At 40.5% G+C, this 121,896-nt stretch overlaps 2 protein-coding genes across 3 annotated transcripts; both read right to left on the reverse strand.

Annotated features, from left to right (window-relative positions):
- Positions 1-58,228: 58,228 nt before the first annotated feature.
- LOC111223426 (syndecan-2-B-like) lies at positions 58,229-101,084 on the reverse strand. Its single transcript, XM_022747571.1, has 5 exons — positions 100,641-101,084; positions 66,135-66,249; positions 65,144-65,313; positions 63,377-63,506; positions 58,229-60,803 (listed from the first exon to the last, which is right to left on the reverse strand). Exons 1-5 carry the CDS (start codon positions 100,698-100,700, stop codon positions 60,640-60,642), a joined length of 639 nt encoding a protein of 212 aa, XP_022603292.1. The 5' UTR covers positions 100,701-101,084; the 3' UTR covers positions 58,229-60,639.
- Positions 101,085-113,130: 12,046 nt separating this feature from the next.
- tpmt (thiopurine S-methyltransferase) lies at positions 113,131-117,216 on the reverse strand. Of its 2 annotated transcripts, none has more exons than XM_022747483.1 (9): positions 117,070-117,216; positions 116,126-116,251; positions 115,155-115,247; positions 114,862-114,994; positions 114,237-114,289; positions 114,077-114,151; positions 113,819-113,904; positions 113,594-113,638; positions 113,131-113,421 (listed from the first exon to the last, which is right to left on the reverse strand). In XM_022747483.1, exons 2-9 carry the CDS (start codon positions 116,221-116,223, stop codon positions 113,303-113,305), a joined length of 702 nt encoding a protein of 233 aa, XP_022603204.1. In that variant the 5' UTR covers positions 116,224-116,251; positions 117,070-117,216; the 3' UTR covers positions 113,131-113,302. The 2 variants fall into 2 exon arrangements, with proteins under 2 accessions (XP_022603204.1, XP_022603203.1); XM_022747482.1 differs by lacking the exon at positions 117,070-117,216 and adding an exon at positions 116,981-117,069.
- Between the last annotated feature and the right edge of the window lie 4,680 nt (positions 117,217-121,896).

The following is a 121,896-nucleotide window of genomic DNA, read 5'->3' on the forward strand; positions in this document are numbered from 1 at the left end:
ATCAGTTCATGTTTATAAGCAATTCTCATAAATTCAGGAAAAAGTTGTGAAGTATCATGGTTATTAAACAAGGTATGGTTTTTAATTTAATTTTCCCACCTTGAGGATTCCAGAAAGTTGTTTCAAGTGAAAAGGAGACAGGCATCTTTTCATCTTCAGCAGCCGTCTGATTTTGGCTCTGCACTGATCAACACATATATGTGACAACCTACAGGTTCATAAAACACAAGTTCTCATTTTAGAAACTCTTGGCCACAACCCACACCTCTGTTTTTCTGTCTCACACTCTTTCTGTCTGTTAGCGCTCTCCCTCAAGCCTCTCTCTCTCTCACCCTCTCTCGAACACATATATGCACAGGCCTTTTCCTGTACTCAACTCCCCTTCCCAGCAGAGTGATGCAGCTTTGCTTTTATGAGATACCAGAGTTGGGCTTGCGGCAGGATGACTGACCGACTTGTAGAGAGGACAGAGGAACCATTTTGTGCCCTGCCGCCTCACTGAATCCCTTTAAAATATTCATTCATAAACTCCTGGAGCCTTTTACTCCACATCAAACACTAGACCCATAGGAAAAGCACTGAGCTGATGCATCCAGAGAGGAAAACAAAAATACAGGGTAAACAGGACCACGGGTGAAGACCAAAATTAATCTAAATATTTATGCGCTAAATATACTCGGATATATTCATTGTGTTTTTAGGGAAATGATTTGGACCCAAAGTGAATCAACAGGATTAGAATTTGGGAAAATATGCAAAAGCTGGTAAAACTGCTTATTCATTTTGCAGAGCAGCTGTGTTTATCTCTGTGAAATAGTCCAAAACAATGAGGTATTTGCTTTGCTTGCTTTTCACATTTTCAGATGAAGATAAAGATGAGATAAATTTTGTAACTGCATATTAAGAAATGAGGCGTCAAAAACTGATGTGGAAAAGTTAAGCAGTGGAGACATTTTCTTCATTACATTGCACAAGCTGTTCGTAAATCCCTTATTAGGTTGTGGGAGAAGTCTTTCCTTTTAAGTTTTAAGAAACTACTAGCGAGTTTAAAACAGATGCTTTAAATCCAAACTTAAATGTCTTAGCTGGAAAAGACTTCAGTAAAGTGTAAAATGTAGCAGTGTCTAATGAAAAGCAGTCAACCAAGTAAATGTAAGTTTTGCTATTGCTAAATAGCCAACAATAGCATTGACAGCTGTTTACTTACCATGCAGAAAAGAGTTCAACATCAAATTTCATTCCTTTACTCACCATCTGCTGTCTCCAGAGGTGGAAAGCATTACCAATGCTTACTTCTGTTTTGCTTCTATTTCTATCACTTCTTTTCCTCTACTTTGGTTAGAATGCTAACCAGCTAGCCTTAGTTCAGCCAGACCGTCTCTTCACTTTCCCATAGCGAGTCATTGTAGCATCCAGTCGACCCTGAAGAAGTAGCGCTGCTCAGACGGTGTATTATAACCTCTTGTTGTATTGTAAACTCAGCTTACAAATTGCACCTTTTTAAAATCACAAGCTGCAACATGAGATATTAATGTTTACTAATTCTTTGTAAATGGACAATTTGTTTCATTAATTAATTGATATGTTAATTAATCAAAGAGAACATGCAATTTGTGCAGTTAAGAACAACTGGGATATATCAGCTATATGCTAACCTAGCTTTCAGTATTTTTGTAAGTTTAGATACAATATGTAGTGCTATTTTTGTGAAATGTAATTTAAATTCTTCCCAGTTTACGTTATTATTTAACAGCATATCATCAGTGTCAGATCAGATATGTCAACCGTATTCCATATTACCTCTTGCTCTTGATTTATGGGTCATACATCAGCAAGCTAACAAAGATTTTGTCATTAGTTCAGTTAGCTATGCAGCAGTTTTCCCTGGCAGGTATTGGCTATAAATGTATAGTACCAACTAATCGCTACATCAGAAACACTTGTGAAACGAATTGTGAGCTTTACAAGTGCTGGTAGAGATTTTGTTACCTACACTAATTTATTCACTTTTTTTCAATGGCGAGCACTTCAATATGCTCAAGGGTAGTGGATATCTCCCAAAATGTGTAGCTTAGTTTTATACACATTTTAATGCAAACAATTATTTCATCACTGTAACATGTTAACAGTTTTTCACATGGAAACGCACAGTTCAACAGTTCAAAGTTCTGACACATTTTATTAAGAGATTAAACATTAAGGGTAATTAATCCATGTAATGTCAATAAATCAAATACTATACAGTAATGAAAAAGGATATTGGTAATGAATAACAATGTTTTGGTTGTGACCTCTTCAATAAGAACAAAATAATGAAGAATGCAATTTGTGAACAATGTAGTGCATTCAAGACAACCTAAGAGTTTTCCTTACAATAAGTCTGCAAGGTAGAGTGGGAAAAAATTCCTAATGCAAGAACAGAAAGACTCTTAGCTGATGACAGGGCATGTTTGTCTGATTGCTGGAGATGTTACCACGTATGGATAGGATGTTGTCACCAGCACAGGTCATGGTGTCAACTTCATACTGACCTCTGACAATGTGGATTAATGAATAAAAAACAATAATCAATACAAAATAGCAAAATGATCCAGCATGCTTTGCTTTAAGTATTATGAGGTGATTATGACCCTCACCCTTGTCATCACGTCCCTATATGGTCCTACGTCTGAACTCACAAAAGAATATTTCCACACTCGAACTCCCTACTGTTTTTAGCTCTATGAGCTGTCTTAAACCTACCTGTGTTATAGTGCCAGGATAGTTTACAAGGACCCGTGTTCTGACCTTGATTAGCTCTTCAGACTCCCCTGCATCTCATTGGGTGAAGACAAACTCCCTTTGGGAGCAGCAGTCACAAGAGCGGCTACAGAAACAAGTGACTGCTCTAAATTTGATCGTCCCTGGCTCTTCTGCAACAAGCTGTGGAGAAATCACTTTAGTTTAGTTTGATTTACAAAAACATGAAATGGATGGCCTTATCTTAAATTATAATTTGCACTCAAGTAAATAATGCAAATGGAAAAATGCAAAAAAAAGAAAAGAAAAACACAACAGTGAAAAACGGCAGAGAGGAAAGGAGATAAGTGAGCGTGAATTTGTTTGTGTGCACATGAGTGGGGTGCTTACATGATGTACTTTCATAGTCCCTGGGACTGATTTAATGGATGGAGCAGCCAATTCCCCACATTTTGCAATGCTCCCCTCTGTCACCCCAAAAAGCTTTACAGATAACTGCTTTGACAGATTTTCCAGCAAAGCACCAGCATTTGGAAAGTCTGTGCCACAGGCCACCAAATGATCCGGCAGGTTTTTAAGCTTACCTCCTACTCCAGGAGGGGCTCCTTTCCCATGGGGGGGCCAGGAAAGTTCCATATCACTGTCTTAAAGGCTTTCATAAAAGGCATTGTGGAAGCTAGGCAGAATGCTACCTTATTCCTGTACAGTGAGGTCAGCCCATCTAGGAGGCAGTGGATGTTTTTTGCCAGGCGGCCCCTGGCTCTAATGTGATCCAGGAGTGAATTTAAATGTGCCCATGTGACAACAGCATCATGTTGAAGGCTACTAGATACAGTTGATAGATACAGATACAGCAAATGATTCAGCTGGTCCATCACTGGAGTACATCACTTGGAGTGAGACTTGGTTTGCAGTGTCCGTGATTTCTTTATTTCATTTGCAAGTGTGGTTTTTGCTGTAGTCGACCTAGACAACAACTTCATTTACATTGTAATAGCATCGCCAATGGTGAAATACTGCCAAAATTTAGCATTGTTCCCCAAAGTTGCCCACTGTTCGTGTATGCTAAGTTTGGTTATGATCACTTCATACATGTGTCCACACATTTTTTTATCAAATAGTACCCCGCAACTCCCTCCAGGTATTTAACATGAGTGGCCACATGACATGACTTTTAAGTTCTCTTTCATGATTGCATTGAGCTGGTGTGTTGTGTGTTCAGCCGTTTTAGCTTAACGGTAGCAGGCAAAAGAAATCTGCAATCAAAGATAGACTTCCAACACAAACACCCTGCTGTCTTTTAAACACATTTACCTAATATTTTTTCCTTTCTTTTCCATCCCACGTCTCGTCACAAATGACTCCCCTTTGCAGAAAGAAGCCTGTGACCCGAACTTACTCTGAGCTCACACACCGCTCAGCTGTGCGAGTACAGAGTGCATGGGCGGCAGTAGGACCTCTTCACAGATGATATTACGATTTCTGTGGTGAAAGTCACAACTAATATAGACCAGTTTGACAGATACATGCTTTTAATCAGAGGAACACTAGAGTATGACAGCAGGGTTGACACTGAGTAAGAAAGGAGGAAATGGAGAGGAAATCAGGAATGAGTGTGATTAAAGCGAGGCCTAAGATGAAAGGAGGAAATGCATGAGTGTAGGAGGGAAGCACAGTAAGGGGGCAGTGAACTTGACTGGCCAGTCATGGCTGTCATTTTAATGTCATCCAATAAAACAATCATCTCAAGTCGTTTTGCTCTGTGTTATGCAATTAAATGCAAGCGTGCAATGGCATGCATATGTCAATAACTTTTAAATTAGTTGCTTAGAAATAAATGTCACACTTTGTCGTCGTATAGGAGAAGAGAGAGAGGTGGAGTTAGTAAAAAAAAAGTGGGATGCAGCCTCTGTAAAATCTTGGTTTCCATGTTTTTTCACAGTTCCGTGTTCCTGAAAGCACCTTGGCCTATTTTCTTTATCCACCGTGTCAACACAGTTTGTCACGGCAGGGGCACCAAACATGCAGGCTGCCAAAACATCCCATTCTGGATGGGGTGTTAGATGCCCACCCCCCGCCCCCCCCTTTCCACTCCTCCACCCCTTCCTCCTTCGTCCTCCTCCCTCCTGCAGACACCATAAATCACCCTATGTCTCTTCGAGGTTGACCTGCTGATGAACCCCTCGCTTTTAAAAAAGTCATTTAAATGGCTAAAGAAGGGGCCACACAACACGTGCAATGCACTTCTGTGAGGTCAGAAGTTTAATATTTAATACCTGTACCTTTGCAGCTACTTACAGAGCAGCTTCCCTTAGTTGAAGCAAATAAAAGTTGAAATCGGGTAAAATAAAATAGTTTCATTCATACTTGGAAAGACTCGTCTGTTATGGCGGCTGACTCATGTTTAGTCAAAGACATGTGGTTCATATTTCAGTCGAGAAGTCATCTTCACACTTGGTTAAGCAGATAGTATCTCATCTCAACAGTACTTTATATAAAGTTTTTATAATTTTTATAAATTTGGCAGACATGATCAAGAAAGTTCAGGTGGGTCACAATCAGGTCATGGCAGGGAGAAGAAGTTGAGAAAGAAAGGAAGAAGTAACAGTGAGTAAAAGTCAGAAAAACAGACACAACCAGAGACACGTACAGAGAAACAAACACCAGAGAGAGCATGAGGAGCACAACAGAAAGAATAGAAAACTGGAGGAGTAAAAAAACACACAAAAGTGTCCTGGGGCGAGGTCTGCAGGAAATGAAGTCAACAAGAGATGGGAATGGGAAAAGCAGCTGTGGGGCCGCAGTCCCCTGCTCCCACAATCTGCAACTCTAACACCACATGGTTAATGAGCGAAACCAGAAAATGACACTGTAGCTGATGACAGACTGTAATTAAGCGCTGATTAGACTGCGGCTCTGTTTGTCCATGTGCCACAAGTGCTATATCTGTTGATGTAATATACCAGTGTCGAGAACTGCAATGTGCTCATTGTGCTTTGAATTTATTTAATGCAAACTTAACATAGAACAGATTTTAAAATAAAGGCTTACAAGAGTTGAAATATAATATAAGTGTGAAAAAAATAGATATGCACGCATTGCTGGCTGGGATAATTGGATTATTAGACTTTGTAGCAGTAAATCCAGGCTTAAGAGTTTTTATTAATCACATTCTGAGGTAAACACTTATGCAAACGCCAAATGTTTTCAAATTAGATTACAGTAAAATAGGTTTACATCCTGAATCTAGTCTCTAGTGTAAAGGAAATTGATTTTTTATTTTTTTTGCAACATTTTGCCCTTGATTCAGAAATGTCTACAATCTAAAGAGGATTAAAACATTGTTTGTAGCATGAAACAAAAAAAAACTGCAGCACAAGTTCCCACAAAGAGTGGAAGAATGGAGGGATGGTTAGGGTCTTTTCAGTTGAGGATGAGCCCACACAGATGGGCTGGGACAGAGGGAGGACTGATTAATGATTAATCTACCTTGGCCACAACAGAGAAGATGCAAACATGGCCCAGGAGGAGAGTCACTTCAAACTCTGGCAGAGAAAGGAGAAACACAGGCAAATATGCCATCATTCAGTGTGCTCACTGGACCTCGTGCACATTGTATCCTTAAGTGATGGACCAGTGAAAGAGAGGGCTATTTAAAGCTTTACACAGGCCTTGCTTTAAATTAGAGAGTGGGTGGTGTGGTGTATGTGCGTGTGTGTTTGTCTGATAGAGAATGAGGCTTATTGAAGCAAACACAAAAAAGGAAGAAGTATCCTTTTTTATTTACTTTTAATGGGTTTTGTAATCCCACTGCACTGCGCTGTTAATTATCAAAGACCCCTATTGACTGAGAGGCTGAATTAAATGAGACAGTTTCAATTAGCTTCAAAGATATTGATATGAGAAAATGATGTAACCTTATTTATTGTACTTATTACATCTCGTTACCTGAGTTGCGTGCATGTATTTATGTGGCATAATTAATCTTTTATGATACACTAAAGTACATAATGTATTCTTTTAGCTGTTATTATTGTTATTTTCATCATTGTCATTATGTCATTCTCATATCACTTAAAATTGTATCAAACCTACAGTAGATGTGTATCATTTAAGTTGCTCATTCACACCCTCTCACCTCTGGGAAATGCATTTCCTTAATGCAGTTGTTGCGTGGAGGGCACTTGTGAGTGTAACAGGAGGAGTTGGTCTTGAACCCCAAGAGAGTAGGGACGTACCGATCTGAGTCATTAGATCTTTTAGTAAAGTTTGAATTAAAGGAAACAACTACCTGAAACTTACTCCAAGTGCCGCACCAATTTGCCTCCAGGGCTACTGTTTTCTGTTCAAACTATGGTAATCATGGTTGGTGAAGTCGTATAGCTCCAGGTATCCAGCAGCAACCACCTAGTGGCTAATTTCTCCTCACAAAATGATGATGGTGTATGAACCAGTTAGAGAATCATGTTAACATCTGAGAGAGTATAATGTCTATGAGTTCTATGTAGCAAGGAAGTGTGAAGGGATTTTACATTTGGAAAAAGAAAGTGTGCACGTCTGACCATTGCTTGGTATTCTTAGACACTCTGAGTTTTGGTATCATAATCTGTTTGGGATTGGTGAATCCCTACAGGTGAGAAGTGTGGGTGATTTATAGATTTTTTTTTTTTTTCAAGAGAAAGAAGCCAGGGTTGTTTTACATTATAAAATAATCAAAGACATCTTTGGCCATTTCCACACAAATATACAATCTCCAAAAAGCCTGAAGCAGTGAAATGAAGCCACTGTTGAGTTTTCTTGTTATGGCTTCTGTATCGTTCATCTGACAGCAGAGTTTGCTACAGCAGAGCTGAGATGATTATTTCTCTAGGAGATGGACAAATACTGAGGAGAGCCCATGATGCCCTGCCAGGTGAGAATAGAACCAAAAACAAACAAAAAAAAAAATCTACAGGAAGAAGATGCCTGGTGGGAATGAGAGGAAGACAGAGGCCGAGTGCAGAGGATATGAGTGTTTTGTGTGTGTTTGAATGAGAGGTGCTTGTACATTCGTGTGTGCGTGTGATGGCGGTGGTGGGGGCTTTCATATAACAGATTAAAATCAAAACAGAATGACATTCAAAATGAAGCCGAAAGGATTAGACTCCAGCCGGCGTTTGTGGTTTGATGGACTGTCAAAACACTTTTCATGAGATTACACACCTGTCACAGGAATGCTGTCGTGTAGGTTATACAACACTGATAACATAATTGGACTCCTGTTATGAATTTTAGCTATGTTCTAAAAAAAAAAAAAAGAAAAACACTTTTCGCTATTATTTAGCCCTCCGTGTCTTCGGTACACCTGCCAAACCCAGCTCAGTCCTCAGTGTGCAGCCTTGTCAGGACAGGCAGCAGCTGAGCCACTCACTGCTTACCTGCATGAATCCCATCAAACTGCTGTCTATTTATGCTGATTTATTGCACCTTTTCACCACTTATTAGATCACCACAGCTCTCAAAATATTACTGCAGTCTTGTCTTTTTTTTGCCTCTCTCTGTCTCCTTCCCTCTCCCTTTCCATCTGTTCTCACCAGTGGCTTTTGATCAAACAGAAGGAAAAGCTGCTAAAACCAAAATACCAGCTCAGTCAGACCCGTGCGGAAAATACCAGACGCCAGCATCTCAATTCTCTATCATGTGAGCGCTGCAAGCAGCTGTCAGTCATAATAATTTTACCCCCTAACGTTTAAAGAGACAAATATAAAACCAACTCTTCATTGTCGCTCATGTCAAATGTGTACAATTTTATGGTCCCTAAAAAAGAATAGAATTTACAAAAGGACAACATGCAGTGCAGTATAACAAAAAACAGATCGGGCAGACTGTATACTTCCCATGATTGAGGTGACCTACATCGTTGAGCTCCTTTATACTTACTGACAAAAAGCATCCAGTGAAGAGCAGAGAAAAGTCGCTCTCTCTGTGGCGGTCGGCCTCATCATCCTGACCCTCAAGTTATTAAGATGCTCCGTGGGCTGACTAAGATTTTAGCTGATTACCTGTTGAAACCTGTTGCCATATCAGTCCTGCTCCGAAGGTTTAGTTTACCAGTGCCTCTGAGGTGTCTTCCATTGTCAATATCAGTCTACCAGAATATTCCGATGAGTATACTAATGCCCAGTCTTCAGTGTGTACTTGAAAGCCTAAAGACTAATTTGAACTACAGGGATTTTGAGGATATGTGGAGCCCACTTAGGCAACCATTAGCGGCCATTGGTTGAGCCAATCTGAAGAGTAAGTCAGTTATGGGTTGAGCAATGTGACGCATAGATTTGAGAATGCATCAAAACAGCTACTTTAGTTCTGGCCAGTGGATACATAGTGGTTGATTGATCAGTGAGTTGCTTTGCTGCGATGTCCTCTTTGCGGGTGGGCACAAATCATGATTTCAGTGTCTGTGTTTTTTTAAAAATAAGATCTGGGTTTAAGTCCTGCATCCCTCTGCACCCATTGTGGTTGCATTGTGGGCAGAAAATTTGACCTCCTTATGAACATGGCCATAGCTATGGACACTGTTGTTGTGATGTAGATATTGCTGTCACTGTTTTATATCGCTGCCTCCGTAGTCCTCTTCCTTGGTGCTTGAAACCCTAACATTTCACTTTCCTGAGCCCAGCCTTTCCCCAGCCCTACTGCTTTAGTCTTCCATACCTTCTGCCTTCAGTCAGTTTCTGAGGTCTTGGCTTGTCATCTTTCAGGATCAACTCAGGATCCTTGGTGCCTCATCAACACTTCAGACACCTCTGTACCCTACACCCTGTACCCATTGGTTTGTACTGATGTCCTTCCCACCTGATAATTTGCATTTGCTAATTTGCATTTGTGTCCTCACTCTTGGTGCCAGCAAGCATAACTTGCCAGTATTCATGAGTTTTATATATAAAGTCATTTTCAGATGAAAAATGATATTCTTGTTGTTTGTACTGACTGTGTAATGACCAGTTGGAGACCCAGTTCTTTATGTACCATTAATCCCCAAGTTTTAAAGTCTCACATTCATACTAACTACCTGCTGTCATAATATCAAAATGCTTATACAGGCACTGTTTTGAATGATAAAATTCCAGCTGAAGTGGAAAAAGAAATAACTTCACTTGGACATCAAATGAACTATAAACACATGATGTAATCTTGAACCAATTGCTCTCACTCCCAGTATTTTGTCAGCCATAGAACGCATGACGTTTTTATACTGTACTCCTTCATGTCTGTATTGTATCTGTAAGCAAGCAGGAAATTGGATGTGACAGAAAGGTGCGTTTGAGTGGTTGAAGGTCATTTTATCAATAGAGTGAATGAATAGGGAGGCGGATTCAGACCTCTTGGGAACCCTTTTTTTGTGGTCTCGATTGGAGGAAGAGCTAGATGGCAGATCTATACAGCAATACCAGACAAGTGTGTGTGTGTGTGTTTGTGAATGTAGGAAACGGAGTTAAGTTAAACTCTGAAGCCTCTGAGCTCCCATGGGGTCTGAGGAATCAGACAAAGGAAGCCAATGGGTACCCAGGGGACTGTAATAAAGTATTACTATTTCAAGCACATACACATGCATTAAGTGATAGTACAGACTCAGACAAGTTGACACCCATACAGACACACACACCTGTGCCTCTGTGTGCACTGGGCCATTTAAGGGTGCTGAGAGCAGACATGTTGTGTCTGGTGTTGTGCTTTTTTATGACGGGTCCACTGTAGCAGAAATCTTCCTTTTCAGGGCCACTGTGCTGTGACAGCACTCACACATGCACACACAGAAAATTCTAACCTGAGCAATATCTTATTTCTCTATCTGCACACTACAAAATCCCCCTAATCATAGCAGGCCAGGTTGGCAGCCTATGTAAAATGTTTGTGACAATCATTCACCTTACATTGCAAGATCCTGCTTACAAAGCCTGGTACCAACTGGACTAGAATTTCTGAAAAACTGCACAGGCAAAACAGGCTTCACAGCTATCAGTGAAGATGTGATGTATCTCAAACAAAGAAGCACTTGACCACTAATCTATGATTTTGGTATCATGTATTCAACAACTGTAGGCTTGGGATATGGCTCTAAAAAGCACTGGTGATGGATCCACATCTGTGGTACATTTGGAGTTACTCATAGTCTCTCTACAACAGAGCTGAATACATGACTTTCATGTTGCACTATTGTCTCTTCAAAGCAATAAAATACTGAATTTGTTCATTAAGCAACAATTGCATGGAACATACAGAGAATATGGATTCCCAAATACCTGGAATGTGTTATAGGAGTGGTTGAAGAAGTTTCTATGGAGGTTTCGGATGTGTTTTGACAAATGACAAAGCAGCTGTAGCAGTCCATTAGGTGCAAAGTAAGAGCTATTGTTACAGAGCCACAGAGTCTGCAGATGTTGGAGATCGGGGTGGGTGTATATGTATACAAAACATATGACTTTGACAAGGGACATCACTGTTTGTTTCCTGTTTCCTACCAACCCTCAGCATTGATTTCTTTTACCCATGACCACATTCGTTCCCTAATCTTAGGTCATAGTCATGACGATGCCCTAACCATAACAAAGTACTGTACTTATTTTAACCCAATCATGACCTTTGTCTAACCTAGCTGTTTTTGTGTCTAAACCTGAAGAAACCTTACTGGTTACAGATGAAAAACGCTTATTTGTTGTTCCATACTCATTTTTCCCATCAACTTGACGTGTTGGCTCAAACCTACAGGTGGGTAGTATCCGATGTGCAAAAGAATAATTTTTGGTGGAGTATTCCTTTAAGAAAATCAGCATTATACAATGGTTGATTAGAAATCCATCTTAAATGAGGAATGCTCTATTTTTACAATACACCTAAAATGGGATGAATGATAACATGCTCAGCATTTTAAAGCCTGTGTTACTTTTCATGTCTTAAATTGTTGCCATCTCACCCCCTTTGAAGACCACCTCATGTCATTTTAATGAAAACACAAAAAGCCAGTTGTGTGACTTGACGACCATACCTCTATGTGGTGAACTCATAAGCCAATACCCTCCATTGCAATAAGCTGACATCCTGCCACAGCATGCAGCTGCAGCACACAGATCAGATGGGGGGGCTCTCCGTATTGAAATTCATAGATTCAGTATCTCCTTTCCGTCAGTGCTGCACTAATATAAATACACTTTAATCAAAATAAGACACATTAATCTTCCCATTGCGACACACAGAGAAGAAAAAAAAACAATCTGATAACAAAAAGCTGCCTTGTAGCGAGGCAGTAAGTCAATGAGTCATGGGTCTGGGAGATTAGACAGAAGGGATTACAGAGCATACATCAGAGGGCAAAGATTTTTGAGTTTACAATAAAGAAGCAAAGGATCATGGAGGAAACAACTGATAATAATACAGTGTTCAGACCTCTTAACTCTCCTTCAGGACCCATGGTGCTGTTTGAAGTGTCACCTCCCTGATAGCAGTCACCCCTCTATGTGATTTACCTAACTCACCGAAACGTATCAGACAGCAAAGTTCAACTGCTGAAATTCCATCCTGCAAATGTCCCCTTCTCTCAGCTGTGCAGGGACACCGGTATGCATGTTAGACATGTATCCAAACACACACACACGTATGCACGCACGTATGTACACGACACTGTGTACAAACACACCGTTTCCATTTCAATCCCACTCTCCCATTCTCTTTCAAAAATATAAGCTGCTTTCATGCCGCTACTTATGCAAGCTGAATGTTAGTGTCTGATATTCAGATTAGCAGCGCTACGAAATGTGCCACCAACGGCCTGTGAAGGCCTATTCTGGGTGGATGCACTACTCTGTTGTCAGCAACCGGCAGCCAACCAACGGCAGGCAGACAGCTCAGAGACAAAACAATCCACTGTTATTAATGAGGACGTTTTTCACCTCACTTAGGAAGGTAAATATACCCTCTGAATGTTAAGCCATATGGGCTGCTTCAGAGAAGCCAGATCAAAGAGGATGCAGTGATTCAGTTTGACATCAGGACAGCCCTGAAATAACAATGATCAGACTGAGTATCACCACCCACAAATTGTACTTGACTCTGCCTGGTTAACAAACCTCACACTTAATATCATTATACCAGCTACTAGAATAGGTACCATATGATAACCAAATCAAACAAGCTAGTCCTTAATAGCATAGCTTTGTGACTTTGCATTCTGTGCATGGAGTAATTCATTCCAGTCCCTCAAGTAATTTGGTGGGTTGATGTTAATACTTTAACATCATGAACCACTGAGGATGATGGGTTTATATTATTTTTATGAGAAACTCTGTTAACCCATTAATGACTAACAGCTATATTTAGTATGTTAAGAAAAAGCCTCACAGAATTTTTTTCTCTGTTAGAGGTGGAAACATAGGATGTGCTGTGGCCAAGACATGTGGCTACACATAACTATATCAAAATGTTTGATTTCACATATTTTTCATGCCTTAATTGAGACGAGTTAGATTTTCTTTTAAAACACAAAGCATATATTATTGAAGTTGTTTTAAATCCAATGGTACCAAGCATTTAATATACTGTAGCTCCTTGTAGTTTCTGAGACTCAGCCATTTCTGTGTCATACTATATGTAGTCATTATTCAGAAGGGATTACTCATGTTATCATGTTTCACAAAAACACTGGAAATACAGGCCTCTGTGACCACAAATTTATTTATATAGACTCAAGGAAGAATGAATTAAAACCGTTTTTTTTAGTTTCCTCAGACAGGAACAATCAGAATACTGCCATACCCATAAACCCCATGCAAATGCTTGGAGTTATGGAGCTACATTTCTCATTTCACCTTTAAAAGTGCTTTGGAAAATGTTTTGAGTGAAGATGAGGAACCTGTAGACTTTGTGTGAAAAATGATAACATGAGTCTCTTGTGACTGTCTCTTCTGCCATAGCCTCGTACTTTGACTTATTTGAAAATGTTCAATGGATTTGTTTTTGGCTCAGCTGGTACTGTTAATACTGGAATTATAAAATCTCACTGTTGACATCAATGAGATACTTGTCTTACTCCAGTATTAAAGCAGTATTGGCAAGTGAATATTGACAATGTGAGAAACATGCTGTCTTGCTAAGAGTTGAGGCACGGCTACGCTCGAAACTAAGTAGTTCAAACAAATTATTAGCTAGCACGAGCAAAAGCCAAAGTATTTATTTCTCAAAGGAAAGAGCATAGAGACATACGGTCTAATCAATTGTGCAAATTCTCCTTTGAGGCATTCATGGTGTTGTACCTGTACAAACACCCTGGGGCAAAATCTTATCAAGTGTAGGTCCGTGGTTTAATTTGTGTCAGTTTAGGGGTTCTTGATGTAAAAAAGTTTGAGAATGAAAAAATATAAGAATGAAAAAAATAGTGTTTGGGAGAGAAGCTCATACCTCTCTAATTTTTTTTGTGGTAAGTATGGTAGGGAGTCACTGGCAACCTCATGTGACAACATTGTTACCTGTAAAACCAAGAAGTGTTGTTTTTATATTTCTGTTTGTGTACAGAAGTACAGAAGTTCTGAAGGGGATGGTAGGTAGTAGGTGCATTTTTAAGCTTTTGGATAGATTAACTATGTCCTGATTCCAGATCAGTACTTAACCCACAGGCCTGAGAATGGTACTGATCTTTTAATCTCACTCTTGGCAAGAAAGCAAATCGTACTTTCCAAAATGTCAAACTGTTCCTGTAGGGGTTGTATTGTAGCACACCTAACATCTTATGGCATGTTTACACAGAAACCTTTTCGGCCACATTTCAGCCAAGTTTTTCAATTGTCCATCTCACATCAAACTAAACGTTTAATCAATCCAGCTGTTTACACAGGCCGCAGAACAGCTTATGTTTTACTCATGATATATGCCTGTAAACACAACCAATATTTTTACGTTTCAAGTCAGCTCTTTTACAAATATAAGCAGGTACTGTGTATTGGGCTCTGAACACTTCCAAAATGTAGGTGACTTGCAACTAAATACTGTCCCCGAATGCACCGGAGATGCTGCTGCTGCTCTGCTAATGTGCGGCTCACACTACACCCTTTGATTAGCCTTTTATGTTCATATTCTGAGGTCAAATGTGTGTATACACAGTTATGTAATGCACACCTGTAAAACGATTGAGTAGAATGGAATTCATGGGTGAAGTAGTAGCACAAAATTTATAAAAGAACATTTCAAAATGTCAGCAGTGAAACAATCACCCTAATTTGTTTCCCATGTGCACAGCATAAATTATTAAACACTTTAATTTGCTGTTGAAATACTCATTTGATACATGTTTTTTACTTTTACTGCAAGCTATACGCACACCTAAACTCGTGACCGCTCACACAAACCATCTACACATTCAGCCACCCCTACACACGCACACACACACATACAAAATATACTCTGACTTGTGCACTGAGCTGACTGTCCATTGTCTCCTGGGACATCAGCAGCATGCCCAAACATTTGACATTGCGTGAGGCACTGACTGCACACTTGGCTGCATCTGGTATTTCTGTTATACCTCGAGACCCCAGTGCCGGGACTATTCAGTTTCAGCACTCTTTATTGTCTACTGGGTTTCCATGAAACACATATTCATTGTAGAAATACGACTCTCAGTAAAATAGAAAATACAGACGCCATTGAACTGAGGCACAATAAAAGGGAAAAAGATATTTTACACATAACTGTCTGTTGACAGTGGACCCAACATTCCCCAACTCTGACAAAACTCCACAAAGAATGGTGAAAGTTTCAGCAGAGACAAGGTGGTAAATGTATTTCATTCAGGGCAAGTCACCTGATCTATTCTGAGCATTTGCTTTACTGCACAAGTTGGCAGAAGAAAAAAAAACACAGATCGATGAGGAGTTCACATACTTTTATTCTCTAAGGCTCAACCTCAAATGTCTCGCTATTTGTCAAGGGCAACAACACCTTTAGCTAGCATGTACCCTAGTTTTCCTCTGCAGAGTGCTTTGAAGGATTGCAATCTGCTCAAAGCACAATACTCGCTGAGAATGTGACTTATGGAGAAAAACATTATATTATGAGAGTGAACAGAAAGATGAATGGAAGTCTTTGATTCATCTGCCAATACATTACATTGCAGTTATTTCTTTGATGATGCTATTAAATTTTACATCAAGTCTGCAACCCTTGGGTAGTAAAATGCCAAAATATAGTTTTTAATTACTCCTAGTGATGTCAGTTCCTACCTGTAGGTGCAAACTGAGGCTGAGAACACGCAGTACAGCTCCAGGCCATGGTGACATTTTCACAGTTGCACGTTAGAAGATTGTATTAACAGTGCACGTTGTCCAGATCCATCTTTAAACCAGCCCAACATCCCAACTTGCCCAAGGCCACATGGCGTCTCAACAATGAGAAGCCTATTACAGTAGAGGGATGGTAATAAAACCGTCAGGGTTATTAAATAGCCAGGGTAAGGAAGAATAAATGTTGAGTAAAAACTGGTAATGATGATGGTTTTCATCATTTTTATTATGTGCTCCAATAAGTCCTTGTAAATTGAATCAATTGAATTTGACAGTTGTGGACAATTACTTCAATGAGTATTCCAGTAAAAATGCTGATGCAAAGATACAGAGTAAAGCGCTACAAAGGGAGCTGGAGTCACATCTGCGTGGTTCTAGGGATTAAGGGATGATGGCAGGCTTGTGTTTCACTGTGAACTTTAAATTGGAAAATGTAGATGGTGTATAACGGCACATTTTTACTGCAACGTGTTGTAAAGAAGATGATCATAGGCAGTCCACCAAAGTTGAAGAAGACTTTCTCCTCTAGTTAAGGTATTTGTTCTACTTGTGACACTGCCATGCCCTGAAACCCGTCTGTTTGATGTGCATTTATAGCAAGTTCTCATATCTAAAACAACAACATGGATAATTTGTCAGTGCTTTTCAAAATAACCCACAAACTGTTCCAAAAATGACTCTTATGAGTGTTTTCCTACCTGCTGCACATCTATGGTTAAGGCTGCACTAATTAACATTTTATGTTAATAATGGTCAGTAATTGGCTTGTGATGAACCAAGAGAGAATTATCTCTTCTCAGCTTTAAGGAGTGCTTTAGCATCCTCCAGCTCATTGTTTTGTTTTTTACGACCCACAGTGGTACTGTTTTGCTTTACTCTTGCAGCATAATTTTCAGCCTCAGCAGGCAGCTGTTTTCAAGGAAGGAGCTATAAACCCACGGTACACTACCTGTTCAACACCAAATGGCACTTAGACAAAGTCAGCAACTAGCTGGTGAACATAGTGAAGCAGCTTAAGACCTGGATATTTCCCTGAGGAGTCAGTGGAGGCAAGAGTGAATACTGGACTTATATTCAACAGTTGGCCAGAAAGATGTAGTTTACGTTTAGGCACCTAAGGCCACTTGGTTAAGTGTTAGGGTCTTCACGTTTTCATGGTTAAAAACAATATTGACTGATAGTATGCAAGTCACATGTCACATGTTTCTATGTCATTCTATGTCTTGCTAGCTCCACCTTTGTGCCTGAGAGAGGACAGTCATTATTTGGATAACCACAAGAATTTGTTAGGAAAAACTATGAATACAGCAGGATGTTTTTAGATATTTCAACAAACCACCAACTCTGTTTGCTTTCTTGTGGGAGAAGTCTCGGCTGTTTTCAGACATGAAATCCAAGAAGTCCAGTTTAAGGTATTGATCTGTGTATCTAAAGGCTTCTGAGATGGCTAAAACACTGCACAACAGTATGTAATACACACAGGCAGGATTTAACGATTCTACAATTCTTTCATCACAATCATGAGATTAATAGTAGATATACTCCATTCATGTTACAAAGTAACATACCAGGAATATGATCTGGCACTTATTTGATTGGTCGTTGCAACACCTTGCCTGATGATGTCTGATTGTAGTCCGGAAAAGTTGAGGCAGGATCTACTTTTTCTACCTTGGCCCACCTTCTGGGTCAATGAATTGGCATCCCTTGAAATGAATTTCATGGAAGTGCAAAGTCAGTCTGAATAAAGCCTTACTGTACGCTGATATTACAGCAGAGTTTATCACAATACATAAATAAAGCTAAGCCTTTCATACACTGTTTAAAATGATATGACAGAGGCTGGATAATATATCACAAGGACAGACACAGTCCAGCCATAAGCCTATTGCAGGTGAATAGTAATAAATATCGATACGAGCAGCTGGTACTGACACACTGTCAACCATGATGTCACAGAGGTCAGAGTTCAACTCGGCTGGAGCCAAGGAGACACTGGGAGCCTGGGTCATCATTAGTCACAGCACAGGAAGAACTAATAGGCACTAGTGAGTCATTAGTCAGTCTTTAAAGAAGGGGTAGTTTGAGGGTAAATGGCATCATTGTCAACACTATGATATAATATGATGAAAGATCAGTCAGCCTCGCAGTGATATCATCCGTCTCTTAGCTGAGAAAAAAATGATAAATAGCTTTATTAAGGCTATTTTCTTCAAAGTGAGAAACATTTTTTTGCCTCATGAAAGTTTCAGGATGTTGCCACAAACAGCTTTTGTAGTGAGGCCCAACTTCCATGTTGCAATGATTTGTAAGTTATTTTGAGGCGTTATGGCTAAAAATACCACATACTACAGACACTCTTCTTCACTGTCTGAAAATGAGTCACAGCAAATCCAGTGTCCTCTTTTTTTTTTTTTTGCCCAAGGCGCCACCACGAGTTATGTTTAGATCTTAAGTTGAAGTCACACAGAGGTCATGACCCTGGACAGACAGCAGGTCACAGCCCTAGTGACCTGTCTACATTTCATCCACATGCATGTTATTATTCAGGTATGTAGGGAGGAGACGGGGATCGGGTTACAGTGGACTGCCCGTTTATCAAGGCAACGAAGAGAGAGAGTGAGAGAGACGGCAATGGAGACGGAGAGACCACAGCATGATAAATATCAGCAGGAGCCATCTATTGTATGAACCACAATAGCAGCAGACATCCAAAAGCCACAATATTAAACACACAGGGAGGAAAAAAAAAATATGACAAAAAGTATGAGGAAATGAGAGAGCGATGTGGTGAAAAAACTACACGGATACCCAGCAGAGAGCCTGTCAGACCTGAGACTTATTGGCACAAATCAGTGCCGTCAGCCCCCTGGCTTAGCTGACCACAAGACCTGCAAGCTAATTTATAGATCGGTTTAGGTTTTCCGTGGCTGCCTGGAACCTCTCGCTCTGTTATAAAACCCTTTGGGGAAGGAGCAGTTGTGAATGGAAAGTTATTAGCCCATTCTTTTTTGCCATTATGGGCTGTAACCCTACTCTTTTTCAGTATTCATACCAAAAAGGTTTTATTTTCTTTAGTTCCAGCCACTATATATGTATGAGTGTGAATACTATGAGTATATAACAAAGTGGCGGTTTATCTATAATGATCTCATGAAAATGCATAGACTTGAAGCAGTTTTGCAGTAATGCTTTGTTTATTCCAGAGCATCTCTAATGCTTCCTCTCCTGCATACATCCACAGCCTCCTAAAAGCTCCCAAGCTGCAGATTTAGTCCCAGGTATATGAATATTCAAGATCCAAGCAATTTAAGTACTTTATGAATAATGCTGGCTGTATACAAAGCCATTTCCTGACTCAGTGTCATTTGTCATAACCCCCACCACCACCACCACCCCAAAAACCCTCTGCACTGTTTATTGCTCTCTCTCTCTCACTGTCTCTCTCCATCTGCCTACAGGGCAGATCCAGAAGAATACAGCTTCTTCAGGAAGAGAATAGACAGATTTAAACACTGCTCACTGTCCTGGCTGACTGCCCACACCCGGAATGACTTCAGGGGCTGGAATTTAAAATACCAAGATAAAGACAGAGAGAGGGAAAGAGAGGGGAGGAGGAATTAGTGTCAGGTGAGTAACAGGGGAGCAAGAAGGTTAAGATGTAGAGAGACGGAGTAGGAAAGGGCTGAAATGAGAGATGGGAGTGTGAAACGGTAACAACAACTGTGCTTGTAAAGAAACAGTTGTTTTAGAGCAGACACTGGTGCTGGACTTCTTGCTGAGAATATTTTTGTTTTTTGACTTCGATTGACTTGATGGTCAGCGTGAAATGCTGCTGACTGCTGGGGCGGAGTATATAAAGACAGCAGTCAAGTCGGACACATTGCACTTCCTGTAACATTGGTGAACTCATAACAGTGGCTGATCTCACGAGCGTTACCCTCAATATCAGGTTGTTTCACATCATGCCGTTAACGCATCCAAACATATGTTGTTCCAAAACATTTTCAGGCCAGACACACTTCAGTGTTTTACTACATCTAAGTGATGTTTAATGAAAACATGGAGGGCAATGGGTTAAGGTGAATGTGGAAAAAGTCACACCTGCTGGAGCAACACTTGTAGAGAGATCACATTTTTCATTTATTTCTGTTCTATTGAGAATCAAAAATAAGGACTATCATATTGTCAGGAGGATGAAAAGAAAAGAAATCTAAAAGGCAAAATGACAAATATGACCTACAAGGACATTACTTCTTTAAATTAACAAACTCTTGAACTAAACTGTTTGTACAGCTTTCTTGCTGGAGATGAAAACTATAGTGCTTGTGCTCATAAGCAAAAAAAAAAAAAAAACGCTGCCAGAAGAAGCAGAATACATTTTCAATTCAATTTTATTTACACAGAGCTGAATCATAACAGAAGTTATCTCAGGGTGCTTTTCATATAGAGCAGGTCCAGACAGCACTCTTTATAATATTATCTACAAAAACCCAACAATTCCCACCATGAGTAAGCACTTGGCCAGAGAGGCAAGCAAAAACTTCCATTTAACATGGAACCTTGAACAGAACCGGGCTCATAGTGGGCAGCCATCTGCCTCGACAGGTTAGGTCGAGGGAGAGAATGAGAGATAGAGAGATAGAGAGATAGATATCCCCTTTTGTGTAAATAAGTGTAGGAGATAAAGGATCTGAAAGTCTGAGAATATGAAACAGAATATGCCATGTGCATAAGTGAAGCCTTCAGCCAATCAGGGCAAAGCGCTGTCGTCACAGAGGTGGTTCCCAGGTGGTTCGCCTGTAGGAAAGCAACTGCAGCGCCTCATTCACAAAACTGCAGCTGCTTTGATACCACAAGGTTTTAATGTCATGTGACATGGTGAGGCTCTGCAGCACTGGCAAAAGTCAGAGAGAATTTCTAAGTCCAGCATGCATCACGTTAAGTCAGCTGCGCAACACCGCATTAAGTCAAACACACCTAATGACTCTAACAGCTAAAATTAAAAGCTTAGTGAGAGAGAGCTTGAAACCCAAACTCAGTTTTTCCTCTTCTCCTTCTTCTCTACTCCATTTGCTTCTTCTTTCTCCTGCTTCTCTTACCAGCCCTGAAAGTTACACCCATCTCTCTAAGTGAAGGTAGTCTCTCATTCCAATTAAACCGATGTGATTTAAGAGTATTTGTGACGTTGGGTGTGTGGTGTGTAATGGACCGTTTTGTGTTGTTTGTTTCACCCTTTTCATAGGGACTATTTCTTCAGAAGAAAGTAGTTCCAAGTAGTTTGAGTGAACCAGCCCTTTAAATTGACCCCAGATGGAGACCCTCTTCTTTACAGCTGGGTGGACATCTCCACTTTCACCTAGTGTACTAGCAAACCCACAGACATAAACAGAACATGTCCAATACATGTACATTTGCTGTATTGTACTACAAAGATATAAACACAGACCTACAAACAGAGATGCGAGTGGAACCTGAGTCTCTCAGTTAACAGAGTTATATTTATGTAGACCACAATATAGTTTCCTTCAGAATAAAAAGCATATGTGTGAGTGCTGGTGCAGCCTCATGCTCTTATTTAGATGATTTAGTTCTGTGTACTCACCTGCATTATGAATTCTACGGCAGAATACTTTGCAGTACCTCTGTGCACAAGCGTTTCTATAGCGATATGCATGCAGGCACAAGTAATTATCCATTGGAGGAAACATGTATAGCCTTAATGTGTGTGTGTGTGCGTGTGTGTGTGTGTGTGCGCCCTGTCCCTGGGTAGACTCTCTTCAGCTAGCGGTCCCTCGCAGTCTCATTAAATGTGGTCTCTGGCAGCGAGTGTAGTGCTGCACATTCTCAGGGTGTGGTGGTGAGAGCTGGCTTAAGTTTCACATTTTTGTGAGTGGGTGTGCATGCAGACATGTATGTATGTGTTTGTGTGAGTACGTGTGTGTGTGCGCGTGTGCATATGTTTGACTGCTTATTAGCTGTAGATGCCATTCTGTGCTCTGATTGATCCCATAACCGTCCACTCGTGGGCCTTCCACCAAACACATACTCTGGTTTTTATAACATACACTACACGACCCAGTTTTTTTAAAACTGCCTGCATATGTCTACATGAGTGTGTGTGGGTGTGTTTATATGTGTAAATGACACAGGTCTTTAAATAAAAATGTACTGCAAACTCAGAAGGGACAATAATATAAGTGAATGATGCCAGAAAGGAATTGAAAAAGCAGCCAGGGCAGTCAGAGTCAGAGAGAGAGTCAGAAAACCTTGTGAAATGTTGGCAAGGAGGAAATTATTTCATACACTTCTCTTCCTGCTTGTGAGCCTGCATCCCAGCCCTTTCTTCATCTGTTATTTCCCTGCTCACATCTGTTGAAAACCCTCGTCTCTATCCCTTCGCCACCTATTTTTCTTTTGCTGCTCCCCTCTTCTTCTCTCCTTCTCCAGATGGTTCACCTTAGCAGAAGTTTGTGTGTTTTTTCGAGTGTCGATGCGGAGACTGCCACTCTGGCGCTACTTGTTGGGAGCATCTGACAAAACAGAGCCGCAGCCGTGGGTGTCAGAGGCCTGTGATGTCTGAAGTAGCAAAGAGTATAAAGCTCTCAGAGAGCAAGAAATAGTTTGGCCTATGACAGTGACACAAACACACGCACACACACTTTAGATAGGACAACGTGACAATGTTCCTCTTGGTATAGCTGAAATTCTCTGACATTGCTGGGTTGTGTGAAAGTCAAAAACTCACTTCCGTCACCTAGAAGCATCTCTCAGTGTTTGTTGCCAGGGTCACTCACATCAGTCTGCAGCAGCGGAGCAAGAGGAAGCTCCGTGACTGTTTACAATAAGTGATATTACAGGGCGTTGTGATTCAGAAGCTCTGAGCCTCCCTCTTTAAGTATCATTGAGTGCCTGCCAGTGCACTGTGCTGTAACTTCAAGCAAGTAAATGAATGTTCTTTTTTTTCTGCCCTACAAAGTATCACATATTAGCAGCATTATTATATTATTTTTTGCAAGAGAATATGTTTTACAACAACAAATTAAAATCAGTGTTCCGTAGCACAAGTCAGAACATATCACCAGTTGCACAACCCTTTTAAAAAGGATTTCTTTTAATAAAATACCCTTTTCATTAAATCCAAACAGATTCCATACTCACTGTAACCAGCACATGCATAACAGAGGTGATCATAAGTAATAGAAGACTGCATTGGATAGTGCTCTTCCGCTTGTGAACCCATAAAATGAAGCAATGTCACGTATTTGTTCCATAGGTCTGTGTGCTGTGAACAGGACGACCAAAGACTGATTTTTCTTCCTTTTGAAAAGGTAGAATTATCTAGTAATTCACAAGAGGGGCAGAGTGTCTGAAACTTTCATCGAGTCATGACCCCTGATATTTATCTTGTGCCCCTTTCTATACTGGATAAATTCCCTCACAGTTTACAGTGCATTCAGAAAGTATTCACTGTTTTTCACATTTTATATTGCAGCCTTATGCTGACATTGTTTAAATTAACATTTTCCCCTCATCAAGAAGTATTCAGACCCTTTGCTATAGCACTTTACATTTAGCTCAGCTGGTCCAATTTCTCTTGATCATCTTTGAGATGTTTCTGCACATTGATTTGAGTGCACCTGTGGTAAATTCATCTGATTTGACATGAGTTGGAAACATACACACCTGTGTATGTAAGGTCTCACAGCTGACGATGCATATCAGAGCAAAAGCCAAGCCATGAGACGGAAGGCTGCAGAGCTCAGAGACAGGTACACATCTGGGGAATACAAAAGAATTTGGCTGCCTTGAAGGTTCCCAAGAGCGCAGTGGCCTCCATAATTCTTCAGTGTAAGAAGTTTGAAACAACCAGGACTCTTCTTAGAGCTGGGCGCCCGGCCAAACTGCTCGGTTTGGCTTTGTTTGTTTGTTTTTTTGTTTGTTTGTTAGCAGGATTATGTACTGAACCGATTTGCACCAAACTCAGTGGAGGGATGGGACATGGGCCAGGGAATAATTCATTATCACTTTCTTCAACATTGTGAGATATTTTATGACATTTTCTTCAATTTCTCAAGAAATAATGTAGGAAAATGTTAATCTAAATGATGCATCTTGTTGTAAAGAATCGGACACTGATGGTGCTGAGATCTCTGAGTTTGTGCAGCTCCAGATGATAATCCAGATCAGGTGGAAGAAAGTGCTGAATCTGCATTACACACAGAGTTGTACTTGTTGTTAATTGTAGGTAACAGTGCATATGGCACCAGCAGCATTTAAGGAATGTTTACATGAGTATTTCATTTAACACGCAACAAATAAAATTATACAATAACAATAGCGTTTGCGACATAACAATGACACAATTCATACGGCTGTAAAGCTGAATGGATTGTACAATGCTGACATCTCAGACTACATCCTCTTTCCCTTTTGTTTTCTATTATTGTAGGATTGTTTGGCCTTGGCGGAGGTGTGCACTCTACTGAGTGCTATTCCAGTTTGTTTTATATTCTTGACAAAGCACTGGCATATATGTCACTATATTGTCACAATATGTTAGTTGAGTGTGGATGTTTCCTCAGGTGAAGCTACATGTGTCTGCAGATGTACATAAACTAATATACACACACCTCATATGTACATATATGCTGTCCTCTCATACTTGGGTTGAGCAGAGATCTGTCTGCACTCAGTCTCTTTTTATTTATTTAGTAAGTAGCTGTGTGAGTGGCTTAGCAGTAAATTAATGATAGAAATTAGGACAAACAAATGAGCTGGATTTGGTTGGAACAAGGCAGTTTTGACCAGTGGCAGAGCAGGAGACACACACTCTGAAGTGCAAACTTGTGCTCAGTAATTCGGCAAGGTCAAGCATGAGGACTTAGATGGAATATGCATATTTAGTCACTCTTTGTGACAAATGACTGTTTGGACCATCCAAATAGAGAGTGGAGTGGATCACAGGAGTGGTTTAAGTATTTTTACGGACATGAATCTAGGCTGATGACTGCCACCATTCTCTTTGAAGAGGCAAAACACAAACTTTTTACAGCCAACTCTCAAGCCTACAGGGGCTTTATATTCATAAGTCAGATTTTGGCAGAGTATCACAGAGAAAGGATTCAAAGTTATCTATCTTCTATCTAAAAATACACTCATTTGCTAACTTATTAGGTACACCTAACTAAAACTAATGCAGTAATATAGCGGCTCTGCAGTAACTCCTACATTCATAAAATGTACCTTTATTTGGACAAATATGTTAGCACCATGAACTACAGCCTCCAGAAAGACCATAACGTTGGATCGACAACAAAAATAGTTCAACATTATAACCTTCATGAAGGTATTGCAGGGCGCTTGTCTTACTTTTAACCAGGTGTACCTAATAATAAACTGGCAGCAGGGTCTAAGTGTGTGTGTGTAGCACATGTATAGTGACCTCTGTGTTTTCTTCTCCCTCTCAGCCACCACTATCTGTGTGTGTATATGCGGCATTATGACATATAGACAGATAGAGTCTCTGTATGTGGCAGGAAATACAGCCCAGGCGAGTTGAGAGGTGCAGACAAGGTCAATGTAAGCAACCTGTGAGCAGCTGTGGCGAAAAGCTAACATGGCTAAGAAGGTGAGGCAGTGATGTGGTGAGGCGCCAGCTTGAGGAGCATCACACCAACAGTGCGCATACACACACACACATGGTGAAGTGAACACTCTAACCCTCACAACCGCGCATGCGTGTATTCACACACACACACACACACACACACATCCATACACATACCAGGTGTGCACTTGACACATGGTGATAATGGCATGCAGGCATGACTAATACAGTGAGCCTTACTGGTGAGAATAGGGGTTTGCCTGGGCATATGGAGATCATCACTCACACCTAGAGAGCTAGCGATAGCGGTAGGAGAAGATCTATGGTTTTCAATGAGCCCGGGCTCTGGCCTCTCACATTACAGGCAATCACTTACTCTAAATAAGCACACCAAGAGATGATTAAAGGAGAGAGGTTGAGAGAAGAAACACAGATGGATGACTGAGAGCGCGGGAGAGAGTAAAACTACATGAATCATTGTGAGGACTGCGGGAGAAAGAAACATCACACCCTCGCTAGTGCTTGCTCACCCATCTGATCCGCGAATCGAAGTGAAGCAGGTAGCGTCTGATGGGAGCAGAGGGGTGTCGTCCCAATTTATTTGACAGCGTCTCGGCTGAGTCACCGGCATTTTAAACTCGCCTTTTATCTTCAGATCCGTCCTTTCCACAAAAGGGCCCCATCGCTCAGCGACCCCCCTGAATAAGATAAGCAAGGCAGATCAGAGTCAGATGAGCAGAGGAGAGGAGAGGATGAAAGGATTAAAGGGAGGAAGAGGAGGGGAAGTGTTAGATCTATGAGTTGGTTAAGAAAGGTGCTGTCATTACACGACGACCCCTGCAAGGAATATTCAGGGTGAAGCAGCTCTGACACAGCAGGGCCGAACAAGTCTGGCTTTGATTTGAAGCTATGAGGTATAACACACTTTAACAAGCACTCAGTATGTGAGACTACTTCTTCTTTTTTTTTCATCTCATACTCAACATTATTTCCCTTGTATTATACTAATATGTAAATATTTAGCTTCAGAAAAATGTGCTTATGGCATGCACGGATTCCTGAAGTGCCCTGCCCTAATGCCTATAGAGTCATAGTGTTTGAAGCATTTGTTTTGAGAATTTCACAACACTCAGGAAAAAGTTTTGATCCTTGTTATTATTCAGTATCTGCTGATACTGAGACTGATCTGATATTGATTAAAGTGGTCTGTCAAGACCAGTGGTTCCCAGCCTTTTCCAACTCATGGCCCACTTGAAAATCTCGAAAATGTTGGCAGGCCCACATCCAACGCCATAACAATACAGAGGCCAAATAATGTGTTCGCACAGCACTTTTTATTTTAATGATAAGGAGTGGACATTCAGGACTGAACTGAGAGCAGGAGAAACATGTAGGAAGCCTCATTTTTCTTTATTGTTTGACAGGGAAGAGATCACTTTCACCATCTGTCTCTTGACTCTCTTTCCTTTTAATTCATCCTGTTATTACCCAGCTATCCAGTTTCATTTTCCAGTTTTTGGATGTAATCTCTTAGTGCGCAATCAGACTGAGATAGCAAATTAAGTATATGATGTGGTGCTGTCTGTGTTGTCTGTGACAACATAAAAGTTTTATCACAGTGACAGGCCTTAATTAAAGGAAAAAAACTGAGTTTTTAAACATGTTGAATGTTTCTAAAGATCATTTTATTTTAAAACATTTAAAAACATTATATATTTACAATTACATGTTTTCACCATTTGGTTGCTGTTTGTAGTATTTAGTGAAATATCTTTACAAGCATTAGATTGATTACCATGAAATTCAATACAGATATATGGACTAAGAGTATCGATCTCATGTCTGTGGGGATCCCATTATTTTCCTATAGTCCCTCCAGCAGGTCAAAGTTTTCACTTATCCTTATGGCACAGTATTTTTACGGACGTTTGTGGTTCCCAGAGGATGATCCTAATAACTCTGATGATCCATTGACATTCCATCTAGTTGAATAGCCCTGCTTCTACAAAAATAACCTGCAGCAGAGGTTCCCTTTGTTGATTTTGTATGAGAATATCTGCGGATAAGAATGTCATTGTGGATCTGTTGTGGCAGGAGGGTTTAGAGAGGATTTAGACAGCCTCTCCTCATCTCCAGCGTAAACAAAATACTTTCAACCAACATCAGACCAACTTTTGAGTTAAAGTAAACCACAGTAAAACATGCAAAGCCACCGCAAACAACGCGTGAGGGAATGGGGGCACGTGTTTGTGCCCACTGTTTATAATCCGTCCATGGGTTCAGCGTGGATTAGGTTTTTCTGCACAAAAGAACACTGATATTTAACGTCTCTGGAAAAACCTCCCAGCCGATGTGACAAAAACACCAGTTTGTTCATCCTCATCATCATCCTCATCCTCATCCAATCAACTTCAACCGCCTCCCCCTAAAAGTACTGTCAGTTGTTGGATCATTAGTGGTCATGCCACTGAAGGTCATTCACTGTTTTCTCATTATCCAGTTAGCATTCTACTACTTCTAATCTAATAGTACTGGCTCGTTAGTTTGTTCCGAACTAAGTGTAAACAACATGTATCATTATTCCTTGTGCTTGACACTGAATGATATGTATTGCTGTCTAAAAAGACGACAGAATCACAAAGTCCTCCTGATTGGTGCCGCAATATGCAGTGTAAATCTGAGGTTGTCATGGGAGCGGCATAATAGACCCTGAGATGACAGCACCACTAATAGGAAGCAGCATTCTCCATCCCCATGTTCAAGGGTATATGGCCTTTTATAAACCGGTCAGGCCTAGTGGAGTAATTGCATTGCTCCTATTCTCGCTACAGTCAAACAATTGGCTCAGAAAGCGGTTCTGTTCACCTGCACAAAACAAATGTGTTGCTAAGAGTTATGATTAAATACCTCCTCCCTCTGAGAGTGAAGAGTTTGAAGAAAAGGTTTGCTCACTAATGGCTGCCGATTCCATCGTTTATTGTGACACCTCATTCAGACGTCGATTGAACTTATCACACACTTATCACGTTTATGTGTTTCCCTCAGCCTTGCACTTAATAATGGATGTGAATGTGTTCCATTGTTCTGCTGCTGTGTGTCTATATCGGCCTAATTTCTGCATTTGTGTGTGAGGATAGTGGAGATGGCATACTTCTGTTAATGACGTGCCTGGTGACTAGAGGGTAAACAACATGTTTCGTTTGTCACAGTACACCCACCTCCATGCAGCACAGATACACAAAGGCAGGCAGGATAAGAGAGGGAAAGGAAGGAAAAATACACTAGCTGATACCAGTTTTGTCCTTGTTCTCTGCACCCAAATCATTTGTTTTCGATTTTCTCACCGTGCCATGTTAGTGAAAATGTTGTTTAAATGTCTATTCCTACAGTCACGATCTGTCGTACAATAATGAATTAAAATAAGCTTTAAAGTAAGCCACGCTAAACTAAACAAACTAAATAAAAGATAATTACACTTAATAGTTCTTTGTCTCTTTTTTTAGCTTTGTTATGTCATCTAGTAATCTGTCAGCTTGTCAGTCTCCATCTCAAAAATAATTTTTCTTATTTAATATTTAGAGTTTTGATGTACTGATTCATTTAAATTAAAAATATGTGTATGTTTAAATTCAATTATAGGAACAGGAGTTTGATTGGCCAGCTACTGATCTGTATAGATGGATAGGTGGATAGATGGATGGCTAGGTCTTCAGTCAGAGATCAGTAGCTGGCCAGTCAAAGCTTCTGTTGCTATAATTTAATTCAATTATAAATCTTTTCATTTAATTAAATCAGTACATGGAAACTGTAAATGTCACTCTTCAGAAGTTGTAGACAGTCGCGTCTTGTGGCCTGAATCAACAGATTGAGTTTGCTCAATTGTCATGCAGATGGTTCATTTGTTATTGTGGCCCATGTAATTTTAATCATATAATAGTTGTGTATAGAAAATGTAGTAAACATAAAATTGCTTTTAAAAATAACACACTCTGGACTCTCTACCTGCTTCCTACCAAGTGTGTGAACTTCCACAACCTGGAGCTACAACACTGAGTCACCCTTTAAGATTAAGTGGATGTTAACCTATAGGCAGGATTAAGGGTGGGATTAAGTCTGTTCCCCTGCTGCACTAATTCAGATGTTAAATAAAGTCAAACCCCCTGGAAAAATGTTTCAAGCGAGGTTTGTGATCTATATGAAACATCTAATTCCAGTAGTTGGAGGGAAGGGAGGGTCTGATAGTTATATCTGTTTCTACAGGTTTATCACTGCAAACAGAGAGAGGAGAGATGAGGTGAGGGTGTGGGGGGTGGGGTGGGGGTGAATTAATGTGCTCATTATAGGGAGGATTCGGCTCATTACAGTTTTGACGCTGATACATGTAATCCAGCATTCCAGTAATGAAGCTGCAGCCGTCCTGATTGGCTGCTTTTAATTGCTCTGACAGAACAGAGCAAACACAGTGGTCATGTCCTAAAGCTTGGTGCTACGAGACTGTCCCTATCCAGCATCTATAAACATTTAGCTATGGAATCAGTGTGTGTACAGCTGACAAAAAGACAGCAATTTATGGGATTAGTTGCCAGAAATGTTGACCAGTATACCATATTACCAGGTCAATTTATGGGCAGAGTTTATTATAAAGGACAGATGAAGTAGATTATTAGTTCATTGTTGCTGACCAAGTCTGTCAATCTAGATCGGATGATCATTGTGTCTCATTTAATTTAACTGTTGAAGTTACAGAATACTGTTAATTGATTATTTATCTATTTATAAATTTGAGACTCCAACTCGCCTGTATGTGAGTGTAAATGGTTGTTCTTCTGTATTTGTGGTAGCCCTGTGATAAACGGGCAACATGTCCAAGGTAAACCCAGCTCTTGTCCAGTGTGAGCTGGAATAGGCTCATGTCCGCCCTGACCTTAAGAAATGAAATAGTTATAGATTTGTTTTTCAGTCATCATCATTCTTAATTGGCCATTGTGGTTTTGTAGGCCTATTTTTGTGTTAGGCAAGTTGCCCGTGATGATGTACAAAACAAACGCTTTGACTAGAAAAGGGTTATATGTATTTACCAGCATTTACCATTTACTTTAAATATCAAATGTGACTGTCAATATTAAAAAATATTGTTACCCTTTTACAAAACAATAAACTGTCAACACAACACAACTTTGACATATAATCACCTTTAAAATTGAGTGATATTGATATAGCATCCAACATCCATTTGGAGACCTGTCTCTAGTCACATGATGAATGCAACCTGGTTTGGCCCTATTTTTTGTCTCCAATGACTCTTGAGGGAAATATCTTCCTCATTACCTCTGAAATGCCTGACTGTTTCTAACTGTCATTTGGTGCAAAGTATGTATAGAACTTATCACTGAACACAGCTGCATGTTGACGCCAAAACAGTGAAGTTACAGGCCATAAAACCGAGGCTGTGTATTGATGATCCTCTTTTAAGTAATGAAGGTGAAGGTGAAAAGGTCACCTAACAAATATAACCTTTTTTGCAAACTCTGTCTGCTAAAATACAGCTAAAATACAAGCGATAATTAAAGATTTCAACTTTTCTGTTCAAACAGCAGAGAACCTGCAAAGCAAATCAGATTCCGTATGTTCCTGTGGAAATGCTTAACAGTCCAACTTTTAGGCCTTTAGAAGACTGACGACAGAAGATGCGCAGCTGAATTTGTCTTTCAATGGATCTGTTGCACATTTGAAGGAACATTGTACCTTGTTTTTATTCATTTTTTATTAGTTTTATTGAACAGAAAGAAAGAATTTAACACAACAAACAGGGAGTCTGTAAGGGCCTGTTGGAACTTTGCCAATTTCAGAAAATACTCCAAAATGTGAACATTTAATGCAAAATATCACCCTTGTTATGTGTGATAAATATTGTGATGCTATTATATTATTATACGCATACATATCTAAGAAGGAGAGAAAGAAAGAACGTTTCTCTCTTTGCACAGGGGAAAAATGCTGAGGGGAAAAAAAATGAATGCAATATGTCACATCTGGTAATGCCCTCATGGTGCAGGTTAACAGCAGGGTGATAACAGGGGTGAGTGTGGTGAAGGGGAGAGCAGGCAGTAGTTTATCAACATTGGAGGGTGGGACAGAGGCGGCGATACAGAGGTGGTGGTGAGATTTGGAGCACAGAGGAAAAATGCAGTATGGAAGCATGAAGGAGAAGGAGGAGGTGAGGGAGCATGTTGAGATAACAGCGGTGATGGTGGTACGGTGGGAGCAGGAGCAGAGCTTATCTGAGCCACTGAATGTCCTCCATTGTTGGCCTCCACGCAGATGTGCTTCAGAGGACAGAGGGGGTTGAGGGGAGGAATTTGACTATCTGCAATGCTATCTCTCAATCTTCACCCGCAGCTGCCGTCAGCCGACATCCCCCTCCTCCCTTCACCGCTCTCCCTCACTCTCTCGGAGTCTGTGAAGCCATTGAAGTGTCACTCAGTGGATGTGGTTAGAACAAAGCACACACGAACATCCAAAGTAAGCAGTAAGGGTGCTCACAGAGGTCAACATCTGTATTTTTGAAACATGAAAATTATATAAAGGGTTCACAATTGTTGTAAATAATGGCCTCATACATGAATGTAATCCATATTAAAAGACATGGGTTTCTCACTTTGTAACAGCCATCATGTCTGTAGTTATAAATACTGATAAGTCATTAATAAAGGATTTTTAATCCATCAAGTATGTAGTTGTTAATGTTGATAAGTTGTTAATGAATGGATCAATGAATCGGTCCAGTTAAGTGGTCAAGCAGTAAAAGGGATTTTAATAACCTGCTAACCTCAAAGTAGATTACAACTAAACTTTACAGCAATAGTAAGCCATTAGTTACAACATATAAACTCTGTATAAAGTGTGCCTTATATAAGACATTAAAATGATATGTTAAAGCCATCAATCCTAAGTCACTTTTTACTGTAACAACAATATTACAATCATCAGTAATTAGCTTAGCATTAGGAAGCAGAGAAAAACAACTAGCACAGCTCAGTCCAACATTCAGAAATTACAGTTACAGCACAAAACCACAACCTGTCGACAACCAAGATGCCAAGGGTTAATAAGTGAACTTTGGAGGTGTTGTTAGCTAGACTTCATGCTAAATTTAGCTAATCGCTTCCGGACAGCGATAACTGTGCAGTTTAGCTTCTTGTCTGACTCTTACCACAAAACCAAATAAACAATTCAATCAAACAGTTTCCGCAAAAAAAAAAAAAGAATCTACAGCTATAGCATAATGTTCAATAAGATGATGAAACAATCTACAACTCAGTAGAATAACTTTTTACTGCTGCATCATTTGCCTTCCAGACCTCTCAATATAAAGGAATTATTTTAGGGAAGTGATCTACTGTACAACGCGCTAGGGCCCGAGCACGTCACGCTGCTTGTTCAGAGGAAAACGCATGGCCTCCTGTTGGATTTGCATTAATAATGTGCATGTTTGCTTATAGTGTGTCTGCTGGATTTGGTTTTCTTACACAATAGCTTGTGGAAAACAGGACTGTTTGTCAGCCATGTGTCAGCACATGAACACCATGAGCCACCAGTAGACTCTTCGAGAACTGCATTTGAGTTGAATTACATTACCACACAACAGCACTGATGCAAGGATACTCACTAGTTAAAACTGAAACACGCTGGTTCGGTCACTATGATTTTTGACTTTTAGAAATAGCTCATCAGCTGGGAAGGAGGGTTTTGAGGCTTCATCTCACCATCAAGCATCAGGAAGCAAAACAATTCTGAAACAGAACAAAAAACATCCTCTCCCTAAAAACTGACAGGTTTCAACCCCCTGACTTCCTTCATGTGCCTGTTTGGAAGAGAATATGACAAACCTCATTGTAAACTACCTGCCAGCTGAGCCCATGTCCTATAATAAGTAACTTATTTTGTCCAGTTGCTATGGACACAGATGGCACCGAACTAGGCTGGGGCAATGATAATAGACAGAGGAGGCTGGGGTGAATGTGAATCTGTATGTGTGGATAAAGGGCAGCTACTGGGACACTGCGGTCACTGCTCTGATAATAGGCTGACTGGCTGACTGGCTGGCTGGCAGGTAACAAACAGCAAGCACACACAGTGTCAGTTGTATGTATGTTTCCGTTTAAAAATTTAATATGTAAAGTAACTAGTAATTACAGCTGTCAGGTAAAGTATTTTTCTCTGAAATAGTAGTATAAATTAGCATAAATGGATAACGTATATCAAAATTTTTTGCTTAAGTAAAAGTATTTAGTTATTTTCCAGCACTGAAAACGTTCAAAAGATCCCACAGCAGCTGCACTGTGCACTGTCTTCCTCTTCTGGTGTATGTTGTACATATATGAACATTTTCACTTGTGTTCATATAGCAAGACCAAACGCTCGAGGAGACAGTTTCCCCCTTTGTGCTGAAAATGGAGACACTAAACGATCCGGTGTAATTTAAAAGTAAACCAGGAAGTTTCCCTGGTCCTGTGATCCTGTCACATGGTGAGCACAGTTGTTCCGTTTACATGCTGTGGCCTCAGAAAAGGATTAGCTATACAATAGCAGACCCTGTGTTACATACACAGCAACACACACACACATACGCATAGACATAGAAATCCTATAATGAGAGGAAAGGACAGATGAAGTGTTGCCACCTGTTAAAGATCATTCCCAGCCACGGACTCTCTCTTCCATCAGCTCCCTCTTCCTTCTCTCTCTTCATGGAGTAAAAACAACCATTACCAAGTCGCCCTTAATGCTGACACTTTACCTAGACCACCGCCACTTCTCCTGTGATGTCAACTCTGACCCCCTGACAGCACGGCTACCATGAAGCTAACCACGCGAGCGTGCATGCAGTAGCACACAGGACATACGCTGACAATTGGATAACATCCCCAGCTGTCCTGTCGCTTTCACCTTCACAGCTGCTAAGCCCTGGTGTGTACATTACATTAGGCTAAGCCATGTGAAGTGCTGTGCTCATATTTGTGTGTGGACACATATGCACAACCACGTGTGTGTATTTCACCAGTAGCACATGTTTGTAGTCTTGTCGCCACAGCTATCAAAAGCAGATTTAGCACTCGCCTTTGACTCCTGCAGTCAGGGGAGACATGTGAGGGGAGATCACTTGCAGCACACACACACACACACACACACACACACACACACACACACACACACACACACACACAGAGATAGACACTGACCACACACGCTAACAGTCCAAACAGGGAAGAAATAGAAGGAAGATATGGAACAAAGAGGAGAGGAGCAGATTGGATGCGAGAGCAGAGAGGAACGGGGCTCACTAAGCCACGCCGCTCGGCTCTTTAAGGGATGTGGAAATGAATATGAGTCTGCCACGTAATCAGCTTATCCCGGGACCTTGCTCGGTGCCTCGCTTACGCAACGCTCACACCATCTGAGAGCCTTTCATTTAGTTTTCATTTAGCAGACTGAGAGACTGATACACCACATCCACTGGCTGGCTCACCGCAGCTGGGCTCAGCCACATACATCCTGCTCTAATCACGCCTGCTGCTGTATAACTGTCTGTTTGTGTGTGTGTGTGTGTGTGTGTGGGTGGGTGGAACTGAGCGAGGCAAGAGGTTAGAAGAGGTTGTGTGTGTGTGAATTTTTGCTTGAGCGTTTTTTATTGTCCTGCTACTACACCAAGTACATCTTTCCATCTCGTAAGAACAGAAATACATGTTCCTTTGACTCCTTCGATGCATGACTGCCTCGCTGTTTAAATAAGTAAAGAATCAGTCATGTCCTGATTATTCCTGTCTCCTGCATTAATGCATTTATTTACTTAGAACAACGGCATCATCCAAAACAGCTTTTAAATAAACAGAAAGTGAGTTTCAAGCAAAAAAAAAAAAAGGTCTCATTAGTTGATATACACAGCAGCAGTCAGATCTTCCCAGCGTTTTTATGTTTTTATATAACTGCATGAAAGTCACAAGACAGTATAATTCTGGATTTACTGTGTTGTTCCACCTTAATTAGAAGTGGTTAGTTCTTACTTAGTGACTGTCTACCCATTGCTTCCTTTTTGGCAGCAGCATGGGTAAGAGTGAGTCTCTTGGGAGACGATCTATTCTTGGCTCCAACTCCAACTGCCTTTTCACTTTACTTTTTAATGAATTTAACATCACAGATACACGGTTTGCTCCTTAACCCACTGAGCAACCATGATGCTTTGCTTTTGCTTCAGCTGAGTTTTGAAACGACTTAAAACCCTTTTTTTCATCTTTTACAAAACGGGTTCAGCGCGGCGCCGTCAACATCGTCAATTCTGAGGCAGAAGTAAATCAGTGGAGCAAAGTTGCATGTTTGGGTGACTATCTCTACACCGCTGGCTTTTTTGTTTAGATTGGAAAAGAGCAACAGTACTGAGTGTACTAAGGCTGAAAGGTTAAATGTAAACACTTTAACTTTAGAGGAACATGCATGACATTTAAAATCGGGGTTTTAATTGTCTTATACAGAAATATTGAAAGCACTCAGTATAAATGTGCGAGGCATCTAAGATACGGAAGTAAAAACTAACATTAAAACAAGTTTTGAATGAGAAGAGCCAGTTTTGTGGTCAAAGTTGGAATAGATTGGCAGCCTGCTGACAGGAAAAAAAAGTACCTCAAACCTGTATTTATCCAGTTAAAATGTCTGAGGACACATGCTCCCTCTTAGCACTGCCCTGCTTCATCATTTAACAGCTGGCTCCTATAACCACTGTCTTCTCCTCTGGAGCAAGTCAAGGTTAGTGTTTAGCTTGGTGGTACTAAAGCAGGATTATTGAACTTTTGAAGGAGCTGGTAACACAATCTCTCTCAAGGAAATACAAAATGTAATTGATAAGCAATGAAATGCACCAGTGTGTTTGGGGGGTGATAGCTCCCTCAAAACAGACCTGAGCTTCCCCTCAGAAGCAACAAAATCTCAAATTTGGGGGTGTCTCAAAAATTGATAAATAACATTAACATTCTAATGCAACAATAAGTGATAAAAGAAATAGATGAAGTCTAATTATAATCTACTTCTTGGTTTCAGTGCAGCGATTCTTAGCACCTCCTGACAGAACATTCAAGTTCAGCAGCCTCTCTCTCAACACATCAGCACCCTCCCATAGAGATTTTTTCCTTGCAATTATGAAACAAATTAGTTATGAAACAAGAAACTAAATTTCTCCCTTCGCAGTTTAGCTTTTTAGTTTTTGCCTGGGATATTTGGCACAAGAGGCAGCGATATCTTGATAAAGTCTCTCTCTTCCCTCATTTCTGACAGATGTATTGCCTCAAAAACTGACCTGAACACAAAATAACCTTCAATACAATGCTGCTTTCAGAACACATGACATATGTCATTGTTCTGTTTGTTACTGGATGTTAAGATACTTTTTTTTCTAGTTTTAAAGTCACAGATTTTATTCACCTACCTTCCCCACACCGTGAGGACAGTCAAACCTGCAGCCTTTTGGCAACAAGTGTGCTTCTATTGTGCTGCGTCAGACTACTATTCCTCCAGTTGCCATGGTTACTATAATAACGGAAATGGCTTGGTTAGGTTTAGCCACAAAAAATACTTGGTTAGGGTTGGGAAAAGATTATGATTTGGGTTAAAATAGTAATTCCTCAACATCAGACAATCTTTGTTGTCATGGTTACAATAATAAAAACGAATGGTCATGGATAATAGAAACAATATAAACTACTGGTTTTACATGGAAGTCGAACACCAATCACCTGTGTTGTATTCCTGTGTTTTGTTGACGCATCCATCCACCCCAACCTCCTCCTGCCGGGGACTTTGTCGCTCTTTATATGACGTCACCGCACTTTTCCCTTTGCTCCTGTCATAATTACTACGACCACTAGATATCACCTAAAAACAAAACCCAACTATATGTCATAATAAGCTGCTGCACAAACGACCTGTCAGCTCGTTTTTCATAGGGAGGACAGTCTCAGCTAACCGCACTTCATTCCTCACAATACAAGACGTATATGTTGTGTAGCTGCACCGCATTGTTGCCAATCACAGCTGCTGTACTTCCTCTTTGGTAATTGTTTAAGACACTTGGAATACTGTAAAGTACTTGTCCTTTGATTCTCAGGGACTGAGACTAAAACTTGATATTTAAACACGCCACTGCAGTGTTTTAGTAGAGTATTTAGTGCGAGCAAGTTCTAATGCAGCTGCAATGAATATTTGTCAAATTGTCAGCCAAAGAAAAACAAACTCAAATGGATCCACAAATGCATTGGCAATAATACTAAAATCAAGTGCTTTTTTTTTCCTTTTGGTGACTCAGACAGAAATTGTTGCGAAGGTAAAGTCAGCTGAAATTAGTAGACAAAGGCATTATGAAAAAAGAAAAGGGACTTTTATGGACATCCAGTTTGATAACCTGTGAAGTCCAAAAATAACCACACAGATTTGATTTTGCTGATGTCAGACTTCATTAGTCTTCTGTATTTCCATTTGATCCAAAGCACCATCACATCCGTCCTCATTAGAAAGCGACTCTGTGTGACATAACACACGTCACAAATCTGCCGCCCTCGCCCTGCCTGTCACACAGCAGTGATTATAAAAAAAAAAAAAAAAAGGCTGAGAGTCCACAAAAACCTATGTGTGTCTTTCTAAGTCAGCTTGTGTGTGTGTGTGTATGCGTACTGTGTATGTTTATCTTGATTAATGTGTCTATCCCATCCTTGCAAACAGTCATGAATACCAGCGATTCTCAATTACACACTTGGAGTCTTCCCTTATTACGTGTTCTGAAAACACAGCTGTACTTTATATGAGTGTACACAGATAGATCACATAAACTGTTGCATGGTCTGACACCTCCACTACCCCTAACCAATATCACGCTTCTCTTCCAGTAAATGCAGCTGCAGCACTTAATGTCGGAGGTGTATTGCACGCATTTACCTCAGCTCTTTCCCCAATATAGTGATCTCACTCTGTACACAGGAAGCATTAAGGCAAAACACAGATGAAAGGAGCTTCATTTGAGTGGAATCTCCCTTTTTTAAAATTAGAAACAGAAACCTAGACTCATCCTCTACTCACTGCTCCACAGGAGTGTGTCTGAAGCACACCCTCATGGTATGTTGATTGGGTGTAATACAAAACCTGAGAGCTTTATTAGGGTCTGTTGGGTGTGCAGCCCAGACAAGGACTGTTTCAAGTGATGGCACACCCACCTCTCTTGTCTAGAGGAGAAACAAAGGAGTCTTTCTGCCTCCTGGACAGTTTACACACTCTGGTAACAATAGAACCACGCTCCTCATCTGTGTATGTGTGTTTATATATATATATATGAGGCCTGTTTCTCAGCAGAGAGCCTCAGATAGTTGGTTGAAATGAAGAGGGATGTCTGGATAAGAAAAAGGAGCACAGAGATGCTGAAATGAAATCATACATATTAATAAATATGCAGTCATATGTTTGGTTTGTTGTAAAAACTGACATGATCCTGCTGCTTTGTTGGTGCATTAATGCTGGATTGAAGTTTAAAGAGTAGTCACTGGTTTGCTAACAGCAGGGGTCTCTTTGAAAGCAAACACCTGGGAAGGTTGTGTTTGTTTGAGAGATCAAAGTGCCAGAATTTTCTATACCAAAAGAAGGCAGGAGAAGGAATATGCATGTGCTATGTTTTGATTTTACTCATCTCAAAAAAACTGCACTGCAAGGATTACCATTCATATCATGTAATGTTTACTTTGATTGAGCTGTGGAAATCTTATTTTATTCCAGAGCCGTGCTCGCAGCTCTGTGAGGCTGCAGTAGCGGTGAGCTAAATTAGCTAAATGCTGTGCCCAAAGTAACAATGCTAACATGCTTTTTTTTAGCAGGTTTAATCTTTACCATGTTCACCATCTTAGTTAAGCAAGTTAGCATCCTAACAGTTCCCAATTATGACTGATTAGTTTGGCAGGTATATGGTCATAAACCAAAATATTCAACAATTTATGTTTTTGACCTTGTGAAAGTCAAGGGTTATTATATGTCATCCGCAAATTACATGGCAATGCATCCAACAGAGACGTTTCACTAAAATGTACAAATGTCAAGCTCATTTGTTGCTAGAGGAAGAGTCAGGGGATCAAGAAAGACATTAGGATTCATCCTCAGGGCAACTTGAATATGTCAGATTTCAATTATTCCAATAGTTATTGAGACTCTTCAGTCTGCACCAAATGTTAGATGAAAATGACTTGTGATATGATCCAAATAATAATAATGATAATAATAATGATAAAATCAGCTACATCCTGTGGATTTACCCCAAAACATTATTTGAATGTGCATAAACTGGACCAGTGAAGGGTGGAAGTCAAGAGCAAAAGCGAATGTCGTAGATGGAGATGAATATCAATTATTCAAAACCCACGGAGATGCTGACAGAAGAGAGGGGTAGAAATAAAAATAAACAAATTTCAGTACAAACGCCACAATGTTCCATTACAGACATTTATCTGTCTCTAAACTTCAGTTTGTCATGCTGAAACTAAATTAACACTGGGTAAACGCCTAATTTAGTGCTAATAGGCCACTGTCTGTTTTTATAGGCAGTCGCATGCAACCACGAGAACTTTACAAGGGAGTGGTTTCTTGCCTTTGCAAGAAATGCAATTTTCTCTAAGAAGGGTATAGTTAGATGGGTGTGAGGGCGGTGGGGGTGAGAGGGGTGATTTGGTGCTACAGCTCAGGGTGGAGTCAAGGTCCAAACATAACCACTTTAGCATTTCTTGACTAAAAACAAACTGTGATCTGTGACACGTAGGCTCAAACATAACATTTTGTGAACAAACAGAGAGGTGGAGCTCAGAATAGTCGGCGTGTGACGTGAACTCAGCACCGCAGTACCATGAAATTCTTCGTCTCGGACACAGCACTGGAAAACACTGCATTGCTTGGCCTGTGTCCTCTGTGTTTTGCAGCACACTTTGGAGAATACAGCAGTAACTAAGCAAATAATGACACAAGAACTGTCATGTCTCTTCCCCAACCCTATAATCACAGGGTAGCCATTTTTGGCTATGAGGGCCAGCAGAGACAAGCTACAGAGTAACATTATGATTCATTGACAGTTGTGTTTAAGTCGAGTATTCACTCCTCTTTTAGCTCTGTTTACTCCTTGTGGGACCAGTGACCTCTTTTACTTTTATTTTTTGTAATTTAATCTATTGTTGGGATAAAAATATTAGATATTATTATATTAGAGGAGCTTTAAATAAAAAAGAGATGATTGTTGGATGTCCAACTGGGAGATCTGATACAGTATGTGAGCTCCTATTGCCGTGACAGTTCAGGATGCTGCTGAAGGATTATGGTAAACCAGTCAGTCAACCATCTGTATTTATATTGAACATGGTATCATAGCCTACTGAAACATGTTAGCTTTTTAAGGACGGCACAAATAGATAATGCAAAGTTATTGCATTCCTTATTCATCAATGGTGGCATTCCACAAACATGAGAACTGTATATAAAAAGAAAAAATCCTGTGATTTACCTGCTTGGACAATCTGGGATTCTTGGATTTGTTTTTTTGTTATTTTTATATGGTGAAATATGCTGCACGGTAACAGGCTGACATCACAAGTGAGAGAATCTCTATAGCGGTGACCTTTTCTGACACCTTTGAACAACTCGGCATCCTGATATAGATTCATGTGATGAGTATTAGACTCTGATCTTCTGCCTTGATTTTACAACTAAGAGAGGGAAGGGACGGAGGGAGGGGAGGGGGGAGGCAGGGGAGGAAACCGAGGGAGGCAGAGCGATAGAAGATTATCTGATGTTCCTGTGGAATGAAAGAAAAATATATTCATATTTTCATGGAAGTAGGGGAATAAAAGATTATTCACATACGAACACCCACTCTTTCCTACACTACAAATGTGATTTACAGTCAGTCATAACCACTAGCTTCGGGTAATCAGAGAACTGGGGAAACTCAGAAATGCATTATCATAAATGGAGGAGCGCTCTGTACCTGAAAACACAGGAAAGTGCCATTAAAGAGCGTGTGAACTCTATCACATATCTGAATAACTAGCAATAGTGAAGCCATGAGCACATTCGACTCTCATTCCTCTTCTTTATTAAACGTGTCATTGCGCTGCAACTGCTGCTAGTCAAAGTAATTGTTGCAAAAAAAGGAGTAATACACTCTGATGTGAGGAGATATGTACAGAGCCCATCTTCAGCTCTCTGGATTATTAGCAGTCTCAGTCTTGTGCAAGAGGTGGACGTATTTATTTTTCATGATGTTTTGCAGGTGAAAAGTGCATCGCAAAGCAATAAGTCAAAACAGGAAAACAGCAGTGCTTGTGAGTGTGTGTGGTGCATATGGTTATGTGTGTAACAGAATTTGTTTGTGTTTGTGTGTGTGCCTCTTCAGATGATGTTGCTCTGTTCCTTGCTTTGCTTCAGTGTGTCATCTTCTTCCTTCCTTTCTTTCTCACTTCTTTTCTGAAACAGGGCCCCGTTTCCCAAAAGGGATCTAATGGCCATATGATGATCGGCTTCACAGAGGCTCCCTGAAGGCATCGTAACTTAAAAATGGCACTCTTAAAAATGATCACATAATAATGAGTGCCTCCTTCCCACTCGTAGAAGGTGAAGAGCATCTTAAAATGCTTCAGAACCCATACTGAAAATGACATTTATTCATAAAATTGCTCATGATTTTGTTCATTTTTATGTCTATACTTTTATCATATAGGATATATTATTATATATTGTCATATGGGATATATTTTATCCCTTCATGATATCAGGTGCACAGGAAAAAAGCTGCAACAAGAGAAAAATGCACTTGCAAACTGAATAGATGCTCCCAAAAAACACAATTTATTAATTATGACTTGAAGGGCTTAATATGTTCATTTCCTCTGACTAATGTGCCACTTTCCTGATATTCTGTTGCCAGGCTCCGTATCTTTATTTTTATTTAAGGTGTGTACAAATAATAATGATACAGAAATTATTCACGACCAGCATATTCATGAAGCTTACAGTGTGCAGTGTAGCTGTTTCTTTGTGTCATTTACAGCATTTGCACTTTACTGTGAAGTCCATGTGTGTTCAGCATCTTCTACATTACCATGAAAAAAATGTGATGTTAAGCAAGAAAGAATCATGACACAGAACAGCTATAAACCGTGGCCTCTGTTTGGACAGGAGACGTTCATTGACCTTCCTTCTTAGACGAATGATCAATCTCTTATTGCGAGAGAACCTCTGACATGGAGACCCTGCTGCAGGGTCTAAGTTTAAAAGACACACAAAAGACTGTTTCACCTTAATGTTACATGTAACACCTGCCTTTTTCAGAGGCTATGTGAGGCTTAAACAAGAACCTCCCTCACTATATTATGAATCCTATTTTTTTTCTACTTAGACATTCATTCACCGTAGAAATGTGAATGGATGGCTTCATTTTGTCTTACAGGTCTTCACATGTCAGGAGTGTATGTGTATGTATGTGAGGCAGGTAATTGCGTTGTTTGTGCTGACAGTCTTGCCTTTGACGTCTTCAGTGTGGTCCATAGTTCTGGTGACAGGTACATTAGTGCCCACATACTGGCTCCAGGGTGGGAAAATAAACAAGGAACAGTTCAATCATTTGGTCCTTTGTGTGGAGCTTGGGAGAAATGGTGTTTTTCAAGTTGTCTTACCTTTGTAGATTAGTCCCATAAATTTCCCATTTATCTGCTGTTTTTCTAAGAAAAACAAGTAAATATCAGCTGAAGTCAAGTCTCAGTTGCTAAAGAGTAACATAACTTGTTCAAAAAAGTAACATAACATAGATAAAAATATGTCCAAAGAAGCTTAGCTACGTCGTTAAATGGTTTACTGTCAACTTCTATTGTTCACTTCTGACCAGAGTCCATCCTGTACCTTTTCCTGTTTTTTTTTTTTTTTTTAAAAGCATAGTGTTGGTTATCATGTTAGCAATTTAGTTTATCTGTTCATGTACAACATTCAAAATTTGGGAGGGCATATTAAACTGTAGTATTCCACTTGGAAAGTGAAAGCTAAGCTAGGCTAACTAGGTTTTACTTGGAAAGTGGAAACTAGTAAGCCTAGCTTGCTAGTGCTAACACGGAAATCCCCCGTGTTACTTTTAAATCATGTTATATCAACACCTGCTGAGACATTGGCAGCCCCCACACTCTGTGTTGTGTTCATCCCGTGAGTAGAGAAGTCAGCAATAGTTAGAGTTAGCTTTCTTTCATGGGTCCATTTGTGAAGATGACAAATGACCAGACAGTCATGGCAGAGAGTAATCCCATAACCTCAGCACTTTTAAATGATGACACAGTAATGTGCAAAGTTACAGAGGAACGTATGAAGTTCTCAAATCACAGATGGTAGGTTACTAAGCAACGGTTGACAACATAAGCTCCCCCAGCTGATTAACTGCCTGTGTGGTGTTGACATTAAAGTGATATTGCAAACTATTTTTAGTGCTTGCACAGCTGTATTGCACCAGTATTGTCAGGGAAAAATCCACTCCCCCTGGAGAACACAAAAAGAGAACAAGGAAAATAAAACAAATAACATTTCAGTTCAACAAAATGTAGCTAAGGACCAGAAATCAATATACAACAACATTTTCTCTCATTCACTTTCCATATTTTAAACCATCCTGCTTTCAAAAGGATTAGAAAACCACCAAACCAAGGCGGTAAAATAAATATTTTAAAGCATTTTAAAACACCCAAAGTTAAAATCTCACTGGCTGACATAGTCATGCCAACTCGAATATGCACACAAACTGAACAGCTCACTTGATAAATACATCATTCAAAATGGCTCCAGCCTAAAAATATGACTCAGTGAATCATTTATGGGTTAACAATCAAAGTTGTTCTGCAGGCATGAGGCAGCACGGTGGGACTGAAAACCTCAGACAACTGCTTTGATGAGCAGCTGACAGGAGAGAGTAGAGGGAACCGAAAAAGAAAAAGGCCCTTTTAAAAATATTTTGCATCAGCCTGATGCTAAAAAATATAATGGGCTGATGGTTTGCAGCAGGTTTTTAGTCTCTGTGCTGTGTTTTTACAATTTAAGTACTGACCTTGTGTCTCATGATCTGACACGTTTACACAAATTATAGCCCTCCCAAATAACACCTCACACTGGTGTCATTTTATATAAAACAGATTCTCTAATTGAAGGAGTGGTAACATGGTATTATGTGTTTACTGTAGCAAAGAGCACAATGAAACTGATTTTTAATTATTATTTTTTTATTGATTTGATACCACTTTTAGTTGCGCAACAGTTTGATTATGTGTGGAAAGTTTCATGTGAAGGAGTAGTATTAGCTTCTTATTAAGCAGCAAGATCTGGAGCATTTGTGAATAAGGCGTCTTTCAAAGATCTCCCTCCTCACACTACAGCACATGCAGGGTTTCTAAACTTGGTGCAAAAGGGAGAGAGAGTGGGAGAATGGAGAAAAGGGTGAGGGCGGCACGCTCAAACAGGCAGAAGCAGAGAGGTGAGCGTGAACCATAGCGCTGCGCTAATGTTTTCTTTCAACCCATTAATCTCTTGCTGGCCACGCCGCAAAAACAGGACCTGGATGAGAAGGGGGCTGTAATCACACAGACTAAGCTTGCCAATGGCTGACTGACCGTCCCTGGCCTTGTGTCCGCTCCATGAAATCCTGAGTTAAATTCACGCATGCCAGCCTCGGCCCCAACAAACAGAACAGCACATGACTGCACGGATATAAAGAAATAAGACAAAGATAATATGGTCAGTTGAACTATAACCCTTCCTCGGTCTTGTACCTAGTAATGTACTGCTGCAAGATATTCATCAATTAAACTAACTAGACTAATTTAACTAAAGGCATTTGGATGAACTGTAGGTTTCTTTTGACGTAAGATGCATTTCAATTTAAAGGTGCCCTGTTGGGTTTTCTTGTAAACAAACAATGTTTTGTTTCCATTCATTTTTCTCACCGACCCATGAAGCATACAAGCATGTTAAAGTATATAAAATAATTGCAATTGCAAATCCTGCATTGTTTACATTTAAGTTTCGGGGCTAGCCACCTTTTCTCTGTTGGTTCTTTGCTACATTCCTTAGCTCATTACTGCCACCAACACTCAATCAGTAGAATTGTGTGAAACATTTGACGGGATTATATATCACATTGCTACATACAAGTCCTAGACCATGTACACAAGATACAAACAAAACAGGGACCCACTCACATGCTCCATAGTGCTACTATTTCCACTGTGTACATTTAAAGGAGCTATTTGCAAGTTTTGCTATAGCTACATAGCCAACATTAGCATTAACAGCTGTTTACTTACCAGTCTAGAAGAAAGCTGTCACAATAGCTGTCTCTATCATTGGAAAGCAACTCCAATGTTAACTGTTGTCTCTATCACGTCTTTTCTTCTACTGAAGTTAGCACGCTAACCTGCTAGCCCCGGCACGTCTCTTCACTTTCCAATAGCGACTCACTGCAGCCTCCAATCTGCCTTGAAGACTTAGCTCTTGTCGAGCAACAATCATCACCACCCGCTCCCAGCAAGAAACCACGTTCAGCGGCAGAGGAAACTTACAAATAGCCCCTTTAAGTAATTTAAAGAATTGTATTGGTGTGTTTACAAGTTTTATCTCCCCAACTACCAGAAATATATATGATGCATTGTGCTGACCATTTTCACCAAACAAAGCACACTGTTGTCTAAGATATAATTGTTTGCAGAGGCATTAAGAGTTTCCTTAATTATACCTAGAGGACCAAGCCCAAACAGTGGAAAGTACAGTATGTGAACAGGGTTTTCCATATACTGCAAGCCATAGAATTTATGTTACTTAGTAAATGGGCTACAACGTGGGAAAGTTATAGTGTGGTCTTTTAGATGGCTGCTGTGATAGAACAATAGTTTAGCTCACACTCAGAAAGTATTGCAATTTGAAGTTCACCTCCCCTCAGTTCAAATGCAAACCATGTGCAGCACAGTATACATTCCTTTTGATAACACATGGCCTTAATAGATTGCTTCAGGCAGGAATCATGGACTGTATATGGCAGGAGCCCGTCACAGTGGACTATGGATCAGTTAGCTCGGGGAGGGGTAAACAGAGAGCCACTGCAACGCAGAAAGCAGGAGAAGATGGGGACCTGCAGGAAGAGGAAGAGCGTAGGAGGGTTGGACTGATGGATACCTTTGTTGAGATAACAGAGTAGTATCAGTGCCAGGGGATGATGGGAGGGGAATCACTATCTCTTCCTCAATGCTGGAGGCAGGCATGTGCATTTCTAAATGTGTGTCTTTGATACATATAGATGCATGTACCTAGGCAACCCAGGGTGAAACACACACGCAAGCGCCACTGACACCACACACACACACACATACACACACACTTCTTCTTTCCATACATCCCATTCCGTCCTGTAGTCATGGGCTTCAAAGTCCTGAAGCTAACGGGATGGGACCACCACGGTTAGTTAAGTAGAGACATGATCCATGTCCTGATCACAGACAGAAGGTGAAGGGGGTGAAATGGGGGAGGTGGTGAGAGGAACCAGTTGGAGAAAGAGGAGGTGAAGATCTCACATGGAATTGACAGAGACAAAGGGAAGCAAATCAAGAGGGAGAGATGGAAAAATGGGAAGGGAGATGAAACGACGGCATGTCTTCGGAGAGATGTTGGTCCCTTTTGAAGAGGACACGGGTGCTGCTCAATCACAGTAAACTTCAAAGGCTCTTCATTAAAGCCTTGCCTGGAGACGGGAGCCCCCCTTCCCTCCCCTCTCTCTCCTCTCAGTCCTCATCCTCCTCATCCCTCTTTTCTTCACTGTCTGTCTCACTCACTCTCTCTTTCTCCCCCTGCCTCCACTCAGCCATTATAAAACAGCAGGTAGAAAAGCAAGTGAAAGAGAAGAAGAGCGAGGGAGAGACAAAAAGACACAAAGGGCGAAAGATCAGCCATGCGGTCAACAAAAAAGCCACGTCTGTTGAGTGGAATGGGCAACGTCTTTTCCTAGAATCCATCTTCTTTTGTTGTTGCTCAAGCTCAATCTGCGATGTTGTCTCGCTCTTCTTCTGTATGGCTTGAATGGATGAGTCAGAGACGGATGAAAAGGTGTGCACAGGCTTGAGTGAAGAATCAGAATAGAAATGGAGGCGAACGCTTCACAGTGTTTGAAGCCCGCCGTGGCAGGGTGGTGTGTCACATGAAAACACAGTGTTCCCAAAAAGTCAATCTCAGGATTTAAGAATTGCGAAATTTCTGAATTTGTTTGACATGAAACTTAATCCGAAGAAGAAGTGCTGCGTACAATGTTAAACCCCATCTTTTAAAATTCTCTAAAATTCAGACTCTGCTGTCAATTAATAATAACCTGTTTTTGATTTGATTTTGCAAACACAACCAGCTTGAAATGATAATATGATGTGTTTGATGCTGCTGATGCGTTTGATCACTACTTTCAGACATGCATTGAGCATGTCAGGTCCAATCAATGTCTTGATGAAATATACACCATGCTGAGGAAAAAAAACTTCAGGGAGCAGCACAGCTGATCATTAGCAGGATGAAGACTACACACATAGTGCATCCTCCTGAGAACACACACACACACTTCATTCTCAAGATAGCGAATCAAAAGAAAGTGTCATTTTGCTCAGATTGGACACACAGGTGTGGACATCTGTCAGGTGGAAATAACAGAAAAGAAAAAAACAGAGACCCTGCTTGTCACAAATGATGAAAATGCACCAGTAGCCATGATGTAAGCAGTGATGGAGAGATAAAATATAATGAGAGAATGATATAGCTGAATTGCCAGGAGCCAATTTTTGCATCAGTACTTGGATGTTGGCTCAGGCTGTCACATCTGTAGCATTTTGGGTGTACAATTGTCAGGATTGTCAGCTCCACTTATCCGAGGTACAGCGACGCTGGCATCAAAGCTATTGTCAACATATATTATTGATGTAATGCATTACAGTTGCTCCAGGTAAGAATTTTGATCAAAAGATGTTCAATAGACCAACCTGTATTTTCAGCTTGGGGCTACAAATGGAGCTTTTCAGTAGTTCAGGCGGCTACGGAGGTTGTTTTATAGTCACATGTTTCTTTTACTATCTAATCAAATATGACTGCAAACTCTCTGTCACACCAGGTAGGTTATATAAAAGTATTTGGCAATCATTCTATCTGCATATTCCAATGTTAATCTCTGCATCCTTTTATTTTAATGAATCAAATTCAACTCTGTCCACTATTGGCATTTAGGTTTATGTGAATTTTGAATCTTTCTTTCAATACATCATCATTTTCATCTGAGTTTGTGTATATCTGGCTCCTGCCAAACAGTTTGTTTGCTCAGGGCTTAGTCTGTTGCAAGCTTGCTCTAATTAATACCAAAGCATCACATGAGCAGAGCCACCATTCCCAACTCAAGTGCATATTATTGTTGAAATGAAGGGTAAAAACCTTGCGTGTCCTAACTGGAAACACAACAAGACTAAAAATGGAATTACACCTCTCTGAAAATGCACTTCTCTGCACACACCAATAAAAGTAAAAGTAGGTTGCAGAGGAGCAAAAGGGTACGCATCCCAAAGAACAATGTGTTTTGCAGACCTGTGTCAAGCAAACTGACTGGTTGATCCAGCTCCTGAAATTAAATAGAAAAATGAGTACATACAAGTATAAAAGAAACACATGAATGTACACCAGTGACCACCGTGCACATTTGCCTATATGCAGCCTGGAGAAGCTACAGCTGTGTTAGCAGCTCTCTGAGGTTGTAAATAGACAAAACAGTGCTCTCACCAAGGTGGTAATGTCATCATGCTAAGGTGCTGACAGTGACAATGTAAACATACTGATGTTTTGCAGATACAATGTGCACCTTGTTCACTGTTTTAGTTTAGCATGTTGACATACTAACATTTTCTAATTAGCACTAAACACAAAGTGCAGCTGAGACTCCTGAGAGTGGGTGAATGGAGTTTTGCAGATATTAGGATATAAACCGAGGCAGATGATAGATAAAATTTTGACTTGATGGATGAGTCAGGGCTCAAGTCACTAAGATTCATCCTCTAGCCAGAAACTAAATTTTATGACAATCCATCCAATAGTTTTGAAGATATTTCAGCCTGGACTGAAGGGATGGACCTCTGGTGGATAGAGGGATTTCCATCTTTAGAGCTATGCCAGGGTGGGTAATAAAAATCACAGATTTGCAGGTGTTTACCTTGTGAGGTATGAAAGCAAAAAGCCGCTTTTTGGGCCAAAGCACTCTGAATGAGTCCACTACCAAGGGTGGGTTACAGTTCTGGCTGCAGAGAGCCACAGAGTGCAGTGAATGCTCCAGACACCACTCCTGAGGTGGTGGTCCAGATCTGGTCATGGCCTCAGCCGTGGTGATTTGAATGCCTGAGATATGGAAGACCTTTAGAGAGTACAGCATCTCTGAGGCCCAGGGGCTCTGCGGGGTCTCTGCAGCAGGGAGGACTGGTCAGATCATTAACAGTCAGGGGCGAGCCCTAGCTGTTAATGATCTGTCCAGTCTGTCCTCACCAAGAACATCCCGCGGATGACACGCACCAGCGCATCCATCACCAGCAGATTAATGTGACGGGACTCCTCCGCCTCCGACTGGTGACGTCATGACGGTTTCTCCGCATCACTACTGATCAGTGATTAAGCATTAACGAATATTTTGTCTAGCTACTACACTGCGACATCCTCCGCTTTCCTCCATCCAGACTTGACTTCAAAGACGCATCCAACGTCCTGGAAAGATTATTTATTTTGAGATAATGAGGCTTTCATCATACAGCACTGCCATGATTATGAGTACAAAGGCAGCAGTGCAAAGCCAGGTCTTGGAAAAGGTCTGGCAGAGTTCAGCAGATGAAAAGTTGCCTCTTTCTGTGATGAATATATAATCAAACAATATAAAAGCCAAAAGAAAGATGGGCTCAGCATGTTGTGACTTTATTGAGCCTTCTCCCTGAGATGCATACAGGATTTATTGTAAAGTTAATTATACAACTTTCAACATCAAAACTCAGCTTTTCTCCCCTCGGTTGATCTTTACTGGAACTTCACTGTTCACTGTACTGCCTATATTTTACTAGAACACTCAATGTAGTGAAAAGTGAATGAGTGCAGATGCAGTCTATGTTGCAGGGCCTTAACACCACTAAAAACCATAATTTAAACCATCGCTGTAATAAATATAACAAGTCCCAGAAAAAGGAGCGTTCCCATGGGCTGTGAGCACAAATCCATATGACGTTTCCTCCCCGTAGCTTCAGATCTAATTAGTATATAATGGTTATAAACGTTCCCATCACGGGCACCCTAATCAAAAACAAAACTTCTATTTTCCCTCGATGGACCTCCAATGAGCAGGCTTCATTTAAATGAAATGATGGTAATATCATGTTACAGGCTAAGCCCGGGGAAGATGAGAAGTCTAGCTTTGAGAAGTGTGTGTGTGTGTGTGTGTGTGTGTGTGTTTGTGTGAGGGTATGAAAGGGAATTAAATGATTTCCAAATCCTATCAAGAGGAAGCAAGGTGGCACATTGGCATTCATTATCAGTCAGCATTTAATCAAGAAACTTGGTGATTAAAAGGCAATGTGAGCAGCTTGTCGTTTTTCTAAATTGAGTTTGTCGTATGTGTGGAAGGTTATATTAGCCATTTCTGAATTGTATTAGTCAGAGTTCTGTAACAGACATTATCCCACCAGCAATTCTACAGTTTTCTAGTGATAATTTTTGGTTTCTGAGAGCTTATCTTTTTAGACACGCTAGTGGCAAAAAAAATGACTCCAGAGGTTGCAGTGTCAGAGTGAAATATCTCAACAATCATTAGATTGATCGGAATATAATTTGCTCCAGACATTCATGGTGTCCAGAGAATAAAGCCTAATGATTTTGATAATCCCCTGACTTTTGGCATTTAATAAACTTAATTAAAATAATTATTAGTTAATACGGATTACACAGAATGCATAAAATCTGTAAGACATCGATACTTATAACAGCATTTAAAAGAAGTGCTGAGCAGTCCATACGTCCGGAGGACAGTGCAAAATTTCAGAGCTAGTTAAAGGCTGAGGTGAAGAGATAAGTTTAGCTTCCTTCTAAAAATACTCAGTGAGCTGGCTTCTCTGATATCTATAGGTAGTGTGTTGAATAGCTAATTGCCAAAGTCTGCATAACCAATTCTCCTACAGCTAATAAACCAGCAGTACATTATCTCAGTGTTCTTGGAGGTATATAGTTAATCAGGGAGTTAGTAATGTAACTTGGTCCGCGCCCGTGAAGGGCTTTGTATATAAGGAGGAGGCCCTTAAAATCAGTTCTATGGATTCATGGATGTTAATGAACCAACTCAACAACTATTGGATGGAGTGCCATTAAATTTGGTGCAGGCATTCATGGTCCCCAGAGGATAAATCCTACTGGCTTTAACTTTTCATCTGGCACTTGCAGCATGTAAAAATGTTCCCCCTGTCCAGTGACATATCTCAATATCTGCTGCAGGGATTGGCACAAAATTTGCACATGGTCCTCATGACTTGGTGATGACCTTCTTGTTTCCTCTAGCACCACTGAGAATGAGAGCCGAGTGTCTGTTTTCCAGCATTCAACATTGTAGCCTGTATAGTTAAACCTCTGACTCTGGCCCATAGCTGTAAATCATGCCAGAAAAAAAGTGGGACAGCTGGAGTTTTTGGAGCAGAATGTTTAGATTTTATTAGCTGATAATCTGTAAGGACATAGTTGAAAACGATACTTGTGCTTTGTTTCAATAACCATGCAGAACATAGTTTGTCAGGGAGTGGCCATCCTTTCCTTTGGGGCAAAATATATTGTTACATACACAGAATCTGCTTTGTGTACTCACCAGATGTAAAACTATAAGGTTTGCCTTGATAAATAATTACTTGATACTTGATAACCTCATTACTCCTTATCAAATGGGTGATTCAGTGTCTTGAGTCAACAAAACATAAGGTTATTAAAATAAATCAGTGCAGTCATAAAATTTAATTGAGTGTGACAATGGGTGAAATATGTTTTAATCTTACTGAATAAGCTCAGAAAAAGATACCGCATAAAGAGAGGGCATGAGACCAATCTTGTGAGCTCACCGTACCATCTCGTTCCCTCTGCCCTTTATTCAGCCTGTTAAATTACACTGACCTACATGAAAGTGGACTAGAAATTGGACCTACTGTAATTCTGCTCATGATTAAGTCGTCTGTGTTCCATTACAAAGGGGAGAGAAATTTCTTCTCAGATTCCTGCTCTCCTGTGTAAAATTCAGAAAAAAAGGCATTTACTGCTTTACTTCATCACCACATCTACCTACAGTGTGTTTTCTTAAACAAAATTAGGAATGGTGTTTTGAGAGATGAAGGAGTCTCAAACACAGATGTTCTGTTGCTTTTGATTGATTCCTGCACCACGTTAGATTTTGTTTTTGCCAACACCGAGCAGGAAAACCACTTCTCATCACCAGACTGTGTTAGTAGTCGTCATTATACCCTTCCTTCCTCCCAAATGTGTTGCTCTTTATGCAGCAGTGATGGCTTCATTTGCTAAATGTTTGAAACAAACTCAACACCCAGCTTGTAATAGCAACCAGAGCTCTTAACCTGTTTTCTTTTTTTTTTTATACTTTCAGCCAAGGAATTAAAATAGTTCAAATTCCCCACTGGATCATCCAAACTAAGCAAAATTGTTGCATAATCAGTTCATGCTTCCCTGCCTAATATAAAAAGCATCATTAAGCTTTAAAACCTCAAGACCCAAATTACCTTTTTTTATACATGACTCAGAGCTTTTGAAAAGTGGAGCAATAATAAAGGAGATAGAGATTAAGCCCACACTAATTCAGTGCATTGTAGCAGTTTCACAACATTCAGACATGATTTACCTCCTAAGCATCTTTGAGCACTAAAACCTCTGATCCTAAGAAGTACTCAGCTCCACTCACCTCCTTCACAGGGATGAATTACACTGGCTCTGAGACTGCTTTGCTTTTAGGAAATACTCCTCCTGTGGGTTATCTCCTCGTGTCCTCTTTGACCAGTCCAACCTTAAATCCGGGAAAGAGCATTCAACAAAAGACAGGTTGGTTTCACTCAGCCAGGACAGAGACGGTCTTTACAGCACAGGCAACTAAATATAGTGACTTCACGTATGACAGGTTAACATTAACATTTCCTCATGTTTTGTCTGATGGTGATTTATCTCTTCCTGTTCCACTCCAGTTTTCCCGGCCTTTGTTGTAAAAGTATACTACAGTCTCTCTTGCACCTTAATGCAAAATCTTGTTTTTATAATTTCTAACATTAGCTTTTAGCTAGCAGCAAGTCCAGACTAAAACGATTCAACAACTATTTGATGGGGTTGCCATGAAATATTTTATACAGACATTCATGTGCTATGTCTCAATTCATGTACTTCAATACTCACACTTGCTGTTTTGAATGCAGAAGTGCGTTCACATTGATAGGTATGGCAGCATGCAGTGCACTATAAGTACCTGGATTTGAGTGTAAAACGATGGACACTTCTCTTCCTCAACGGTCGCCATCTTGGCTACGTAGAAGAAGGGCAGGGACCGCAAATGTATTTTCAAACGTGTGAAAACTGCGAATGAAGTGTGGACACGGCGGCAATGGCGGCGTAATTTCCATGTCACATGACATAGGGGACACAAACAGTACAATAAAACGTTAATTTTGAAGTCAAGTGAGCAAAGCAGTAAATTGCAGTCCCCCCGTTGCGATGCTCATTTCCGGTAAGTGCACATCGGCAGTGTTTAATTTGGGACAAACACTACCCAATTGAAATGTAATGCGGACTGAGATATCCATTTTGAGACACAGCAATGGTCTCCACAGAACCTTGGGTTGCTTCTAATTTATTTGACTTAAAATCTTTGATGCGTTGCTCTTAGTTCAGTGTTTCTTTATTTTCTCTTTTTCTTTGTCAAGGCAGGCTCAGAAGTGAAACTAGAGTCAGAATAAAAATACATTCTTGATGTCAGTGTCCAAAATGGGTCTGTGTAAATCACCACGCCGCAGTGGCTGCAGCTGGTTGAGACTGAGGCGTGTGGCAGTGACAACCATGAGCAACGCCAGGCAGGAATATAGACCTGAGGTTGGAGCTCGGACTAAGACGTGTGCTTCATCTTACTATAATTATCACAGTTTTATTTTTCGAGGCGTTGGCTTGGACTGATGCATTGGCCCGATCCGGTGCAGTGTTGTGTCTGCTTGCTATGCTGCTGTACTCTTGTGTTTGGGTCAGCGAGGTCCAACGTGTCCACCCCAGTCAGGCCCAGGCTTAGTCTCCAGCCATGAGCTCTTATGAGGCCTGACAGCCTGTTTACCTTGGACGCCATTTCCTTAACGTTTCTGCATGGCTTGGCGCTGACTACCAGTTGAAGGCTGACAGCTTTATTGAATCAGCTCTGCAGCTACAAAAGGGAGAGAAAGAAAGGCAAAAAAAAAGAGACAAAGGAAAAGGCAGAAAGTGAGAGAGCGTGAAAGAAAGAAGAAAAGGTTATATAAAGTAATCTAAAAACCATCCACCTACATCTTTGACTGAGAGTCGTTTACATTTGTGCTCTCTCTCCTGACATAAACACACACTGACCCTTTACATTAACCCGAGCAAAACACAAACAGCTCATAAGTCCTGGTTGCACTTTGACACAAACTTTAGACTAAAAAGGCAAACACATGCAACGTAGCTGCACAGAGAGGAAAGGACAGATTGGGAAATGTTTGTTACTGCAACAGCTTCAATATGTATGGCTTCTCCCATTGGCTCCCTGCTTTACCACCCCCTTAAATGGGTCCTACCCTGGTGGGATGCCTTGTACAAACTGCCTCTGGGCAAATATCACATACCATATCGGAACATACTGACCCGATTCCTTAGAAAAGAGCAGAAAGAGGAGTGTTCACTTAAAACAACATATCAAGAGCCAGAGGTGGCTTTATCCTGCCCCTAATGATCTGCCTCCCCTCAGGTTAAGATACAAGAGGAAACAAAAAGCATGCATGCGAACACACACATGTAAATACACACACTTTTGGAATATGCACTGATGCATGCGCGCACGTTCAGTTCCCCTTCCCTTTTTCCTCTTCAAAGAGATCATCACAAGGTAGTTTCAGCAGCTTCAGCTTTCAGGGTTTGTGAGTATAAATAACTCCATTGTGATGAAGCAGCCTGTGAAATCACCAGCTACTATAGATCAGATGTCAAATAAGAGCTGATGTTCTGCACCCAAAGTAAAAAAAAAAAATAGGTTAATCTGCAGCAATAGTGTTTCTGGGAATTGATTCTAATGACAATAACTGCTGCCCACCTCTCCCTTCATTTCCATAATTACTGCATTTATTTGAATAATGAATAAAAAGTGAAAAGGAGAAATGTTACCTTCTCTTAATGAGCTGCTCTGTAATGCTACATAATTACATTTACTCTTTCAGCACATAGGATACAAGCCGTGATGTGTTTCAGGTGATAACTCTAATAAATACCGGTTAATGAGCATAAGGTCGCCTACCCCCACACCCCCACCGTCCCTCAGAGGTTTGTTGGAGCTCGTGTCAGCCTCATCGGTTTCTCTTTTCCACTCATGCCACCACTCAAGATGTGCAATCCTGTGCGAGATTAATCCCCACCGTTACGCTAATCTCCCTCTGTAACAGGGTGAGATTAGGGCACTAAAATGATATGGTGGAGCACATAACCACATAAAGATTACTCATCTGCGCATTTATAATCCCCTTAGACTTTAAGTAACATTCAGAGAGCCAACGTGCTGTACAGTTTTAAAGGCAGCCCAACATTTTAAATCTATTTATAGATAAAGTGAGGGCAGTTTTGTGTGGGGTACTTTAGGGCTTTGGGGTAACCATAGTAAGAATGGCTTACCTTTGAATAATTACCAAAATGAGCACTTTGTTGGAGACATTTTTTAAAGCAGTTAATGAGCTGTATAAAGCGATCTGCTCTCAACTTTTCAGACAAAAACACTTGGTAACAGATCCCAGGAGAAATTTTAGCTCGAAGGTATTTATGAAAAAAACATAATTTAAAAGCCTCATCATCTGTAATTATAAAAGAACAGCATGACTGACATGCTAACTCATAGTGGCACTTGCATGAAAGTGTATTATTACTAAGGAATAGTTCGACTTTTTGGAAAACATGTCTATTTACTTTATTGTGGCGAGTTAGAGGAGATTGATACCATCTGTATGTTAAAGGGATAGTTTGGGTTTTTTGACGCGGGGTTGTGTGAGGTACTCATGAATATTCAGTACATTACCCACAGTAGATTCCGTTCAGCACGCTCCCAGTTAGGAAAGCCGGCTGGTAGCACCTGGCAGAGTGGCAGATGTGTTGCTGTACACGGGGCCACGAGAAGAAAACGTGTTTCAGCGACTTTTGAGTAAATCAGAAAGTGGCGTAATACAGTGCGCTACCTAGGTGCGCTTGTGCATAGGAATACTGTAGTTCAACGGTTGAAAAATGTAGTGCCAAAGGAAAGCACTGTTTTCACAGGAAGATAAAACCACTCAAAATATTCTACATGATGCGTACATTTAAATGGATATTGGATTGTTTCGGTTGGCATTTCTAAAAGTCTCTAAAACTCGCTTTTTCTCGTGGCCCCGTGCACGGCAACACATCGCTCTGCCACTCTGCCGGGTGCTGCTGGTCGGCTTTCGCTACTAGGACCGCGCAGAACAGAATCTACTGTGGGTAATGTACCTCACACAACCCAACGTCAAAAAACCCACACTATTCCTTTAAGTAAAGAGCCTTGCAAGCCCTGCAATTAGCCTAGCTTAGCATAAAGACTAAAACAAGCAGGAACAGCTAGCCTGGTTGTGTCAAATCAGCCTAATCAAAATGGTTTCACATTTTCCTAACCCGTACATAAGCAGAAAAGTAAAAACAAAGTTGTTCATGAAAAACTAATGAATCAATGTTTTATACAAAAACACCTGCTAACAGCTCCCTGGAGAAATCTTGGCTCAAAGTTATTCACAAAGAGGAATGGACTCTGGAAAATAGTGAAAAAAGGTGATCACAATTTCCCAGAGCCCATGGTGGCACCTTAAAACGTTTGTCTGAGCAACAGTTCAAAATCAATCACATTTATTTGAGACAGAAATACAACAAAACCTCACATTTTTGAAGCTGTAGCATTTGATTAATGTGTTAATCCACAGTAGGAACTGCCATTAATTTTCACCCGGATCCCTGAAGTCACACTGGTGACTGCAAAACACCTGATGAGAGACCTGAATCAATGGAGTCAGAACAAAGCTGCTACAAGCTTCAAGCTCTGTGTGATTCAGTGCTGATTTACCACGACGTTTAATTGATCAAATTAACACAATCAACAGATGAGGGAGGCAAAAACAAGTGTAGTTTGAAAACAAGATGGCACAAGCAGTTGGATATTAGGCCACAATGTTTATTCAGTAGTGTTGTTTCAACTTATAGGTACAATACTGTCAGCTTTTGTAAGACTAAAAAAAAGTTACCATTACAGTCATCCATGCTCACAGAATGCCAGTCAAGTCGTTTACACCCCTCTTTTGTGTACACACCCGCCACATGCTCACCTCGAGCAAGTACATTTCCAAATGGTAGGCACTTTGAAGGTTTAAAACATTTGTGAATATACATTTATATATATTTATATATCTTTTCATATACTAATAAGCAATTGGACTCAAAGGTCAGGTCTCTAATAGAGAGAAAATAAAAAAAACTAAAAGAGTGAAGAAAAAGAGAATGAGGAAACAACATGATGTGGCCATGGTGGAGGGGAGTGGGTATGAGGAGATGGTGGGAGTAGAAATACTGTGAGTCTTTGGGTTTTTCAGTATAGTTCAGTACCTTAGGTCCTATGACAAGAGAGGACAACAGAGATGGGGGTGGGGGAGGGAGGGGTGGATGAGTAAAGGAGCGCAGAGAGACTGACAGAAGAAGGGATGGAGAGGTAGAGGGATGAACAGCTGCATGTGGGTGGTGTTAGGAGTTTAGACGATGTGACAGCATCTACTGCGCCTACTTCACATTACTGTACAGCTGAAAAAGGCAACTTCACAAACCTGCCGGACAAAACATGTGTGTCTCTTCAGAGCAAGTTAATGTAGACGTTTAAAAAAAAAAAAAGAAGAAGAAGACTTAACTTGTCATTTGACTGTAATCTTTGTTTTCAATCTTTGCAGCTATTTTGTGGCCTTTTATTCAGTTGAACTCATTTGGGGATGCAGAATGGCATCCAAACAAACACCTTGTGTATGTTGTGGATGTGGCAAACAACCTCATCTTTCAACTATTTTGAAATGCCTCCACTGACCATTTAAAACCATGAACAGCCCTCAATGTGAGTCTCAAAAACTATTCAAACTTTAACACTTGAGTCCTACATTTTCTGTGCAGCCTTATCTATCAATCCCTCAGAGAAACTAGGTTTCTAGAAGGGGGGGTGCTCTTGTGTTGTTTGCTGCAGAGGTATGTGCTCTGCATGTGGGGATTCAGCCCCGGCCTGGTTTGTTTGTGTCCAAGCAGTAGCAGGCCTTCACTGAGCAGATCTTTGGGCCTAAAGCATCAACACTGGGACACGGACAATAACACCAGGCTACCCGGGTGGCTCCATACAGCTGAGTGAGAAAAAGAGAGGGTGGTGGTGGTTGGGGGTATTGACAGCCCAACTGGCCTTGCTCCAATCTGATTTAATAGAAGGTGGGAGTGAGGGAGGTTAGGGTAAACAGAGAGAAAGAGAGAGGGCGGGGGGAGAGATGTTAGCAGACCTTGGGTGCAGTCAGTAAACTCAAGGGACACACTGGGGAGGTAGGTGGCTTTGGGCCAAAAACACCACAAGCCACAGAGAAGAAAACTTCACCCCAAAACACTACACACACGCAAAGCTGCACGATAGCAGTGGGAAGCAAAAGCAGTGAATGTGCAATGTAAGAGAGAATGCATTTAAATAGAAAAGAAGTTCAGCAAGACGCACAACAGAAGCGAGATTTGTGATGTTTTTCTAGCCCTGACACACTTATTTTAATCTTTTTAAAGACCAATTCCTGGTGTGAAAAACGCTGTCGACAAGAAAAAAAAGAAAAAAGGCTACACTGAGAAGAGACAAACAAATCAACAAGACATAATGAAACGCTCACGTTTGACCAAAAAAAAAAAAAAAAAAAAAAAAAAATGGATGTGAGAGCAAATAATAAACATTGTAACCTGAAGGGAGAACATTTACATTGACCGTTAACAGCGTTAATATGAAGACCAAAGAGCTTCATCAAAACTACAAAGGCATTTTTTTTTAACATCAGAGAAAAGATAAATTAATGTAATACACCTTTAGAGATCAACATCAGACATGCTAGGACAAAATAAAAAGAAAAAAAAATGAACGAGGATTGATACAGAATAATTATATTCAATTATTTCCACTTTAAATTTTTTTTCTTTACAAATAACATACTGCTACAGTTAAAAGTAGTCAGCGACTAAAAACAGCTCCTTTGACAGAATCCTTTACAGATCCTGTTTTTATTTTTTCAGCCTTTTCAAATAATACACAAAATGTTTAAATACACTGAGATTTGCCATAAAATGAGAAATGCTTGGTTTTCATTTAAAAAACAAAAAGAAGAAAGAAAAGGTCTTAATTACAATACTCTATGCAAAAGCTTTCCTTTATGCTATTTTTCCTTAATCGACTTGAAAACATTTTGTACTTGTTTCTTGTGTTTGAACAGATTTGCTGTTGTTGTGGACTGTGTTTTTTTTTTTTTAACAGTCACTCAAGATTTGTCAATCTGGTGGTGGGAGGGCAGGACTTTATGCATAAAACTCCTTGGTTGGGGCCTTCTGATAGGCTGCGCCGGAGGGTTTCCTCTCTCCCAAGTCGTAGCTGCCCTCATCCTTCTTCCTCATGCGGTAGACCAGCAGGAGGATGAGGAAGATAGCGAACAGGAAGCCGATCACGCCACCTGCGATAACAGCTGAAAGAGGCAAAGACAGAATAGGGAAATTAATTATCAATGTAAAACCAATGTCTAGTGTGTGTATCCTCGTGGAGAACGAGACCTTAACTTCGCAAAAACTGAGCTGCCTCCTTGTGGTCTAACATGAAGTGTGTCTTCTGTCTTGTACAACACACAGCTTCTGCTACTGTTGGAACAAATTTAAATACTAATGCAATACAACAGCATTTTATCAAAACTGAGAGATTAAATGTGGTGAAAACAAACTGCAATCATCACCACTGAATGTCGAAACCAATGCAGTTACTAAATGTCAGTGGGAAAACCCTCAATTTGTCTCAGGAGATACAGAGTGGATCATTTGCTGTGGTTCATTTCACCTCTCCTCATGTGTTGGTTGAGTTTAAAAGTTAGTGTTCCATTAAAGGGATATTAACGCTCCAATCCTTGATACAGAGCTGTGTTGTCGCCCCAAGTGTGGTTGATTCGACATGGTCTGTATTCCAATCAGTGACTGCTGATGGGGACGTTGGAGCAGGAGGCTTGTGGTTAACAGTCAAGCAAATAAATCCAATGAGGACAAACAAACAACAGCCTGAACTGAATCCTGTCCCTGAACTCGCTGATAAATGTCATTGCAAGACTAAAATATTGACCTCTGATACAGAGTGACGCCAAGCCAAAAAACCCTGGATTGTACACTTTCCACAATGCAACTTGATTGTGTCATTCAGTAAGATCCTGTCTGTCCGTTTCAATTTCCATGTGCCAGTTTGTAACACAGGCTTGAACGACAAGCTCAAATTAAGATAACCCCGGTGGCATCACAACTATCTGATTTGTTGTTTGGACTATGACTCTCCATGCTTTTCTCCACAAAATAAAACTTGAACTACCTACATTAACACAAGGTGGACACGTTTAATACCAATCTTTCCTCCATGTTCTTCTTCAGAATTGCAGGCATCACATCATGCTTCTGCATGGATATCTCCAGGACCATCTTCATCACAAATCCAATCATAAAATTTGTTAAGATAAGAAGTTTAAAAATATGAACTCACTGGATGGTTAAAAAAAATCATCTCGGCTCATTTAAATGGAAAAAAAGCCAAACGTTTAAAAAATTTAAAAACATTATTTATTCCAACAGAGAGAGATTTCTTTCATTTAAGTCAATACAAAGCAGGACTCCTTCCTGGCTGATGGAAGAAGGAGTTGTATGCCATCTTTGATTTTCACATGGCTTTTGTTAGTCATAATTTTTTTCAGGCTTTTAGGTCACTAAGAAGGTTGAATTTAAATTTTCAACATCCTTGCTGTAACAAATTATATAACTGAATCTGTGACTAAAATGTCTGGAGGATATCCATGCAAGACCATTATATGTCATATACAGTTCAGAATCAGGGCTTGATAGACACAGAAATGTTTGAGGTTAAACTTTCTGTAAAGGACATGTTGTAAACCAACAGGCCAACAGTGGGCTAACATCAAGGGAAATCTGAATTAAATCCACCAAGGCTGTATCAAAAAATTCCCCCCCTCCAGTTTTGACCCTGACTCTCCTCACTAATGCTCCTAACTCGCCACATGGGCTCATTTCACTCTCCCTCCCAATTATGCCTGTATGAGGTTCTTTATAGCTTCCTAATCTGTTTAAGGTCCCTCCTGGTGCTACAATCTGCCCTCTGCTCCACTTTAGGTTTCCACATGTTGACTGGCCTCATGGGTAAAGATCCTGGCACGTGCCCAACTGCTGAGCTCCCAAGAAGCAGTAACGCAAAGCAGAGTGAATAAATGAAAATTAGATCATGGGAAATTATTTTTATAGAAGTCATGCAGGAGATGACACGTAATGGTTATGATCTGGAGGAAGGGTAAAGTGAACGAGGTAGAGAAGCGAAGGCAGAGTAGAGGTGACCAAGCTATACATATATTTCCTCTTTCAAGGCCTCATCTAAAGACTTTATACTGGCAATCCCATTATTTTTCCTATCCCAATCCAAGAACAATATGCAAAGGATGAAATGCGCCTATCCATAGGAGAGAGGCGAGTGTCCCGATTTCTCCTTGTTGATGTTGTTTCAGCATATTGCCAACACCGGATGGATATCACAACAAAGTGAAAGTGAGGTGCCAATCAATGTTTGCCTCAGACACGCAGGGACAGAGAGACGGCATCAGAGAGCACAGTGCTTTCGAGTCAGATAATTTCCTTTCCACCCTCTTTCATGTATTCGAAAAAAGGCAAGCAACACACACTTGAAACGCCCACAATGCTGTGAACTCTACAAAGTCCCACAGAGGGACACAGACAGAGTTTATTAAATGTGATTATTTTCAGAGGTGGATTAGATGGGAGACTGTAGGGAAAATATTACCTAGAATTCTAGGACTTTGTTTTTTACCGGAAATATGCCGACATGTTGTAACATATAAGAATAGAGAGGCTAATACAAAAGAAAGATCTCACTTAAAACACAAAGTGGAGTCAATTTAATGGTACACATTTGTGTCCGTGTGTATTTAAGTAAATCTTCCAAAGAAGGAATGGTTTGATGTCCTTTGTGGCTTACTGTGATACATACCTGCCAACACCTCTGTCCTCTGGAAGAGGTTTTCAGTGCGGACCTCAACGGCCTCCTGGGGTGAACCGGGGGTACTAGTTGTACTAGTCATCTGGTTCCTCTGCATGTCCTCTGTAACTGGCACTGGTGCCTGGGTGAGGAGGAGAGAAGACAGGAGGGGGAAGAGGCAGGAAAGGAAGAAAGAGAGGGTTTAAATTTATGTTTGCTTATTGACAGCTGACTTTCACAGTCTGTGTGTTTAGAGGACTTGGGTTCATTTGGGTGTTCTGGCATGATCCTTAAATTCCTCCCTGGTAAGACCGTGATTGTAAATATTAATGATGTAATTCGCCATTTTGCGAATTATGTGCAGGCTTATGTATGTATCTGGTTATGTGCGGGACTATTTTTTTACCAGGCGCAGTAACTTTACCTGATAACCTCACATTGACGACAAGACTCAGAGAAACCACTGCACAACAAACAACATATAAACAACAGATATATAAGGTGTCAATTATTGAGCTTGACAGCTGCTGGTAGCTGGATTTTCTTTCCTTTATTTCTCTGTTTGCAGTCTTTATGCTAACTGACTGTTGGCTCTAGCTTCATATTCAACACACAGAAACGTGACAGGACAGAATTTCACTGGGCCACAGAAACGAAACCTGCCCAATGGGTCAAGGCCTATGTATGCCACACTTTTTCCAAAGGAGGGTGCAAAGGACCAGAATGGAAATCAAGCAGTGCAGCTGGCCAAGAGAGTAGTGACAGAGGCAGGAGGAAAATAAATGGGAAAGGGCCAGGTAGGCTCAGGCTTAGGGGGTTTGAGACCTTGACGACTAATCCCAAACAGATGCAGTATCCAGTGCAGTACAGTAGGAGTGCAACACAGAAGTGAGATCTAGGATGGTTCCAGAATACGTGATTATGTCCGAGAGAGATGTAATCCTCCATAATTTGCAATGGAGCGAAAACATTGAGAATTGACGTGAGCACTTGATCTTTATCCTGAAAGCAACCTCACGGCTCCTGGTATTACAGGGGATTTGATGACATATACTGGGTCAGATAAAGACATACTGACGTATTGTGCCACTCTCTGTTGACTCAGGGTAGTTATAAATGAGCCACTGTGATTATAACTGACATTAAGTTGTATAATGTCATAATATACCTGCTCACTATGAAGCACACAGCAAAAGTTTTACCCCAGGGTATAATTAATTTAATAGTTTAATGTCCCTTTTAAAATGGTAATTGTGAACTTACAAGCTGTTCAGAGCACCACATGCTCTACGTGGAGCAAAAATACATTAGGGCAAATCAGCAGTATCACATAAATTGTCAAGTGCAGAATGTCTACTTAAAGGAATAGTTCAACATTTACTTATTCGTTTTCTTGCTCAGAGTTAGATTGTCATTTCTGGATGCTTAATATGAAGCTATGCCATTACACAGTTAGCTTTGCCTATCATAAGGAATTAAAGCAAAGGTGAAACAGCCAGGCTATTTTTTTTTACCTTAATACAGAGCCAGGGTTGCTGTTTTATCTATCTTTATCTTTTCTTCTAAGGCCTCTGGCTTCATTTAATAGACATATTTATATGAGAGTGGTGTCAATCATCTAATCTATCTCTCATATTTAAATCCTTTGATGATAGAAGTCAAGAAGGCTTTCTTTCTTGTCTTGCTCACATTCGTCCAAATCTTCAGCCAAGCTGGTTAAAAAAAGAAATCGGCTCGTGTCTGGTGTCCAGTCTCTATCCTTTTCTGGGGATTCCTTACCTCTGTTCTGAATGGTTTCCTTGGCGTGCTGTCTGCCTTTTCTCTGACCGTGGCTGTGTCCACCCTGGGGGTGAAATCTTTGGTGGAGTCCTGGGTGGGTTGCGCTGCATTGGGCTCGAAATAAACCGTACTGACAGTCACTGTTTCCTCCACCACTTCTTCACCCCCACCTGGAAGAAAGAGGGCGACAGGTAAATAACGCTTCTCCTCATTTAAAATGTTTGCTTGATGAAACTGAATTACTTGTGTAGGGAATTGGCTTCCCTACAGATAAAAATGCGATAAAGATTATGGTGTTTGTATGTGCAAATAGGTAAAATATGGGCATGCATGTTACTAATATTTAATATCCAAAGCATCCATTTACTTTTTCTCTCTTAATTCACATTGTGGATTTTATTTTCATGTATTATTTACAGTTTGAATCTCCTATAGAATACAGTGTGCCAGAGCAGAGTAATAGGCTATATATGTAATATTGGAAGGGCTATTGATCATTGTCCTGCCTCCTTTCACCTGGCATGACCTTCTCCCACTGCAGCTATACAACTCTCAGAGAGAAAAGTTACTTTTGACCAATGAATGAGTGTTGTAAAGGTGCTTAAAGCAAGTAGAGCAGAGGAGCTAATAAAAAAGACATGTGAAATTTGCACACTTGCCGACGGCAGTCTGGGTGACAAGGCAATCTCAATTCAAATCGAGTGAGAGAAAGAGAGAGGCGGTGTAAGAAACAGGAGACAAAGAGAGGAGGAGAAAGGAAAGAGATAAAGAGAAAGTGATGGCACAACTTTAGTCTGCTGGTGAAAGAAAAAAAAAAAACAAAAGAAAAGAAAAACTTAGGGTTCATAAAACTTACCTGCAGCAGCCTCGAAAATGAATGTCATCGTGCCTCTGGGTAATTGCCTGCTGAGCTCGCAAAGTCTGTGTGTGTGTGTCTCTCTTACGCAAGTCTGTGAGTGAGAGAGAACGTGCGTGCATAAATGTGTCTTACCTGAGCCAGACCCTGAGTTAAAGTCATCATCATCTTCAGGGTAATAACCTCCCGAGCCTGTGTCATCCAGGTACAAGTCATCAGCCTGAGAGGATGTCTTGGCTGCTTCTGCTATCTGCAAAGCAACAAGATAACATGGTATTAAGGACTTTATTACTCATCTCAATTTACACAAGTCCATGTGAAAGTTTTCATTTTGCACCACATCACATCAACAAAGTTCACTCCACAGTTCTCTACACTGGCAGCTAAATATGAATAAACATAATATGAATCAGAAAGTCTAGTGGCCAAGTTTTTAAATCATTATTCACAACCTCTCCTGCTTTGAGACCAACACTCCAGTCACTGATTATTTCTTTAATTGGCAAACATAAAACCCTCTGGGGGTAGCAATTCAAAGCTTATATCATTAGTACAGTTTGAACAGCACAAATCTTTGCTAAATTTGCCATTCTGAAATCTCACAGACTGTTAAGTGCAGCCAAAACAGTCTGAAGAAAAATCTGTCTTGTTATATCAGCTATAAAGCAGGAATTAGTGCCCAGTGCAAACACAAATGTTCAGCCGAGTGTACGCCTGAGAGATGGATACTCAACTACTTCCTTTCAAACTTTCCTTTGCCCACAGTTTGCTAATTTACACTAAACACAAAGTACAGCTGAGGCTGCTGGGAATGTCATTACTTTGGCAGGTACTTGGTCATTAATGACACATTTCGATTTTGACCTGACGATGGCACTGATGATAAAAGGTTAAGGGATCACCCAAGTTATTAGAATTCATCCTGAGGTGGAAATGAATGTCTGTGGGAAATCTCTTGGCAACCCATTTAACAGTTGTCGAGACTGCACGGCCGCACGTAATGATTATATTCATTATTGATTAATCTGCTGATTATTTTCATGATTAATTGATTAAAGGTCTGATCTATAAAAATGGTGAAAAATAATGTCTCGCCAACAGTCCAAAACCCAAAGACATTCAGTTTACTGTCACATAAAGGAAAGCAGCACCTTAAAAAAAATCACTTAAAAGATTAATCCACCATCAGTATTAATTTTATCAATTTTCTGATTATGGACTGATTGATTAATTGACTTATTGACTCAGCCCTAGTCAAGAGATTTCACTCAAAACTACAAATGTCGATCTCATGGTGGTGCTACAGGAAAAATCAGTAGGATTCATCCTCTGGACACGATGAATATCTGTGCCAGGTTTCACGACAGTTCATCCATTAGCGGTTGATATATTTCAGTCTGGACCGAAGCTGTGGGCAGACCAACAGATCGACATTGCCATCCCTAGAGCCACACCGCTAGCGTGGCTAATAACAACACGTGTCCCTGTTTTATGATCAAATGAAGCGCAGCAGCACAGGTGACGGTCCAATCACAACATCCAGTCTCTCTCACACTATTGTCGCCAGGACAACCCGCCTGACTAGTGGGAATGTTTGTGTTCCGGCTTAATGGAGTGACCGGCTGAAAAGACCACAGTTTAACAGTGCCTGTTTGTTTAAAAAGCAGCTGCTCACGTGGTGTGTAAGTTGAGATTTTAATGAGAAATAAGATCAGGAAATATGAGTTTTCACTCTAAGTGGCTTGTGGAACCAGATATGTGCTGGGTACCTAAATATGAGAACTGTTGTTTAAGTGTGTGCATATAGTACACATAACTATTAAAAGTGTTGTGTGTGTGTGACTGGAATAGCTATAAACGCATCCATGGCAACAACCATTCAACTCCTATTCACCAATCTGTGGTTAGCTGTACTGCCCCTTCTATACTGATAGTCCTGCTTTAGAAAAAAAGAATACAAAAGAGAGACCCCACAATAAATCATCCCTGTGTGTGTGTATGTGTGTGTGTGCATGCGTGCGTGCGTGCGTGCGTGCATGCGTGTGTGTGTGTGTGGCACCCATTAAGCTGGTTGCTACAGCTTCAGCTCTGCTCTGAGGATGTTGAGCTGATAAACCTGGGGCTGAATGAAGCTCAATTGGAGGAAATAATCAATTGGCTTGACAGGAAATAAGTGTTTTTTTGTTAACTGAAAGAATAGGCATGCAGTGAGAAAGCTAAGAAACCTGGCTGTGAGAAATCTTTGCCTCTTAGTGCCTGTTTTACATACTCTTGGTTTGGAAAGGAAAAAGCGAGTAGGGCTGCAACTAACGTTTTCATTAAGAAGTACTTTGTCGGTTCTTTTTTTTTCCTTTAGTGGTTAAGTCTAATAATGATGTTTTATGTGAATTTCAACATTTGTTTGACATATTTTTATTGTATGTAATCATGTTTTATGTATCTTACAGAACATGCACACTTGAACATACAGTGTTTCCCCTGGCTGCACGTTTCTCTTTGGACCCAGTAAATAAAAGTTGAACTAAATGAAAGAAAAATCCAGAAAGGCTAGTGTAAAATTTCCATCCCAATTTCCCATCTTCAAGTTGCTTGTTTTGTTCACCCAGCAGTCCGAAATCCAAATATATTCAATTTATAGTGCAGCAAATCCTCACAGTTTAGAAGCTAGAACAGGCACATTTTCGGCCTTTTTGCTTGATTAATGAACTCAATGATGGATCTCCATTTCAGCATTTCCAATTACACAGTGTTGTAATGTGAGTTTGTTGAGTAGTGCTTTTAAGTCACTGTGTGTGTGCATACGTGTGCTTTTGTGGAGTCATGAAAGAAAGGCCTGGCACTCTCCATAACAAAGAAGCAGGGAGTACACACAGCTAACAACAGAGAAAAAAAGAAAGACAGAGGCTAGATGAAACAGAACAATGTGTATCTCCATCTCTCCTCTCTCAACTGGCTCTGACTTCTGGAAGAAAGGCCTTTCACCACTGAGCCGCCTGATCAAAGAGAGAATTTGTTCAAAGCAACTTTATCTTAACCTTTCTTGCCTTCTTTTCCTCCAAACACAACCCCTCCCCCTCTTCACTGAAACAGCCTGGCAAATCAATTCACCGGTCCATGCGGACCACAGGTCTTTATGCACTGGCGATATGAGCACAATGGACCATAAGAAGGCAGGCCACAGATCAAATGCTGACAAAGGGCACTAATGAGATAGAGGCCACACACACATTCGCATGCATGACTAGACATGTTTTACAAATGTATGCAAGCATTCATTGATTCATTGATTATACATACACACATTAAAGTGAGCAATTGAGCATATCACTCGACACCACATACACACATGAAAGCAAATGTGTGAACAAATGCATAGTAATGATAGTGTAGCTTTAACTCCCCTTGGGCCTATTAAATGCAGATTTCAAAGACATAACTATGATGAAAACACTTTCACCTAACTTGTTAAATGAATAAATGGAGGAATAATATGCATAGTAAAGCATAAGGAGGTAGCTAATTATAGTTTTATTTTTCTTTTACCAGAAAGTCCTTTAAAATACAATATCAGGCCTGCAACTAACAATTAATTTAATTATTGATTAATAAAATTATTAATTTTCTTGATTATTCAGTGTTTCATTGCATGTATAGAATGTCTGCAAATAGTGTAAGATGCCCATCACAAGCTCTGAAACCAGACACATTTTGTCATTTTTGTTTACAATAGCAACATAACAAATACAGACATCAGCAGTAGGTATTAAACATGATAAAATACATCATGATATTTAAGAAATACTTTGAAAATTCTAGGGGAACACACTTATTTCCTGTTTTACTAAGAGTAAATTAAAAATGAAGCTACAGCTAGCAGCTAGTTAGCCTAGCTGAGCATAAAGACTAGAAACAGGGGGAAACTGTTAGCCTGTCTGTCTAAAAAGGCAACAAAATCCACCTACAAGCACCACTAACAAGCTCACGAGTGAATATGTATCTTATTTGTTTAATCCATGCAAAAAATGAAATGTAAAAACAAGAAGTTTGCTGTTTTATTTGGTGAGCGATAGAAGTTATTGACAGGGCCAGCCTGGACGTTTCCATAATTTACTTTAGGATAACCAGCTCCTGACTGAAGCTTCATGTTTACAGACATAAGCCTGGTATTAATCTCCTCATCTAACACTGTGCAAGAAAGTGAAAAACATATTTCTGAAAATTAACTTGTCTTTGAACAATGACAATGAAGCAAAATGCAACCAAGAGCTATGCTACCTTTCAGATGGGCACCCAGGTACACCTGTGTACAGAGTCCTGGTTTATTTCAAGCTCGAGGTTGCACGAGTCCACTGTCTCCTCTGTAATCCTCATGTTTCAACAGTTTGAACAAAGCATAGAGAGGTTCAATGGTACAAGCCACACAACAGAAAATCAGTACAGATCTGAGAGGAGGAAGTGGTCTGTTTGACCTTGATACACTTCACTGACTTTATCTGACACACTAGGACAAGCACAAACTAGTATGTGTGCTTGGGAGTATACACATTATAAACTTGATAAAGGTGACTGTCTCTATCACTAGTGCACACATGCTTGTGCACAGCCACAGCAGCCCTGATAAACTTTGCTCTTTTTATCAATCCAGTGACATTTACAGGTAGTCTCTGCTTTCAGCCCTTATCACAGCTTCTGAACTGAAGCAGACATCAATCCACCAACAAGAAAAGCAGAGCGAACACCGAAAACCATTTACAACTATTTGATTGTGGCATGGCTGCTCTAGTCTACAGAGCAATTATTAGAAAAATCCTGCAGTGCTACTTTCAGAAAAGATTCAGGGCAGACGGAACTTGTAAAATTGGTCCAGTTGGAAATGTCTAATTCAGCAAGGTATTTTGGCGATCGGTGTTGGGTTTGCCATGAAGCAGAACAATTTCTGAATCCCATCTATTATTCAGGAAGTCTACTGACTCATCCCTCCTTAGAAACCAAAACAGTGCTCCTTCCCTCACCATCTATGTTGTCATTCACTAAATCTGAAAGCTAATGTGATATTAAAGTTTCATGAACCCGTGAAAATAAAAACTTTAAGACCTGCAGTAAATCAGTATTGAATCCTAAGGAGGAAACCATTTTATAGCAGTGCACATTCAATGAAATTTGACTGGCTTTCTGAGAGCTTCCTGACTTGTTGTATTGATTGTAAGGTTAACCACTGTATGTATAGTTAGTGAGGAGGGTATGTTCTTGAGTTTGTATGTGTAGTATGTTATAATCACAGTATTATTTGCTCTTGTTTTGGGGAAAAAGAGGACAATCTCCTCTAATATAATTGCATATAAACCAAACTTTACACAAAAATCAACAGTATCCACAGTCGTTACCAATAACTAATCTTAGGTGTTGGATTCCCTCTGCTTTGCCTCTGTATTAAATCATCTATTAACCAGACTACATAATAAATAAAGCAAATACATATACTATACTTCATAATACTTAATTCTTCAAGCTCAAACTGTGTAAACCTTGTAGTGGACAAAAAAACATGACTCAGAAAGAGGAGGCCTTGGAGGAGATGGAGAAGGATGGAAACATCAAAGCTCCTGAGAGATACTTAGAGAGGACAGTGTACATACACAAAAGCTAAGCATTCTCAAAGCAGCATGTCGCCTTTGTGCACAGAAAAGTGAGCAAGAAAAGAAGGCCATGGTTCACGCATATAGAAATCTACCTCATGCATCCACATCCACACAAACACTCAGTGTGCTGTCCTCATCACACACACACGCACACAACTTTATACATTAGATTGCTAGTGGACTATATTGTGGCATAAATGCCATATTCCTACAATTTACCTCGAGCCATTACGCAGCCTGTGTGAACACCTGGGTTGTGTTACATTAGCTGCACATTAGATGCTTTGACAAAAATCTTGGCTGAATCACCACCTGTGTTAACAAGCCTTTACTTGGTCCCATATGACCAGTACCTTATACTGGCTAATGTTAGCTCACACTAGAAATCCAAAGGTAGTTACTACCGTTTACTACTGACTTCATGACTCTCCTTTTCTTTCTGATAATGAATTTGACCGCACACATGATGAAAACATATTTCAGAAACCAAACTACAGATTTCCAGACTTTTCAAATCTTTTAAAAAGTTTATTAAAGTTAGTCGTCTGTGGCATGTCCTTGTTGGAACTATCCGTTTCTTTTCATCATTAAGGAGAAAAACTGGTAGAGCCTTGTGCATTCTCAAGCACAGTCACTCACAAGGACACGTGAGTTTGCACACACACAAAGACACACAGAGACAGCCTCATTTAGGCACCTTAACGAGTGGATACTACACGGTCTGATCATGCTTACAGACGGTGAAACGAAAAGAGGGACAGACACGGAGAGAGCAAGTGAAAGCAAGGATGAAGGAGGGTGAACTGCCATAATGAGCTAGTAGCCACTGTAGCGATGTACGCGTTCTATTACTTGTGAGAATCGCTGCTTTTACTGGCATCTCTGCCCGCTAATGAACTAATAAGCCAGCAGGAGCGCAGCTTCCACGCTGTCTGTCTGTGTCTCCCTGTCACTCTGTCTGTTTGACCTGTGAATCCGAAGGAGACATGAAAAGCTGGAGACCAAGACTGAACAAAATGCAGATGACAGAGAAGGAGGGACTGAAGAGAAGAGAGTGTGAGATAAAAGAGAGAGAGAGTGGGGGGTGGACAAAAGGGGAGAGTGGATGAGAAAAGAGAGAGGGAGGGAGGGGGAAATAACCCATTGCTGCAGACAATCCCATAGCCTGGAGGTTGCTCTGCTAAAAGCCTGTCAAAATCACCATGTCCATGCCTAGTGGGGCTTGAAAGGCACTGGGTCTGTATGTGCTTACAGTAACTTTGTGAGTCAGTGTAATATTTGCATCTCTCACTCCTTTCTATAAGAGATGGATGAAGGGGGATGAGGGGACACATATAGAGTCATCTGAAGTAACCCTGGGCTCCTGACTTTCTACTGTTGACACACTGCTCTCACTTCTAACACAACAAATATTAGCTCAACTCCAAGTCAGGCCAGGGGAAATAGTGTTCCTCAAAGGAATGCAGACAAACACACACACACAGACACTCGAACATCTGCGTGTGCATGAAAAGCACCCATGGGACACACATATGTGCCAACATAGACACACACACAAACCCTTATCCAGCTCTCACATCTCAAAGGCGTGAGACGAATACACAGACACACATCATAACACCGACTTCAGAGGGAAGAAAAAGTGGAAAACAAGTGCACGGGGGCCAGCAGACAGACAGCGTCTCAGATCCTCCTTCATCGGTCTGCTGCTCTCTCTGGTTCTTAACTATTTCTTTAAATCTACCTCAGAACTGCAAGAAGCTTAGAGAGAACCACAGCAGAGGAAAACAACATCCATCTCTGCTTTCCAAGCACAGTCACTATAGTATGTATAAAGCATTGTGCTTCACAACTGTAACTTTTCTATATTTGATGAGACCATCTACAGTATATGTTGTTATATCAGCCACTGCACCTGCAAACATGCCTCCTCTTTTCTTATATTTAATTAAACACACTTCCACTCTTTTGTTACACATTGCTTTAGCTAGTGCATTTAAATATTCTTAAAGGCAGTAGGTCAACGTCTTGGGAGATGCCTATTCACCTTCCTGCCGGGAGTTAAGATGAGACGATCAGTTTCGCTTTCATGTGGCTACAGCCAGGAAATGGTTAATTTAGCTTAGCACAAAGGCTGAAAACTGGGGTAAACAGCTAGTGTATGCAATTGGCACCTCACATTCAATCTAGTTTGTGTAATCCATACAAAAAAAGTGTAAAAATCTCAAAATACAGTTATATGGAGGGTTTTGTCTTTAGCCTAATTAAGATAACTGTCTCCAGATTGCAGCTTCATATTTTAAAAGAAAGGTTCTACAGTACAATACATTTATTTTCTTGCTGAGAGTTAGCTGAGAAGATTGATACCACTCTCACATCTGGCCATTAAATATGTAGCTACAGCAGCCAGTTAGCTTAGCTCAGCATGAAGACTGAAATTATTCATTATTATTAATAGTCAGCAGATGAAGCAGTCATGAAAACTCTTGACTCATGACTTCATGAGTATTCATTCTCACAGTGTCAATATTCTTCATATGCATAGTCTGATGGCTTTACTGTGTACTGTCTGCTTTGTTCTGTCCTCCTGTGAATGAAATCAGTTCTCATTGTCACAATCAGGCTAACAAATATCTACATGTGTTGAAATCAATAATATGTAAAGGGAAGGGTGTGTGTGTGTGTGTGTGTGTGTGTGTGTGTGTGTGTGTGTGTGTGTGTGTGTGTGTGTGTGTGAGAGAGAGAGAGAGACTGTGATAATCCCTAATTAACAAAGTGAAGGTGGCAGATCGGCCTGGTGGCTTTCACTTTATCTGTTCTACTTGGGCTACCACAGATCCATACAGAAGGTCAACACAGTAACAAAGTGTGGCGGGCAGCAACTGCACTCTGCCCTGTTTCATTCTGCTGTGGACAAACCTCTCCACGATCCCTCCACAAGCCCACCCCCCTTTCCAGTTGCACTTTCAACAGCTGTAATTTTTGCACTTTTGACTAGCATCCTTACTATAGTTATACAGTGGCTGCTCATTGGTATGATATTTAGAGCAACCCACCATACCAAACTAAAAAAAAACTCTACATTCTACATTCTATCAGAAACGGGTGTAATACAACCACATAGTGTCACTTGAGGAACACCAAGGACATATCATCATGAGAAAAATAACTTCCTCCCGCTTTGCAATTCTATAGTGACTGGGAGGAGGAGAGGAAGTGAACAATAGCCTCCCTGGTGTTTGGAGAGGTAGACAGCAGGAGAGGGGCTGACAGACGAAGACGAGTCGAGGAGAGTCTGGTGGCTATACAGGGTGACAAATTGGCTTCCGTGGATTCATGTAGCATCAGCCATCAACAGAGCAGACAGCTGCTGCCTTCATGGAGGAAGTAGTATGAATAACAGCTGGATCTGTGATGGTGTTGTTATTAGATACAGGGGGAAAAAAAGAAATAACAGAAGAGGACAGGACAGGAGTTGGCGACATCCAAACATTCAATTTGTCCCACCAACACCAGCTGATGACTGAGCAAACTGCTGGCAAGACAGACAGAAAAAAAGGTCTCTGTGAGTCATGTATGTGGGTGGTGAGCATTGTTTGGCAAATGTAAATAGGAAGAACAGGCAGTAACAGCCACCTACAGGACTGTGAGAGAGGATGTCCAAACTGTAACTCTTTCAGACCAAAAAAGGTTAGTGTATGTGTGTGTGTGTGTGTGTGTGCGTGCGTGCATGTCTGCCTTTGTGCTCTTTGAACCCACTCTAACTTTTATTGCCCTCCCAGGGATCATAATAAGGAACTAATTGATAGTCTTTGAGCTGTGGGCTGAGGAGAGGGGGAGTTCCTGCCGGAAGTCAACACAAATCAAACTCTCTCTGAGCCCTTAAGGTCTGTAGCTACTCCAGCTGAGTTGCGGTGTGTGTGTGTGTCTGTGTGTGTGTGGGGGGGGGTTCAGAGCGAGACAGAGAGCAGAGAGAGGAAATGCAAAAGTGAGTGTGATTGAGATAAAGGGAGTGCAATAGTCTGGAGGTGACATTTATGGTTTACTCATCTACTTGTCTAGATGCCGACTCTTAAACGCATGAGCTTCCACTTTTGATGTAATAACTCAAGACAGTTCAAATAATGCATTTCAGCCATATGAGATATGAGACATATCAATATCTGTAAAAAGCTTTGCAGCCATTCCTCTCTAAAAAACAGAGTACATAAAGTCAACACAACACGTCACTTTTACATAGATACGTTACAAGGTGATGTCTCAGAGATGCATTTCTACCCCTGACTCTTTTCATTTTCTCCCTGCAACTAAAAGATTATATCACATTGCCTCAGTAGGTGAAAGCCCCCCGCCCCTTCAACAACCTGAGCACAAGCTGAGCATGTGGGTGCTTTCAGCTCAGATTCATATCGTCTCCTATTCCAAAACAAACGGCCGTCTGACACAGAAAGGCATACACCACATTCCACAGGGCTCAAGCCCCTCCATGAGGGGGTGGGCAGGAGCAGGAGCAGGAGCAGGAGCAGGAGGGGTTTCCAGCTCAGACTTCCAAGGGTGTCTGCACCACACTGCACTGTGAGCAACTTCTGGCCCTCCTACAACTGAAGGTGGGCCACTTTTAGGCATGTGGACCATTAAGAGCGAATTCTAGTGATAATCGATTCTTAATCCTGTGAAAAGACCAAAACCAACAATGAATTGATCTTACTAACAGGTGTAGCTCTCTACTGTTTTGTGCTGGGCAGGGAGTGTGCAGGAGCTGTGCTTATATGTCATATATCAGTTACTTGTTGTAAATCAACTTTAATTAGTTAAAGAGTTAAAGTAATTACAGAAAATATGTTTTCGTGGCAACAACACTTCTATTCTTCAGTTTGTTGAAACAATTTGAATGTTATCTCTGTAAAAACCCAAATGAGACAGAAAATGTGATGCTCTGTTGAGGACAAGAGACCAAAATGATTTTTCGAGTACAAGAATGCAGGTGAAAAGATGAGTTACTCATTGATTCCTCTGACGCTGCCCTTCACACTGTTATTAAAAAGGTTGAGACCAGCCGTTAACGGGTGCATTAGCGCAACTTTATGTCCCCATAAAAATTAAATAAACGGTCTGAAACTGCAGGACAATCAAATGCAGCAGACTTTCCTGTGAGTGCTGCTGCTCAATGGACATGTCGGCTGACTGGCTCAGCCTGATACTGCTGAGCAAATACACTGACTTTCTGAAATATATAACAGATCAGCTACCTCTTCACTGCACAGCTAGAACATTTTCTGCCCACAGAGACGGCATCGAGAACAGAAACTGGTGGCTGTTGGGGGACAGGGTAGACATGGAAATGATGAACCATTCACATAATTTTTCAGCCATGCTAGCGAGAAGGCTCTGGGGATGACAATGCTGGTCGATCAGATTAGCATGAAATTTATTACTGGTATCAAGAGGATGGATCCTAATGACTTTGGTGATCTCCTGACTTTTCTTCTGATGTTTGCATTTGTAGTTGTTGGTGAAATGTCTCCTATTGGATGGCACCCCCCCCCCACCCCCATCATGTTAGCATCATCTCCGAGAGCCAATGTATATATTACGACAGCAGGATATGGTGCCACCACTCAGCTTTGCTGCAAAGTTGTCCCAGTGTCCTCGCAGAAAAGTGGCATATTTTCTCTTTTTCATCCCAGTGTTGGGTCTATAGGCCGAGCAAGAACGTGCAGGTGGCGCCAGTGGGAAAAACACTAATGTGCACGTGCAGTGGGCCGCACAGCGTGGAAGCCAACCACGAAGCTAGAAAACTTCTTTGGTCCACACACCGGGAGAGCAATTTTCATTCAAGTGAGTGGTCACCATCTCTAAGTCCAGTATCCACTTCCAATAATAATCCATGCAGAAGCCTCACTAACATGGCAGTGGTTTTGTTTTTCAAAAACAAAGTCCACTTTGACAATTCAAACTAAATCTATATGTGAGGAAAATGCTTTCTGGCATCTTGAGTGGACTGGAGATTTAATTGTTACTTCCAAGCTAACAAACATGAACCAAAGCCCTGCCGGAGTCCTCTCTAGTTGTATATTACTCTAACTCATACCATGTAAAGAATAGAGGGTAGAATCTACCATAACTTGCTGCTTTTGAACCTGCCCCACATGATGCTCTATTTTTCCTTCCCACAGACCAGTGAGACACAACACTGAGTGGCTATGATTTCCTCCCTTGCTGTATTGCTTCCCAACAGGAAGAAAGTCAATTTCATGGCTTCCAAGAAAAACAGACACATGCTGATAGACCACCAACAAGCAACAGAGAAAAATGGCGCCTGCCTCACTCTCACCCCCACCTGTCCAGTTGTGTGTTTAGAAGCTAATGTAGGTAACAATGGAATATGCAACTATTTCCCCAAGTAAAACACAACAGTGCAACATTTGTATCCCACTCCAGCTTTGTATAAATGTGTCTCTGTGAGTGTTTCAGTGTAAGAATATGGATTTTCTCACATGCTGCAACGCATTACAGCTAATTTACTTCATCTCAGACCACTAAATATTTCACCACTGTAATTAAAGGCTGTGTCGTTCTGTCAAGTGGCTCTCTGGAGGCCCTGATTGGATTTAATGTAAACTTAATGTAAACCTTCTCACTGTGAAATTTCTCCCTCAGTGCTGCCAGAGCTCATAAAGAGGGGGAACAATGTGGAACTCATGAGACTTCAACATGGCCCTATTTAGAGAATACCTCAGTGGTGTGGTATCCAGCCTCATGGACCGTAACTGGCTTTCTTTCTGCTCTCTGCACAAGAAGGAGCTCTGCAGATTCCCAGGCCTAGCGAGAAGCGGAGCACTGTTTGCTCGCCAATGCCGAAATTCACCCCCCCCCCCCCCCCCCCCCCCCCCCCCCCCCCCCCCCTTTTTTTTTTTTTTTTTGCCTATCCACTGGCTTCTGATACGCACGGGAAAGCTTGGATTCTTTGTCAGCTGTGAAACTCTAGACACTGGGAAATGGGCTTCACCTTCCAGTCATCTCTGGTGCTGAGGAGGGGGGAAACAGTAAGATTTGCTGCAGCACAGCAGCTTTCTTCCCTCCAGACAGGAGAGAAATATGAAGCTTAACAGAAAAGCTTGAGCTGAGTAAGTGTAGAGAAGAGCAAACACAGTAAGAGAGAGAGGGAGAAAAAGATTTAAGTGTGTTATATAAAACAGGTTTCATATTCTGTATCTCAAAGACTCCAGTAACCCGAAAGCACAAAGGCGAAGCATGGGAACAATCTGGAGTTTCTCCATTTAGCTGGAAGTGATAGCACAGCCCATATCATGAATACCGCATATCAGAAGTTCAAACCGCTCGCAGTGACTCAAAATGGAGTCGGAGCCATGTACACACACAAATGTGAGCAGCTGTATGAATAGGAGACAGCGCTTGTTTAACCAGAGCTGATAGAGGGAGAGAAGTTTTACAAACAGTTCAACCTTCTGCTAGAGGTGAAGAAGATCTCTCTCTGGCCCAAAACTGACCTGACCACACACTGGCTGAGTGTTGAGTGATACAACCTCCAGTTCCACATCATCCTCTTCTGAAAATATTCAGTTTAGAGGTTTAAAGCATCTGTCCTTATTCTGGGTCTCACGCAAAGTGTGATTAAGGTTCCTACAATATTTTAGTCTTTGATGACATTCTTCTCTGAAACTAATGCAATGATGTTGCCACCAAGACTTAATCACCTCATTAACAAGTTTAATTTTGTAAATTTAAAATATTTTGAGGATTTTCAGTGTCCTAATTAGTAAAGTTCAAGGACTTGAATTTGGTATTTTTTCATGCAGGACTTGACATTGATGATGATATGAAATCATGGAGGCTATGTTTCACTTACATTATTCACTTGGGCTCAACTAATGATCATTTTCATTAATGAAATTATAACCCATAACTTAATCAATCAACAAAATATTGGCCAGTTATTTATGTGTCAATCAACTAATCGACTGAACCACGAATGAAGTGGTTTAGCTCTAATATTCACAATGCTTTAATAAAACATAACTTTTATGGCCATCCACTCAAATTTCCAAGGACTTTCAAGGCCCAAAGGACGGTGCATTTGTATAACCGTCCCTCTTCAAAGCGGCTCACAGACAGAGTGATGAAAAGCAAGCGAACAACAAAAGAGGATGTTTGAAAGCCCCAGGTAAAGGCAGTTTACAGCTGACACAAACAGAAACACACAAACACACTCAGAGACAGAATTTTCATAGACATCATCAGTTTCCTGCTTTAATTAATAACCACCCCTGGCTCTCATGGCAACCTCTAGCTGGACCAAACAGCTCCTCTGTTTCCTTTCCCTCTAATGTCCCAATAAAATCGTATCTGGAAATGAGTAACTCTGCAGTGCCCACTTAACCTGGGGAGAACATTAGCATTGTGACAAAGGCTTATTCTTTCAAAAAGGTCTTGGTGACCCTCGTCCATACACTCAGCCTCAATATAAAACAAAACTAATCAGGCATCTGGCCCTCTGTCGGTGTAGCACTCTCCTTTCCCTTTGGCCTTAAAGCTGCAGATTCTCAGCCCTTCACCTGCATCACATTAAAACTCACTGAGCTTAACTTTTAGCCCAAAGGTGCACACTATACGAGACCCTAGCCTTTTGTCTATGTAAGAGCAGGAAATTAATAGTTGTGCTGCTAACTTAGCAGGTATTCTCCCAGGAGCTATAGTGTATATTAGAGAAAGGAGAATTCAGAGCCTGTCTAACATCCCTCGTCAATGCCTGTACAAGAATTCTCATCTGTCATGGCTGCTATGTAATACTCAGCTCAGTGGGCAGGAATGTGTGCATATACATCCACCTCCTATTTAAATGCATGTGTGACTGTTATCTACCGCTGTGCGCCAACAGGCTCCCTGCTCCCTTGATGCAGGCCTATGGGGTTAAGTTGAGTAACATGTGGCCCAGAACTGAGGCTCTGCTGTGCTCAGCTGCTGTCAGCAGACGACAGACCGACAGACATACAGACATACAGACAGACAGACTCTTCTGGTTTAAAAGCTGGGAAGGAGGAATACTTAGAGAGGGTGCCAAGACCATCTGTAAGGGAGAGCACGAGAGAAAACAGGTCTCTCTTTATCTCATGTCGTTGGATGCAGCCTGCCAAGAGGACAGGAGGTGGATGGATGGAAAATGTTTCAACAATTGTTTGTGGAAGCTTAACATTAAGCCTATGGTACACTGTATTTACTGTTGGAATAATGAGTCATTTTACATTTTCTTCAGAGTCAATACATATAATTCTTATTAGTGCAGAAACCAGTAGTTGATTTGTAACTAGACAGAAAATTAATCACCAACAATCAGTGATTATTTCAGAAAAATGCCTAACATACGCTGCATCCATCTTTTGTAGTATGAGGATTTGCTGCTCTTCTCTGGTTTATATATCGGTTAATTAAATATCTTTGGGTTTCTGAGTTGAAAACCAACCATTTGAAGACACTAGGCTCTGGTTAGTTGTGATGTGAATAGGATGTAGAAATACCAGGAGCAACATTTATACACATTGTTTTTAAAAATGAAAAGTGACCAATGAAATGCAATTTAAAAAAAAAAAAGAAAGAAAAAAAAAAAGCAGTTCTTCAGTCACTGTGGCTCCTGCTGATGAAGACGTATCCAATTATAGAAGCCAGACGCTCACGCCCTCTGACCCACGCCGGTGGTACCGACGCTTCACTGGTGCACATTTCTTGACTTTGATATCCCACCACTTCCTTTTCATCTCTGGAAATGTTCAGCTCTCTCTGAGCTGGCAGCATAAACTATGGCTGCTGTAACATGTTGCCAGAAGGACCCTTTAATGGTCACAACAGAACTGTGGGAGTTAAAAAGATTTGAAAGCAGGCTCCTGTATGCACAGGACATCCCAGGTACATGCTTCATGCACGTTTTTATAACTCAGGGCATCATGTGGATTGAGGGATGAGTAGACCTATGCTTTATTTGCATTAGAAAACATATTGCTAAATAAATATAGCCACCTTTTATTCTACAGCAGTAAAAGACTTCAAAAGCTTCACGTGGCTCCCAGCTGAGATCAATCACAGTGTTGGTTATATAAACCTCTGCTGTGCATACACACACCTGTGCCACAGGCAAACACACACTGTCAGTACAGTGCCTTGGATACATAAACACACACACACACACACACACAGAATCCAGAAATATATGTACACATTAACATGTGAGCTGCCACGTGTTCATGAACACACAAACTATAAACTGTGTTGCTTTGGCCTGTGCAATGACCTGTACTCATACAGTATGCACATACATGGCCTTCTCTCTTTCTACTTTACACACACATACACACACACACTCCATCAGGTCGTCAGTGTGTCAGTCAGTGCTCTGGAAAGGGATGAATGCAGCCTTTGAATCCACAGCAGGCCAACAATATCACCCATTCCTGCACTAACACAGGTGCTGCTGCTGCTGCTGGACGAGTCAACTGAAATGAATATTTGTGTGCACATGCAAATATTTGTAGATATATGAGCGAGCGTGTGTCTCTGTGTGTGTGTGTGTGTGTGTGTGTGTGTCGTGTGTTTTTTGTGTGTAACTTTCTCTATACTACACATTGCATAGACACATACACCGTATACAAGTATCATAATCACCTGAGCGGCACATGGGGTCAGCGCCCTGTGATCTGCACCACTGACTGCACTTTGTCAACAAAGCACACACACACAAGTGGAATGTGTTTTGTTTGAACCCTATCACTATAATTAGGCTTTGTGTATGTGCATGCATTTGTTTCATGATGCCTTTGCAAGCTTTGTAGTTGCACTCTTTGTTCTTGGGCTGAACAGTTGTCCGACTATTACCAAATGCTGGTCATGAAAATTTCATGCTGAAAACAACGTACACCAAATGTCTTTGTGCTCTTGAGTTCAATCTGGCAATACACACACACACACACACACACACACAAACACACACACACACACACACTGTGGTACTAATGACATTCTGTCCTCAGTCTCCTATTAGCTGTTATGTCTGGCATACACTTAATGTCAAACATAAAGGGGGTGCTAAGTGTTTTAAACCCAGTATCCTTAATCTTTGAAACAATGGCATGCACATAGTTTCTGGCTCAAAACCAGGTCAGTGTCATTAATCACCGATCATGTGCTCCAGACTTGGAGCTAAGCTAATCAACTTGTCTTATACTAATCAAGGTGCAGGGTCAATTCACTTTCAGCTGCAAATGAGAGCGTAAATTAAAAAAAAGTTCAATACATGACGGGCCAATTAGTCCATCAGTTGTCAGCAAACTGAATATACAGAGGGCCACTTTTTTCAGTTCAATAACAAAGATGACTTGATTTTTTTTTTTTTTAACAGATGGATTGCTGTTAGTAGCTGCTGCCAGCTGCACAATCCTCTATTGCTGCATGTCACAAAACACGTCTCTCACACCTCATACAGTCTGTTTTTCACTGTCACTTTGTCAATGAAAGGGCATGGTTTCCATCAACTCTGCCTTTTAAAAGCTTGTGTGGTTCACTAGTGTTATAAAAATGCACACGGAAAGGTGTGTATGATTGCGTGTTTCGCTTCAGTTTTTTTATACTCACATACTGAATGTACATGCACAAGTGTGTGCGTGTGCATGTGTTTGGATATGGATGGATATGGATGGTTAACCAGTTCCAACTTTAATATAGTCCAGCCCCCCATCTCTGGGTCTATGTATGTGTTTCTCAAACCAATCTGTGGCCAAAAAAAACCCAGAGTTCTTCATTGCCTGATCATTAACACCACAACATGAAAGCTCTCTGGATGACTCTAGGGGTCAAAGTTTGCCCCACATCTTCCTCACCACATAAAATACAAGATATAGTGGATGGGAAGGGAGAAGGTGGAGGAAGATGTGGGACACAGTTTGGGAGTTTGAGACAACTTATAATTTGCTCTGATTTTATTTAACCGAAAAGTTCAATTAGTTACCAGTTGCCAGCTGGTTGCAATCTGGTCTTAAAGCATTTAAGATGGCATGAATAAATTGTTGCAACACAAACATATAACTAGAAGAGTGGAAAGCCAGATAAAAAAAGTTCACAACCAAATACACCGAATTTTCATTCCTGTTAATACATATGGGCATTTCTGCACTTATCGGTGTGCAGGGAAAAAAATGATGATGTGCCACATTCCTCCATCCAGGACGCCAATCTCTCACTGCTGCCAGCTCTGCCTTTATCACCTGAGATGAAAGCTGGAGGGGAAAGAGAGAGAGAGACAGATGGGGCAGAGGCATGCGAGGAGGAGGGGGGGGGGGCGATTTTGCTGCTTTGTTGGCTGATCTGGTTCAATCCTTGTGGTGCAGCGATTGAATTCCCATCCAAGCCTTTTCCTTAAGAGGATTTGGACTCAAGGGAGTCGGCAGGGCCACAGGACTACAGTGCGAGGGGAGGAACCCGTAATGGGATGATGGGAGTGATGGAGGAGAAAGGCATGGGTGCAGGAAGGAAAGAAAGAGGAGGATTGGGGGAATTGCAGAAAAATAAATAAGATCCACAGGACGGTAAAAAGGTCAAGCAGAAATTCTGCTCTAAGTTAGTGTTATCACTTCGAGCTGATAGCTGTGTAAAGACAAGGACAATGCAAAGGTGATGAGAAAGGTTAATGAAAGAAGTCACACACTTTCTAAGTGTCAGAACGAGAGGGGGCGTGGAAGAGAAAGGGGACAGTAATGATTTAAGGAGTGGATAAACAGAAGGAATAAAGAGGCAAAGGAGGGATGAGAGGAGCGGCAGGTGGTGATCTCTGATCCCATTATCCAGGGCTAATCCTGACCAGCAGTGAGCGTGTTTGAATGTGTACTGGCATACGCGTGAGTGTGTGTGTTTTTGTTTCTGGCATGACTCTCACAGAAGCATCAGGTCTATCGGTCGACCTGTAGCCGGATCTGAGGAAAAACTGAGCGTGACGTGTTAAAATCATACTGCACTGCAGGGACAGGGGTTAATTAACAAAGTGTGACACAGCAGAATGTGCAGAAGGGTTTGGAACATCTTATAACTGTCTTTTTTTTAAAAAAAAAAAAAGACTGTGTAGCACTTCAAAGACAATGCACATGCTTGTAATACATCTAACAGTGAAAGATATCAATTAAATAGGACGAAAAGCAAGAAAATGAACAGTTATGGCAGGCCAATGTGGTGATTGTATAATTAAAAGTTAAAATCTGCACCATCTATTGTGTGAATCTTGACAAAAGTTTGGCTGTCATTTTTTAACAGCATCAATTTGTCTAATGTTTTAACAAGCTGTTTCTTTCTCAATTTTTTTTCTCTCCTGTGTCTGTCTGCTCTCCAGCCTCACTGACAGAGCAGCAGACTCCTGACAGCTAACCGCCTGTCAGATGAAAACAATATATGTCTCAGCTCGTGTACACAATATAATAAAACTCAGGTGTACGCTTTCCAGCTGAGTTTGAGACACAGCAGGTAAAGTGTGGGTTTGGCTGACTCCGACGTTAAGTGCATGAGGGCTGGCAGCCTTCTGTGCAAATCCGATGCGCAGTCACCTACCGTACAGCATTGCACAGGGTTTTATTAATAGTCAGCTAGCCAGCAAGTCTGGGTCGAGCACACACTGTTTAAATTAGGGCTGCAGAAGGCATCATAGATAATCTTGAACTGCATTTTTATGTTCAGGATCTATAATCACAAATACAGTCCGGAAACTATTTAAGTAGATGTAATTGCGGCTTTCGTGTTTCCAGAAAATAAGACATATGGGTTATTATAAAACTTGGACATACAGTAGGTCGGAGATCAACTCAGTTTCAACTGAACCTAAGCACAACAAAGTTAAAACAATGTGTGTATTATTGCTTTAATGATCCAGTGAGAACACTTGCCATCGTTGCATTGTTGTGTTTGAAGAGGATTTTATCCTCTGGCTCTAATCCAGTCTGAGCCACCGTGTTGCATGATAATGTTGGACGGATGACTGCTGCAGATGTAGATGCGCAGGTCACTACTGTGTTAAGCCTTAGAAAAGAAAAAATGTCTGTGCAAAGACATTGTAATCCTCCTTTATTCAAACCAAAGGCAAAATGTGATACCAAACACTGACAACTAAAAATGTTTTTAAAACCTATGGTTTTATGTTAAGTGTGTTTATTAATAGACAGGAGCTAGCTTGAGTTCACTTTCAAGTTTACCTGTCCACAGTCATTCTTCGTCGAAAGCACCTTGGGTGTTAAAAACAGGCTTTGAATCCACCTGTGAGGTGACGCTATGAATGTAAGTGGTGGTGTAATGTCTTGCCAAATGCTAGAGGTGCCAAGTAGTGTTATCGCCCCAACACACTTTGTCCTTGATAATCCTGAAACAACATGCATGTATAGACCTCAAACTTGAAGGTATCATTTACTTATTTCAGGGTCTACTTGAAGTGAGTCTTAAAGCAATCATCAGGTGCTCATATGTTCTTTGAAGCAGGTTTTGCTTGCTGTAATCAATCAATCAGTTTACACTGGACATTAAAAATATCACTTCCTTATACATTTTGAATGTAAGTGATGGGGGACAAGTGTCCATAGTCCTCGTGTCCAGTTTATTTGAAGTTAACATGAGACTTCAGCAGTCTGAGTTAATTAACTCAGGTTAGGATCTTCCAATGTTACAGTCTTTTTGGTACAATTTTCAGATAAATTTTGCGGTGTATTTTTACACAGTGAGAGGACTGTGGATGATCCCCCATCACTTACATTAAAAAATTATTTGAGAACAGAACTAATAAGAGCTAATATTTGCAGGCGGAATGATTACAGCAAGCTAAACTTGCTGCAATGTCCATTTGGAGACCTGACTTTAGGCAGACCTTAAAAGTTGCAGGGCATATAATCCAGAATTTAAACCTTCATGAAAGAAGAAAGGAGAGGAGAGGAGAGGACAGGACATCTCTCTCAAAAGATAGAAATCACAGTAAATAAATAAATGAGTAAAAGTCAACTCTTGATGGGCTCCAGCATTGTCAGTGACAGTCACTGGATCCAACGTGGGCTAAGCATGACTCATGTAATTGCACATTAATGACACTGTCTAATTATGGGTGCATGAGCTGAGCTGTGTGCCAGACTCAGTGTAGGGTCCACAACCACACAGGTTTTTTTGATCTCTAGTCTCCATCAATACTAAAAACTTTGAACTAAAATATCATACGAAGGAATTCCTTTCAACACACAGTAATGTTTTCTTGGCATTATTACTGAGGTGAAGGTTTAAGTCCCGCAGGACATTTCAAGTACTGTAAGGCCCACCAACATAGATATTATGCACAAAATACTACACTGTTAGTGTGCACCCATAAACCTGCTGAACCCTGTGAAACCAGGTTTATATACAATATAGTCATTGTCACTTAATTTGTAGTAAAAGCAGTGATTGTATTGTCACACTAATGTACCTACAACATATGTAAACCCCGATGTTCCTGCTTTGGATTATAGGCCGAGTGGAGAGCACAAAGCCAGAGGCCACTGTTCCACTGTCACAGTGTTACCTGTGTGGATTAACAGTGTTAGAAAGTCACCTGAGGTTAAGTTAGCACATGCTGAAGATTAGCCTGCTGTGGCTTGAGAGCAAAGCAGTGTAGTCCAAACTAAATCGAACTTGGCGTGTAAATACCTGCACACTCACAGCAGCCCAAGGTCTGTTCAGTTAACGGTGTCAGTATGAGTTTAACTTGCTCGGTAGAAGCAGGGCACAACTTGCAAAAAGAGCTGGAATTATTAGCTGATTAATCGATAAATTGATCTGCAGAAAAATCATTTGCAACAATTTGGATAATTTGATTTCAGTCATTATACAAGCAAAAAATGACAAGCATTCGCTGTTTTCAGCTTCTTAAATGTGAAGATTTCCTGATTTTCTTTGTCATTACATCATTGTAAATTTAATATCTTTTTGCTTTGGAATTTTGATTGGAAAAAATAAGCAACTTGAAGAAAGAAGAAGAAACTGTGAGGCCATTTTTTCCACAATTTGTTTTTATACGCCATAGACTAAACAGTGAATTAAGTAATCTAAAAAGATAATCAGCAAATTATCAAAGAAAAAAAAAAATGCTGATTGCAGCCCACATTGTAAACGTTTCAAAGGAAGAAGTAAATATGTACTGAAGCTAGTATGATTCTGAAGTTGACAGGTTTATGAACTAAAGGAAGTTTTGCTGAGATTACTGCTGCATGTAAAAACTGGCAAAACTTCCTTCAGTTCATAAAACTGCCATTTCACCACTGTCAAATAACAACTGTGATTTTGTTTGGAGAAATACAGGCCGCCTTAGGGATCAAACACCAATCACATAGAGAGGAAGCCCTTGTTTTGCACATCTGTGCTTCTCTGCGTATATGAGTGATGTTTGACAGAAACACCGCAGCTCCGTCCGCTCGGTTCCGGCGCAAAACAGACCGCTCCACAACAAAAGAAAAACACTTCCATGTTTTACATATGCAAGCCAGCTGCTTGATGCCAGATACATTCTTCTCTTATCACCCAAACAACAGAGAGCCCACAAGTAAGCTCAGAAATATGAGTAAACAACTCACATCGTTCTGGACGATATCCTCCAGGGTCCATTACATGTTGTAGTTCAGCTTTGATTAGCCCGTAAGTGGGAAGACTCTTGTGTGGACTGCCTGCTTTTTATATTCTATTTAAGTAAAGTGTGATCACACTCTCCCACTTGAAAGGATGAGGTGTTCATCCCTAAATCATCTCGTCTTGCTTTCTTGGGGGTCTTTTTCTGAGTATTTTTTAATGTGTTGTAGCCCCTGGCTTTTATTTGGAAATGATGAGGTAAAATTCTTATTCATGATCCATCCTATGTAAATAATTGAATTCTGGCAACCAAAATAGGCCCTGTACTTCTGCCACAGCTCGACTGCATTTTCAATCTTTAATGACTTTGCGGAAGAATGAGACGGGACTTTGAAAGCGTGCCAGTTTATCAAGACTGAAAACACACTTTCAACTGAGAGAACACACAATTAGCAAGAGCCCAATCTTTCACAGAAGAGAGCAGTTTTTTGTGCTTTATGCAGGACGGAGATCACTAACAAAACTCCTGTAGCTAAAAATGGCTTTTAATGTGTCTGCCAAACCTCTGCTCCTTTTGCTCACTACATGGCCTTTCTCAATTCTTTCCCTGTGCTGTAATTCTGCAAGAATGTGTGGTTTCTGAAGCCTGCAGTCTGGCTTTCCTGAAAGGTCCTGAAACAACACAAGATGCTGGCTTACTGATGCTCCACCCTGTGCTCCAGGTTTTACTTTGCCAACTCGCTACAGATGAGCTGAGGATGCTGAGATCTCAAGAGAGGCATCATGAGTGGTTGTAACGGAGGGAAAAAATATCTACAGTCTAGTTAAGATACAGCATTTGGACACCACAGGGAATCTTTGAAAACAAAAAGAGATGAAATGCTCAGCTCTAATCGATGGTATCTGCACGAGAAAACTTTAAAGACTGATCTCTCAAGTAAAAACAGACAGAGACATGCTGCAAAAACTGGGAGGGGGAGGTTGTGGTGGTACTTCCCACACTAAAGAGGAGCCACTATCAAAAACCCACCAGACAACAGATGTTTCCAGCAGCTTTTGCACTGCAGGTCTAAGAAAACTTGTCATAAAAAGCCTCTTGTGGTCACAAAGTCACACTAAACGAAAGCAGAGGCCACAGCGGCAAAGCAGTCATCTTCAAAATCTACAAGAGACCATTCAGAGTTGTATACTGTTACAGTGAATGTAGAGGCAGCTCCATCTGCAACATAGAGATGTGTTGAGGTCAGTGGAGGTCATTAGATGCACACTGTAAATGCTGGATGCTCCATATTGAAAATGAGTTTCAAAAGCAGGACAGAGCCAAAGTGACTGCAGTTACTGATATAAGAAATTATAGCAAGTTGTGTACTGCTGTCATTGTATGATAAAAGTAGTCATTATGGTTTATCATTGTGTTGTGGGATGTAAGACTGACCTTTTTTCTCATCAAAACATTCAGATCTTCCTTTAAACAGTATAAACCAACAATTTATTATCTAACTTTCAAAATGTTAGAGATCTAGAAGAGATTAAAAATTGAGACTGAGATATTCTGGGTTTTCTTGCAACTCAGTAGTGTTGTTTTGTTAGACTTTTCCTGCCTGGTAAACATCCATGTATCAGGCTTTCCAAGCAACGTTATAAAACTACTTTCACAGGCTGAGTAGTTCTCTCCATGACTAATAAAATGAATTTGATGTATGATGATTCTGAAACTGAGACTGAAACCAATTTACAATACCATAAGATGGAAGCAGGCAGTGTGGGCACATTTTGGGTAATCCCCTACACCTGTGACACTACAGCTAATACAAACACAGGAAACGAATCTGATAATTGATTCATCACATTGTTTAAGTCATTTTTTTAAGCATAAATGCCAAACATTACTTTGTTCTAGCCGCTGGAATGATAAAAATAATCTTCGGTTGCAGCCCTAATATTAAATAATGAAGAAGGTTTTCCCTCCCTTAAAGCTGCCCTGTTGCACTACTACACTTAGTTGTGCTTCTGCTTTTCCACTAATGGACCACTGGTTGTGTTAAAGTGCAAATATGTGTGATGTCGCCTGTGCTTTTGCATGTGCATCCTTGTACATCTGACCCACTCATGAAAATATTGCTCCATGGCACTGCTGGTGGTTTAAAACTCCACAGTTTCAGTTCAACAATGACACTGACAAAATGAAGAATCATTGCTCCTGTTTTTTTGCTTAAAAACTGTTTAAAGGCTTAAGTGAGCAGCCCTACTGGTAAAGGAGACAATCACTTAAGTTAGCCAAAAAGTTATAAAGCTTAAAGCTGCTTAAAGCTTCTGTAGATCATTCATTCTTTTTATATCCTCTGTTTAATTCTTTGTGATGAATCTGAAAACCCCTCCAGAGCCTGCGTTGGAAAGCCAGTTGGCTCCAGCGTCTGCTGGCTGCCTGGACAGAAAAGGATATCCTGCTGAGGCCGGAGGGTAGCGCTCACGCAGCCATTCCACTCAGCCACCCAATCACTTGATTAAACAAATTATCATCATCAAAGTAATCAAGCTTTGCGCTCTGCCTGCCTGCCTCCATTACACCATGAAAACCGGTTTAACCATAGCATGGAAACGATACGGATTAAAAGTGAAGCAGTGACCTTGGCTGATGTCACTGTCAAAAGGGCTTAGTTTTTTTGTGTGTGTGTGTGTGTGTGGGGTGGGGGGGTGGGGGGTGGGGGGGTCTTGGAGGAAAGACGGAGTGAGAGAGAGAAAACCAAAGAGAGTGACATAGTGTGTCAGTGTGGACGGCGTAAAAGATGGTTCACAGTTTGTCCTCAAAAGTGCATTAGTTGGGTTTTAATATTAAAGTAATAATGTGCTTTGAATTTTTATTTTATACTCAATTTCAAATATCCAAACCCCAAGCACGGTAACGCCTGCAACCTCAACACAGTCAACCGTGCAAAAATAGATTTTCAGTAAAGGGGTCAAAAGGTCAACCATGATCCTGGCTGCGGACATGACACATTTTGACTAGCAGCCTCTGTTTGTTTAGGGATCTCTCCCTGAAATTTTCCACCCATCAAGAGGGCTGTGTGGTCGCACCCAAAAGGAGAGTGCTGGCAATGAGCGTGTCAGCGGTATTTGCATTTAAAATCAAAATGGATTCCATCTGACACGGTTCCTCTGGTCTAAAGCCTCTCTGGGCTGAATAATAAACCCAATCCCTCGGCGTAATGGAGGACTGACTGCTGGGGTGCTGAATGCCGCGTGGTGCCCTGCTGAAAGGGTTTACAGTCAGTGCTGAGAGCACAGATGGCTGTTAGCAGAGTGCATTAGTAAAGATTAACTCGCCTGGTAGAATCGCCACATTAGTGCCTCTGATCATGTTAACAACCACGGCAGAAGGAGAGTGTGTGGCATGATAAGATTTAAAATTAAGTTTTTTGCTATTCGGCACAGTTCATTGTATGCATCATATTTACCATCTGAAATTTTAAGATATCAAATTTATCATATAATGTGAACTATCCACTGGAGCAACAAACAGCAGTTAAGATGTTGATAAAGATCTTTAAGATTGGCAAAAATGCGAAACATTTGAAGATTTAAGCTCATGCAATGTGAAGATTTGCTTCTTTTCTTTATCTTAGATGATATTATAATGAATATTTGGGGTTTTTGACTGTTCTTACAGGCTGTAGGAAATTGTGACGGGCATTTCTTCACTATGTCCTGGCATTTTATGCTGAAAAACATTAACTGGGAAAATAACAGTTAGTTTTAACCCCAAAAGAAAAAAAAAACCTGAGAAAAATAATCAAGACTGATAATCAGGATCCATATATCTACCTATAACTTAAACCACACTGGTGAAGTCTTGAAGCAACACTATGTAACCTCTGAAAAAAGAAACACATTCTTACTCTTGCAAATAAAAGGTTCAGTACACTCACGTTTTGCTACTACATCCTCACTTCGTCTGGTATGACCAGTAGCTTATGGTAGCTAAGGTTAGCTAATGTTGACTAACAAACTTTATATAGATACTGTTGAGTAAATTACATAAAGTTTGCTGATTTCATGATTCTTGCGGATGTAAGTTCATTTTGACCATTGTAATATTAGCTGACCAAATTACCTTGACTCAAGGTCCACTTACTAGCTTTTTCAACCACTTGTCTACATTAACGGATTGGCTTTGCATGGTTTCATTGTTGAAAAACGAACAAGAAAAAGCAAAATACATACATATCCATGGTATCCTGCACATGGCAGCATTTCATTGTGTATTTTAAGATTCCTGAGCGACCAATAACAGTAACTATATAAACGTACCTAGATGCTGTTCACATGATCTTTCCAAAGATTCAGATTCAGATCTGAGTTAAAACACATGGTAGCAAATGACCAAAAAGCTGGGGAATCATTGCTGATAAACATGCCACTCTGTTGAGTTTAGCTATCTAAACATTTGTTTTGCACAGCATGTGATTTAAAGTTTGTTGAAAATCTCCACAGTATTTATATTCACAGAAAGAAAAAGAGCAAGTGGGCAGCAGAAAAGAATAAAGGCATAGAAAAAACACTGAGGCCATAGAGATTATGGCTCCATCCACAGGAGGAGCTATGTTCATAAGTGTTACTTTTTCCACAGCAAATCATGGGGAAAAAAAAGATTAATGTACCTAAAACTTGCCCTTGTTTTCTCAGATTAAGGACTATAAATTAGTTTCAGACTTGGTGGTTAGTGTGAAAGACCCTCAGTGTGATCCTCAGTAGCAAATGAAACTCAACTCCCAAGTATTTTTTTTTTTTTTTTTATTTGCGCCCCTGTTTAGCTCATTCAGTCTTACAGTGTGAGTCACTGTCTGGAGCGGTTTGATGATGTGGTCACAGTTCAGACTTTCAAATCGGACGTCTGCCACAACAGTACACAGGAACATCTGGATGAGAATCTGGGGTCTTGACATGACGGTTCCTCCAAATCAAAATAAGGAAATGAGGCAAACCTCAGCAAAGTCAGCAGGAAGCACTGCCATTGAAATTAAACTGGGATTAAAAACTAGGATATGAAAAAACGAGCAAAGGCTCAAATGTTTGCTTTTGCCAAGAGTATGGAGTGTTGGAGACGGATGCACATTTTTCTAGGCATGGAAAAAAAACTGTCTTATTATTAAATTACAGGTTATGTGCTCATAAGGAAATTATTAAAGGCTGGAAGTATTGAGGAGTCTACTGAGACCACCACATGGAGACAGGAAAGGATACACATCTACCTCCTGTTTTTTTGTCTCACATCTCAATAATGAATATTCATGAACACTTAATTGGAGCCTTTTAAGTCACTAAAATGAGATGAGTTTACACACCAGCATGCATTTGGAGGAAAAAGTGCTGGTGCCATTTGGGGAGTTCACTAATGAATTTCCCTCTGCAGCTCATCTGCGTTCCCAAACACCCTCTGGAATCCCTGAGTTTTCTCATGAAAACAGCTCTAAATTAAGTGACTGCGTGGAGTGTAATTTGCAGTTGGTGATACACCCTGCACAGAAAGCGTGATTTACACACTTTAGCTTATTCATAGCCGTCTTGACTCGAGATGGGGGGAAATAATGGAAACAACAGACATCAGAAGTACATTTCTCTGCTTGGAGGAACGCCAGTGCAGATATCAATTTGGCGCCTTTTAGAGACGATAAAGCGCGCTCGTAAACATGAGTGAGCACAGATGTGTTAAATGTGCCTTGCCGTTTTCCACAGCAATCTTCGGGAGTTAGATGGGAAAAAAAAACCTAGCTGACGTCATGTCTTCAAATATCCACCATTTTTTGGATAACACACAGATGGAACAAATTTGGTCATTCAAGTCATTGTCTATTCAGCAGAACAAAGATGGTTTCACAAGCAGCATTTGATTTCACTTCATCGCTTAACAAGCAAACCAACAAAACCTGAACTAACCACAATCTACGCTAATGACATTCAATCCAGCTATAAAAGAAAAACGCTTATCTGAGTTGGAGCAATAGGACAAGGAGTCTAACATCAGATATTCACAATAACTTGCAGCTTTGACTTCTCTGAACACTAAACTGCACCAAATAGCAATACACTGTGTTTGCTATACAGAGTGTTTGGTATTTAAAAAAGATAACACCTCTCACAGTAAAATCAAAAAAACCTGTGTTTACCATTGGGATGAACTGATCAACATGGGTTAACGTCAGTAGGCTCAGCTGAACTACTTCATACGACGCATCATTATGCAAATTGGGATAATTGCACACATTTTCACACATTCTTTACTCAAAGGTATTCACGGTGTTGTACTCATGTGTAGACACAAAAGCTGAAAGAGCTAAATGTGTGGGAAAAAAAACAAGGACAAAGTGTGAGCGAGACATTCAAATCCTGTGTACTTTTTCACCTCAGACCTGCATACCTGGCCAATTGCTGAGTGAAGTGTGAGTTTTCAGAAAGTAAAAAAAAATTCAAAAAGCATTACTCTAATTTCCAGCATCAGAGATATGTGGAAGACATTCTTCTTTCTTTTTTTTGCATATATACTTTTGCATATTATACTGACATCTTCATCCTGTATCTGTATCCCTGCCCTACCACAGTTTACAAGAGTGATTATACGGTGACTACATGTATAATAGTAAAGGTAGTGTATAAGTCTTATAGATGCCATAACCTTTCTATAAAGGATTCTGCTGGTCATAATTGCTTTAAATCAAATACACAGCATAAAAGGTTAAATAAAATCAATGCATCAGCAAACTGGGCAACTACTTTAATAATCACTTAATCATTTAAGGCATTTTTCTAGCAAAAATGTCAAACATTATCCTGGGTCCAGCTTTTCAAATGTAACTTTTTGCTGCTTTTCTTTGTTTTTTATGATAGTAAACTGAATATATTTCATTTTTCGACTGTTGTTCTGAAAAAACAAATAATTTGAAGACAGAAAACTATCTGAGGAGTGACTGATAATGGCCAAAAAGCAAAAAACAACAATAGCTCGATCACAGCGTGATACATTCATTCAAAAGACCTGGGCCTTCTTTTTTAAAAATCACATAAAGAAACGTGAAAGTACAAAGCATCTCTCAGAGTAATTGAAAAGATAACAGTATAGTCTGACTCCTTACAAACTGCTTACAAAGCAGACCAGTCCAGCAGTCACACACCAAATACCATTACTGGCACTCTGTTTTCCACATGGGTCTGTTGCTGTCATTTCACCCCCTGCCAAGTTAGACACTTTTCACACCTCACACAGCAAAGCACCAGGCAGGTCCTGCTTGGCCCGGGAAACCCTGAGCACCAAAAGGGTGGAAGGGTTCACACTCTTCCCCCACTCATTTTCCTTCATCTCTCTCTTCTTTTTCTTTTTACTGACTGCAACTGGAAGGCAGCAGGCAGTTAAAAAAAAAAAGAGAGAGAAAGAAAGGAAGAAAACAGACGTCCTGACACAGGGTTTTCCCCATTTCTCTTTGTCACAACCACAATCCCCTCCACCACAGTCCTGCCAAGGAAGTTTCCATTTGCTAAGCTAATTAAATAGAAGAAAAACGAGAAGAAAGAGGGTGGGAACAGAGGAAGAAAGAGAAAGAGAGTAATGCTCCAGGTCTACTGTGTCTAAATATTTTCATCCAGATTGCCACATGCACATGCAGGTTTTGCTGTCTACTGCCGCAGCCTCTGATAAGTCTGCGAGAGAAGGTGGCTGTGGCCCAACATAAACCAGTGCTGCTGTCGTTGGTTTCGCTGCAGCCGCATCTCCCTAATGTGTTTTTCCTATGACTCGGTGGCTGGGACGACTGTGTATTTTAAACATGTGGCTATAAAGTCGTACACACACACACATATACCCACAGGGACGTAAAAAAAAGGTAACACATGCACAGTCAACAGTTTGACTATTTGTGAGTCTTTAGTAGTATGCACAAGTCCCTGCCAAAGTACGAGCCTCTTCTAACTCGTCAACAAAAGGGAGGAGGAGGAGGAGGAGGAGGAGGAGGAGGAAAGGGAAGGGGGGAGGAAGGCTGCTTCTTTTAAACACACATACGTCCTGCAGATGTTAGCAAATTCAATGAAAAGCGCTCACATCTTAAGGGAAGGGGAAGGAAAAAAATGGGGTGCATCTTGTGTGAAAAAAAAGGAAAATATATCCTTTCCCTTCATTCCTTCCAGTTGCCTGAGAGGAAATATTGTGTTGCTGTTCTCAGCCTAATCCACTGTGGTGATGGCAGGCAGCATCTTGACCATGCTGAAAGAGAGATGTGGCAAGAAAGGAGCAGCAATGTAGAGAGGGACGGGAAAAAAAAATGAGGGGGAGGCATGAGACTATGAGTGCTAATGTGTGTTTATCTGCTTGTATGCGTGTGCCTGCGTGCGTGGTGACAAAACAAGAGTTCATGCATGGACACAGATGGATTCAGGGTAAAAAAGAAGGGGGGGGGGGGGGGGGGGGGGGGGCAGTTGCTGTTGTGCTTTCAGTGGTCCAGCAGCCCCTGCCTCCTGCCTTCTGTGGAGTCCATTAGTGATTGCATAATGCTAGACAGACAGGGACAGAGTGAATGCACCCCCTGAAGGGCCGGACACTAGCGCAGAGGTAGGTTGCTCCGCAGAGTAAGAAACTTGGTGTTCCCATGTGTGTGTCCGTGGCAGATTTGTTGAAAAAAATAAATAAATAAATAAAAGAAAAAGAAAGCAGCAGGTTTTTCACAGTCAGACACACCACAAGCGGTTGCATGCAGGGGAGCTGCTTGTGTCCTCAGTTTGAGGAATTCTAGGTTAATGCAAAATAAAAGAGCATCATTAAATATACAGCAGGAGAGAGCTGTAGCCACAGCACAGCATATGACCTCTGCTTCTGTGTGGCACTACATAGTTTAAATTTTTTCTGCTCCATCATTACCCTTTTATGCTTTTATAACAATCTTAATTTGGTCATTTTTATCCTTTCATATTATCCTTTGCTGCCCATTCTTCCTGTATATGTCCTTCTCTTGAATAAAGAGTGATAGAAAAGAGGAAAAATATTTTGTCCATGCACTGCAGATGGGAATTTTACTCATTCATTGTGAAGTTCATTGCAAATAGGTGTTTTAAGATGAAACATATTGCTTTTATCACTGGAGAAATGAGACAAAATGTCCAATGTACACCCCTCATTCAGGCTCTGAAAGCTCAGTGCTGTGCAACAAAACCAGCCAAGTGTTGCATTCAGTTCAGTAGCCTTGGAGAAGGTGTCAAGAGGATTAAAAAAACACCAAGAGCAGTGGAAAATACTAGGCGTTCAGGATACATATGACCTTCATATCAATCTATCCAATAATCATTAGTAGTGTGCGTTATTTATTCTTGATGCATCTAGTGAATGATGTGTGTAAACGTTTGTGTATGTGTGTGTGTGTGTGTTTGTTTTGCAAGAAGTGTGAGTTGCCTAGAAAAAGACAAGTTGAGATGAAGGTCAGTGTGTGCGTCTGTGCTGTTCATTTCATTACCACCAAATCAGCAGATACAAAACTGGCATTCAAGCCAGAAAATGAAACTCAAATAGCACCGTGGGACCAACATAATAACATCCCTGACAATACACAGCCTGCACCTTTTCCCCTCCTTCCAAAAGCCATCAAAGGCCTCACGTTGAAGTCTTGTATTTGGTACTTTGGCCTTTTAACCCCTGAAATAATATATGCTTAGCGTGTCTTTTCTTTTTGACCATTTGAGGGCAGTTTATCATAGCGATCTGACCTCACTTGTCCTTTTGAGGAACAACTAAGACAGCTTTCACCCTGCATCATCCTCATGTATGGGGTCAGTCCATAACAATTGCACGGGAGGAAAATATAAACAGATATGTGAAATCTTTCTTGAACAGAGATATTCCATGTAATTCTGAGCCTCTGTGTCTTGTATCCTCCCATTTCCCTCTCCCTCCTTCTTCCGTGACACTCCTCAGTTTTTCCTCAGCCATCCTTGGATAGTCCTTGGATCCTTAGTTCATACCAAATTGAGCCCCCCACCCCCCCCATCCCCCCACCCCCCTTTCTGAAGTGATTCCTTTGAGTCCAGCATCAGAGTGCTAGACAGCACACAGAACCCCCCTGTAAATCACAGATGTAAAGGGAGGTGAACAACACCCACACTTCCCACCAAAACATGACACAAATTACAGACCACAACATCTGGTGAGTGGCGTGCAACGAAACACGGCGGGGCGGGCTGAGCCTATACAGCCTAGCTTAGCCGAGCCAAAGTCTTCCTCCTCGATCGCAAAAGTTCTTGGAAGCAGAGGGGTGGAAAACGTTACAAAACCTGTCTGAGAGAAGAGCTGCAGGAGAGAGCAGCTCCATGTTCACCAGGCTGACCTCATCTAATGAGAGATGTGATAACAACACAGCAGCAGCATCCACTGTGCTTTGCATTTTACAAAACACTATTACAAAGAGCATGAGTGGTAAGCAGGGAAGCAAACCAAAATACAAATGTAGAAAAAAAAACTTCACTAGCTTGGTAATGAAATGTTCCAAAGCCAGGAGCAGCCAGTTTTTTCTATTCCTTTTCAAAAGCCACTGAGTATTATACTGTACCCCTGTGATGTGATGGGGTAATTAAAACACAGCCAGATGTGCCTAAAGCAGGTTATCAACCGCTTGTCAACACCAGCGCTAATATTGAGAATCAATGTCACATGTTAGGTTCCACTGAGGCCTTCAGGGGACAGATAAAGGGGAGGAAGATATTGATCAGGTTGAAGTGTGTGTGTGTGTGTGTGTGTGTGTGTGTGGTTATGGACGGCCCATGTAAAGCATGCCAATCTTTTTATAATCCTATAATGAACAACTTCACATTTTGCCAAAATAAGTTGAAACTCATGGGATGTCATACTTTAAGTGACAAGAAACATATCACTGTGTACATTGTACTGCAGTACAACATAATATTGTCCGAAATGCTACCTTTGGGAAACTTTTAGCTGTTGTGGCTACTGTGACAGAAAGTAGTTTTTTCAATACTATGGGTATTTGTGAGGCTGTAAATTGTAGTAGGGAAATATTGTATCCACTCTGTGTTTGTTGCAGAGCTCAAGTGTTGTGTACATATACACAGCCCAGGTGTTAAAAAAAAAAAGATAGTATAAAACATGTTAAAAAAAATGCACTCGGGGTGACCTCATGCAAAACAATGAGTCATTAAAACAACAGTGTCTGAATCAGCTAATTGGACAAGCGGCTCTAACAGAGGAGGAGGCACTGCGCCAAGCGACAAGTCACAACCCACAGAGAAACAACAGGAGGGGACAATAATGACAGGGGCTGCACATGAAAGTGCCAAAATCTGTCATTCCAACAACCCGGCCAATTTGCAGGGTGACGCACACTCAGTTAGAGGGCACCACACTGACTTGAACCTGAAACTGGATAAAGGGAAACAGCAGTGATGAACAATAACAACAGTGTATGGGTTTTAAATCAGGCTGCTCTTCATAATAAGAAAGTGAAAAGGAATAATTGAGAATGAAAGCTGGGATATTGCTCAGGGGAGCCATATTCATTTTTGTCCCAATCATTCAACACTTGCTACAAAAATGAAGCAAGATTCATCTATCTAGTTTGCTGGATTGCTCGAATAACAATGGCATTTACTCAATAATGCATGAACCAGCGCAGCTGTCACAGGAATCAACATCTTAACAACAAATCATCATAATACAGCTATAATGCTCCTATAGATTTGCTCTGTGCTCCCTACTTAGTCATTTTGTTGATCATATCCTTCATCTCAGATGTCATAAAGTCTATGATATTCCTATTCCATGTGATTTTTCATAATTCATAGCTTAACATTCAAAGAGACATTTAAGCTACAAATACAAAGATGTTGAGTGAACTTTAGCTATGCATGTCCCTTTAAAGTATAGTTCCATGTCACAAAAAATAAAAACTAAGCCTGAACGCCTATAGGTAAGTAGTGAGAGAAGCACATCGACCTCTGCAGGCTCTTTGAGAGCATACCAAGTGTATTTAAGTGTCTTAAATTACTTTTTTTTTTAAATTGTTGTAGAAGAAGTCTTGTGCAAAGTGGCAGCATTGTCTTATCTGCTTGGTTGTCAAACACAAAGATTCAATGGACAACCACGTTTCAGACATGTACCTTCCAAACTACTGTTACTCGTTTCACTGCTCAGTCCATCAAACTACAGCAGCGTTTTTTTTTTTTGCACAAAATGGAGACAAACACACGTGAAAAGCTGTAAATGCTCAGAGGTTTTTCTCAATCAAACAGCCCCCTCAAAAAAACACAGCAGCGAGTGGGCTCATACGTGGACCCAAGTTGCCTTTCTCCCCCACCACCGCTACAGTAGCTTTATAAGTTTGCTTTCCAAAAAACTTACCCTTTCCCCGGAGAGGACGACGGTCAGACCGAGAGTCAAAATTATCCAAATGTTCCTCATTATTCCTCTTTATTAATTAGAAATGCGTTGTTACGGGCGAAATGTCAATTCTTCCCCCTCTTCTTCTTCTGTCTCCCTCTCGTTTTCCTTGTACCCCTCGCTCCAACTCCTGCCGCTTCTCTCTCTCAGGAGTGATCCCACCGGATACGTGTTGCGTTTTGGTTATTCCTCCCCCCCTTCTCTCTCTCTCCAGGCACTTATTTTTTTCTATTTTTTTCTTATTCTTCTGTGTAAATTTGACAAAAATATATACACAAACAAGCACGGTTTTAATTGCAAAGTCCTCCGCGCGCCTTGTGTCAGTTAAAACCGCACGAGACACCTAGCTCGTTCTCCTTCCTCTCTCTCTCTCTCTCTCTCTCTCTCTCTCTCTCTCTCTCTCTCTCTCTCTCTCTCTCTCTCTCTCTCGTTCCCTCAGCGCTTACTTCAAGTAACGAGGACAAAGTGAGAAGCACGAGCACGGGGCTGACGCTCCGGTGAGTGCGTGCGTGCGCTCTTTTTTCGACCAAGTCACCGCGAGACAGAGAGAGAACTCGCGACAAAGTCGCCAAAAAACACGAAGCCAATAATAACACCTCAATAATAACAAATCAATTAAGCTGTTTATTGACGCGCTGAGATTTATATTAGGAATTACTATTGATTATTATTTTAACACTGGGGGCGGTCGATAACAAGACTGCATGAAGAAAAGCCTCAAAGCTAATTGAACCATTTATCTCCACGTCGAGATAAAGATCATTAATTGCACTATAACGAGGATTCCCACAATTCCATTCAGTAGCTGCTCTAAATCACAATCAAGCGTTATTGTGTCTGTGATGCAGCAGTGATATAATGAACACATCTGATTACTCGTTTATTGCAGCTGTGTTTCAGCATGTAATTAAATAAACACATCGCCATTTATAGGCATAATGAGCAACGCACACAGCATTCTGTTGAAAATACACTACACACAGAGATGGAATTTAACACTAAAATGAGTTCACATCAGTTTCATGCTATAGGACCTTCCACAGTCCCGATGAGTTCAGCCATTTATGGGCAAAGTCGCCCCCTGCCGGTAGAAATGAATAACTCCCCCACAAGTCTACACAACACTATATTATTCAAAAAGACATCCTTGATAATGGAGCTGTGTACCTGTGATCTTAGTTTTGTAAACTTGTACATTTAAGTTTGTACATGAAAACTCTAATTTACCCTTTTGTGCATTCTGTTTTCCAGTTTACCTCTAGTGGCCGTTTGAGGGTTTCTACAGATTTCTATGATAGATGCTGAAGTGTTCTTAAGTAAACAATTAGGTTCTGTAAAGCCATTAGAAAGATAGAAATGTGTCTCACTGTTACTGGATGTAGCAGCTAAAATTAAGCTTATGCTTCAAAAATTACATTCCTATCCTTATTTGCAAATTCTTTGTGTGCAAAACCTCACTTCAAAGGCAGACATCGGATTTTTTTTTTTTTTTTGCTTCACAAAGTTTTCAAAAAAAGTGTTTACAGGCAGGAATTAGTTAGAATTAGAACATAGCTGAATAACCTTTGACAAAAATGTTGTTGACAAAAATAAGATTCCAAGTACAAAACTTTGCTTTCAAGTGCACTTTTTTGAATGATTACATAAAATCACCCTTGCGAAGACCATTATATAGAAATGAAAAATCAGTGCACTTTAATTAACTCCAAAACATGTGTAACTAAAATATTTTTGAAAAGGTAATTTTGTCCTACAATTAATTTAAAAAAAGGTGTGATTTTTCTTTCCATGTGCAGCCTTTAAATGGTGTGCTGACAACACACTCGCCAGCTCAAATCTTCTACCTCACAGTCAAATCATCACTAAAATCATTCAGAACAGTCAAAACAGCTTTTCCCCAGAATTTTTTGAAGACCGCTAAAACCACCTGATAATAGTCTTCCCTTTGTGCACAGTAAACCCTTCAACTCTCCTGATCTCAAGTACTGCCAAACAAAATTCAGGCACCATCTTGGCCACACATCACTTCAATAGCTACAAGGTGACTTCCTTGAAATCTTGGCTTCAGTCAACTGCAGTATATGTGCATTGGTGGCTTTATACTGTGTCTTTAATACGTTATACCCCAAAAATGTATGCATATCCATAATGATTTGGATAAAATGTGAATATACTTAACTTGTCTTGGTGCTGGTGTGACATTGCAATATCTGCATTAAACTCAAACAGTATGTTTAACCAGTTTAACCGCATGATATCTCATCCTTGACTTGGTTTAACCAATGAACCTTTAACATTCAGATGAAAGAGAAGTGAGTCACAGACAAATTAGAAGGCTGATTAGCACCACTGCTGGAATCTCTCAATTTGAAAAGGAAAAACTTGACATAAATCATTCTGATGACTGGTTAACAAGCACATTTCTACATCATGTGTGCAATGAATCACTTAGCAGCGTCTGTTTGGAGATTTCACTGGTATTCACTGTTGGTGAAGCTTTAATTCAAAACAAAGATAACTCCAGCTTTTTAAACAGCACTTTAAATAATTTCAGTTTGACTTGTTGAATTATGATTTTCACAGCAAAGAGGGAACCACAATGAATGGCTGATGACCCTGACTGATTTTATTAGTTTGGACCCAGTTTAAATGTTTTAAAAATCAATATTCAGTGTCAGGGACAAAACTGGGCGTTAAGATGAGGTAAAAGAATTGTCTATTGAGATTTAACTGGAATTATATTCTGCTGAATTTGCTGATGAAGTATAGTGTGTTTTCTTTTCAACATGTAATTCTTTACATTGCTAATGATTGTGCAAATCAGACTACAAGTTAAACTGTTGTGGAGTCAAACTGATTTAAATACACAATACGCACAAGGCTACTCTACAGTCTGACTTTTCAGAAAATTTGTTAGAGTTCAAATCAGTAGGCGTATAACTCTCAAGTCTGTATGGTAAATATGTAGCTGTGAGGAAACTTAAGTAACTGTTAGCTTAGCTTAGCATAAATACTGGAAACAGGGGAACAGCTAGCCAGGTAGTCAGAAGTTAACAAAATCTTGCAGCCAGAATCACTTAAGTTTATTAATGAACACATTATCTCTTGTTTGTTAAGGTCACACAAAAATCAAAGTGTAAAAATGACAATTATTACTCTTTTTATGGGAATGTTGTACTTTTTCTTGATCCTGACCAGTAACTTCTTGGACTCTTTGCTAGTTGCCTGGCAACTGGTTCTGGCTAGGAAGTAGACTGGCAAAAAAGGTCCAGTTAAAAGAGCAAAGTTATTGCAAGCAAGATACAATGTTTTCATTTATGAGCTTTAGGGTGGAATCAGTTTTCTCAATAAGGATATTTCCCAAAATGTTGAAGTACTTCTTTAATGCAGTAGTTAATATTACGACCTGCCTTTTCTTGTAATTCATAATGCATACCCTGAATGATTACAGATGTAGTCTCTGTTCCCTTTCAGAGTAGCACCTCTTTGAATATTCATTGAAGCCAGTGACAGGTACCTCTTCACTGATAAGGCAGGTTTCACTCTGTCAAGTATCTGACTGCTTGCCTGGTATAGTCCCACTGCACTGGAGGAGGAAGACAAGAAGAGCAAGAGATGAGACAGCGAGGGAAAATGAAAGTAGCCATCAGGGGACATAGACAAGACAGCAGGGGAATAGGGGGAGGAGTAACAGCTTCCATTTGACCTGTACAATTTTCTCTTTCTTCATAAAATTCTTCATCCTCTATGACCTGAATAGAAACAAACAACAGCAAAAAAATGTGGTGGCAGCCAACCTTACACAAAAATGGGTAGTACTTGACTTCATCCTTTTGTGTGTAGGAATGTGAATTTAAACCAAGTACAATTCAAATTAAAACAAAAATAATTTAATAAAATAATAAAATCTTGTGACCCATCCCCCACTGTAATGCACAATCTTCCCAGGCCTCATCCCTCTCCTCCTCAGAGGGCTTAACTCTACTCCTGGTGTCCCAGATTACGCAGCCAATTAGGGCGAAGGCAAAGCCCCTTCTGCTACCAAGCCTGGCTGGAGAGTGGTGTATGCAAGTGTGTGTGTGTGTGTGTGTGTGTGAGTGAATGAGTGAATGTGGTACCAGTTCATGTAACCGTCAGCCTGGTGTGAGGAAGCACAAAGACACAGAATGATGCTGTTGTCTAAAAGGGAACCTTCAGTAATAGGAACAAATAAACTGTATGTGAAGGCTGTATAATTTGATTTCCCAAATACAAATTCTGCAAGGTGAATTATGCATGCAATGTGCATAATTTCATAACTTCCTTCATTTTCTTATGTGATATGAATATCATCCAGCCTCTATAGAAAGTGAAGACCTTCAAAGTTGTTAAGAATTTCACAATTTATTCAACAGCACCACCAGCTGGCAAATAAGAAACTGATTGAAATTCAGAGGCAACTCCTGACAAATTCAGCATATGTATGTGTATGTGTGTGTGATGACAATCCAGGGAGGTGTTTTTGAAAATGAGCCACACATGAGGAAAGCCGAATGAAAATTCAGGTGCTACCTGAATCTTTCTGTTTGTTTTTGACCCTGTGGGCTGTGCTGAGGAATGCATTTGTGAGTCTAAGCACATCCCGCGTTATGCCAATGGAAGAAGTCAAAACACTCTGTCTCTTTCACACATACACATGCAACTCATTCAGTATCTGAGAACACTGCCTAGTGGTAGCTGCTGAGTTTCTAATGTTTTATGTGAGTGGTGCTGCAATATCTGGTAGTGCCCGTTGACTTGGATCCCCATGACGGATGACCTGCTTCCTTGAATATGGATGGCCAATATGATCCTCCCTGTTGTTAATATCACTGCCTGGCACATGGTCCTCATCCTCATTGCTGTTGTTTTTCTGTTCATCATTCTGTTCACTAACCATCAGTTTAGTGTGGCTGAACTGTCTCAATGGCTTACAAGAATTCCAGAGCTAATTAAATGAAAGAAACTAAGAAAGAGGAAACATAATTTAATTTCATACAGGCACTAGATTTAATTCTGTATTTAAATGTCAGTCTGTTATATTAATATATTTTCCTGCAGTTCTGTGTGAATGGTGTAAAAATTGTTTTAAAAAGTTAGTCACAGAAAAAAAAAGAAGATATTATTCAGCTAAAACCAGACGGAAGAAAATTATAGGGCCGCACACTGTAGCTCCCTTATGCAGTTTTAATGAGCTATCCACCAGTGACATTTTGAGCTACATGCTCTTCTTCAGACTCAAAACAGGACAGGGCATTTTTAATGTGACTATTAGGGAAACACTGATAAAAGAGTCAGTCAATGTTAAAAAGCTTATTACAGTTCAGGATCCTTTATAATAATTATTAACAAGATTCAACTACAGCTTTAAAGTTACACTATATATTTTTTAATATTAACATTTAATCAAATAATGCATTGTAAAGTAATAAGGATCACTTTAGTGTCAGACCCAATCTACAGAGCTTTCAGTTCACGCTATGTGTCCAGCACAAAACAGCAGAGAGATAAAACTACTGAGTGGCTGGTGAAGAAAGTCAATCAGTAAACAAAATCAAAGACCCAGGTATTTTTTTATTGAGTGTTGGTTGACAGCTGGTGAAAACAGAAACATGGCAACAGTAGGACACTCTTGTAGCTATGTATCTGCTTAATGCAGAGGTAGGTAATTGTCCTGGCTAACACGTTAGCAATAAGCACTTGAGAGGTTTTAAATTATGGTCGTGTAAGTAGGTTTATTTTCGAGTGTTTCTGCTCCTAGTGGTCACAAATGACTTCATGCAACTTTAACCAATATGGCTCTGACTATATGTCTGACTTCATTGCACACAGTAATGCAACAGATACATGATATCATCAATCATGATAAATCACATCCTCCTGAGTGCTAAACAGGACATATTCTGTGATGGTTTACACCACCTGAGTTTGGCCAGCTGCTGGTTGAGCTCCTCCATCAGGGCCTTAGTATCACAGTGCCCGGTCAGCAGCAGGCTCTGCCTCCTGGCCCCGCTGCTGAGGAACAGATGGGGTGACTGCTCTTCGGGCAGAGACTCCGTGGGTGGGGAGTGCTGATTAACTGTAGAGGGCCAGATGCCCCTTGGATGTTCTGGGTAAAAAAAAAAAAAAAAGTCAGATCAAAGAGCAGGGTCAAAAACTGTAATGTCATTTAAAACACCATGGGGAAACTTACATTTAAAAGGTTGTATTTGAGAAAAGACAGAGGACAATGGATTTCATTGTCATTCATCATCATGTTAATAGCTACTAACCCTCAGATTCAACAAAATACTATGGTACTTAAGAACTATCTATACATATAGTAGGTCATTCACAGACAACAGTTGTCTAAGCATTTACAAAAGGAGAAATTCCTCACATATTCCATTTTGTCATACATACTTATAATACTCATGGTGAAAACCTAGACACATATCCAGAACTAATTAATCAGGGAAGCTGTTATGGTTGTCATCCTCAAGACTCATGAGCTATTCTGGAACAAATATAAAAAATATATACTCTAATGTCCTTTTTTTAAAACCACAATCATTTCAGTGTCTGCAAGACAGCTGGAAGTGGTGCTGAAGCTATTGCACATCATGTTGTGTACATCCAGCCTCAGGGGGAGAGCGAGCATCAAGCCCAGCTTTTGATTGTTTGGTCTCAACCTGAGTGACAGCAGGAAAAGAGCACTGGGCCTCTGACAGCTTACACAAGTGCCAATCTTGTGTCAGACACAGCAGAGCCACATGGAACAGGCTGTCTGACAGTCCTTCCTATCGGACAAAGCTATGAATCTGTCTACATCAATCATACTCCTGTCAGAGTCTTGGCATATCTATCATACACAGACAACACTAGTGTCTGAGCTATTAAGTTATTTGCTGTATAATAAGTTGAATCAGGGGCAGACTTGTTAAATATATTGATGGTTAGACGTAAGAATTTATAAATAGCAAATCCCAAGGGAGGAAGATACTGAAAAGTCCATATAAAAGAATATGTGGGGGTAACAAAATCACAGAAAACAGTGTTATTATTGACTTGATCAGAATCACGAAACGCAACCTTTGAATGTGCAGGTGCTCATGGTTAAATTCACAGAAAACATTCACAGAAGTTAATGCAAAATGTGACTGCCTCCTTGGTCGACGAATTCTGAGACAAACTCCACAGGGCCATTATGTTCCGTAGTTGACCCTTTCTGACTGGTATGTGGGGAGAGCAATAAAAAATGTATGGGATAAGTTCACAGAGATATGAACCTAAGTAGCAGGGTAACAGAAGGGGCAAAAAAAAAAAAAAAAAAGGCAGTTACTTTTTGTCAATCAAAAATTCTTGTACCCTTAAAAGATACATGTACAGTGACAGCGAGTACTAAAGCCACCTTAATTTCACTTTAATGTACCTGTGCTTGAATGTGCTTTTACATCCCCGTCTCCTCGGGGTCAGCATCTCCTGTCTTCACTGAACCATTAAGAGCAGTGGAGGTCGTTCCTGAGTCCCCATCAGTTCGGTTCCTCAGTGCCGCGTTGAAGGCGTCAGAGTACAGGAAACGCCCGCCAAACGTCAAAAAGGCCACATAACAGAAGAAGCTGTAAAAAGCACTTTATCCTGGAATCAATTCCTTCTTAAACTCGTTTGATGAGACATTTATCCATTTTTTTTTTTCGTGAGTTCATTGAATGAGCATTCAGGATCCATCCTTCCTGACCCGACACCCAGGCAGCCACTTATTCTTCTGTGTTTTTAAAAGGTCACAACAGCTATTTCTGTCCAAAAAAAGGTCACTTACGGAGCAGGCAATAAGCTACTGCTGTTAGCGTGATATTTCTCTCCCTGTCCACCCACCTGGCTAAATACTGGAGGGAGCCTGTCAAAGCAAAGCACCTGTGTTATGTCAACATCTCCTACCACTAACTAATTCATTAAGGCCACCAGGCATAGCCGGCACTCAATGTCGTTCTGTTCTGCTCCCTGCCGTCTACATTCACAGATGGTGGACTGGCCTTGACTCTGACCAGCTGAAAACTCCGTTTTCTTGTGTGCACATGAGGCAATGCAGCTTCAACAAGCTAAGCTTCTTTTGCAAGGAAAGATTGACAGGTCAATCAGTTACCATAAGAACATATTAATTGGAACAGTCTATTTGCATTCAAGGTGAATAATAGATATTGTAGCAAAAGGCTCCGATTGGTCGACCACTGTTCATGGACGACGCAATCTTTTTAGCACCGGGTCTAACATTCTGTGAGTTGCAGGGCTGTTTGTAGCAAGTACCAATATTTCAGCAGTACATAACTATCTAAAGAAACGTGAGGATAAAGAACAACATGTAATGACCTCAGATACAACTACACAATCACAGTATAGGAAAAAAATGCCCAGTCGATCAAATCTCCAATACTAATGAAAGATTCTAGCATGACACTTTCTTTGCAGTTAAGTTAATTTAAAAAGGTGGCTTAGAGACAACTGTGAAAGTTTTTGAGTGGCCCAGCCTGAGCTGACTTGAACCCAGTTGAAAATTTCTGGAGAGACCTGGAAATGTCTGTCCACCTATGGTCCCTATCCAACCTGACAGAGCTTGAGAGGATCTGCAGAGAAGAATGGCAGAAAATCCCCAAATCCAGGTGTGCATAGCTTGTCACGTCATACCCAAGAAGACTGGAGTGTGTAATTGCTGCCAAAGGTGCTTCAACTAAGTCCTGAGTAAAGGGTCTGAATACTTATGTCAATGTGATATTTCAGTTTTTCCCTTTTAATACATTTGCAAAAAAATTCTAAAATTCTGTTTTGGCTTTGTCATTATGGGGTATTGAGCGTAGATTGATGAGGGGAAATTCTAATTTATTTTAGCAAAATGCTGCAACATAACAAAATGTGAAAAAAGTGAAGGGGTCTGAATAATTTTTGAATGACCTGTACGTTCTAAAGTTCAGCTGAAGCTAATGAGGCTACAGCAGTCTGAGTTAGCCAAATCCAGTGGGTATCTACCAAAGTCATGGTCCTTATAGATCCTAAGTCCCTCTTTTTCTTACTGCCCCTCCACTGCATCTTAACAAGGAAACACTCTCTGGAGGAGCACAGAGAGGAAGATACTAAAAACATAGTAACTTTGGAGGACAGCTACTTGATTTGTTTAACTCAGACTATTGAAGGCTCATATTATCCTCAGCTTAACCTTTGTAGGCATTTTTTGTCCCCCATCTCTTACATTGGCATTGCGTTATAAAGGGATCTCTCCATGGCCTCTATGGACAGCAGGAACATTTACAACAACCAAAAAACTGAATGCTGTATCAAGATAGCCTTGAAAAATGTGAATCTATCCTTTTAGTGATTATTGTATCATGGGCTGTGGTGAAAACATTGAACATGAGTGATTTAATGCAGCTTTGACAGCAGGGCTTTTTATATAAATATCAGAGGATGTTTGTCACTTCCTGTCAATAAGTCCCCACAACTTTGCAATATAGAAAGCAATGATGCACAGTGGATATTAGTTCAGTCAGTAAAAATACATTTTAGTGGTAGGTAAATTGTGGAGTATTAGATGGTTGCTTGCAGGTCTTACATTGGGCTATAATGACAGCTGAGAGTTGGAATGGTAAAATGGTAAATGGACTTTTCTACCCATATCGACCACCTCTTCGCTACAAGCCACATTCACCCATTCACATTCATTCAGTGGATTTTCTATGTGTACTATACATACCATGCTTTTCTGTCATACACAAACGCTCTCACAAACTGATGATATTCACCTGTGATGGGCTGTGTGTTGATGTTGTTCTGTCTCCAGGTCCATGATCAGAGTGAGTTAGGAGACAGCCAGCTTCTTTTCAGCCAAGGTGATGGGAGGAAGAGAAAGTACAGGTAAGGACAGGTCACAGACGTGGGTGGAAAAAGACAAAAGAAGAAAGGCAGAGAGCGTTACTATGATAAAGAATGCCACACCTTGTAATATACATGACTGCATATATAGTAAAATAGATAAACTCCAGTTAGTATGCTTACTCCATTACAGGCTTAGGTTGATTTCCCAGAGACAGGTAAAGGAGAAAGGAAGCTCTTCACTCCTGAACACAGACAAGGAAGAGATAGTGCTGAGTGGCAGGTCTTTTCATTCAATGTACTGGCAAAGGAGATGGTGTATATGTGTGATTCATCAACACAGCCAAGAAGCAGAATAGAACAGGAAGCAAATAATTCTCCTATAGCAAACTGACAGCCACCTCTACAAACACAAGGAGCCTCATCAGGACAGGGTCAAAGGTCATCTAGCACTCACTAGGTACGGAAAGGTGGCATTCTGTGGCTAAATTTAGTTTTACTTGATCTTGATATTTGATATTATTTGACATGAAACGTGATTTGTCCCATAGTCATAATTTGGTTCGATCTTTTTTTTTCTAGGGATACTCAAACATATGCTGTGGTGATGGAGAAAATAATAACAAATGCAAAATGAGCAATTCCTGATTCCTGTGCATTCATAAATAGCAAATTCCTATTTATTCAGCAATTACCAACACTTCGACAGGAGGCAGGGAGTAGTAGCTGACCTAAGTCATGCAGTATTAGTGCTAAGACTTCAACAACATATTGACACTTGCATTTAACATCATCAGTGGAGAAGTGGTCTTCTCGCCTCTTCATTACAGAAGACCTGTCTGCATTCAGGTCAGATGAGCAGGACTCGGGCTCTTTCTGATACTTTGGCGCCCCCTATGGTTCGATGAACAGATCTCAGCCAACCTGAGTTGACAGCAATGACGGACATGTGCAGGTCAGTCTCAAATGTTAAGAGCAAAACATTATGTGCAGATATAAAAGGAGAAGATTACAGGTCATTCTCTTCCTTTGAAAATTAAACACAGTTCAATGACGTAAACGACATATATAAAACAAAAAACAAGCTGCTTGTTCAGTGAGGCCTACCAGGCTTGGCCTGCACGTTCCTGAAACTCCTTGAAATTGGTAACGGTTTGACACAAAACCGACTCCTGCTGGACTAGAACCAGAAAAGAGTAAAGACGTGTTCTATATTTAAGTTTATAACGACGTCTAACAGGTGTAGCTAAACTTGTAATGTGTGGCTGTTGTCCTCACCTGTTCAGGAGTCATCATTCCGCACAGAGGTGAGGTAGGCTACTCCTGAAATGTACGTTTCTGGTAGAATGTTCTAGCTGCATAAATAGCGGTTGAAACATTGACTGCCACATTTTAAAACGTTTTATTTTTATATAACGTCTTGAAAACACGTCAAACTTTTATACAGTGGCAACTTACATTTCTGGGCTTCTCGCAATATTTTGGCATTTCTGTAAACTCAACTGTTCTAGATAGCATCAGAGCATCTTTGCTAGCTAATTCTCCCTCCTGTGTTTGCTAGTGTTAGCCGTTTCCACCGGGCAACACACAATTTGGGACAAACTGGACTATTGACGCAACAGTATGACGATTTTATATTGATTTTTATAAATCTTGTTTTATCAGCTTCATATTTAATGGATTTTCCTTCATGATAATTGTTTTTAATCATGGCATTTCTTTCAGAAACCCTCTACAGAAAACATTATACCTCTCTTTGGGGCCCTAGGGATCTCAGCTCTAAAACATGGTTAAATAATGGGTTTTCACATGCTCTGTATCTGTGATTGGTGTTGAAAAAACTTTTAAAGCATTAGACTATAATATTAGGATTTTCACTATGTTGCTGGAGTTTTATAATATATATGTTCAAGAGAGGGAGTTAGACCTCTCTGTGCTGGAACTGACCACAAATATATATGTGTAGTCAGCTTTTATCAGATGTTCCCAGAAGCCCAGTTTTTGGCAAAGGAATATTACTTCTATAGCCTACATTAATTTGTCTTGGGTTTCAATAACATGAGGAAAAAGGAAAGAAAATTGATTTCAATTACTGTTATTATTTTCCTCACATACAGCAGTGTGGTCTGTGGGGACCCAAATAGCAATAAAGTAAAGCAAGATCTAAGTATAAAATGGGCTTGGATTCTTAATGTAATCTACTTTTTGTAGATTTCATGAAACTTTAATCTGTTGTTGTTGTTGTTGTTTTTTCCTCCACCTACAATTTCACATCATAGACTGATAACTGGAGGATATCTGTTCCCTTTGGATATATATTTGTGCTTTGTGGAGAAAGGAAAGATTTCAAAGACTGATATTTTATACATTATAGCATCATTTTACTTTTTTTTTTTTTTTTTTTTAAGATTTCCTTCCTTTGACGTTGTGATTTTCTAGCTTTTCTAGCTTCTTTTCAGTTTTCTCAGTTGCATTTTATTTAAGAAAAATAGTTCCTTAAATGTATAAAAATTGCCTGGTTAAAACTGTTAATATTGTCAGTAATACACAACAGGTGTCTGATATCCAAGATGTTTCAATTAAGCCACAGACATCTTGTTACAAAACATGTTTTATTTCGTCAGGCATTGAAAACAGTTTATGTTACATTATGAAAACATTTATGAAAATTTGAGTAGAAATTCTTTTGACATCTTATTTCCATTCACCTCTATTTTCCCCTAAAACTGAGCTTTATCAAGAAGATGTGTAAGCATAAAATAATTTTAACTGCTCTTTAGAGTGATGAGGTGTACATTTTCGGTCAGGTAGTCCAGCCCCCAGCCTCGCTGTCTGTCTGTCAAGGCATCCACCGAGTGCACCAGCTCGATATCACAGCTGTTCCCTGAGGAAAGGAAAGGCACCATTAAAAAGCACAAATTCATCTCTATGACTGTTAGCAAAAAAAGTACTCACATTTCTAACAGGTATCAGGTATCCAAGTATCACCTCTGCTCTTCACATGTTTTGGTTAATTTATAAGCCTTAGTTTCATGATTAGTGTCAACAACACTTACCAAACAGGCTGTGCACTTGCTCATCAGGCACAAAAAAGGGAGGACCTGAAAAACAAATAGTCACAAATATGTTTCATCTTTCACCATATTCATACAAACGCACAGGTCCCCTGCAGACTTCGTAATATGCAAAATAAATGATAAACAGAAGGATATTTCCTTTTGGTTTAAGACCTGATACGTGTCCACAGTGCCTGATGTTTTACAGACAATATTGACAGTTACCTTTATATAATTCGGGATTGTACAGCAAAGTGTCCAAAAGATATCTGCAGTCTTTAGCCATGAGAGAGATGATGAGAGCAGTATACCTGTGGTATTGTAAGAGAGAATAAATTACCATAAGTCAAATTCTAAATTTAAACATTTTCATGCGGTTTTAATTGCATTTCAGGTTGGTCTGAACTATAAACCATCTGCTTCTATGTTGGGTCTTAAAAAAAAGAATATAAAAGCTCAGTGGAGGGTTCAGTCTCATCTTACTTTTCTCTGTCTCTTGGGTTGATAGCCACCAGAGATCCCCTGTCCCAGATTGCCCCGAACTGACCCTCGATGGAACTGTGAAATTGAGAAAAAGTAATTGTAAGTAAGGAATACACACCTTTTAAAGGGACACATACACACATACACACTGGTTACCTACCTGGAGAAGTTGTACAGGTCACATTGATATAAGGAGATGTTTTTCTCTGAGCTCTGCAGAACAAAGACAAACTCTTTTTCTCAGTACATGTGCACAGGTAGTGGTGTCTTTTACTCACAGGGCAATACATGAGTTTATACAGAAGGGTCCCATATAATTATTGCATTAACTGGACCAACAGACTCTAATAGTGTAATACCAGTAGTTTTGCATGTTTTAGTCCCATTTACTAAGGATCCCATATTTTCAGTATTTAGAGCATACTATAGTGTTTAGAATTTTTGAAAGTGTAAAGGAAGTGGTTGCAGAATTTTGTGAATTATGATTTAAAAAAAAAAAAAAAAAAAACAGTGACGCTGATATCTGTGTGATAACATTACAGACAGTAACACTGGATTGCTCGCTGCATCATTCTTGCACATTCCGTGTGTGTGTGTGTGAGTGTGAGTTTGAGTGTGAGTGTGAGAGAGAGTGTGAGTGTGTGTGAGAGAGAGAGCGAGAGAGAGAAGGCAAACTGAATCCAACACAGGAATGGCAGATTCTGTCAAAAACAATAAAACATGCAAAATGTTAATCATTAACATTGTCACCCCTCACCCTTTCTGCATATATACACTTTATCTACCTTATAAACCTTTGCTCCAGGTATGGCAGGGGCAGGCTCTTCACTGTAGGTCAAGTTGTTCTCCTCAAAGAACTGTTTTATGGCCTTTTCTGATATCTCCACCCCAACCACTGAATGGCCCATATCTGCTAACCTGGTATTCACGCAGAAAGGAGAGAGACTTTAGAAGTACGTTGTTTTCATCACTGAGAAAATGTTTTAATTATAGGGTGTTTTTAATGACAACTGGTATTTTTAGCAGAAATAATAACACCAAATGGGATCCTTATTGGATATAATAAGCTGTTTCATACCACTTCATATCTACTGCTTTCCCACAGAGAGGGAAGAAGAAGCGAACTCCTGTCCGTCCGGCAAGAACTTTATCAATATTGTTCTCCAGCATCCTGTCAAAAAAAGAAAACCACAAAACCAATATTAACACACCACCAGGCGTTCCTGCTCATTTATTCTTAATAGCTAGTTATATCACACTCCATTTAAACTTATTAACTTTAAGAAAAACTTGTCTCCAACAAGCCCATGAGCACCCAGGCTGTGTGCCTCTCTCTCCCTTCTCTTTCTTTATTGCCTTCCTTTAAATTTTACCATTAAATTTACTATAATTGATAATAATAATTATTATTACTGTTATTAGCTTTCAGTATTACTTTCATCAGTAGGAGCATTACAGTTACCATTACACTATTATTGCTGTTACAGACGCAACTTTCACTACTATTATTATTACTGTCATTGCATGTTCTTGTTCTTTTCCTCTGTGTGCTCTCTTGCTCTCTCTCTTTCTCTCCTGCTTGCACGCTCTCTATCTCTCCCAACACAACTGGTCAAGGCAGAAGGCTGCCCACCCTGAGTCCAGTTCTGCTCGAGGTTTCTGCCTGTTAAAAGGAAGTTTTTCCTTGCCACTGTTGCCTAACCCCTTGGTGGGAATTGTTCTGGTAAATAATATTATAAGGAGAAGGTCTAGACCTGTTCTATTTGAAAAGTGCCTTGAGGTAACTTATGTTGTGAATTGGCGCTATACAAATAAGTTGACTTGACATGCAATCAGAGTGAGCTTCAAGGGTGCAGCACATGAATGAAAGTCCTTATTTGCCTTGTAAATAACTGATTTGTTTGTGCAGCTTTTCTGACATTTTCACAGGATCACTGACAGGGGGTTATGTTGTTAAATCATACATGAATTTGCAAGACTTTTTGTTCTCCCTTATTCCACTGAGTAGGTAGAAGAAAGTATTAGTAGTTTTTTTTTGTTTTTTTTTACTTGTGTACATGAGGCTGATGGAAGCCAGTTCTCTCCTCCTGCCAGCGTTCCTCCCATTCTCCGAGTGCCATGACCCGATCTGCCTGCGGTGCCAGCATGCTGGATATGTTTGCCGGACTCTGACAACTACAGGGAGGGGACAAAAGAGCAGAATGAAGAGAATAGCATTTGTATCTGTGTCTGGAGCAGACAGGTGAGAACGCATGATACACACTTTCACACAATCCTGCACGCACACACATGTACAACAGCTGCACAGTGTGTGTGTGTGTGTGTGTGTGTGAAATATGGGGGGGGGCACTGGATTGACAAGTAGCTACATGTTGCACCAGAGCATTAAACAAGCCATTAGTGAGCAGTTAACAAGCTTGTGGGGTTACAAAACCATGATTCTCATTGACCCAAGTGTGTCTGACTCCACTGGTTGATAATTACAGAAGAATAGGATAAAGGAGCCAGAGCAGACAGAGCAGGTTAAAGGTTGTGTACATTTATACAGAGTAATCTAATGTGTAAACACATTGCAAAACTGGAAAGTCAGAGCTTGTGGCCTCCATGGTTTTGCCCCAAGAATAACTGATCCAGCATCTTGAAATGAAAGCATCACGTGGGTTACACAACTCTGACGTAGGGAGGAACTCAACCAAACAGCTTGCATAACATGAGGTCTTTCCTATTGTAAATAAATTAGATTTTACTGCTTTGAAGGTACAAAAAATAGATAGGGCATTGAAAATGCCCCAAAATAACTTTCTTTTAAAGAATAGAGCAATGGAACTGTTTTTAATGTTATGACCTGAAAGAATCATATATATATTAGCTACATAATGGTTTCACAGTCCGAGTCATGCTTACCTAGCAGCAGCCTGGAGCAAAACCAACCACATTACCACTAAGTGAAAATCTGAGGCCTGCATGTTTGTCAATTCTAATCAAACCCGTACCTTTCCTTACTGAAGACGGCTTATGTGTGATCACCAGCGCAGCAGCAGCAGCAGCTTCGTACAACCGTTTCAATCAATTGTTAATATGGCTTTATTGACCTCAGGAGAGTCTGTCAGGCAGTCGTTTGGTTTGACAATCGTAGCGACAGCAACAGAATATGTTAGACAGCAGTTCCTGACAGGTTTCACTCAGGGAAAAAAACAACTCACAGTTTCACCCGGTTTTACTTCTGGTTTGGGAGGAGCCTAATGCTGCGTTCAGGGTGCGTGGAAAATATGGGAATGTACCACTAGTCTCATACAACGGTCCTGTAATAAATCATACCTTTTATGACACATATAATGAAGCCGTAGCTTGCAGTGCCCACCACCCTTTTTATATCATAGAGGGAGACTAAATAACAAAAATAAATCTCAGTATACCAGAAGACAGCTCAACAGCGCCAACATACTCATCCTCTAAAATCATCATAAAGTTGATTCAACACCTCTTTAAAACAGTTTAAAAACCTGAACAGTTTCACCTTCACGAAGGAAGGATTTATTGCAGGACTGTTGCATTAGACTGTATCCTTCCTAATGAACTGCCAACCAAGTGTGTAAGCATACTGATCAACTCAGCCAGCCTTGTTTTTTTCATTAGTCTTTAGTTAGTAGGTTATACATCTTTACATTAATTCATAAATGAGAGTAGGTATATCCATAAGCAGTTACAAATCTATGTATATAGGATAGGCCTACTTCCAAATATTTGTGTGCATTTGTATTTCTTTTTAAATATGGATGAATAAGTTAAAAAAGAAATCTTCCTTCTGTTTGTGTTACTGCGTGTATGAAATACAAAAAATGGGGGAAAAAAAGAAAAACCATGGAAATATATCAGACATTTTGTGTTTGTACTGATTTATGATTTAATTAAAATAGAAAAAGAAAAAAACTGGCATAGAACACAAATATTCAGCTAAATAGGGCAAATGACCTTTGCCCTTATGTGGTTCTCTGTGGGGACTAGCAATGGTCCATGAAAGGGTCCTTAGGGATTCCCAAGCAAAATTTTAGAGCTAATTAATTTGCGACTCTATAGAACCGTGCATAATCTTTTCTACAGGGCGGTTGTTAGCAAACAACAGCCTTGTCACCTTGGCTACATTAATTAAATTTACTTGGTTACAATATAGGCTACATCTTTTCATAATGGTCCTGTTAATGTAATTCCAAATCAAATCCTGTTAATATACTGAATTGCATAACTCCCAATTAGACTCTATTGTAGAATAATCCATCCACCTGATATGAGCAAGTCCAAATTGAACTGGACCTAAACAAAATTCTGCAGGAAGGTAAGTTTGTTAGAGCTCTAAAGTTCATTCTTGACCTTGGGAACAGTAGTCCCACAGAAAGTTAATCACCAACTATTTTGATAATCAATTAGACATTCATTATTTATGTTTTTTTAGCAAAAATTATAAAACATGTAGGCTATTGGTTCCAGCTTCTTAACAGACTACTACTTACTACTACCACTATTACCAATACTACTACTACTACTACTACTACTAATAATAATAATAATAATAATAATAATAACAACAATAATGATTTAAAATGTAGTTTCAATTGTCAGTGTTTAATACGATTTATTTGTGAACTTATTTTCTAACAATTGTGACATTTTGATTCTGGACGCACTCTTTTCTTTTTCCTGAAACCACATCCAGACTGTGACAGCTGTCACTAATCCTCAGAAAGCCTCTCCACTGTTGCTCAGTGATTAGTCTCCCTTGCTCAGTCTGCCTCTCTCCACACTTGCTGCGCTGCGTCGGAGTCAGGAGACAGGTCCAGGGATAAGATATCCTTCCAACAGTGGAAGCAGAGGAGGGGAAGTGACTTGTTCCGGACGCAGGGCGGCGCAAGAGTCTCAGAAATGCCGGTTTCACTGTGGAAATAAAGGCGCTGTGTCACCTCAGCTCTGTTCCCCGTGATATTATTATGCTGTGCCACATTAAATGTACTGAGGCATGGTAGTTAGAAAGCCACATAGCCCATATAATGAAAATAGTGCTGCTAGTGGTGAATTTTAAAATAAACATCTGGGCTCTTTGGGCCTCCCCCTGCAGATCCTTAATAGGCTGTGGAACCAAAATAACGAAGCATTTTACTTCATTGTAATTTACTCTGGAGTATTAATGCGTTACATATGCCAACTTATTCACATCACCACTGGCTTATGGCCGACAACTATTGTCTTGTAGAATTCAAATGCTGAAACAAAAAAAATCCTCCCAAACTGGTGCCCCTCGTTCAAAATCACCTTCACGATGGTGGCCCAGCGTCTACAAGTGGTGAATCTGAAACAATACTTTCCGCAAAGGTGACACGATTGTTATCCTCAGCCGCAACAAACAGTAGACTACATCTAAAGGAGCCTGGAGAAATGTGACGCTCCTCCATGTCGGTTCAATGCCTGTGCGTAATTCGGTGCTTCCAGAGCGCTCCAGTTGCGCGGGGTCGCATCCAGATGTGTGTGTTTTTCTTTACCGTGCGACTGAGACGTCGAGGAGCCTCTGAACCAATCAGCACCGCCCGGAGGCGGGTCGTGTGTGGACTGTTGTAGATATGGAAAATGGACAATTTAACACGCACACTCATCATTCATGTCCCTACGGGGAAACCTGCGCTTTTGCATGCTGAATTGATTCGCAAATGCCCGGCCGTGGTGTGAAAAGGAAAATTACCAGAGAGGGGAAGAGCGTGGTTCGCCACCCGGTAAGAGCGAGCTCTCTGTCGCGGAGAAGTCGGAGCGCAGCGGGGATCGTACTGGGTGATTTCTGCTGTCTATGTTTAGAGGCTGCGTTCATTGTAGATGCATCTGAGTAGGCTAATAATGGATAACCCGATGTTACTGCTGAGATTAATCTCGTCTTCTGTATTCAGACTTACAGAGTGTTTCTCATTTGGCTCATGTGGATCTTATCCTCTGGTGTAAAAGGCATCAATCACCATTGCAAGCTCATGTTCTTACAAATACAACGAAACGCTTCATTGTCTGCTGACATATGGCAGAGGCACATGTTGCGATTGTAAAACTGGGAATATGTTTCTGTAAAGTGCGTTTTCCACCATAAAGCTGCCTTAACTGCTCGTCAGTTCCTGGTGTATTGTTTGTGCGATGCTCAGCGCACCTTTGTCACTCACGCTGCTTATAGATTTTAAGATGGGAATCACGAGTATTTACAGCAGCGCTTGACATCAAGACTAGAAGAGCTTTTGTTATTCCGTAGCGGTTGCGTAGAGATAAAATAGTGCCAGAAGGTCCCTATAATCCAAACTCACCATTAAGTGCAACAGGGGCACTTTAATTCACCACTGGATTATCATGAGACTACCAGCCTTTATTTGACAGACGCAGCCTGGTTCAGTAAATCCAGGTGGCTGGTGGTGGCGGTGGTGGTGAGGATGATGATGTGCGGTCCACGGTGCTCTGACTGAGAGAGGTGCATGCTGGATAATAACTCGGAGAACCCGACATATCAGCGAGTGAGAGATCAGGGGAATTTGGAGGACAGACGCGAGGGGGAGCGGCGGGACACTCCTCCGCCTTGACATTTATTTTTACGGACGCGCCCGGTCGGTGCCTGTGTTCGCTCTGTGTCAGTCTGTTGTAACTTAACCGTATTGTAGAGCGGGGTCGCCCCGTCAGGAGGAGAAGTTGGTGTTTTCAGCCTCTCCGGCTGGTTGTCATCGGCTGTGACAGCTCCGCCAGAGCAGGACGCTCAGCAGTTCACTGTAGCAGCTACTGATCCCGCTTGAGAGGGGGGCGACTGGAGAGTCTGTTGTGACCCTCCCAGCTCAGAACTGGATGAACCTGCTACAGCCACCTGCAACGGATGTCTGTATGAATCTGTGACAGGTATGCTGAGAGGGTGGTGGCATGTTTTGACTGAGTAGCGTTTAAATGCTGTAGCTGTGTCACAGCCTGATGCATTTATAAGTAATTCTAACGCTGTAGTAGATAATGATGCTCTCTGTGGGTCCTTGCTGAGCCCTGAGCCAGCCCTCTGAGCTTTGGAAAGTCTTCACAACACGTTGAGATCCTTTGGCAGAGGATCTGCTTCTCCCACTGGACAGATGGGCTGCGGGTGGCACATTACTCTGCCACCATCCAAGAATGTTAAATAATGTTATACCACTATAGTTCAGCTGTCATACTGTTTCTGTATGCAAAACAGTGGCCAGCATGATCAAAATCAGAATGACTTTAAACCTAAAGTGCACTGAATGTAAAGTCTTGGCATGTTCACTCCTCAGACTTTTATTGGCTACCGATGAAGACAGTGACAGTAGGAGGCGTTAGGGAACAGTATCATACAGTATAACATGACCTCCTCTTCACTCTGTCATTGTGAATTAAGCAGTTCTTGAGCGCTGTAGGGAATTTCCGATTACTTGAAAGCTACTTTGAAACCTGTGAAATCTATACCTGTGAAATACCTTGAAATCTGTATAACACCTTATTTGAAAAACAAACAGGCCACAGGGTTGTGTCTTATTAATGTAGTCCGAAGAAAAAAAAAAGAAAAAAAACTTTGTTCTGACTCCTGTTTGTCTTGGATGCCGCCCTTGTGTTCAAGATATCTTAGCTAATAGTCCAGGAGAGAGCTGAAAATTACCTGCTTTCACATCCTGCTAAGTGCTCCATGTCTTAATGAATCCCAAAGAAACAAACAAGGCTGCAGGAGTTCATAGCAGCAATTAATTACAAGTCCCTGGCTAATTTTTGCATGAAAAAAAGGGAAAAAAAAGAAAGATGGCGACCTTCGGTGGTCC

This window comes from Seriola dumerili, unplaced genomic scaffold, assembly GCF_002260705.1.
Source record: "Seriola dumerili isolate Sdu_G_001 unplaced genomic scaffold, Sdu_1.0 BDQW01000110.1, whole genome shotgun sequence".
Classification (NCBI taxonomy): domain Eukaryota; kingdom Metazoa; phylum Chordata; class Actinopteri; order Carangiformes; family Carangidae; genus Seriola; species Seriola dumerili.

What these genes read in the sequence shown, in the direction of transcription:
- LOC111223426 (XM_022747571.1), bottom strand. Translation starts at nt 100,700, where the DNA reads ATGAGGAACATTTGGATAATTTTGACTCTCGGTCTGACCGTCGTCCTC. An exon ending in TCGTCCTCTCCGGGGAAAGG is followed by an intron (nt 66,250 to 100,640) that starts GTAAGTTTTTTG and finishes GTTGCTTTGCAG; the next exon opens with ATAGCAGAAGCAGCCAAGAC. An exon ending in GAGGACAGAGGTGTTGGCAG is followed by an intron (nt 60,804 to 63,376) that starts GTATGTATCACA and finishes TGCCTCTTTCAG; the next exon opens with CTGTTATCGCAGGTGGCGTG.
- tpmt (XM_022747482.1), bottom strand. Translation starts at nt 117,042, where the DNA reads ATGCAGGCCTCAGATTTTCACTTAGTGGTAATGTGGTTGGTTTTGCTC. An exon ending in CTGGAGCAAAGGTTTATAAG is followed by an intron (nt 114,290 to 114,861) that starts GTAGATAAAGTG and finishes TTTGTTCTGCAG; the next exon opens with AGCTCAGAGAAAAACATCTC. An exon ending in AACCCAAGAGACAGAGAAAA is followed by an intron (nt 113,905 to 114,076) that starts GTAAGATGAGAC and finishes ACAATACCACAG; the next exon opens with GTATACTGCTCTCATCATCT.